The 129,437-nt window shown below is 54.1% G+C and overlaps 6 protein-coding genes across 16 annotated transcripts in view; 1 reads left to right on the forward strand and 5 right to left on the reverse strand.

The window, feature by feature from the left end:
• PTPRH (protein tyrosine phosphatase receptor type H) overlaps positions 1 to 3,045 on the reverse strand; it is a 35,605-nt gene extending 32,560 nt beyond the window's left edge. The window contains exons 1-4 of the mRNA XM_060186530.1: positions 2,995 to 3,045; positions 1,890 to 1,923; positions 1,168 to 1,434; positions 226 to 486 (exon numbers count right to left, since the gene is read on the reverse strand). Of these exons, the coding sequence (XP_060042513.1) occupies positions 226 to 486; positions 1,168 to 1,434; positions 1,890 to 1,923; positions 2,995 to 3,045 (613 nt within the window). The remainder of the gene's footprint in view (positions 1 to 225; positions 487 to 1,167; positions 1,435 to 1,889; positions 1,924 to 2,994) is intronic.
• A 12,722-nt stretch (positions 3,046 to 15,767) lies between these two features.
• On the reverse strand, positions 15,768 to 21,080 carry TMEM86B (transmembrane protein 86B). Of its 6 annotated transcripts, none has more exons than XM_060175852.1 (4): positions 20,474 to 20,584; positions 20,005 to 20,100; positions 19,604 to 19,838; positions 15,768 to 18,355 (listed from the first exon to the last, which is right to left on the reverse strand). In XM_060175852.1, the coding sequence occupies exons 2-4, from the start codon at positions 20,053 to 20,055 to the stop codon at positions 17,973 to 17,975; spliced, it is 669 nt and encodes a 222-aa protein (XP_060031835.1). In that variant the 5' UTR covers positions 20,056 to 20,100; positions 20,474 to 20,584; the 3' UTR covers positions 15,768 to 17,972. The 6 variants fall into 6 exon arrangements, with proteins under 6 accessions (XP_060031835.1, XP_016048967.2, XP_016048965.2 ...); XM_016193481.2 differs by having other exon boundaries at positions 15,770 to 18,355; positions 20,215 to 21,080; XM_016193479.2 differs by having other exon boundaries at positions 15,770 to 18,355; positions 19,984 to 20,100; positions 20,215 to 21,080.
• A 149-nt stretch (positions 21,081 to 21,229) lies between these two features.
• On the reverse strand, positions 21,230 to 38,220 carry PPP6R1 (protein phosphatase 6 regulatory subunit 1). 5 transcript variants are annotated; one of them, XM_060175817.1, is made up of 24 exons: positions 38,082 to 38,220; positions 30,841 to 31,073; positions 29,361 to 29,547; positions 29,153 to 29,290; positions 28,999 to 29,064; positions 27,864 to 27,976; positions 27,660 to 27,773; positions 27,234 to 27,396; positions 26,999 to 27,151; positions 26,784 to 26,918; positions 26,312 to 26,376; positions 26,074 to 26,189; positions 25,900 to 25,985; positions 25,733 to 25,822; positions 25,548 to 25,645; positions 24,917 to 24,974; positions 24,613 to 24,788; positions 23,182 to 23,303; positions 22,930 to 23,101; positions 22,742 to 22,836; positions 22,571 to 22,652; positions 22,367 to 22,477; positions 22,177 to 22,248; positions 21,230 to 22,034 (listed from the first exon to the last, which is right to left on the reverse strand). In XM_060175817.1, the coding sequence occupies exons 2-24, from the start codon at positions 31,065 to 31,067 to the stop codon at positions 22,031 to 22,033; spliced, it is 2,643 nt and encodes an 880-aa protein (XP_060031800.1). In that variant the 5' UTR covers positions 31,068 to 31,073; positions 38,082 to 38,220; the 3' UTR covers positions 21,230 to 22,030. The 5 variants fall into 5 exon arrangements, with proteins under 5 accessions (XP_060031800.1, XP_060031802.1, XP_060031796.1 ...); XM_060175819.1 differs by lacking the exon at positions 38,082 to 38,220 and adding an exon at positions 34,972 to 35,126 and having other exon boundaries at positions 27,234 to 27,363; XM_060175813.1 differs by lacking the exon at positions 38,082 to 38,220 and adding an exon at positions 34,972 to 35,125.
• A 3,143-nt stretch (positions 38,221 to 41,363) lies between these two features.
• On the reverse strand, positions 41,364 to 49,668 carry HSPBP1 (HSPA (Hsp70) binding protein 1). 2 transcript variants are annotated; one of them, XM_007535171.3, is made up of 8 exons: positions 49,452 to 49,668; positions 48,794 to 49,093; positions 45,295 to 45,499; positions 43,994 to 44,218; positions 43,180 to 43,335; positions 42,975 to 43,071; positions 42,596 to 42,707; positions 41,364 to 41,829 (listed from the first exon to the last, which is right to left on the reverse strand). In XM_007535171.3, the coding sequence occupies exons 2-8, from the start codon at positions 48,998 to 49,000 to the stop codon at positions 41,755 to 41,757; spliced, it is 1,077 nt and encodes a 358-aa protein (XP_007535233.1). In that variant the 5' UTR covers positions 49,001 to 49,093; positions 49,452 to 49,668; the 3' UTR covers positions 41,364 to 41,754. The 2 variants fall into 2 exon arrangements, 1 of the variants encoding a protein (XP_007535233.1); XR_009545547.1 differs by lacking the exon at positions 49,452 to 49,668 and having other exon boundaries at positions 41,792 to 41,829; positions 43,202 to 43,335; positions 48,794 to 49,136.
• Positions 49,669 to 67,375: 17,707 nt separating this feature from the next.
• Positions 67,376 to 112,361, forward strand: BRSK1 (BR serine/threonine kinase 1). Its single transcript, XM_007535172.2, has 19 exons — positions 67,376 to 67,959; positions 69,462 to 69,556; positions 69,676 to 69,761; positions 73,556 to 73,696; positions 82,595 to 82,711; positions 82,787 to 82,820; positions 82,904 to 82,972; positions 97,032 to 97,178; positions 97,415 to 97,446; positions 100,156 to 100,326; positions 100,862 to 100,959; positions 101,184 to 101,343; positions 101,559 to 101,619; positions 101,999 to 102,368; positions 102,616 to 102,664; positions 102,762 to 102,885; positions 104,051 to 104,252; positions 109,083 to 109,172; positions 111,776 to 112,361. The coding sequence occupies exons 1-19, from the start codon at positions 67,824 to 67,826 to the stop codon at positions 111,931 to 111,933; spliced, it is 2,340 nt and encodes a 779-aa protein (XP_007535234.2). The 5' UTR covers positions 67,376 to 67,823; the 3' UTR covers positions 111,934 to 112,361.
• Positions 112,362 to 112,481: 120 nt separating this feature from the next.
• TMEM150B (transmembrane protein 150B) lies at positions 112,482 to 119,883 on the reverse strand. Its single transcript, XM_007535198.3, has 6 exons — positions 119,537 to 119,883; positions 119,016 to 119,075; positions 118,866 to 118,933; positions 118,552 to 118,679; positions 115,773 to 115,956; positions 112,482 to 112,996 (listed from the first exon to the last, which is right to left on the reverse strand). Exons 1-6 carry the CDS (start codon positions 119,602 to 119,604, stop codon positions 112,731 to 112,733), a joined length of 774 nt encoding a protein of 257 aa, XP_007535260.1. The 5' UTR covers positions 119,605 to 119,883; the 3' UTR covers positions 112,482 to 112,730.
• Between the last annotated feature and the right edge of the window lie 9,554 nt (positions 119,884 to 129,437).

Here is a 129,437-nt window from a genome sequence, read left to right on the forward strand (position 1 = left end):
TAGAGTGCATGTCTCGTCATCCGTCAGGCCCTTGGGTGACCCTGCCAAGAGGGAGCTGCTGTATGCATGTTGTCTTTATGTCTCTGTCTGCCTGTCCCAGCCGCTGAGAATATGGGATAGAGACCCCTGAGCCCACAGGCCGCTGGCTCTCAGTGCTAGTGCTCAGAATCCTGGGAATCAGCAAAGAAAGAACCAAGAGACACCACTGAGCCTGCGGACTCTCACCTGTGGCGGCTGTGAGATTCTCCCTGGAGCTGCTGACTCCATTCTTCTCCACCCACACAGACAAGTGATACAAAGTCCCGGGTTCAAGCCCATCCAGGGTGAAACGGGTCTGTGGTGTGCTTCCGTTCTCTGGGTTCCTGCCCGGTGCCGTCCACTGCACCCAGTAGATGACGTTCCCCTGGTCCTCGAGGGCCGCCCAGCTCAGGGTGATGGAGCTGGGGGTCTGGGTGACCACCTTGATTCTCCTCACAGGATTCGGGGCTGTGGGAAGAGGAGAGGAGATGTCAGCAGGGCACAGGGCATCCTGTTCCCCCACCCCCCAGCTCATGCCCGGAGACCCCTCCTCTCAGTTTGGAAGAAGGACCCGGGGTCAGAGGCCAGAGGTCAGGAGACAGTCAGTGGCACTTTCAGTCTCAGAGTTCCCTCTTGCCCTCACCCACTGGTCCTCCTAGATGTCTGGGTCCACCTCAGCCTCTCGCTCCCCTGAGCCTATGCCCACAGGCTCTGGCTGCAGGGGAGGCAGGGAGGGGGAGGGGGCTCTGACTGGCTGGGGGGTGGGATCTAGGCCCCAGTGTCTCCCTCAGGTCTGGGTGGCTGGGCTCCCCATCTGGGAGGTCCAGTGGGCAAGGAGGATCTCCACACAGAGCGCCTGGGCCTTCACCACAGCTCTGTGATAAACCTCCCAGAGGTGGCGTAAACTGGTCCCTTTCTCTGGGGGCCGGGAGCCAGCTAACAGGGTGAGGTGCAGACTCTATAACCTTGAGGACCTGGGTTCAAGCCCCTGGCGACACACAGGCTCTGCTCTCCCAGTAGCTCTGGCCTGAGAGCCCAGGACTGGTCCCCCCAGGGCAGGGAGGGGCCATGGGGCATCTCCCTGTGGGCTCTGTCAACTGGTCATGTGTGCCCACCCTCCCCGTAGCAGGAGCCGCAGAGGACACTCACCTGTGGAAAAGGTGCCATTCACCCTGACTCCAGAGACCCCGTTCTTCTCTGGCCACACGAAGAACACATAGGAGGAGGCCGCGGCTAGTCCCCCCACCAGACAGCTGGGGTCTGCTGTGCTTGTGTTCTCGCTGCTGCCACCCGCTCCCGTCCACTGGACCCAGTAGGTGTAGCCCTGGGGGTCTGTGTCCTCGGGGGGCTCCCAGCTCAGGGTGATGGAGCTGTTGGTCTGGCCGTCTGCCCTCAGGTTCCTGATGGGGTTGGGTGCTGAGAATTGGGAAGGAGGACCCGGGGTCACAAGGGAGAGATGCTGGGGCAGTCAGGGGCCATGTTCCCATACTGCCTCAGCCCCTGGCTCCTGGAGACACTAAGGAGTAGCCCCTTGTTCCTGCAGTCTGCACTGAGATCCTGGACCCTGACTGTTCCCAGCTCAGAGTCCAGAGCCCCAGGTGTGACCTTTCTGTCCTGACTCATGAGTCCCCAGGATGTGGGAGGCTGTCCCACTCTGAACTCAGTCTGTCTCAAGGGGCCTGAATGCAAAGCCTTCCTTGTGCCCCCACTTCTCAGCTCAAGGCCCTGAGAACCCGCTTCTCACTCCAGTCCTGTGCCTGCTCTCATGGTGCACACCCCCACCCCCGTGTGCATGGACACACACATACACACGCACACTCCTGAGAGTTGATGTGACAGGTGTGGGCGTGACCTCCTCTGGGATCACTCACATTCTGCCCTGGCTGCTGTCCAGCTGCACAGGCCCTGGGGAGAAGCAGAGGGGACAGTCACACTGGGCACAACCAGGTCCCATGGCTCTTCCTGTGCTGGGTCCCTACCCAGTGAGTCAAGCCTCCTCCCTGCAGTGCTCTGACAGGTGTCACTCCTTCCGTGTGTGTGTGTGTGTGTGTGTGTGTGTATGTGTGAGTGAGTGTGTGTGTGTGAGAGTGTACATGAGTGTGTGTGTGTGTGTGTGTGTGAGTGTGTGTGTGTGTGAGTGTGTGTGAGTGTGTGTGTGAGTGTGTGTGTGTGAGTGAGTGTGTGAGTGTGTGTGTGTGTGTGAGTGTGTGTGTGTGAGTGTGTGTGTGTGTGTTAGTGTGTGTGTGAGTGTGTGTGTGTGAGTGTGTGTGTGAGTGTGTGTGTGTGTGTGTGTGTGTGTGAGTGTGTGTGTGTGAGTGTGTGTGTGTGTGAGTGTGTGTGTGAGTGTGTGTGTGAGTGTGAGTGTGTGTGTGTGTGTGTGTGTGTGTGTGAGTGTGAGTGTGTGTGTGTGTGTGTGTGTGTGTGTGTGTGTGGCTGGGGTGGGGCTCAGGACCCAGGTGCTGGAGTTGGCTCCCCTGATAAGGTCCAGATAAATGCAGTGGTTTCACTTTCAGAAAACTACGGCCTTGGGAGAAAAGGACCCAGGACACCCACCGCTGGAATCTGAGGGAAGAAGCTCAGGGCTGAGCTTTGTCCTGGGGGGGGGACAGGCTGGAGGACCCCTGTGTGTGAGGGAAAAGGGTCTGCAGGACCACTGACCTGAGCAGGAAGATCTAGGGGACCCCTATGTCTGAGGGGAGGGGCTAGGAGACCCCTGGACTTGAGGGAAGGGGCTGGGGGACCCTTGTGTCTGAGGAGAGGGGCTGGGGACCCCTGCCTTAAAGTGGAGAGCTGACCCTGCACCCAGTGACCATCCCCGAGCCCTGCCGCCCTCCAGGAAGCACCCCACTCGGACTTCAGCTCCCTTCTCCAGTCACCAGCCCCTACCCCATCAGGTCTCCCTTCTCGGGCCCCACTCGCCCATCCTGGACCTGCACAGGGCCCCTCCCCTGAGCCCCAGGTGTGGGGATCACTCACCAGCAGCAGCAGGCACCCCCAGCCCCCGAGGCCCCCGCTGGCACCCGGCATGTCTGCAGACACAGCCTAGGGACCCAGCCTTCCCCAGCACCTCCGTCCCTCAGTCCCTCCCTGGACTTTACCTCCAGGAGCTTCCTCTTTCCAGGCCCATCACAGAGGCCAGAGGCCAGAGGCCAGGCAGGAGGAGGAGGAAGTGCTGGCTCCTGGGAGGGCCCCGCCCCACCCTGCCCTGTTCCTGGCTCCCCATCTCAGCCCAGGGGCCCCCCACCCCCTCACCTGCCTCTGCCCCCACCTGTGGGTGTCAGGCCTCACTCTCTGCTGGGAGCGCAGCAGCAGAGGGGCTGGGGGAGCTCTGCTCCATGTCGGGACCCTCAGACCCGATCCCCACGCAGGCTGCTGTGGCCTCAGAGCCCAGCCCCTTCCTGCCTGCTCCCACCTGCAGCTCTCACAGGAGCAGCCCAGAGTGCAGAGTCCCAGGTTCAAGACCTCCACCAAACCATGTGTGGGTGGCCTGGCTTCCCTGGGGTGGCCTCTATCTTGGGGACCCCCATGGACCCTCTGCTCCCCATCTATTCAGAGGTGACAGCGGGGTGGGCCAGGGGTGGGGGCAGGGGGAAGGACACAGAGACTGAGCGGAGCTGTCGCTGTGAGCTCCCACCAGACCCGGGATCAAGGGGCTGATGGCTGAGCTCACAGGCTTGGAGAACTTCCTTCTGACAGTCCTCACACCTGCTGCACCCCAGCTCGCCTCTGTACCCCACCATAGTGGAGGTACTTGTCTCAGTTGCCCAGTACTCTTTCCTCTGGTGGGGGCCTCTTGGTGTATCTCCCACCTGTCGCCTCCTCCTTGCCCAGGACCAGAGTAAGGTCTGGGGGCGGGGATGGGAGCTGGGGGCTGGGGGCTGGGGCTGGGGCTAGGGCTGGGAGTTTGTAGCTTGGGGTTGGCGTTGGGAGCTGGAAACTGGGGCTGGGGGCTGGAGCTGGGGCTAGGGGCTGGGCCTGAGAGATGGAAGCAGGGTCTTGTGGCTGGAGGCTGGGGGCTGGGTTGCTGAAGCCGTGAGCCTGGGCTATGGGCTGGGTTGGGGGTTTGGTGCTGGGAGCTGGGAGCTGGGGGCTGGGGGTTTGGGATGGGGTGGGTCTGGGGGGCTGAGGATTGGGGCCTGGGGTTGGGGGCTGGGTGTTGGGGGTGGGGACTGTGGCTGAGTGCTGGAGCAGTGGGAGGGCCTGTGGTTCTTCCCTCAAGGTGACTGTGGGGGGACATCCCTGGCTGTTAGGGGCCCTTACACCCCATCAGCATGGACCAGACCCTCTGAGACCAGAGGAGGGCTGCACGCATCAGGGTCCCATCTACTTCCAAGGAAAGAAATCTCAGGAGTTGGGTGGTAGCTCAGTAGGTTAAGCGGATGGTGAGTGAAGCACAAGGAACCTGGTTCGAGCCCCCGGCTCCCCACCTGCAGGGGAGTCACTTCTCAGGCGGTGAAGCAGGTCTGCAGGTGTCTGTCTTTCTCTCCCCCTCTCTGTCTTCCCCTCCTCTCTCCATTTCTCTCTGTCTTATCCAACAAGGACATTAATAACAACAACAATAATAGGTACAACAACAATTTAAAAAACAAGGGCAACAAAAGGGAAAATAAATTAATTAATTAATTAGTTAATTTAAAAATCTCACAGACGAGGTGCTGAGAGACAGCTCACTGGGTAGGGCGCATGCCTGACCACGTGTGAAGATCGGGTTCAAGCCAGCACCTCATGAGAGCAGTGTGGGACAGGGGAGGCTCAGGTGCTGTGAAGTGTCTGTCTGTCTGTCTGCCTAGCTGTCCGTCTATCTTCTCCCTTCTCTCTCTTTCTCTCTCTACTTCTCTCTATCTTTTCTCACCTCTCTATCTTTCCCCCTCTTCTCTTTGTCTCTCTTTTTTTTTATTGGAGAATTAATGTTTTACATTCAACAGTAAGTACAATAGTTTGTACATGCATAACATCCCCCAGTTTCCCATAGAACAATACAACCCCCACTAGGTCCTCTGAATCCTTCCTGGACCTGTATTCTCCCCACCCACCCACCCCAGAGTCTTTTACTTTGGTGCAATACGCCAATTCCAGTTCAGGTTCTATTTGTGTTTTCTTTTCTGATCTTGTTTTTCAGCTTCGGCCTGAGAGTGAGATCATCCCGTATTCATCCTTCTGTTTCTGACTTATTTCACTCAACATGATTTTTTCAAGGTCCATCCAATTGTCTCTTCTTTTGTGTGTGTCTCTCTCTCTTTAAATTTATTTATTTATTTACTGGATAGACAGCCAGAAATCGAGAGGGGAGGGGGAGATAGGTAGGGAGAGAGACAGAGAGACACCTGCAGCCTTCATGAAGCTTCCCCCCCACACGCAGGTAGGGACCAGGGGTCTTGAACCTGAGTGTTTGAGCACTGTAGCAAGTGCACTCAACCAAAGGTCAAAGCCAAAGGTTCTGCCCACACCTGTAACCACTCCTGTTTCTGGGTGGCACCTCCTCTCTGTCAACAGACCCTGCACTCCCCACCTGTCACTGGCTGAGCAGAGAGAGAGAGAGAGAAGAGAAAGAGGAGAGAGGGAAAGAAAGAGGAGAGAGAGAAAGGGAGAGAGAAAGAGGTAGAGAGTGAGAGAGAGAGAAGGAAAGAGAGAGAGAAGGGGAGGCAGAGAGAAACAGAAAGAAAGAGGGAGAGAGGATGTTGGACAGCAGCTCAGCGGGTTAAGCGCACATCGCACGAAGCGCAAGGACCGGCATAAGGATCCCGGTTCGAGCCCCCGGCTCCCCACCTGCAGGGGAGTCGCTTCCCAGGCGGTGAAGCAGGTCTGCAGGTGTCTGTCTTTCCCTCCCCCCTCTCTGTCTGCCCCTCCTCTCTCCATTTCTCTCCTATCCAACAACGACAACATCAGTAACAACAACAATAATAATTACAACAACAATTAAAAAAAAGCAAGGTGTGGTCCGGGAGGTGGCTCAGTGGCTGGGCACTGGACTCTCAGGCATGAGGTCCTGGGTTTGATCCCCGGCAGCACATGTACCAGAGTAGTGGCTGGCTCTTTCCCTCCTCCTAACTTCCTCATAAACAACAAATAAATTATTTTAAAAAAAATGCAAGGGTGGGAGTCAGGTGGTAGCGCAGCGGGTTAAGTGCACATGGCTCAAAGCGCAAGGACCGGCACAACGATCCCGGTTTGAGCCCCCAGCTCCCCACCAGTAGGGGTAGGGGGGTCACTTCACAAATGGTGAAACAGGTCTTCAGGTGTCTGTCTTTCTCTCCTCCTCTCTATCTTTCCCTCCTTTCTTGATTTCTCTCTGTCCTATCCAACAACGACAGCAATAACAACAATAATAATAACAATGATAAACAACAAGGGCAACAAAAGGGGGAAAAAATAGCCTTCAGGAGCAGTGGACCTGTGGTACAGGCAATGAGCCCCAGTGATAACCCTGAAGGCAAAAAAAAAAAAAAAAAACTTTAAAAAGATTTAAAAAGGGAGTCGGGCTGTAGCGCAGCAGGTTAAGCACACATGGTGCGAAGCCCAAGGACCGGCGTAAGGATCCCAGTTTGAGCCCCCAGCTCCCCACCTGCAGGGGAGTCGCTTCCCAGGCGGTGAAGCAGGTCTGCAGGTGTCTGTCTTTCTCTCCACCTCTCTGTCTTCCCCTCCTCTCTCCATCTCTCTCTGTCCTATCCAACAATGAAGACATCAATAACAACAACAATAATAACTACAACAATTAAAAAAACAACAAGGGTAACAAAAGGGACTAAGTAAATATTTTTTAAAAAGATTAAAGAAACATTTACTTTTATTTATTACTGGTAAAGGCAGAGAAATTGTGAGGGGAGAGGAGCTAGAGAGGGAGAGAGACAGACAGACACCAGCAGCCCAGCTTCACCACTTGTGAAGCTTCCCCCCTGCAGGTGAGGACCGGGGTCTAGAACCGGATCCTTGTGCCCTGTGCCGTGCACTCAAGCAGGTGCGCCCCCACCCCTCCCCCTTAAGCTCTCAAGTTTTATTATGAAACAGAGCAATGACAGGATTCGAGCCGGCATGTTAATATTCACAAGACAGTCAAACCGCGCTGCAGCTTCCCGTATAACCAGAAATGCCCCATTCTGCCTTTCTGTTTTCTCTGCATCACACATGTGCAGTTTTGCCCGGTCTTGTCATCCGGAGAGGACCCCTGGGGCCACTTCCCGACTTCTCTGCGCCTGTCCTGCGGGGTCCACGCGGTGCCCGTCTTGGTCGCCATCTTGACCTTTCTGAAGCATGGCTTGCGGGGCTCCCCTGCTCTGCTGGGGCCTTCTCTGAAGAGGCTTCTTCTACTCTTCCCTCTCCTCGGTTCCTGCATGTTACCGGCGGCGAGACTTAGACGCACTCCAGGGTGGAGGTCACAGGAAGCAGGATGCTGAGGTCAGAGGTGACCGGTGGCCACATGAAAGGACACCCAGGACAGCCGGCAGCACCCCTGAGCCCCCACCCCTACACCCCGGGGCAGATGGAAGAGGCAGAAAGGATTCTTTCCTGGAGCCTTCAGAGGCACCGGGCGGGCAGCCCTGGCCTCTGGCTTCTGGCCTCTGGCCTCTGGCTTCTGGCTTCTGGCCTCTGGCTTCTGGCCTCTGGCTTCTGGCCTCTGGCTTCTGGCCTCTGGCTTCTGGCCTCTGGCCTCGGCACAGCAAGACACAACCTTTCTGTTGCTTTCAGCCTCCAGCGGGCAGCAGGGTCACAGTCGGGGAGCCCCTTGTCCCGTGCGCTGGGGAGCTGCCCCGCCTTCCTGCTCCGCCCACACTGAGAAGGCGTACAAGGTCCTGGGTTCGAGAGCACCTGGCGTGACCCAGCTTCCTGGGTGCAGGCGTGCAGTCACAGACGTCTTCCCTGGAGCTCCAGGGAACCCTCTGGGGGTGATGATGCCGGCTCACTGCTCAGGGGTGTGGATAGAGAAGTGGGGGGCTGCCAAAGCAGGAGAGATGCCCCCCACCCCCTGCAGAAAGGTTCCCCACTGCGTGCATATGTGTGACAGGCTGGGGACACGCCACAGGCCTCAGAGACCCCGTGCCTGAGGCCCTGAGACAGCGCCGTGTGAGCATGTGTGACAGGCTGGGGACACGCCACAGGCCGCAGAGACCCCGTGCCTGAGGCCCTGAGACAGCGCCGTGTGAGCATGTGTGACAGGCTGGGGACACCCCACAGGCTGCAGAGACCGCGTGCCTGAGGCCCCTGAAAGCGCCCTCAGTTAGAGCTGAGCAGGTCTCTGTCTGAGACTCCACTCTGGTTCCCTGCATTTCGCCTGGACGTGTAGCCACCGGATTCCAGGGCAGGCCTCTGTTTTCCTTCCCGAGGCGCCATTGCTCTGTCTGTCTGCCTTCATATCTGCCCCCCACCGCCCTGTGGGCAGAGCCCCACCTCTGCATGCCTTGCCCACCTGTGTCTGCGAATGTGTGAGTGTGAGTGTGTGTGTGTCTGAGTGTGTGTGTGTTTAACCCATGTGCAGCCCTGCGTGGGCCCCACCACAGTCACAATGTAGAGGAGGCAGTACAGCAGAAGCACACAGGACTCAGATGTCAGAGGTCCCAGGTTCAAGCCCTGGCACTACCATGTGCCAAAGCTGCTCCATGCTCTGGTTAAAAGAACAAAAAAAAAAAAAAAAGAATCTACACTTCAATGCTCTTTTTTTGTTGTTGTTGTTGTTGTTAATTTTATTTTTGAGAGAGATACAGAGTTAGAGCCACACACAGAAACACCAGAGGCCTGCTCAGCTCTGGCTTATGGTGGTGTGGGGGATTGAACCTGGGACTTGGGAGCCTCAGGCATGAAAGTCTGTTTGCATAACCATTATGCTGTCTCCCCTGCCCACTTCAATGCTTTCTAGCTTTGCCCCAAAACCATACAGCACACAGTCATCAAACCTCCTGAATCCAGAACATTCTCAACCCACAGTCAGACGCTGCCCCCACGTGCCGCTGCCCCCCTCCCCCGTCTGTCCCCCAAGGCTCCGCACACCTGGTGCGGCTCCGTTCCCGCTGTGCTGCAGGCTGCGCCCACAAGGTGACAGCACTTCACCCCGTCTTGTTCTGTCACTGTCAGCAGAAAGCTGTCCTTATGTCTCTGTAGAGACAGAAAGTGAGAGACAAGGAGACTGGTTGCCAGGTATAGCCAGCCCTCTGGGGAAAAAACAACCCACATTAGAGACTGGGTGATGGCACAGTGCCTCCTCCTCCGACCCGGGTCCCCTGGTCCCCCCTCCCAAGACTTGCAGGTCCCCCAGGCCCTTCCCCCCTCAGACCCACGGTCCCCCAGGCTCTTCTTCCCTGGATGCATAGCTCCTCCATCCAATCCTCCCCTGTGAAGGGCAGGAAGTGGGTCTGGGACCTGGACTTTATTCCATCCACAAGGACCCCACCTTTCCAAGTGGGTGGGGGGCTCTGTGGACTTCATGAGTGATGAAGCAGGGCTGCAGGTCTCTCTCTGTCTCTCTCCCACTCTATCTCTCCCTCCTCTCTCAGTTTCTCTGTCTCTATCCAATAATAAATAAAAATATTAAACACACACACACACACACACACACACACACACACACACACACACACACACGGGTGCCTCTGACTCCCTGCCAGGGACAGTGGCCTCACACCCAAGAGCCAGGCACCCTCCCCAGCCCCTGCGTTACTTCCAGATCCAGGAGCCCACAGCGAGAATGGCGATTTAATAAATTATGAGCAGAAGAAAGAACCTGTACAGGCACCAGGGCGCAGGGCCCTCACATCCCGCAAGACTGACTGGCTTCCTGGCGTCAGGGGGCAGAATCCCGTGGCGGCCCTCGCTTCCTGGGGAGCCAGGACCCCGCGCCCCAGGCCCTCAAGGTGGAGTGTTAGTGGGGGGGGGTGAGAAGGATTACAAGACAGAGGCCTGGGGTGGGGTCAGAAATGCCTGACCCTCCTGTACTGTGACTCGGCCCTTTCTATACGGCCTCCCACCTCTGTCTGAGGATGGACCACTGCAGTTCAGGACCTGCAATTTCCACACGGAGCTGAGGAGCTGAGGGAATTACAGCTGTGAGCTCAGAGACTCACAGACACAGACTTATGGTCCAGCCTAGGGTGACCTGGCTTCTGGGTGAGCGTGACTCCTCTTCCCTACTGGGTGTGCAGGGTTTGTGGGGCTCAGGGGGCCGCTAGCCACAGGACCACCCGGTCTACTGCCCACTGCACCCAGGAGGTGAAGTAGTTCTCATGGTCATGGGGGCAGCCCAGAGCAGGGTGATGGTCTCAGCTCAATGTCCGCACACAAGGACCTGACTCTCCCAGAGCCCAGCCATCATGACTTCCTGTGTCCTCAAGGGGGTCCTAGTACAGGGAGACGGAAGGGGGGTCTGTTGTCTGCCCTCGGTCCCTGTGCCGGTTGGACTGGAGAGCCTGCCCTGAGCTCGTGTTGGCTCTCTGCACTGTCTCCACCTTCCTCTAAAAAAAAAAGGACAAGAATGAGGCCAGGAGACAGCTCAGTGATCAGAGTGCATGCCTTGCCATGTGTGAGGCTCTGGAGTGACCCTGCCAGCACACGGGAGCTTCGTGAAAGGTATCTCTCTCCTCTCTCGCTCCTTCTCTCACTTTCTTTTTTTCTTTTTAAAGTCACTTTATTTGTGGTCCAGGAGGTGACGCAGTGGATAAAGCACTGGACTCTCAAGCATGAGGTCCTGAGTTCAACCCTGGCAGCACATGGACCAGAGCGATGTCTGGTTCTTTCTCTCTCCTCCTATCTTTCTCATGAATCTTTAAAATATATATATATCTTCATTTATTTATTGGATAGAGATGGCCAGAAATCAAGAGGGAAGGGGGTGATAGAGGGAGAGAGACAGAGAGACACCTGCAACACTGCCTCACCACTGGCAAAGCTTCCCCCTACAGGTGGGGACCGTGAGCTTGAACCTAGGTCCTTGTGCATGGGAAAATATGCCCAATCAGGTGTGCCACCACCCAGCCCCCCTTTCTCTCACTTTGTCCTCTCTTCTCTTCTCTCTCTTCTTCTCTCCTTTCCTCCCTCCCTCCCTCTCCCCTTCTCTGTGTATACAGAATAAGAAATCTAAGCCCTGGAGACGAATGGCTGTAACTTGTACAAGGCACTCAGTCATCATCACAATCATCATCCAGCTAAATCATCCACAATCATCCACAGCTAAAGAAACCACCACTCAAACCAAGAGACCCCTCACAAGATGCGAGATCTTTCCATGCCATACATCAGACAAGAGGCTAATAACCAGAGTATATAAAGAATTTGCAAATCTCAACAAGACAACAAATAACCCCATCCAAAAATGTGAAAGGACATGGACAGAATACTCACCACAGAAGAGATCCAAAAGGCCGAGAAACACATGGAAAAATGCTCCAAGTCTCTGATTGTCAGAGAAATGCAAATCAAGACAACAATGAGATACCACTTCACCCCTGTGAGAATGTCACACATCAGAAAAGGTCACAGCAGCAAATGCTGGACAGGGTGTGGGGTCAAAGGAACCCTCCTGCACTGCTGGTGGGAATGTCAATGGGTCCAACCTCTGTGGAGAACAGTCTGGAGAACTCTCAGAAGGCTAGAAATGGACCTACCCTATGACCCTGCAATTCCCCTCCTGGGGATAGATCCTAAGGAACCCAACACATCCATCCAAAAAGATCTGTGTACACATATGTTCTTGGCGGCACAATGTGTAATAGCCAAAACCTGGAAGCAACCCAGGTGTCCAACAACAGATGAGTGGCTGAGCAAGTTGTGGTCTATATACACAATGGAATACTACTCAGCTGTAAAAAATGGTGACTTCACCGTTTTCAGCCGATCTTGGATGGACCTTGAAAAATTCATGTTGAGTGAAATAAGTCAGAAACAGAAGGATGAATATGGGATGATCTCACTCTCAGGCAGAAGTTGAAAAACAAGATCAGAAAAGAAAACACAAGCAGAACCTGTTTCAGGTGTGGATGGAGGGAGTGAGGGAGGAAAGAGAAGAGAGACACCACAGCCCTGGAGCTTCCGGTTACATGGTCCTCCCATGAGGCACGGAAGCTTGAACCCTGGCACAGACATGGCAAGGCACACAGCTATCACTGAGTATTATTTTAGCGCACCTCTTTTTTTAAAAAATTATTTATTTATTCCTTTTTGTTGCCCTTGTTTTATTGTTGTAGTTATTATTGTTGTTGTTATTGATGTCATTTTTGGATAGGACAGAGAGAAATGGAGAGAGGAGGGGAAGAGAAAGAAGGGGAAAGAAAGACAGACACCTGCAGACCTGCTTCACTGCTGGTGAAGCGACTCCCCTGTAGGTGGGGAGCCCGGGGCTCGAACCTGGATCCTTAGGCCGGTCCTTGAACTTTGTGCCACCTGCGCTTAACCCACTGCGTTAACACCGAACTCCCCACCTCTTCTTTTAAGAGAATACTGTGGGGAGCCACATGTGCCCTCAAGGTTGCTATTGACTCCTTTAAAAATTAATTGATTGGGTGGGGGTAGATAGCATAATGGTTATGCAAAGAGATTCTCATGCTTGAAGCTCCAAAGTCCTAGGTTCAATCCCCTGCACCACCATAAGCTAGAGCTGAGCAGTGGTCTGGTAAAAAAATATAATAAATAATTAAAAGATGTGGAGAAGGGGGGTTTGGGCACTAGCGTATCAGGTTAAGCGCACATAGTAAGAAACCCAAGGACCTGTGCTAGGATCCCAGTTCGAGCCCCCAGGACCCCACCTGTAAGGGGTTACCTCACAAGTGGTGAAGCAGGTCTGCAGGTGTCTTTCTTTTTTTTTACATTTTATTTATTTATCTTCCCTTTTGTTGCCCTTGTTGTAGTTATTGTTGTTATTGATGTTGTCATTGTTGGATAGGACAGAAGAGAGAAATGAAGAGAGGAGGGGAAGACAGAGAGGGGGAGAGAAAGACAGACACCTGCAGACCTGCTTCACCGCCTGTGAAGCAACTCCCCTGCAGGTGGGGAGCCGGGGGCTCGAACCGGGATCCTTAAGTCGGTCCTTGTGCCTTGTGCCACCTGCGCTTAACCCACTGTGCTACCAAAGGACTCCCATCTTTCCCTCTATTTTCCCCTCCCCTCTCAAAAATTTCTCTCTGTCCTGTCCAAAAAAATCGAGGGAAAAAAGTCACAGAAGCAATGGATTCATAGTGTAGTCACCAAGCCCAAGCAATAACCCTGGAGGCAAAAAAAGCCAAAAAGTAACGACCTCAACAGACTGGCGGGAGGGGCCTGGCGCCGGCACACTCGGTTGAGCACACATATCACAATGCTCAGAGACCCGGTTCAAGACCCTGGTCCCCCTCACCTGCAGGGGGAAAGCTTCGCAAGTGAAGCAGGGCTGTGGGGGTCTCTCTCTCCCCCTATCTCCCCATTATTCTAATTTCTAGCTGTTTCTACCCAATAAATAAAGGTGCTAAAATGTCTTTAAAGTCGGGGAGGGTGTTAGTGGACAGTACACACGCATGTGTATATGTTGCCGTGTCACTGTCTCCCCTAGTCAGTGGCCTGACTCGCCCTCAAGGACCAGTGTCTGCACCTGGCACGCAGAGCTGGCGGGCAGCTAGTGCTCAGGGCTGTCCTGGAGATGAGGTCACAGCCTGCAGCCACCTAGGGGTAGTGGGACTCGGGGCCTGGGCGGGAGGACCCTGCTCCTCACTGCGGTGTCCACTCATTGGGCAACTGAGAGAGAGAGAGAGAGAGAACGTATAAACCAGGAGGGAGGTCACGGGTCCTGCTGTGTCCCTGGCCAGGGTTTGAGCCCCAGCAGCACAAAGGAGGGGCTGTGGCACTGGGGAAGCTTTGGCTTCTCCCTCTCCATCTAAAAAATTTATAGTACTGCGAGAAACAGAGAGGAGGGGAAGACAGAGAAGGGGAGAGAAAGAGAGACCCCTGCAGACCTGCTTCACCGCCTGTGAAGGGACCCCTGCAGGTGGGGAGCCTGCAGTTCGTACTATGTTGTGTTTAACCCGGTGAGGTGAGTCCCCGCCCACACCACCCCCATCTGAAATATTTTTTATTTCTACTTTTTTAGTTGATAGAAAAATTTTAAAGTCAGCCTGGGGGCAGGGAGGTGCTGCAAAATGCTTTCCAGGCTTGCGGCACCAAAGGTTCCTAGTTTATCCCCGGCATCACTGTAAGCCAAGGCTGAACAGTGCTCTGGTGAGAACTCTTAAGTAGGGGCCGGGCGGTAGCTCAGCGGGTTAAGCGCACATGGCGCGAAGTGCAAGGATTGGCATAAGGATCCCAGATTGAGTTCCTGGCTCCCCTCCTGCAGAGGTGGTGAAGCAGGTCTGCAGGTGTCTGTCTTTCTCTCCCCCTCTCTATCTTCCCCTCCTCTCTCCGTCCTACATAACAACTACAGCAATAACAACAACGATAAACAAGGGCAACAAAAGGGGGAAAAAAAAAACAGCCTCCAGGAGCAGCGGATTTGTAGTGCATGCACTGAGCCCCAGCAGTAACCCTGGAGGCAGAAAAAATATATTTATGTAAATAAATGCAAAAATACATAATAGATGTCAGCTGGGTGTGGCGAGATCCCACAGGCTCGATGCCCAGGTGTTGCATGTAAAGAAATATGCCAGGAGTCTGTCTTTCCCTCCTCTCTCCAAATAATAACTACAACAAAAGGGAAAATAAAAATATATAAAAAATTTATTTCCTTTGTTGCCCTCATTGTTTATTGTAGTTTTATTAGTGTCATTGTTGTTGGACAGGACAGAGAGAAATGGAGAGAGGAGGGGAAGACAGAGAGGGGGAGAGAAAGACAGACACCTGCAGACCTGCTGCACCACCCGTTAAGTGACTCCCCTGCAGGTGGGGAGCCGGGGGCTCAAACCGGGATCCTTACGCCGGTCCTTGCGCTCTGCACCACGTGCACTTAACTGCTGCACTACCGCCCAACTCCTAAAAAAAATTTTTTTAAGAAGTCTTCTGCAGAGCCATGATGCTGTCTCCCATGCCGATTTATTTGTTTTTACCAGAGCACTGGTCAGTTCTGGTAATGGTGGCATAGTGGATTGAACCTGGGATTTTGAAGCCTCAGATATTAGTCTCTTTGTATAACCATCACGCTGTCTCCCCCACCTATCTCTCCAATCTGAAGTGGGCCAAGTGGTGAAGCCCCACTAACACAACCTTTCTTTTGTTTGTTTTTCCCCCTTTGGTTGTTGTAAGTTACTATTATTATTATTGATGTCATCATTGTTGGATAGGACAGAGAGAAATGGAGAGAGGAAGGGAAGACAGAGAGGGAGAAAGACACCTGTAGACCTGCTACACTGCCTGTGAAGCGACCCCTCTGCAGGTGGGGAGCCGGGGTCTCAAATTTTGCACTTCGCGCCACATGTGCTTAACCCGCTGTGCGCTACCGCCCGAGCCCCGTTTATTTAAGTAAGTAGTTTTGAATGAAAAAGACACAAGCGAAGCACCGGATGGAACCAAAACCTGGTAAGGCACACAGGACATGCACTCTACCAGCCATGAGTGTCAGCGCCGCAGCTCCTGCCTCCAGGGCTGGGCTCCCGCAGTCCCAGACTCCCAGCCTCCCTCACACCCAGGGGCCCCCAGCCAACCCCCCACCCAGTGGCCCATGTCCCCAGCCCCTGCACAGGCCTGAGTCATGCACGGTGGCCCACCACCCCTGGTGTCCTGGGCCCAGCAGAGCTGATGCAGCTGGAAGCCTCTGGTAATGCTTCACCCCATGGGTCCCCTGCCCAACCTCATAGGGAAGTGGGGGTTCAGGTGTAAGCATCCCACCCTTGCTGTCCACACTCCTGCCATCATCAACTGTCCCCTCCCTTTCCTTCTGGCCTCCTCTGGACTACCCACTCCCCAGCCTGGGCAGCCTCACACCTGCAAGTCTCCTCAGACTGACTGCAGTTCTGTTCTGAAAGCACCTCATGGGTGTACAAGTCTCCCCGCTGCTATAAAGGTCCTAGATGGACATCAGACTGAGTCTCCCCACTGCCATAAAGGCCCTAAGAGCACATTACGAGTGTGCAGTCTCTCCTGTGTCATGAGTCTCGGAAGGCACACTGAGGCCCAGAGCTGCCCCCTTCCTGCCCTCAGGTGTGGAGCCCAGAGGGCGGTGGACAGCCAAGGTCACAGCCAACACAAGGGCCACACCTGTTTTGTTTTAACTTTTTTTATATTTATTTATCCCTTTTGTTGCCCTGTTTTTTTATTATTGTCATCATCATCATTGTTGGATAGGACAGAGAGAAATGGAGAGAGGAGGGGAAGACAGAGAGGGGGAGAGAAAGACAGACACCTGCAGACCTGCTTCACCGCCTGTGAAGCGACTCCCCTACAGGCAGGGAGCCGGGGACTCGAACCGGGATCCTTGTGTCTTTTTTTTTTTTTTTTTAAGACTTAGTCATGATAGAGCCAATCAGAGCATCACTGGCACACGCAGTGCTGGGGACTGGACTTGGGTGTGTACCGGCAGCCTCACACAGGCACCATCCACCTCAGCAAGTCCAAGGCCGACTTTGTCATTCTTTTATTATTGCCCTCCAAGGTTTATTTATCCATTTCTTATCAGAGACGGAGAGCAAAGAAACCGGAGCACTGCTCAGCTCTGGCACTAGGTGCTATCGTGGACTGAACCTGCAGCCTCTGGTGTGCAAGTTGGTGCCGTCAGGCTGAGCTAGGACCCCGTGCCCCGTACTTTTCAGACAGACAGGGCGAGACACCACAGCACTGGAGCTGCCCCTGCCGCTGTGGCACCTGCCAGGCGGTGCCGAGGTTCAAAGGCAGGCCCAGTGCACATGAAGACACGCGCCCTGTTCGTGAACCGTGTCCCCAAGTGGACGTGCCCAAGTCCTAAGTCCTGGTCCCTGTAAGTGACATGAGTTAGAAACAGGGTCACGTGCTCTTCCTGGGCTCTGGGTGGGCCCTTGGTCCAACACCCAGCATCCTGAGAACAGGACAGACACACGGGGAAAAGGCCACAGTGGAGGGACACCAGGACTCTGGGGCCGCCGGGCACCAGACAGAGTGAAGGCACAACCTCACGCCACTCAGTGCGGGCGGGCTCTGGCCTCCGGAGATGGAAGCTGGGTGCCCGTGCTGGGCGCTGTGGCGGCACACACTGGCCACAGATGGACACACCGACCAGTTAGTCTTCCCCTGGCCTCAGCGGTAGCACCCTGGGTCCTGGGCACGGGGGGGGGGGGGGGCATTTTCTGTACAAGGAAACATGGCCGAACCCGACATGTAAAACGCATGGGGGGGGGGGTTGGGGGCAGGAAGGGACCCAGCAGGCCGCACCGCACACCACACGGGTGGAGCGGGTCCTTCCGCGGCGTCTCCTCCCTCCATTTGGAAAAATACCAAGACTCTGCGAGGAGCGGTGGAGTTGTGCAGGGATCATGATGCCTGCCCAGCCCTGGCAGCGAGGCCCCGCTCCTGCGGCTTTATTAGCAGTGGTGAGTTCTGAGGGCAGACCTGGGCCACGGTCACCAGGCAGCCGCGCCGCGTCGTGCTGTGTGCTCAAACAGGTACAAGGACGCGTTCCATGACGCGAGCAGGAAGGGCACAAGGCACCTCCCAGGGCACAAGGCACCTCCTACTTACTTGGGTAAAGGTCAGAGATGAGGGCAGGGGTGAGATCACAGAAGCAGGGGGGTGGGCTAGGGACCCCCGATGTAAGTCTGGTTGAGGGGCCCAGAAGCAGGGGGGTGGGCTAGGGGCCCCCGATGTAAGTCTGGTTGAGGGGCCCAGAAACGGGGACCTGGACAGAGGGAGGGCAGCTGGAAGACAGGGGATCCCCTCAGCAGCTCCCAGCTGCCTTGCAAGGGGCCGGGGCCTGCAGACAGGAGTCCAGGGGCCCAGCTGGCGGCCCCGCGTGTGTCCCCGTGGGCGCTTCTCCGGCCAGGCCGGTCCGGGCGGCCGTGGTGCCGGCAGGACGGGCAGCGGGCGAGGCCCCCAGCCGGCGGGCCGCCTAGTCACGGCGACTTATGCCGCGACCTGGGCACGGCGGAGAGGGCGAGGAGGAGCTGGGCGGCATAGTAGGTGGTCATGACCACCAGGCGGCCGTGGGGCAGGGGCCGCACAAACATATGCCAGGCCAGCACGCTGTCCGAGAGCGTGAAGAACAGCGCCCCCCAGCTGGCCGGGGGCCCGCGCACCAGGCCGCGCCACAGCACGAGGGACAGAACCAGGGTGTACCCCGAGAAAGGCAGCGCCAAGTCGGGGGGGAGGTGCAGCAGCAGGATGACGCTGTAGGGGATGCAGACCAGGACGACAGGCAGGAGCAGACGCGGCCGCAGGGGCGCCCAGCCCAAGGCCCACAGGTACAGCAGGTGGGCCGAGGCGAAGGCGGCCATGCCTGTGGAGTGTTGGGGACGCGCAGTGAGGCCCAAGCAGCTGCCCCCAGCAGCTCCCTGCCGTCTGAAGCCTGAGGGAAGGCCTGCCCCGGGGGCCCCCGCTCCCACCCTGGCTGCAGGGTCCCCGGATGGGCGATCTTAAAAAGCTGGGGCCGGGTGGTGGTGTGCCTGTTTGAGCGCACACATTGCCGTGTGCAAGGACCCGGGTTCAAGCCCTGGTCCACACCTGCAGAGGGCAGACTTTACAAGTGGTGAAGCAGGGCAATAGGTGTCTCTGTCTCTTATCTGCCCCTCCCCTTTCAACTTCTGTCTCTATGCAAAATAAACCCATAGATATGCATGCCAGGGGCCAGGGCCACGGGGCCAGGCTGTGGCACACTCAGCGGAGAGCCCACAGCGCTATGTGCAAGGACCCAGGGTCAAGCCCCTGGTCCCACCTGTGGGGAGGGGGCTTCATGAGCGACGGAGCAGTGCTGCAGGTATCTCTCTCTATCTCTCTTCCATTCCTGTCTATCAGGAAAGAAGGAAAGACAAGGAGGGAAGGAGAGAAAGTATGTGTGTCAGTGTGTGTGGGGAGCCAGGTTCAGCACACACAGTACTAAGCACAAGGACCCATGCAAGGATCTGAGTTTGAGCCTCTGCCAGGAACATTGCAGGCACCGAACCCCAGTGATAACCCAGGTGGCAAAAAAAAAAAAGAGGCTGTGTGTGTGGGATCACGTGTGTGACTCTGTGTGCGTGCGTCGGTGGCTCTCAGTAGAGCACACACATTACCTGGGCAGGAGCCCAGGCCACCGAACGGAGCACTAGCGGGGAGAAGTTTCACCGGCGGCGGAGTGCTGCTGCACCGTCCATCTCTGCTCGGCTCTCTAGATATCTAAAGACAAAAATGGCCACTGGGAGCGGTGCAGCTGCAGGGCTGTGCAGGCGCTGGTGGCCTGCAAGGCAGCTCCCCTAGGAGGGCGCCTGCCACGCCGGGCGAGTCCCTCGCTCCCTGTGTCTCCCGTCTGAAGTAAGCCCAAGAGGGGGATGGAGGAAAGCTAACACCCTATGTAGTTTTGCTCCCCACAGAGATTCGCTCTCTCTCTCTCTCTCTCTCTCTCCCTCCCTCCATCTTTGGGAAGGCTCTCCTCTCACTCTCACCCCAGGGCTTTTGCACTTGTGGGGACCATGCTCCCTCAGATGGGGCGCCTCTAGTTTTCGGACACCACTGTGACCCCCACCCTCCCGCCAGACCCCCAGGGGCTCACCGTAGAAGAACGCCTGGGGCCAGATGAGGCAGGCGTCCCCCACGGCGGAGCACAGCAGGGCAGCCCGAGGGAGCGACGGGGAGCCCCGAGCCCGCAGGTAGAGCGCCAGGCAGAGCACTGGCAGGCACTTGACCAGGGCGCCGAGCCAGGACGGCGGGTCCTCGGGGATCCAGAGCAGGAAGTAGACAGCGCAGGTCACAAAGAAGGGGCTCAGCCACTTGCCTACGTGCAGCCACTTCTGGGGACAACAAGGGCCGCTCAGCCTGGCCGGACCTCAGAGTGGCCACCCCTGCCCCCAGGCGTGGAGCCCAGCCAGCCCATCCAGACGGGTCCTGCTGGGGCCGGGATCCCGGCCTCGCAGGAGGCCGCTCAGCCCCTACCCGCTTCCAGGGCTCTCTCACTTCGAGTCTGAAGTCGGGCTTCGGGCGCTGCCCCTCTCCCCAGGAGCCCATGCTGGCCTCGGACACCCCAGGGTGGCTCGTCTGGTGCCAGCAGCCCTGGGGAAGGAGCGGGGTGGCGCGTGGTTACACGTTAACCTGGAGGAGCGTCCTGTGACCCCTGGGACCGATAACAGGCCCGGGATGCCGCTCCCACTGCCGGGCCGGCCCCACCTGGCACTGCTGATAAAGTGGCATCGAGGACGCTCCCCAACGGCCTTGGGCCCAGGCAATCAGAGGGGCGCAGGATCCCAGCTCTCCTCAGCCCCACCAGGCCCGCTCTCACTCCGCCTGCGGCAGGCCCAGCCTGTGGGGTGGACAAGATAGCCCTCCTCATGGCTCCTGTCCCGCTGCACCCGCTCCTGCCCCCTTCTGGGCCCTGAAGCGCAGGGACAGGGATGGGGAGGGTGACCTCCAAGCTGGGCTGACGAACCTGCAGTGGCTCCTGCCCGCTCCTCAGCGCCACCGTGCCCTGGGTCCACACTCCGAGGTCACCAAACAAAGGTCTCCCACCTATGCGTGGCCAGCGGTGACCCCTGGAATTTTCCGCTTAAAGCCAGACTCACCCCGGGGGTCTATGTGACTGACAGGGCGGGTGGGGCCTGAGGCAGAAGGCTGAGGGGAAGGGCCTTGTGGGCCCCTCTTGGGGCCTCTGCTTGTCCGTCAGTACACAGGGACCGAGAGGGACCGCAGGCTGAAGTGGTTGGCTTGAAGGCCATGGCACCTTCCAGCCGCTCTGACAGGCTACACCCACCCCGTGATGGGACGGAGGTGCATTCACCCCCAGCAGTGGGCCCAGCGCACGGCCGTGAGGCCCTGGCACGCCTACTTCTCACAGCCTAAGCCCGACTCAGGAGACGCCAAGGCTCCGTCTGTACTACTCCCCACTCCTGGTGGTCAGTTTTTCTTTCCTTGACATAAGAGGGCGAGAGACGGAGCGAGAGGGAGAGGCCTCAGGCGCTGCCCCCGAGGCACTCCCGGGTGGTGGCCGGAGCCTTGACCCCTGGTCCTCGCCCACGGTGACACGTGCACTCTGCCAGGTGAGGGAGAGGGCACCCGGGGACCCGTCACCGGCAAGGCAGACTCCTGGCGTGGGGGAGCTGTACCCGCAGCCCCCCCACCCCCCCCCGGGCCCAGCACAAGGCCGGCTCAGGCTGCCCCGGTGGGCCCCAGAAGCGAGGTCTGAGCAGCGGGTCTTAAACTGTTTTTATTTATATCTGCGATATGAAACAGAAGCTCGGCACGAACACGCTCTCACGCCAGCCTGGGGACAAGGAGCTGGGGACAAGGTCACTTGGCAGCCAGCGGGACCCCAAGCCCTCAGGCGTAGGGAGGGATCCCACCAGACCCCTGCCCTGGGGCCCCAGGGCTGGGGTCTCAGTGGGTGTATCAGGGCCCCATGGGAATGTCACTGGGAGTCCACCTTGGACGCGGACCCTGGGCTTCCCCCCCAGATCAGAGAAGTCAGCCAGGCCAGGCTGGGGGCCCTTAAGCTCCCAGCCGGGTCAAAGTGCAGGGTCCAGGGCAGGGGGGTGGGCAAAGGCACGGCCCCCACTCAGGCCCTGGGGAGCACGAGTGCGGTGTGGTGTCTGCCCCCGAGGGCGGAGCGCTGTCTGTGAGGCAGCAACCCTGGGACCCCCAACGCAGCCCCCATCCACCCGGCCAGCCTGGCTTCCTCCCGGCTCTCCACCCACTCTCTCTTCCTCGATACATATATATATATATATATATATAGAATATAGGTCTCTCTCTCCATCCCTCTATCCACTCTCTCTCTTTATTCTAAGAGACAAAACTCTGTAGTTTCTTTTCTCAGTGCAAATGGGGGGGGTCGCCTGTCTCCTGGGCACCAGCCTCCTGGGAGTCCAGGGAGAATGTGGGGGGGGTGGGTGAGGATGGGGCGACAGGGTTATCGTGGGATCTGCCCTGCCCCCACCCGAGCGATCCACGCAGAGCACGGAGATCAGCCGCCACCACCAGGACCAGGCAGTCACCTGGAACCAGAGGAGAGCCTGTGAGGAGCCGCAGCGGGCCTGCCCAGCCCCCCTCCCCTGAGCCAGGCCTGCCCAGCCCCCGCCCCCGCCCACTGCCCCTGCCGCGGGGCCCCACCCGAAACCTCCACCCACAAGCACTCACTGGGAGCCTGGGGGTGAGGGCCCTCCGGGTGAGGGGCCACTGGGCACAGGAGCTGGCTCAAGGGCTTGGGCACTGAGAGGAGGAGCGGAGGACAGGTTTGTGGAGTCCAGAGAACACCACGCCTCCACCAGGCCCCCAGAGAACACCACGCCTCCACCAAGGCCCCCCACGCCTTGCCGCGCTTGCTCACCTCTGGCTTTGGGGATGCCCCAAGGGTTCTAGGCTTTTTTCCCCCTCTGTGGTCTGGGGGGGCTGGTGGGCCCCAGATGCTGGGCCAGAGGTAGCAGGGTCTCTGGCTGCACTGTGGAGAACCGGGGCATAGGTCTCAGCGCCTGCCCAGAGGCGCCGCTCCACACCCCCAGGGTTTTCCCAGAGTCACACCCCCTCCTGTCACCTGTCCAAGGAGCCGGGGGTGGAGGACATGCCCCTGAGGGTGGCCTGGAGGTCCCCCATGCTGACCAAGGCCTGGCAGGGGTCTGTGGGGAGGGAAGTGGGGCGTGGGTGACTCAGCAGGCCACGGAGGGCTCTCTGGGCACGGGGCGTGTGCGAGGCCGGGGGCACTCACCTGAGGGCTCCGTCTCCGTCTCCGTCTCCGTCTCCGTGAGGGTGCTGCCATCTGTGGCTTCCTGAGGTGCTGAGGGGTCAGCGGGGTCCTGAGACCTGGCGAGACGAGCAGCCCGGAGGAACCGGGGTCAGCACTCCAGTCTGAGAGGAAGCTGCGTAGCCACCTCCCTCTCTCCAGCCTGCCCTCACCTGAGCTGCAGGGCGTTGTGGGCTGGGGGACTGGCCAGGCTCTGGGCCGGGAGGTCCTGGGGTGTGTCACGTGGCCCCTGTGGGGCAGGTGATCCAGAGCGAGACTCCTCATCCCGGGGGTCCGTTTGGGCGACTGTAGGCACTGGGTCAAAGGCGGCTGTCCAGCTGGTGCCTGGTGCGCCGGGGCGGGTGACAGGTGAGCACATGCGCACACATGTGTGCGGGAAGGCAGGCGCCCCCACCGTCACTCACCCAGAGGCTGAGAGCCAGGGTATGCGCGGGCCCCGGCGCCCTCTCCGTCCGCTCCACCGGCCCCATCCTCCTCATCCTCGTCCTCTTCATCCTCCTCCTCGCTGTCCGTACTGCCTCCACTCCTGCCCCAGAGCCTCCATCAAGCACTGCGCAGCGGGGCCCCCAGGGGGTCACCCGCCCCGTCTTCCCGCAAAAAGCACGGGCAGCCCGTGACCCAGAGGACAGCCACCTGCCTGGCCCGCGGGGAACGGCCACCACGTCCCGAGCGCTGAGCAGACTGGGACTTCAAGGCAGCTTGCCTGCTCTCCGGTGAGCGCAGGCAGTGAGGGGACGGCGAGCGCAGGATGGGCACTGCCACACCCCAAGGGGGTGCCCAGCAAACTCCACGGAAGGGGCAGAGCTGTCATCTCATCTCGGCTGTGCATAACCAGCCTGCTCCCCGCACCCCACCCGCAGGGGGAGCTCACAAGCAGTGACGGTAACACTGCAAGCATCTTTCTCTCCTGGTCTCCCCACACCATTCCAATAAATAAAAACAGAAAAGTAAGAATCAGCCTGGGAGCCACACGACTGTGCACACCAAGGCCCAGACAGGCACACAGGCGCACACACACGCACACCCTGTTCTCCAGAGTGACCGCAGAGTAAGGGACCCTCTCTCAGAACCCTGATGTCTCTTCCTGTTGAAACTGACAAGCTGACACTCAACTCTAGAATCTCAAGGGACCCAGAGTCCAAACAATCCTGAAAAGCGAGAACCTCGCCTCCCTGCCCCCAACGGAAACAGCTTTTCTTTAAAAACAAAACCCAGACAGAAGCGAGGCCAGACGGATGGATGAGGCAGTCGGGGAGCACAGGACACCCCCACCCCGGTGGCTCTCAGAGTCACTAGCACGTCACGTCAACGTGACGGCTACGGGCCTGGGCACGAGGTCTAGGTGATGCCCTGGTTCTGTCTCTCCCACTCACTAAAACATGTAAGTACTTGAAAAGGCTCGAGGGGCCACTCGGCAGTGGGCTCCCCAGTGCCCCACAAAGAATCCCAACAAGCATAAACACGCAGGGGCAAAGGGTAAAGGCTGGGCTGTCGTCGCAGGCCGAGCGGTGTCGCCCTGGCAGGTCCACATGACACAAACCCGTGCCGTCGGCTCGGCAGCCACACTCGAGAGAAACTGTCAGAGGCGGGCAGAGCCGGCCACCGCGAGGGATGCCGAGGCCCAGCCTGTGCGGGTGGACGGCGCGGCCTCGTCTGCCTGGACTGGGGCAAAGGCGCTGGCGCGCTATCTGACCACCGGCGGGGAAAGCCTATCCGAGGGCTCCCCCCGCTCCCAACAGCATGGCCACTGCTGGGACCGACCAGGTCTCTGGCTCTCACCTCCAAAGTGCCCGTCTTCCCCACTCTGCAGCTTGCGGGGGCAACGGGAGACTCACCGCATGCCCGGGGGTGGGCCCAGGCGGCTCCCCCTGGCCAGCTGGCCCCCCTGCCAGGCGCCATCTTCTCCGTCAGACTCCCCAGAGCCCTGGCCCTCATCATCGTCATCTTCCTCCTCATCATCAAACTGCTGAATCCGGTCTTTGTAGCAGATCTCCAGCAGGTTGGCGTTGGGCTGCAAGAAGCGAGCAGTGAGGGTGGGTGAGAGCCGCCCTGCCCACAGACCCCAATGCCCCAGGGGCGGGGGCAGAGGCAGGATGGGGGAGCCTACCCTGGCCCACCCCACCCGCCCACAGCTCTCACATTCTCATCGTCGGCGTTGAGGGAGAAGGTGATGCTGGCCGTCTTGTCGAAAGGTGCACTGGAGGGGAAGCAGAGGCACAGTGAGCACAAGGGCGGCCACTTCTCTGCCCTGACTCGCATGTGCCAGGACCCATGCCAGCCCGAGGTGAACAAGTCACTGTACCACTGGGCAGAGAAGGAGCCGTTCGCTGCCCCCACGGGTCTCCGGCCACAACCACAAGGCAACGTGTAAAATTTACACTATGTGAGAAAAGTGGAACTTCGAAGTCCAGTAGGTGGCGCAGTGGAGAAGCGGTTAAGCTCCAGAGCACAGGGTCCCGAGGTCAGTCCCTGGCATTAGATCTGCCAAAGAATTCTGTGGCCGCCAAGTCAGCTCGTGGCTGCAATGCAGGTGAGCAGCGCAGAACACAGCCGCGGCGCAAAAGGCAGAGCGGCAGCCCACCGGTGGAAAGCTCCCCGTCCCCCGACGGTGCACCTCTGCGCACGCCAGCTCAGCACCCAGGACCCCCGGGACCCGGGGTGATGCCTAGGGGTGGGGGAAGGGGGGGGGTCTAAGGCTGAAGCCCTCCCTCCGGGCCGAGGGGATGGTGAGGACATGCTGAAGCCCCCCCCCCCAGCAGTCCTGACTCACTTCACGCTCTCCTCCTGCTCCCCGAACTCCTCATCATTAAAGCCAAAGTGGTCGATGAAGGCCGAGGTCATGCGCTGCATCTGGAAGTCCATGAAGGCCTGTGGGGGCACGGGGCACGGTTAGGGGCTGCGAGCAGGAGCAGGAGCGGGGAGCCCCCAGCCCCCAGCCCAGCAGCTGGCCCACACCTGCTGCAGCACGGCCTCCTCAGGGAAGGTGAACTCCTTGAGCCGGTCGTCCTCGTCGTCACTGGACGAGTGCATGCCGTGCGTGTTCACCTGGGGGGGGGGGGCAGGTGAGCCCCTGGTGGGGTCTGGGAGCGCCTGGCCCCGGGGGTCAGGGTGCAAGGGCTCACCAGGTCCACCATGTTCTTCTTGTTGGTCTCAGCCAGGGGTCCTGACACGAAGGCCTCCCACTGCTCCCGCTGCTCTTCTGGCAGCTCTGTACACACAGGGGGGGGGGGGGATAGGGGAACACGTGAATGGCCCCCCACGGCCAGCCCCCACCCCCAGGCTGCCCTGGGCCTCACCTTTCAGCAGCTGCCCCAGCTGCTCGGCGTTGGGCCCCTTCTCAGCGTTCTGCACCAGCGCGTTGGCCACTCGGGTCAGGTGGCCCATGTAGCCTTTCCTTGGACCCCCTGCCAACCTGGCAGAGCAGAGGCAGCTGCAGGGGGGTGCAGGGACCACCCTCTCTTCCCCTCAGACCAGAGGAACAGAGGCGGCTGGATAGGTGCAGCGCCCCCACCCCCCAAGCAGGCAGGTGCTCACTGTACTCGGTCGTTCTCTTCCCAGGACGTCAGGATGCGCTCCACTAGGCGGCACTGCTGCAGCAGCTGCGGGGCGAGAGTGGCGTTGGGGCTCCGGGGCTCCCCCCACCCCCAAACAGCACCAGCCAGGACCCAGCCCAGGCCGGCACGAAAGGCGCTTGCTCCTGCCTGCAAGGGTGGCCTCAGCCCAGGAGAGCCCTGCCCTGTCTGCCCCTCCGGACGCTGCTCGCTTCCTTCCACCCGCTGCGTGGCTGCTCGACCCTTCTCCACGCAGACAGAGGGAGGGAGCCACAGCACCAGACCGGCGTCAGCTCCACGGCAGCCAGGTGCTGGGATCTGAACCTGACCACGAGCCGGCAAAGCTCGGCCCCACTACCTACCAGCATGGCTGTTTCACCCAGCCACCAGAGGCACAGGCGGGCCCCAGGGCCCAGCACAAAGCGCCCCCAGAGCCGGGGGTGAAGCTGACTCACATGCTTCATGACGGGGTTTGGGGTGGGCGGCTCGGGGCTGTCGTCGGAAGGAGGCCCGGAGCTCAGCATGGCGCTCACGCACACCTCCACCTGGGCGTGCAGGAAGTTGTTGAACACGTAGTGGAAGAAGAGGTCCTGGGGGAGAGGGGCACACGCTGGTACCAAGAAGCAGGCCCCCGCCCTGCCAAGCCCCCAGCCCCGTCGCCACCCCGCACCAGCATGGTGTTGGGCACATCCAGTGCCAGGAGCTCCTGGGTCAGGGCTGCGTCATTGGCGCTCAGGGCGCTGGCCAGCAGCTTGACCACGTGCAGCCGCATGTTGCCCAGTGGGGGGGACAGGTTGCCCCACGTCGTGCGCAGCGGCTCCAGCTGTGAGGACAGGAAAGGTTCAGCTCACGTCACCGGGACAGGGAGACCGCCACCACCGCCACCACCTCCGCGGACAGCGCACCTCAGGCGGCTGGAGCAGGAGCTGGTGGAAGCAGCTGAGCCGCGGGCGCAGGGCGTGCAGGGCGCCCATGCTGGACACGGCGCCGTCCAGGGTGGCCTGGGCCAGGAGCTCCAGCTGCCCATCCACGCTGCTGAAGAAGTTGTTCACGGTCACCGGCTCAGACCTGCACCGGGACAGGACGGGGCGAGGCGATGAGCCGCCCCAAGCTCCCCGCCCTCCACGTTTGCGTGCAAGCTAGAGGGAGCCAGAAGCTGCTCCGCTCCCCCTAGGCTGGGCCAGGTAGGGCAGGGCTGAGGGAGGAGGTGCAGTAGGGGGCCGGCCCCCCGCAGATGCTGCACAGGACTCAGGTCTTCACACGGCTGCTTCCTCAGCTGCTGACACCCCCCAGGACCATGTGGCAGCCGCAGCAGAGGCCCGTCCCCTCACCTCGGCCGCCGGGGCTCCAGCAGGGTCAGCAGCACCTGGATCCCACTCACGATGACGGACTGGTTCTGCTCCCCCTCCAGCATGTTGCTCAGCAGCTGCTCGACAGTCTCCTGCCTGCGAGGAAAGGGGGTCGGGGGTCAGGTTGAAGGCCAGGCCCTCTGGGCCAGCTGTGCCGCCCTGGGCTCAGCAGCACCGCAAACGCACTTCTCCAGGGTGGCCAGCAGCTGGTCGGGCTCCGGGCTGTCCTGGACCTGGATCATCTGCTCCCGGCTCAGGCGGATGATGTCGCACAGGGACTGGGAGGCGTTGGAATGTTGCTGAAACGACAGAGCGAGCCGACTCGAGGCTGGCCCTCACAGACACGGGCACAGGTGTCAATGGCGGGAGCGCAGCGCGTGCTCAGTGGGAAGTGACGTGCGGGAGATAGGGAAGCCCAAGGAGGCCGGCTGGGAAAGGAGCCCTGCACAATCTGAGGGTCAAAGCAGCCCTGAGGCCGGGCACCCAGGAACATGGGGGCTAAGGCAGTGGCCGGTCAGAGGACCGGGCCGTGACACACACTAGACATCCAGAAGAGGCAGCTCCAGAGAAGGGAAGGCCGGCCACTGTTTGCCAGCGCCCAGGGCACAGAGGGGCATGGGGAGTGGCTATTGATGCATGAAGGGTTTCTCTTACTGAAGCTAATTAAATTTTTTGCCACCAGGGGCTCGTGCCAGCACGACTCCATTGTTTCCAGTGACCATCTTTTCTTTCCCTTTCTTTTTGAAAGAGAGAAATTAGAGTGAGAGGAAGAAAGGTGAGGACAAGCACCTACAGCGCTGCTCCACTGATCGTGAAGCTTCCCCTGCGTGGGGATGGCGCTGGAGGCCGGGTAATATGTAAACTATGGCCTGGCCCCACTGTAGGGTCTAGGAGGGATGGCAAACATCCTAGCGACACTGACTTGTGGTGACTACACAACTGTCACACTGCCTGTCTCTCTGCCCCAAGACACCAACGCGAGGGCTGACGCTCTCCAGGTGGATAAAGCACTGACTGCTTAAGCTGCGGTCCTGAGTGACGTCTGGCATTGCATGTGCCAGACTGAGGCTCTGGTTCTCTCTCTCTCTCATAGGTAAATAAATCCAGAAAGAAGACGCCGGTAGCATCAGACTGTGGGCCTGAAATTCCCAAGGACCAAGGCCACACACACAGGCCAGGGCTGCAGCTTGGGCCCCTCCCTCACTCCCCGCCTCGCGCGAAGCTCTTCCAAGTGTGACGTAATGAACCTATTCTGTCAGCGTGCGCTCCGTCGGCTGAGGTCTCCACCTGCTGCCTGAAGCGCGGCAGACAGGACACTCACATTGTCGTCTCTGGACGGGTGGATCTGCTCGATGAGCCGCTGGACGATCTTCTCCTCATTGAGCCACTAGGACAAGAAGGCAGGGCTCCTAGTCCCGACCTGGCGACCCTCCGAGGCCCCGTCCTCCCATGCGCCCCCCCAGACACCATCTCACGTTGACCACGTCCTGCCTCAGCTGCGGCCGCTCCACGCAGGTCAGCAGGCGCAGCAGCAGGTCCATGATGGCTGAGGTGCCGATGTGCTGCAGCAGCAGATCGACGAAGTCATCCTTCTTCCGAAGGAAGGACACGAGCTGGGAGACACGGTGTGTGAGTGGGGCCCAGCCAGGCCCGTCCTGCCCCACACCCTGGGAATGCCTCCACCTGGTCCGTCTTGCGGTTGATGAGGATGCCCATAACCTTGCTGAAGAAGCTGGCCAGCAGCGGGTTGAGGGTGCCGCTACTCTGCAGGAAGCCGTACAGCCTGTTCAGGAGCGCCTCGTCTGCACCCAGGGCATCGTTGATCTGGGGCACATCGGAGGTCAGGATCTCACAGGCCACACTGGGGTACCTGGAGGAGGCAGGTGGGGCCTTCAGACCCAGCAAGGACAGTGGAGGCGGGAAGAGGCACCAGGAGGTAAGAGGGCCTCCTCTCCCTCCACACTCAGAACCCACGGTGGTTCTTACACAGCACCCGGGAGCACCGGTCTCCTAGGCTGGACAGGCCCCGCTCCCCTCCTCTTGGATCATCCCACTGCCCTGCCCAGCCCAGACCGAGTCTCCTGGTCACAGGTGGACTTGGGGCAGGGGGCTTAAAAGTCACAGCAAAGGTAGAGAGGACACAGATAGGAGCAGGTGTCTGATGGAAAGAGATCAAGGGACATGCTACTGTGCCTACCGTGCCCACCTGAGGCCCATTTCACAAAGAGCAAACCAAAGGGAAGGGTGGCCTAGCTTCTAGGCTTACAGTGGAAGGTGAGAACAGAGTGGGCCATGCAGCCTGCAGAGCACAGAAGCTGGCGAGGGGGGCACCAGGGGCCCAGGAGGGAGGACAGACAGGAGATGCCAGCACCCTCCTCCCAGGACACCAGCCCTGAGTGCCAGGGCAGGCAGCGGCATATGGAAACAGGTAGTGGCATGCCCTCAGAGCTTGGCACTGGGTATGGGGTCAGGATTGGGCAGAGCCTGTGCCATTCATGCTGCAAAAAGAGAGTCGAGAGAGGCTTCTGGAGCCCAGAATCAGGGTCCATATGCACTGCCCTCCCCCGTCACCGACCCGGCTGTGGCACCGCACCAGCCTGCAGAGCGCGGGCCAGGGAAGCAAGCTCTTGTGTGTCTATTCCTTCTTCCAGTTGCACGCAGTCCCACAGACTCAACAGAAAGTCATTGAAATAGAAGAAAACGGGTGGGATATGGGCCAAGCGAGCAAGACTGCCTCAGCTCGCTCCTCAAAGGCTGAGTGAGTCCCTGTGGGGGGGAGGGGGAGGCACATCCATGCAAGGGGCACCTAGGAAATCTCCAGGGTGGAGGAGATAGCCTGCTGGTTCTGAAAGACTCTCCTGCCTGAGGCCCTAAGGTCTCCGGTTCAATCCCCCCGCACCACCATAAACCAGAGCTGGCAGGGCTCAGGTGGAAAAAAATAAAGAAGCGGTTGTGGGAAGGCAGTCCAGGGAGCGGCAGCTAGAACACCTGAAGTGCAAGTGCCCCGCCCTGCCCCACCCCAAGGCTGCAGGTCCTGACTGTGCGGAATTCCGGGGATGCCCGGGGTTCATTCTCTTGCTCCTCCCACCCCGGGTACAAATCATCTCGTGTGTGCGTGCACACCTGTTCCTCGCACCCTCCAACCCCCAGGGGGTGTACTCACTTGTAGCGCAGTCGCTCCTCGCCACTGGCAGGCGGCTCCTGTGTGACCCAGGCCACCATGGCCTGCAGGTGCGGTGGCTGCAGCAGGAAGTCCAGCAGCTTCCGGTTGACCACCTTGCACTCCTGCAGCACGTCCTCCTCATCCAGGAGCTCGGGCAGGCTCAGGTCCTCCCGCTCCAGCAGCGTGTCCAGGTGCGAGCTCGTGTGGAGGTCAAACTTCCAAAACATGGCGCCCTGTGGGCGGCGGGAAGGTGTCAGGGCTCCCCGAACCTCTGGGGGGCACTGCCCATGCTCAGGGGGCACCTCACGCATATGGCCAAACACCTCATCTACCTGTAAGCCCCCAGCCCCACAGACGTATCCCAGGCACGGACCGAGCATAGACTCCCAGCACTGCGCTCGCTCAGAGCAAGCTGGGTCCCATTCCCACTTCTGTGAAGGGACCCCCAGGGCCAGGTCTAGCTCCCACTATCCCCCACCGGTGTCTGCTGATGGAATTCAGAGGCTCCAGGCTCCACAGTGGGCATTGGACACTGCCAGCTGGGCAGCAAACACCCTGCCATGTGCAGGGCGTGGGGTCCTGGCAGAGCAGAGGGGAAGTCTGCAGTGTCGTCTGCAGTGTCTCCAGGCTGTGGCCGTTGCCTGGACACCACACACACACATACACACACACACACACAAACACACCCACCCCTCTCCCACCCACACCCAGGACAGGGAAGAGGAAAAGTGCAAGGGGCGGGGCACCTCCCAGAACAGCCTCTGGCAACAGGGTCCTAGAGCAAGCAGGGGGGACACAACACACCTGTCCTCACACCGCCTGCCCCCTCGGGCAGCCTCTGCTCCCAGGGGCCCCAGGCTGCACCGGGTGCTCCTAGCATGACAGGCGCAGACCGGGCACTCGGGTCACCCAAAGGCCTGAGGCCACAGCTGACAGTAAAAGGCAGGGACGTCATCGGGGCACCTTCTGGACAGGCGTGCCTGTCCTTTCCTGCACCAGCTGTAGGCAGGGCACTTGCCCTGCCCGAGGCCCTCAAGCTCCCTCCACTAAAGGAGGAGGGTGGCTCCCAGCCTCTACTCGAGGGCTCACACTCCCCCACGCAGGCCCTCCTGCTTCCGCAGCTGCGCCTCGCCTCGCCCCGCACACCAGGCTCTACCCTCAAAGCCAGCCAGGCCCGGGGCTGTGAGCCTTCAGAGCCTGTCACCCCCAGAAGGTCCCTGTGTGACCCCCTGCCTGGCATCCCCGCCCCCAGATGCATACCGCAAGGCCACGCCTCATGTCTCAACTCAACTCAACTCCCACTAGCACTTCACAGGCAGGGAATTGAGGTAACCAACAGCTCAACTCCAGGCGCCCAGACAGGCCAGCACGTCCCCTACGGGGCCTTCCCGAAGCCACTCTGACTGCTCACTCTTCCCAAGACACGCGAGGGGGGAGGGTTGCAGCAGTGTGTGGAGGTGGAGATGTTGGGCCCAGGCCTCCCCATCCCTTCCACAGCCACAGGTTGAACCCCACAGGTCCAAAGGGTCTGAGGCCTCCCTGCAAAACACAGCCAGGGCCGGAAGCGGAGTACCCAGCGGAATGCCCAGCACCCCCAAGAGGCTGATCTCAAGCAGGGAAGCAGTGCAATGACGCCGGTATCTAGGAGCAGCGAATTTGGCATGCGGTCCTCAAGTCTTAATGACCCTGGTGGTATTAACAGTAATAATAATAACACACCTTTACTGTGGAGGGGGTCTGCCTTGCCTCACACAGCGCCCAGGTCTGAGCCCTGGCACCACACGGCAGGTGCTGTGGTGTCTTTCCACACACGTAGCCTGGCGTGGGCTTGGGAAGTGGCATCAATGCTGCCAACAGAGTCCCTGCCCAGCAGCACCACCAGCCAGAGCTGAGCTGTGCCCGGGTGTCTGTCCAGTAGCAGCCAGGGCTGACGCACCCAAGCTCCGTTCATCCCTGACGCCCCCCGGGCCCCCACGTAATGAGGAAAACGAGCTGTTGGGAAGACCTGGAACTAAAGGCTGCCCCTTCCTCCTGGCCCGCAGCTGCTCACCCCTGCCGCAGTTTCATGGGGCACAGCCCAGCACAGCCCTCTGTACCTGGGGCCTGGCGGCCGCCCGCCTCCACCCACCCCTGCAATAGGACAGCAGCCTGGCTGGCCCAACGGCTGCAGCCCTGGGAAGCCCTCAACCCCGGTCACCGCATCGCTCTGTGTCCTGTGTCCCAACTGCCAACGCTGTCACTCCATAAAGACGCATGCCCGCCTGATTAGGTGACATCCTCGACGGCATCCAGCATGGAACCCGGCCCCAGATGAGGGCTGACGTTGGATCAACAACATTAACCCACAAGCCACCGCGTTTCATGTCTCATGTGGAGCCTGCCGCCAGACAGGACACTGAAATGTGACACACCATCGCTTCAGCCCATGGCCCCCTCTCCCGCGAGGCCGAGGAGCAGACCACCCAGGGCAGGCTGGGAATGGGCGGAGAGGGGCTGTACCACGTGTGTCAAGTGAACCCCGATAGTGTCAAAGGAACTCATGTTGCACCCCATCCTCTGCAGGCCCCTGGCAATCCCCCTGCTTCCTGCTCAAGGCACCGAGCTGGGTTGGGGGGGGGCGGCAGGAGACAGCGAGGGGATCAGAGAGGTCAGAAAGTCACCGAGCAGGCTAGTCACCAGAACCAGTTGCCAAGGGCTGCAAGTCACAAGCTACACAAGAAAGGTGAATCCAGAGAAAGTGGCCTGGTGGCTTTGAAGCTCCGTGGGGCTGAAGAGAAGCTGAGGGAACAGCGGCTGCTAATGGGAACGAAGGAGTTCCCTTCAGGAAAAGGCCACTCCAGAGAACAAATAAAGTTCTACCCCGGGCGGAGGGTAGACAGCAGAATGGTTATGCAAACAGACTCTTAAGCCTGAGGCTCCAAAGTCCCAGGTTCAATCCCCCGCACCACCATAAGTGAGAGCTGAACAGTGCTCTGGTTAAAAAAAAAAAAGTTCTACCCCACCCAGGGTGGGGATAGATAGCATAATGGTTACACAAAGAAACTTTCATGCCTGAGGCTCCAAAATCCCAGGTTCAATCCCCTGCAATAAACCAGAGCTGAGCAGTACTCTGGTGTTTCTCACTGTGCCTCTCTCTAAAATAAAAGTAAATAAGTAAAATACTTTTAAAAAAAAAAACTCTACCCCTGACACAGTGCCAAGGGGGAGGCTCTGGTTCTTTTTTTCCTCTCTCTCTCTTTCTCTCTCTCTCGATAGAAAGTAAATCTAAAAAAAAAAAAAAACCCTAAGGATGGTCTACAATTCTTTTAAGTCCGCTGAGTCGAGTACCTCGCGCATGAACTGTATTGCCAGAATAACACCACCAAAAACAAAACCAAAGCTGCCAGGGCCAGGCCTCAGTCCTGCTCAGTGATGTCTAAGCCCCGCTGCAAGCACACAGCTGGGGCCAGGGGCCAGTCGATGTGTGGGGAACCTGTGCAGCCCGCAGCCTGGGGTGCTCGCCCCCACATCACGTGGAGGCAGCCATCAAAGAAGCATCCCACCACTCAGTGATAGAGGGAGTCGTGCTCCCAGCTGAGGCCCACTGAGATCCTCCCAGAAGCCCCCAGCCCCGCAACCTCCCCACTTGCTCCAGGTGGCAAGTAAAGCCAAGTGGCTCCCAGGGCTGGCTTTCCGGTGAACTTGGGGGTGGGGGGTGCTGGGAGGGTGCGATAAGCACAGAAGTCTCAGGGCCACCAGGAGGGGCGGGTGCCCTACAAACTCACTTCTCAGCTCCAAAGAGGAACACAAGGAGACAAGTAAACTCGCCTGGGACCCACTCAGCTCACTCCCCGAGGCGAGCAAGGCGAGGTGAGCCTTGGTCATGGGTGAAATGGGAGCTCAGCCCGAGAGGGGCAGGAGCCCCAGTCTGGCTTAGTCCCGCCTGCCCCAGGGCAGACACAGAGGCAGCCTCCCTCCCTCCCTCTGCCTGGGGGGACCGAGCCCCTGAGTGCTCTGGCGGCCCCCACCTGTGCAAATTTTAGCCAACTTTGAGAAAGCGGAAGCAACTAGCACTGGTTTTTAGCAACCGTTTGGAAGCGGAAGGAGAGGAAACTGTAACTGAGAAAGGAAGCCATGAGAAGCGAGAACTACCTCTGGCCCGGCTCTGCTCTGCACCATTGCTCGTGGTCTTTGCTTGGGGGCCTTCTCGGGCCTCCACACCGGCTGCCCCCCTCAGGCCTGCCCGGCTCAGACGGGGCCTGACCGCAACCCCCGCAGAGCCGTGCCTGCTGTCACCGCTGCTGCCACCGTCTGTCTGTCCAAACACAGCTCCGCCTGCCAGGGAAGCCGTGGGCAGATCCTTACTGCCACCCCTTCCTCGCCTGGCTTGGCCTGGCCCCGGCATCCGGAAGTGGAGGTCAGAGGCGCAGAGGCCTCTGGGAAACACCAGTGTCAGAAGAGACCATTTGGGGCCTGCTGAGCACAGCCACCCTCACCCATCAGAGACCAGCTACAGCTCTGATGAGACTCAGGCTAAAGCAAGCCCAGGCGGGGTGGGGGGGTGGGGGAGCTGACAAGGCCTGCACCCCAACTTCTGCAACATGGACCTGGAGATAGGAAAACCTGGGAAAAGGGTGGGGACTGTAACAGCAGGACCCCATGAATGTTCCGGCTCTGGCCCAACAAGGCACGCAGCTGGGCAGCGTCTGGGAGGTGGGGCCAATGAGGCCAGAAGGCAGGGGACCTGCCAAAGCCCCCGGGACAAGCTGGAACCCACCTCAAAACCACACTCTGCCGAGCCGTGGATGTGAGAGGTCCCGAGTTAGGTCCCCAGCATGGCACATTCCAGAAAGATGCTCTAGTTCTCGGTCTGTGCTTTATGTCCAGGTGCTGGTCTCTCTCTCATATTTTTTGAAAGAAAGAACCTGGGCACACCTGGACGAGGCGGCCCAGAGGAAGAGCACAGACTCAAAGCTCACACTGACAAGGCCTTCAGGCTGAGTCGTGGCTTTAGAGGAACCAATGGTCTGAATCGCTGAATGACCAGAGGCAGGCAGAGTGCTGCGGGCACTGCAGTCACAGAGGTACCGCTCCAAATTCAAAACCTCCGAGGGGCGGCGAGACAGCACAGTGTTTATGCAAACACACTCCTGCCCGAGGCTCAAAGGTCTCAGGTTCAAGCCCCAGCAGAGACTGGGCCAGAGCTGAGCAGGGCTCTGCGGGGGGGAAAAAAAAAGCGAAGGACAAACAAACCTCTGTGGGCTCTGGCCTCCTCACTCACGATGGCCCCCACACCTCATGGTGACAGTAAGACAGCACTTCTCCAGGGATCGGGAGCTCGCGCCCCGCCCCGCCCCGCCCCGCCCGCAAAGGGAGCGAGGCTCCACCCCCGCGCCGGGCGGCAAGGCTGCTCACTCACCCAGGCGCCCAGCCTCTCTCAGCGCTGCACCCGCTTAGCAACCTGCAAAGCAACACTGCCGCCACCGCCTGCCCCGCTTCAGGGCCCTTCAGGCATGTGTGCCCACACACCACTTCCTCCAGGAAGCCCCCCCTGACTGTGTTAGGGGCCTACCCCGCGCTTCATGTCAACCCGACAGCCGCTGAGGGCTCTGGGACAGGGTTCTGGGCCCCTGCCTCCCCCTGGAAGCCGCCTAGTACAGAGCCGGAGGGACTTGCGGTTCCTGAAAGCTGGGGGGCGGGCGGGGCTGCCGTCCCGACCGAGGAGTCTCATCACAATTGGTGGATCGGCCCAGGGAGCGGCTCAACGAAAAGCATGCGGGCCCCGTGCCTCTCGCATAAGCGTCTGTCTGTCGCTCGGTCAGTCTCTGCCTGCCGTTCACGAGCTAAAGCGGCGGGGAGAAGCGGCGCTTCTCTCGAAGAGACTCAGCGGCCCCCCAGGCTGTACGCCCAGGACCCCCGCTCCCGGAAGCGCCCACCTTCACACATCTGCCCTTCCTCCCACTCTCCATGGTGCCGGCTCCACCGCCTCCACCCTGACAGAAGAGCCGGGCGGGCGCCTCGGTGACCCGCAATTGTGACCGTCGCCTCTGTCCCTCCCTGTCCGTCTCCGCTCAAGGGGCGCCCAGGGACGCGCTGGGGAAAGGAGAGGTGAGGGGGTGCGGCCGCGGGTCTGGGGGCAGCTGAGGGGGAAGTGGAGAGAGCCCCGAGACTGCAGAAGACTGGGCGGCCGAGGGGAGACTGGGGGGGCTGAGGAGACTTGGGGGGGGCAGAGGAGAGACTCGAGGGGCTGAGGGGAGACTCGGGGGGCTGAGGAGACTTGGGGGGCTGAGGAGAGACTCGAGGGGCTGAGGAGACTCGGGGGGGCTGAGGAGAGACTCAGGGGCTGAGGGGAGACTCGGGGGCTGAGGAGAGACTCGGGGGATGAGGAGACTTGGGGGGCTGAGGAGAGACTCGAGGGGCTGAGGGGAGACTCGGGGGGCTGAGGAGACTCGGGGGCTGAGGAGAGACTCGGGGGCTGAGGGGAGACCCGGGGGCTGAGGAGAGACCCGGGGGCTGAGGAGAGACCCGTGGGCTGAGGGAGACCCGGGGGCTGAGGGGCGACTCTGGGGGCTGAAGGGAGACCCGGGGGCTGAGGGGAGACCCGGGGGGTGAGGTGAGACCCGGGGGCTGAGGGGAGACTCGGGGGACTGAGGAGACTTGGGGGGGCTGAGGAGAGACTCAGGGGCTGAGGGGAGACCCGGGGGCTGAGGAGAGACCCGGGGGCTGAGGGTAGACCCGGGGCCTGAGGGGAGACCCGGGGGCTGAGGGGAGACCCGGGGGGCTGAGGGGAGACCCGGGGGGCTGAGGGGAGACCCGGGGGCTGAGGGGAGACCCGGGGCCTGAGGGGAGACCCGGGGGCTGAGGGGAGACCCGGGGGCTGAGGGGAGACCCGGGGGCTGAGGGGAGACCCGGGGGCTGAGGGGAGACCCGGGGGCTGAGGGGCGACTCTGGGGGCTGAGGAGAGACCCGGGGGCTGAGGGGAGACCCGGGGGCTGAGGGGAGACCCGGGGGCTGAGGGGAGACCCGGGGGCTGAGGGGAGACCCGGGGGCTGAGGGGAGACCCGGGGGCTGAGGGGAGACCCGGGGGCTGAGGGGCGACTCTGGGGGCTGAGGAGAGACCCGGGGGCTGAGGGGAGACCCGGGGGCTGAGGGGAGACCCGGGGGCTGAGGGGAGACCCGGGGGCTGAGGGGAGACCCGGGGGCTGAGGTGCCGAGAGGACGCGGCGGCGGAAGCGCACGGCGACCGCGGGGTCCGGGCTCACCTGCACGGGGGGGCGGCGGCTCCTCGCACTCGGGGCTCATCGGGGCGCCCCCCTCGCCCCGCCGGCTCGGGCCCCTCGGCCTCTCCGGGGACGGCGGCTGGCGCGCCCACCCGCGGGCGGCGGGGTTCGCGGTCCGGCGGCGTCCGCGGGCCCTCGGGGGGACGGCGCCCAGCTCCCTCGGCCGGCCGCCCGGAGGACGCCCTTCTCCGCGGCGCGAACGAGCCGACAGACGCCGAGGACCCCGAGTCCGCCGCACTCGTCCCCCGAAAGCCACTGGGCGTCCGGCCTCGGGAGTCCACCTCAGGCCCTCCGCCGCCCGGCTCCGGCCGCCACGATCCCACAATCCCCGGCGCGGGGCACGCAGACGCACCGCCCTCTTGCCGCCGTCTCGCTGCGCCCCGTACTGCGCACGCGCGCCCGGCCCGCTCGCGCCCGCCCGGAGCCCCGCCCTCCGGCCCCGAGGCGCCTGCGCGGGTTCGCGCCAACGGTCCTCCGGGTTGAAGCCAGGCGGCCCAGTGCGCAGGCGCCGCGGCTCCGCTCCGGAGCGCAGGGGAGTCCGGCTCCGGGACTTGTCTCCGCCGCTCGCCCGGGAAGCCGCCCGGCCCCTCCGATCCCGATCCGGGGATCCGTCGCGGGCTTTCTCTCCAGCATGGCCGGCGCTCGGGGCCCCGGGGATCTGAGCCTCAGTTTCCCGCTTTGCACAGCCCTGCCCCAGGGCACAGAGAGGACAGAGGTCGCGCCCCGGCCCTGCCGGGTTCTGTCGTCAGTCTTTGGGGGCCAAGGAGATGGTCGACCCGGTTAGCGTGCACAGGGCGCCGTACGCAAGGACCTGGGTTCAAGCCCCCGGCCTCCACATGGGAGCACCAAGCAAAGGAGGTGCTTGGCAAGCGGTGGGATTTTATTTGTTTATGTGTTTTCCTCTCTTTACCAGAGCCCTGCTCAGTGCTGGCTTATGAGGACGGGTGGGGACTGAACCTGGGCCTTCAGAGCTTGAGGTATGGAAGTCTTTTTTTTTTTTTTTAATTTTAAATTTTATTTATTCCCTTTTGTTGCCCTTGTTGTTTTATTGTTGTAGTTATTATTGTTGTTGTTGTTGGATAGGATGGAGAGAGGAGGGGAAGACAGAGAGGGGGAGAGACAGACAGACACCTGCAGACCTGCTTCACCGCCTGGGAAGCGACGCCCCTGCAGGTGGGGAGCCGGGGGCTCGAACCGGGATCCTTCTGCCGGTCCTTGGGCTTCGCGCCACCTGCGCTTAAACCCGCTGCGCCCCCGCCCGACTCCCAGGTATGGAAGTCTTTTTGGAATTAACCATTATGCTCTCTCCAGCCCTCTCCCTCTCTGATAGGGAAAGGGGGGAAATGGGTCCACTGGAAGCTGGGGTGTTGTACAGGCAAGGAACCCGTGTAAACCCCACTGGTAAAAGCAGTAGTCTTTATTATTTTTATTTTATTCTTGGTGTGTTGCCTACTTGGGAGAAGTTGCAGACTTTGGAGTGAATGTGGGGGTTCCACGCTGGCTATGTGACCCCACCTTGGACCCCTAGGCTCGACTTCCTTGTGGAAAAATACCATCTGTTAGGAATCTGGCAGGAACTGACCTAAAAAGCAAAGGAGTGTGGGGGGGCCCGAGAGGTTGCCCAGTGGGTGAAGCACAGGCCCGGAAGGCACGAGGTCCAGGTTTGATAACCACGGTACCCAACATAGGAGCCAGAGGGATGCCCTGATTCTCCCTCCCGCCAATAAGCACGGAAAGGCACACACTCGATAGGAAGCTAGTGGGTGCTTTGCAGTCCCCCTGGGCCAGGGTCCCTGGCAGCTGAGAACTCCGTGCCCACCTCCTCCCGCACTCAAAGGTTGATTGGTGGACAGTAGTCATTGCAACAGGTCCAGCAAGGCATGCTGGGAAAGCACATGGCCTCTTGCCATGGGGTAGGCTGTGGGTGTCCAACTGTGAGGATTCTTCAAAGAAGAGAAATTGAGAGGGTGGAACCCCGAATAAGAAGGAAAGATCGAGAGAAGCAAGAATAAAAAAGCAATGGTGGGTGAGTGTGCTGACGCTAGTTGGGGAAGGTCTGAATTTGGACACCAGACACTAGTTTTGAACTTTCTTTAATCTTTTATTTACTAGAGACAGCCAAACATTGAGAGGGTAGGGGGAGACAGGGAGCGACAGACACTTGCAGCACTGCTTAACCACTCAAAAAGCTTTCCCGAGGTGGGGACTGGGGACTCGAACCTCGGTCCTTGCGGACTGTAACGTGCATTCAACCAGGTGCGCCACCACTTGGCCCCTTTATTACCCGAGACACTAATTTTGTAAAACATTTCCTCAGTTATAAACCAAACAAAACCCGTTATAATTTTGTAAGTCAACATTAAATAATAAAAAATTAAAAAAACAAAACAGCAGAGTGACTAGATTGGTCCTCTACAGTAAGTGTACTGGAGCAACGCTCTTTGTTTTTCCCCATCTTGTGCATTTAAATTAAATTCCGGGCCCCTGGTCCCTTCTCCGCTGGAGAGGAATAGACACCATAGCAGAACTTCCCTTGTCCCGTCACACCTCGTACGTGCTGCAAGGCTTCAAATCCAGGCTGCAAACATTGCCAAGCGTGTGCCCAATGAGTAAGCACCTCTGGCCTGTAAAGCAGGTGATGCGGTGTGGGACCCTCAAAGCATGAAGCAGTAAGTTCCTTCCCAGCACTTGTGCCCCTGCCCTCATTAATAGTTTCAATGTTTATTTATTTATTGAACTGGATAGAAACAAAGTCCAGAGCGAAGGGGAAGATGACACAGAGAAGGATACCTGCAGCCCTGTTTCCACCACTGGTGAAGCTTCCCCCCTGCAGGTGGGGGCCCGGGGGCTCAAACCCGGGTCCTCGCACATGATAACGTGCACTCAGCCAGGGGTACCACCACCCGGTGAAATATTTTTAAAAACATAGGGGCCCGGTGTCGGCACACCTGGTTGAGTGCACGTCACGTTACAATGTGCAAGGACCCAGGTTCGAGCCCCCTGGTCGCCGCCCGCAGGAGGAAAGCTTGCGAGTGGTGAAGCAGGGCTGCAGGGATGTCTATCACCCGCTTCCCTCTTGGTTCGTGGCTCTCTCTGTTATCCAGTAAATAAAGAAAAGCATAGACAGCCGGAGAGATGGCACAGCTGACAGATACATGCCTGAGGCCCCTAGTTTGCCCCCCAGCACTGCATGGACCAAAGTGATGATTTAACTTCTGTCTTATGAGAAACTCTTCCATATGTAATAAGGAAAATAAATCTTGAAAAATTATTGTAATATTTTATTTAAAAATAAAAGGAAAGCGTACAAAGACTGGGTGGTCAGGAGCAACATTTTATTACCCCCCACGCCCCCCAGTGGCTGCCAGGCCCCCAGTTTCATGCCCTCCTCCCAGGTCCCCTCCAGAGGCGAAACACAGGAGAACCACCTTTCCCAGAAACAATGTGAACAGGACAAGGGGAGTGGAGTGAGGATGTGAGAGACGGGCCCCAGAATGCCTCTGAGCCCCTCCAGGGGGCTGAGCAGAGTGGGCTGTCGGGCCCAGGGTCAAGTGGGTGCCAACAGCCCTGCTCTCCCTGGGAGAGGGTCTCTCGGGTGGGGAGGGAGGCAGGAGGCCTGGGGTTCCCGAGGAGAGGGCCTGAGAGGCCGCTGTCTTCACCGGTCCATGCTGTCGTCCGTTGGGCTGGAGAAGCAGGTCTGTAACAGCTTTTCGCAGAACTCCAGCTCCTCCTGGATTGGGGGGTGAGAGTGGGGACCCTGAGTGTGGGGGTCAGTCCCTGCTTCCCACAGGGGCTCCTACCCACAGTGCTTTTCTACCCTCTCTGCACCTGCCTGCCCCAGAGGCCTCCCAGGTCTCCCTCCTTGGCACAGATCCACCAGTCACTATTTCTCTCTCTCTCTCTCTCTCTCTCTCTCTTCACCAGAGCCCTGCTCAGCTCTGGCTTGTGGTGGTGTGGGGGGTTGAACCTGGGACTTGGAGCCTCAGGCATGAGTCTCTTTGCAGAACCGTTATGCCGTCTCCTCCGATCTGTCACTGTTTCTCTCACTGTCGACCCCAGTCCCCTTTCCTCACACTAGGCCCAGGGCCTCTTTTTTTTTTTTTTTTTTTGCCTCCAGGGTTATTGCTGGGGTTCGGTGCCTGCAATGTGAATCCACTGAAGGCCATTTCTCCCCCATTTTATTTTATAATAAATTATTAGAATAGGTGGAGGTGGGTTGTGTCTGAGAGTTAAAAAAGAGGCTGGGGGGCAGGCGGTGGCACACCAGATTAAGCCCACATAGTAAGAAAGCGCAAGGACCCAGGTTCGAGCCCCCGGTCCCCATCTGCAGGGGGAAAACTTCACAAGTGGTGAAGCAGGGCTGCAGGTGTCTGTCTCTCTCCCTCCCTATCTCTCCCTCCCCTCTCAGTCTCTCTCTGCCCTATCCAAACACATGAGAAAAAGTGTGTCGGCCCTAGGGCAGAGCCCGGGCTGCCCCTGGCGAGGCTGCCCCGCACCTGGTACTCCTCGCGCTGCTGCAGGAGCTGGCACCGGTGGCGCAGAAGCTCCTCCAGGCCCAGCTCGGGCTCCCGGCACTCCCGCACGCCCTGGGGGAAGTCTGTCACCAGGCTGCCGGACACAAAAACAAGTGCTGCGGACTCTCCTGACAAGCCCTGACTCGTGCCCCGCCCAGCCCAGTGACTCTGCTGGGACCACTCTGCGGGGGTCTGCCAGCAGCCCAGCTGCTCCCTGTCTCGCCAGCGTGTGCACGACTCCCTCCCGTGCGTGGGAGCCACGCTGCAAACTCGAGAGGGGGTGAGCTCTGATGTCTGGGCCCCAGCACAGGAGAGGCCCAGACCTCTGGGGCTGAAACCCACCCACGGTGCCCTCGCCCACCTGCACAAGGCTCCCAGCACGTGTTCGTGGAAGGGGCTATGCTCCGTCCGCACCAGGGCCACCAGCTGCTGGACCATCCCCATGGAGCACAGGGTTCCTGGGAGAGGCATCGCGCTCAGCGGCGGGCCAGCCGGCCTCGTGGTACCCTCCTCTCCCTCCGTCCCCCCCGCCCTCTCCCGGGGGACCCCGGCCCCGGCCGCCCCACCTTTGTGCTCGGGGTGGCCCACCAGCAGGTTCTGCAGCAGGAACGCGGATTTGACCTTGAGTTTCTGCACCTGCTGCTGCATGGCCCGCATCAGCACGGAGAAGCCGTCCAAGCGGAGGAACTGCAGCAGCCCTGCCTCCTGCTCGCGGACCAGGCCTGCGGTGCGGTGCGGTACGGGTGCGGGCCGGTCACCACTCCACCCCCACCGACTTCACCAGCACCCTCCTCAGCACCAACTCCTCCTCAGCCTCCCCTGCACACCGGCACCCTCCCCCTCCCCCTCCCCGGCCATCTGCCCAGCCAGAATCCCTGCCGGACAGAAGCGCCAGGTCTGGGCAGGGAGGCGGCTGGGTGTGAGAATACCGGCTCTCAGAGCTCGAGTCCCAGAGGCCGTAGGCTCCATCCCTGGGACCAAAGCACACTGTTCTCTGTCTCATGAATATTAATAAAGCTAACAAAACACCAAGGAAGAGCTGGAGGGACAGCTCACTGGGTAGGACACACCTGCCTAGTCCTGCGCACGGCCCAGGTTTGAACCCAACACCACAAGGAGCTGCCCCAGCAGTGGGAAAGAGCCGGTGCCTCGGCGCATCCCCTTCTCTCCGAAGGCAAAAGGCCCAAGGCCCCGGGGACGCGTGCACGCGTGCGCGCGCGCGCGCGCGCGCACACACACACACACACACACACACACACACGGGGAAGGGGAAGGGGGACGCTGCACCAGGGTCAGGCCGAGGTTCTGGACCCTTGGCTCTAGCTCGGACTGGCAGCTGAGGCTCAGCCAGGCCCAGCACCGTGGGGCCCAGGGACTCACAGGAGATGGCGAAGAGGGCCTTGACGCGCACGGAGTCGCAGGAGTCGCGGTCCAGCAGCCGCAGCAGCTTGCGCAGGGCACCCAGGCCCAGCACCTGCTCCTGGATGGCCGCCACGTTCTGGCTGCACGTGCCGATGAGCTGCGCCGCGCGCCACCGCAGCCCCGCCGCCGCCGCCTCCAGGTAGCGGCCCACCAGCAGGTGCATGCCCGAGAGCTGGCAGAAGTCTGCACCGAGGGAAGAGCGGAGAGGCTGGCTGACGGGGTGAGCTGGGGGCTGGACATGGGGCCTCCGGAGGGGGATTCAACGGGAGGGAGCCGGTGCACCTGAGAGCGTGCGTGAGGCCCTGGGTTTGAGCTCTGGTAGCACCGGGGACGTGAAGCGGTGCTGGGATGTCTCTCATGCTTTCTTCTCAAAATACACGAGGGCCGGGCAGCGGCACACCTGGTTAGACGCACACACTACAGTGCGCAAATACCCAGGTTCAAGCCCCCGCTCCCCACTTGCAGGGTAAAAGCTTCATAAGCAGTGAAGCAAGTACTGCAGGTGTGTCTCTGTCTCTCTCCCCTCCTCTCTCAAATTCTGTCCTATCAAAACAAAAATGGCGGGGTCAGCCAGTGGCACACCTGGTTGAGCACACGTTACAATATGCAAGGAGCCAGGTGTCTCTCCCTCTCTGTCTCCCCTTGCCCTCTCAATGTCTGTCTCTATCCAGTAAATAAGTATATAAATAATAAAAAGAGAAAATGGCCACAGGGAGCAGTGCATTCATCATGCAGGCACCAAGCCCCAGCAATAACACTAGTGGCAATAAAATTAAAAGAAAAGAAAAAAGCGCCGGTCAGGGAAGCCACTTAGCAGTGTAATGCACACGCGACGGTCTGCGCTTATTCTCCGGCATTCTTTGACTCTGTCTTGTAAGACAAAGAGTCAAAGCCCCAGTATCACCTTGGAGGTCCCGTGTGCCCGTGTCCCCTCTACTCCTGACTCTTCTCGCTCTCACAGTCTGAGAGTAACTATGGACACCCAACAGACAGACCAACTACACGTTCTGGGCCTGACAGCAAGGCGGTGCTTCGGGGCCAGCTGTGTGGGGAGACTCGTGATGTCAGGGACAGGGCAGAAGCCAGGCGCAGAGCGGCCCCTCCCAGCTGTGAGCAGGACCCCAACTGGAGGGGGAGGGACCGGTTGGCCTCCAAGGGAGGATGAAGGCCGGGCAGCAGCAGGATGTGGGGCGGAGGAGGCTGCAGCCACAGGAGGAGGGAGGCCCAGGGGGGTGGGGGTGGGGGGCTGGGCTGGGCACCTGCCGCGTTGTCCATGTTCTCACACAGGTCGGCCAGCAGCTCCAGGGCGCCCTCCCGCTCCTGCTGGTCAGAGGCCAGCTCGGCCTCTCCGGCGGAAGAGGGCATGGGCTGGGACAGCACCCGCAGGCAGCTCTTCATCTGCTCCACCTCCTCGCGCTGGCCCCGGAAGGCAGCAGACATGGCCTCCTGGAGCCACTGGCGCCTCTGGGAGGAGGGGCAGAAGCAGACCCTCATCAGAACTCATTCCCGAAGAGCAGGCCTTACTCGCAGCCGGCAGCCGACCGCTCCTTCCCGAAGCCCGCAGGCACACAGGGAGTGTCTTTCCATCCACACCAGGGAAGCAGCCTGGACAGACTGGGCAGGAGGGAGGCAGAGGCGACGCCGGCTCCCATTCTGGTGGGTGGCACAGCAAACCAAAGGAAATGAATGGCAGTGAGTGAGGTGATGGCGCGGAGCTGGTGGGAAAGTCAGGAGGGCGGAGGTGGGGTTGCAGAATCAAGCAGGTAACTTGTGGTCAGTCTCTTGGGACATGGAAGCAAAAAGCAGGCAAGGGAATGAGTCAGACAGACACCTGGGAGAGGAGGCGCCGAGCAGGGGGACAGCCAGGGACGAACAGAAGAAGCAGAGGTCACAGAGGACAGAGGGGCAGAGACAGACGACAAGAGCAGACTGCTGCGTGAGGCCCGGAGGCTCCTGTGCAGTCTTGGAATTTCACTGAGTGAGGGGCCAAGGGAGGCCATGAGCAGAGCAGAGAAGGGGCTACACAGCCCCATCAGCTGAACGGAGAAGGTGAAGACGGACATGCAGGGAGAGCCCACAGCAGCCACGGTCACACACTAGATACAGCCACCAGTAACTCCTCATGTGTTACTAAGTGTCTCTGAGGGATAATATGGCTCCCAGTGCAGAGTCCCCGGCCTAGAGATCTGAATTGGACAACCATCAGGGCACATCCTCAACAGCTTGAATGCTCAGAGGAGTCAAGGACAGAGAAGTGAGAACACACCAGTCCATCATTAAGAGGCTGGGGAACAAGGAAAGAGTTACAAGAGCCACAGAGAAAGGAAGAAAGGCCACAGATGACATTGTTCTAGAAGCCAAAAGAAGGACGGGGTAAGGGGGGGGGCCGGGCGGTAGCGCAGCGGGTTAAGCACATGTGCACAAAGACCAAGGACCAGCGAAGATCCTGGTTCGAGCCCCCAGCTCCCCACCTGCAGGGGAGTCGCTTCCCAGGCGGTGAAGCAGGTCTGCAGGTGTCTGTCTTTCTCTCCCCCTCTCTGTCTTCCCCTCCTCTCTCCATTTCTCTCTGTCCTGTCCAACAGCGACAACATCAATAACAACAATAATGACGACAACAATGGAACAAGAAGGGCAACAAGGGAGAAAATGGCCTCCAGGAGCAGTGGATTTGTAGCGCAGGCACCGAGCCCGGCGATAACTGGGGATGGATGAAAAAAAAAAGAAGGGCTGGGGGGACAGCATCATGGTTCTGCAAATGGCTTTCACGCCTGAGGCTCCAAGCTCTCAGGTTCAATCCCCAGCACCACCATCAGCCAGGGCTGAGCAGGGCTCTGGTGTTTCTGTCTTCCTGTATCTCTCTAAAATAATATATATTAAAAAAAAAAAAGCATTCATATATATATATATATATATATATATATATATATATATATATACACACACACATTTTTTATTTATTGATGGGTGGGCCACACACCAGAACTACTCTACCTACATCCCAGTCTTTTTTTTTTTTTTTTTTTTTTGCCTCCAGGGTTATTGCTTGGTGCCTGCACTATGAATCCACTGCTCCTAGAGGGCATTTTTCCCCTTTTGTTGCCTTTGTTTATTATTGTTGTTACTGCTGTTGTTGGATAGAACAAAGAGAAATTGAGAGAGGGGAAGACAAGGGGAGAGAAAGACAGCTGCAGACCTGCTTCACCACTTGGGAAGTGACCCCCTGCAGGTGGGGAGCTGGAAGGCTCGAACCAGGATCCTTTCACCAATCCTTGAGCGTTGTGCCATGTGTGCTGGCCCGCCGCGCTACCAGCCGACCCCAATAAATAAGTGGTTTTTTTTTTTTTTTTTAAATAAGTGTTTTTATGTGGACTTTGCTATCCCAGTCTTAGATACATTTAGGCAAGATGCTTAATCTTGATGGGTATGCTTATCCTTAAGGATAAATCACAGACGTGAACAGATTAGCACAAAATTCTATTCACAATAATCTCCAACGAAACATATTAAAATACATTTATTGGGGGTCGGGTGGCAGTGCAGCGGCTTAGGCACAGGTGGCGCGAAGCGCAAGGACCCGTGTAAGGATCCCAGTTTGAGCCCTGACTCCCCACCTGCAGGGGAGTCGCTTCACAGGTGTGAAGCAGGTCTGTAGGTGTCTGTCTTTCTCTGTCTCTCCCCTGTCTTCCCCTCCTCTCTCCATTTCTCCGTCCTATCCAACAACAACGACATCAACAAGAACAACAATAACTACAACAACAATAAACAAGGGCAACGAAAGGGAAAATAATTTTTTTTAAATACATTTATTCTGGCTCTGGAGGTGGCACAGTAGATAAAGCCTTGGACTCTCAAGTATGAGGTCCCAAGTTCAATTCCCAGCATCATATATGCCAGATGGATGCCTTGGTTCTTCCCACTCCCAACTAACAAATAGCTGTAGTAAGGCTTTGAGCATGGGGGCCTGATGTTTGACCCCTGGGACTGCAGAAACTACTGCTTCTCTCTATTAATATACATACACACATATATATGTGTTGTGTATATATATGTATATAAATGTACATATGTTTTTTTTTTTTTTATAACTAAAGCTCTGGTTTATGGTGGTGCAGGGGATTTAACCTAAGACTTTGGAGCCTCAGGCATGAAAGTCTTTGCATAACCATTATGCTACCTCCCCCCTGACATTTATATTTTTAAATGAAAAAAAAAATGTTATTAATCTTCAAAACAATCCTATGAGGTATTACTACCCTCTTTTTACAGAAGAGATCACTGACGCCCAGAAAGGCTGTCTGTCACTTGCCCAAGGTCACAAAGTCAGCAAGCATCAAAACATCTGAAGTTGAACCTAGGCAGTCGGCCCAGAGCCTCAGTGAGGCCGGCCACGCTGCTGCCTTCAGGTCACTGCCAGTGGGCGGCGCTGTCTGCTGCCCTACTTCCAAAGGCTGCCGCTCACTGTCACAGTCAACTGGCAAGTGGAGAGCCAGCGGCTCCACCAAGGTCGCACAGCTGGGTACAGCTCAGCGCTGGTCTTGACGGAGTCCCACTAGGGCTTCTTCTCTCTATCCTGCTCCCCAGCACAGGGGTCCGGAACCTGTCGCCCCCAAAGTTTGGAGGTCTGACCTTCCGTGCACAGTCAGTCACCCGCATCCAGCACAAACGTAGCCCACACCCAGGAATCTCCCTGCGCCCAGCTCCCCGAGGCACGCTGACCCCACGCCCTCGCCCCAACCTCTCGGCCCCTCGCCCCCGTACCTCCTCGCTCATGGGTTCTGGAGGGGGGTCGGGCTCCTCGGAGCCCGCCGTGATGGCCATCTGCAGCAGGCCCTGGAGGTTGCGCGGGGGCGGTCGGTTGTTCGAGCCCCCGGCCGAGGAGCTGCCGCCACCGGCCGAGGACCCCTGGGAGGAGGCTGGGGGCAGCGCCAGGGGGAGGCGGCTACCCCCGGGGCCTTGGTCCGCCATGGGCTGCTCGTGAGAAGGGGAGCAAGTGCTGCGAACAGGGGGTCTTCGCAGCTGGGGGGGCTCCGGCGTCCTGGCGGGGCGACTCCTGGGGTTCTGCTGACAAGGTGGTCTTTTAGGGGCGCTCGGCCACCCCCCATGACCCCAAACCGCTCTGCACACACAAGCCCCCTTCCCCAGGTGACCACAACGCCTCTCCCCCACTTCCTTCCTTCCTTCCTTCCCACAGGACCCTTCCTCCGAGTAGGACACCCCTCCCTCCTTCCTCCGTAGCAACAAGCCCCTCCCACCCTCCCTAGCAACCTCGCGAACCCCCCTCCCTCATCACGCGGCTGGCGTGCCTGTCTCTTAGCAACCCCATAGTTCCGTAGCGACAAGCTCCCTCCTGGTCGCCTTAGGAACAAGCCTCCTCCCTCCTCTGCGAAGGGGGGAGCCAGAGCGGGGCGGACCTCACCTCCTCCGGCCTCGAGTCGCAGCCGCTACTAAAACCAGAATAGCCTGCACCTGACTCTCCTGGGCGCCGCCATCTTGGCCGGAAATGCGTAATCCCTCCCGGAAGTTGCGGCGCCCCAGCCCAGTGTGCAAAACTGGTAGCAGAGCGGAGGCGTCCGCGGGCCTCTTCAGCGACGACCCCCAACGGCCCCTCGCACCCAAGCTCTTCCCGGGATGCGCCTCGCCCCGCCGGCCCTGCTCACACTCTCCGCTCTCGGAGACGCCCCGGCCCTCGGCGAGCCCCGCCCCTTCACCTTCCACGCCAGCCCCGCCCGCCACAGGCCACGCCCACCCACAGACCCCGCCCCCCGCCAGCTAGGTCCCGCCCACCACTCCAGACGCCGTCCCTAGTCCGGTCCGCAGCCCAGCTAAGCCCCGCCCCGCGCCGCGCCCCGAGAGGCCCCGCCCCGAGAGGCCCCGCCCCCGAGAGGCCCCGCCCTCCACCGCGTCTTCCCGGCCTTGTTCTGTCCGCTGGACCGCGCCATGGGTTCCCCCGGGCGCCCCGTTCTCACCCGAGCATCCTGAGGCCCCCCTGCTGCCACGATTCGTGGTTCCTCCACTTGGGGGTCTCTAATCGCCCGTATTTCATCCCCGCCTATCGCTCCCTCAAGAATCTGCCCTGGGAGCAGTAGCTGGGAGAGAAGGGGGTCTTTAAAATATATAATAAAAAGAAAATAAAAGTATATTTATATGTGGAGACTTTTCATGCTGAAGGTTCCAAGGTCTCGGATTCAAAGCCCGGCAATACCATAAGCCAGAGCTGAGAGGTGGTTTAGTCTCTCTCCCTCTGTATCCCTCTTATTTAAATTATATATATAAATACATGAGGTACCCTCTTAGACAAGCTTTGATTACATACGTAATTTTATCTGTTTATTAAAAATATTATTTATTTGTGGTCCGGGAGGTGGCGCAGTGGATGAAATGTTAACTCTCAATCATGAGGTCTTAAGTTCGATCCCCAGCAGCACATGTACCGGCATGATGTCTGGTTCTTTCTCTCTCCTCCTATCCCTCTCATTAATAAATAAATAGGGAGTCGGGCGGTAGCTCAGCGGGTTAAGCGCAGGTGGCGCAAAGCACAAGGACCGGATGCCGGTTCGAGCCCCCGGCTCTCCACCTGCAGGGGAGTCGCTTCACAGGTGGTGAAGCAGGTCTGCAGGTGTCTGTCTTTCTCTCCCCGTCTCTGTCTTCCCCTCCTCTCGCCTTTTTTCTCTGTCCTATCCAACAGCGATGACATCATTAACAACAATAAAAAACAAGGGCAACAAAAGGAAATAAATATTTTTAAAGAAACAAAAAATAAAAACATTTAAAAATATATTTTATTTATTTTACTTTAATGAGATTGAGAGATATAGACAGAAAGATACAGAGAAGGAGAGACCAGAGTCCTGATCAGCTCTGGCTTATGGTAGTCCTGGGAATTGTACGTGGGACTTCAGTGCCTCAGGCATGAGAATCCTTTGCAAAAGCATTATGCTGTCTCCCCAGCCCCGTATTTTATTTTTTTAATTAAAAAAAAAAGTTCTGGTCGCCCATCAGAACCCCTTCCAGGAAAGTCTGTCCTGGTCACACACGGCGGTCTTGTTCTGGGCTGAGGTTAGAAGCAGAGTAGATGATAGGGAGGGCCAAGGGCCCTGGTGACCACATTGTGGTTTCCTGTTTCAGTCATCAGGGAATGACCAAAAATTCAGTAGCTTGAAACCACACACCCCCTCCTTTATTTATTTATTTTTTTTATCATCTTCCCTTCTGAGGTCAGAAGCCCAGGACAGTGGGGTGGGCAGGCTGAGTTCCTCCAGAAGATCCACGGGGACAGACAGTGTCCTGGCCTTTGAGAGGCACCAGCATTCCCTGGATTGTGGCCACATTACTGAAGCTACCATTTCTTTCTTTTTCACATTTTTTAAAAATTTATTAGAGAGCCAGACCATCATCCTGGCATGCATGGTGTCGAGGACCCAAATCAAAATTTTCCCATTTGCAAACTCACTGTCAGTCTGGTGGCCCTGCGTTTATTCCCCAGCATCACGTATTCTAGAGTGGTAGGTACTCTACGCGCTCGCTCTCTCTCTCTTTCCGTGTGTGTGTGTGTGTGTGTGTGTGTGTGTGTGTGTGTGTGTACATATTTATATTAAAGAAAGAAAGAAGCTAATCTGACTACAGTTTGTACCTTGGCATCCACAGAAGGTTGTTTTCTGGAATCACTCCATGTAGAGCACAAAGTCTACAGCTACTGAGACCTGCATATTCTCAAGTTCTTTATAGCCAGATCACCCAAAGTGGGTTAATGCATAAATGCAGAGCCATGGAAAAGGGAATTCTGGCAGCCAGGGAGGTGGCTCCGAGGACCAAATGTTAGACTCTCAAGCATGAGGTCCTGAGTTTGATCTTCAGTACTGCATAGGCCAGAGTGATGTTATGTGTTTTGTGTGTGTGTGTGTGTGTTTCTCATAAATAAATGAATAAATCTTTTTTAACTTTCCTTTTTTAATATTTATTTTATTTATTGAGTCCTTTTTGTTGCCCTTGTTGTTCTATTTTTGTAGTTATCATTGTTGTTGTTATCATTGTTGTTGTTATTGATGTCGTCATTGTTGGCTAGGATAGAGAAATGGAGAGAGGAGGGGAAGACAGAGAGGGGGAGAGAAAGACAGACACCTGCAGACCTGCTTCACCGCCTGTGAAGCAACTCCCCTGCAGGTGGGGAGCCGGGGGGCTCGAACCGGGATCCTTATGCCGGTCCTTGTGCTTCGTGCTACCGCCCTGTTGGGTGGTCTGCCAGCTCCCCCTGGCTTCTGCTTAACCAAGCACCGGTATGCCTGTATAGGGATTGGTTTGATCCCACTCAAAGCTGCGGTCTATTTATATAAATCACTTTTACATTTACATAAAGCACCACCCTCCCTCCAGGGCATTGGTGGTTCAGTGGTAGAATTCTTGCCTGCTCTGCCCCCTCTCCTTGTCACACCCTGATTTTCACCAGTCACTTTTCTCTCCACCCTCTCTATGTCACATCCTGTTCACACCCTACTTGGGAAGTTTATATAAAGACAACATTGTTCGTTTTAGTTTTAGTTTAGTTTAGCTTGGCTTAGATTGTGCTGCGTCCAGCATGAATAAAGAAATACTGCATACAACCCAGCCATGAGTCCCGGGTCGTCTGTCTCCCATCAGTGAAGCTCAGCCCGACACCACCCGGACCCATGTTGGATTCTTAAGCATGAGGTTCTAAGTTAGATTTCCAGTGTAGTGTGTGCCAGAGTGATGCTCTGGTTCTCTCTCTACTCTCTCATAAATAAATTAATATATGTTTTTAAGAAAAAAAGAAAATATATATGGTCTAGGGAGGTAGAAAAATTGTTCTGTAAAAAATTTCATGCTTGAGTCTCTGAGGTCCCAGGTTTAATTCCCAGCACCACCGTAAACCAGAACTAAGCAGTGCTCTGGCCTTTTTCTCTGTATCTTTATCTCTGTAGCTCTCTTTCATGAAAAATAAATAAATAAATACAATTAAAAAGAAAAGGGACCGGGTGGTGGTGCACCTGGTTGACCACACATGTTACAGTTCACAAGGACCTGGGTTCAAGCTCTCAGTCCCCACCTGCAGAAGAAAAGCTTTGCAAATGGTGAAGCAGGGCTGCAGATGTCTCTCTTTCTCTATTCCTCTCGATCTCCCCTACCTTCTGTAAAAGGCAGTAGCCTTGAAATTCCCTTTTTATGCAGTTGTTTGTTAAGTGCTTTTAGTATAAGTTGCTTGTAGTATGAGGTGGAAAATTCCTTGCCCCTTCCCCCTTGAATAAACAGGACTTAATCAGTGAAGGCCACCCATTGTTTTGTAAGTTGTTCGAAGGACCCTGCATGGGACAAGCCTTATCAGGACCTAATCAGTGAAGGCCACCCATTGTTTTAAGGACCCTGCATGGGGACAAGCCTTATCAGGACCTATGCACAGACTTTATGGTGTGTTGTCTACCGGATGGGTGGTCATAGCTGATGGCGGGAGGATGTGGCGACCCTGCCTGGTTGAATTCTATTGGTTGTGTGATCTTACTATATTTGAAACTAGCCCGCCCTTTGCTTTGAATGGATCATGCTTTTGCTAAGTTTGAAATGATTGGATTTTGTGTTTGCTATAGCCTGTTATTGGATGTAGGTTGACAAGGTGATGTGCTCCCCGTCCTTGAGTGTAGTCTGAATTCCTATAAATTGTGTGGTTTGAGCCCTGTTCAGGGTCGAGCTTGGTAGACTAACAGCAGTCACCATCTCAGCCCGGATTGCAATTCGTCAATAAACATCTTCGCTTCCTTGTAGTGGATGGTGGTTTGATTTATGCTCGCTAACACCTTCTCAATTTCTGACTGTCTCTATCCAATAAATAAAGATAATTACAAAAAAATAGAAAAAAATAGAAAAGAAAAAATAGATTCAAACCCAGCCTCTATCACACAGAAGGAAGCTTTGGTGCTGTTCTCTTTCTCTGCCTCTGTGTCTCTATGAAAGAAATAGAAGAAGGGAGAAAAAGGAAGGAAGAAAGGAAAGAAGCCTTGGAATGTAAGAAAGATTGTGAGTGTGGGTGAGGGTAGACAGCATAATGATTATGCAAAGAGACTCTCATGCCTGAGGCTCTGAAGTCCCAGATTCAATAAGTCAGAATTGAGCAGGAGGGCTCTGGTGAAAGAAAGAAAGAAAAAAAAATGAAGAGTTTCAATAGATCTGAACAGTTCAACCCCATGTCTGGCAGCACTAACTAGGTAACACATAACTGCGTATCATATCGTGAAAGTCTGTATGACCGCGGCTCACATGCAAATATCCTGGTGTCCTACCATAGCCCGAAGCTGTGCAGTGACTATCACTTTCCATTAGTGCTCAGACACTTGAGAGTGAAAACGGACCCTATCAATAATTACACAAGGGAGTCAGGCTGTAGTGCAGCGGGTTACGCGCAGGTGGCGCAAAGCACAAGGACCGGCATAAGGATCCTGGTTCGAACCCCGGCTCCCCACCTGCAGGGGAGTCACTTCACAGGCGGTGAAGCAGGTCTGCAGGTGTCTGTCTATCTCTCCTCCTCTCTGTCTTCCCCTCCTCTCTCCATTTCTCTCTGTCCTATCCAACAACGACAACAACAATAATAACTACAACAATAAAACAAAAAGGGCAACAAAAGGGAATAAATAAATTAAATAAGTATTTTAAAAATAATAATAATAATAATTACAGAAGACCAACCAAGACAGCCTGCTTCCTCCCAACATTCCCTCCCTCTGCTCCTCACTCACTCCTGTGACAGAGGTCCTACAAGGCCAGAAACAGCCCTGTCCCGGGACCTCTGCATGAACCTTTTCCTCTACCTAGAATGTTCTCTGCAGTCCATCAATGACAACATCATTAACAATAATAATAACTACAACAATAAAACAACAAGGGCAACAAAAGGGAATGAATAAATATTTTTTTAATTTTTATTTATTTATTCCCTTTCATTGCCCATGTAGTTATTGTTTCAAAAAATAAATAAATATTTTTCAAAAATGGCTCAGGGCTCAATGAGACAGGATGCTGCTCTGACTTACGCTCGACCCTGATTTGGACGCAGCTCCCACCGCAGTGAACGAAGCTTCAGTGCTGCACTCTGTCTCTGTCTCTCTCTCATCCTCTCTGTCTAGCAAAATAAATAAATAATAAATAAATAAATAGGCTCAAGTAGTAGAGTTCATATGCCTTCGGTACTCAGCTGAATCCCCAGCACAGAGTATAGAGTGTGCTCTTTTTTTTTTTTTAAGTTATTTCTTTATTGGGGAATTAATGTTTTACATTCAACAGTAAATATAATAGTTTGTACATGCATAACATTCCCCAGTTTCCCATTTAACAATACAACCCCCACTATGTCATTCATCATCCTTCACGGACCTGTATTCCCCCCACCCACCCACCCACCCCAGAGTCTTTTACTTGGGTGCAACATGCCAATTCCATTACAGGTTCTACTTGTGTTTTCTTTTCTGGTCTTGTTTTTCAATTTTGGCCTGAGAGTGAGATCATCTCATATTCATCCTTCTGTTTCTGACTTATTTCACTCAACATGATTTTTTCAAGGTCCATCCAAGATGGGCTGAAAACGGTGAAGTCACCGTTTTTTACAGCTGAGTAGTATTCCATTGTGTATATAGACCACAACTTGCTCAGCCACTCATCTGTTGTTGGACACCTGGGTTGCTTCCAGGTTTTGGCTATTACAAATTGTGCTGCCAAGAACATAGGTGTACACAGATCTTTTTGGATGGATGTGTTGGGTTCCTTAGGATATATCCCCAGGAGGGGAATTGCAGGGTCATAGGGTAGGTCCATTTCTAGCCTTCTGAGAGTTCTCCAGACTGCTCTCCACAGAGGTTGGACCAATTGACATTCCCACCAGCAGTGCAGGAGGGTTCCTTTGACCCCACACCCTCTCCAGCATTTGCTGCTGTTCCCTTTTCTGATGTCTGACATTCTCACAGGAGTGAAGTGATATCTCATTGTTGTCTTGATTTGCATCTCTCTGACAATCAGAGACTTGGAGCATTTTTTCATGTGTTTCTCTGTTGTTAAAATTTCGGAGGCTCCTGCCAGCCGGTCTAGCTTCACGGGCGGGTAACAGAGACACAGAGACAACGGCTGGGCAGGGCAGCTGTATTTCTTTATTCAGGAACAACGATTCATAAACTAAGACAAACTAATCACCAAACAGAACTCGGCTGTCTCTTTGCGGCGGCGCAAGCACTCTCTCTTTCTCTGGAACTCAAGAACTCTCCAACTCTGGGACTCTCTAACTCTGTCACTCTGGAACTCTGGCGGGGTCCCTAGGGGCGGGGCCAAGTGGGCCCGCGAAATTAACAGGACTGATCTAATTCTCTTGGCGGGGGAGAACTAGAACCCAATGTAAAGCATACAACAATTCCCCCTTCTCTTTTAACTAAATGGCTACAGTATCAAGGGTGTGGGGTGAACAGAAACATATATCATACAGGCATTTTTAAAAAAGAAACTGGCACAAACATGGAGAAACATGCAAGCAAATAACAAGAACCAGCGTGTTGCCAAGGGAAGGCCTGAGGGGGCCATATCTGCCTCTGTGGGCTAAACTTTATCAGCTTAAAAAAAACATTTCTTGCCTCTGGGGGGCGTACTTTCTTCGACGGGCATTTGCATGGGGGCGGGGAACGGCCTAGAGTCCCAAAGGCAGCTGGCTGCAATTTACTTACTATGAAACAAAACTTGTTATTAGCATATCTACTGCACGATCTAACGTTTCTAATAGAGAAGAAATTTGAGACTTTTACATATCAACAACGTCTTTTAACCTTTTGTTACACCCATTCAAGATGGAGTCACGTTGTACTCAGGAAAGGAAACCTCAGGCATGAGAATAATTAGCATAGCCATTGTGCGATCTACCATTTCTAATAGTGAAGGTAATGGAGAGTTTCACATATCAACAAGTCTATTTAACCTTTTGTTTAGACCAACTTAGTTAAAATATATTGCTTGTTAACTAATTTTTACCTTAGACTTTAAATGTAAGTTAATTTTATCTTTATGAGAATTAGGTTGAAAACCTTTTTCATTTAACTTTGTCTAGTAAGAATTTAGCCTTAAAGTTATTGTTTACCAAACTTTAAACATATACATAAACATGGTCATTAATACACAAGGAGAGAAACCTTTGTTACGAAGACATGTCATTTTAAACACGAATTTAAATCTATACTGTCTTAGTTGTTGGGGGGGGGGTCACCATCCGGAGGTGGCTTCCCGCGCAGCTTCACTTTTAGGAATTGCAGGTTGCGATCTCTGCACAAATCTCTGCATACTCCAGCTTGTCTGCCTTCAGACCGGACCGGCGGCTGGAGATCTCGTGTGCCCAGTTTCGGCAGGGAGCCCGGGGGTCCGGGAGGCCCGGGATGGTTCCAGAATTCATAGCAAGAGGGCAGGCAGGCCAGTTTTGTAGAAGGCGTGGGCCTAGGTGCCCAGGGGTGGCAGCCATGATAGGCCACCACGGCCCTGCCCCATGGCCCTGCCATGTCTGCTGCCCTGTTCGCAGTGGCCGAGCAGCGTGGAGGGATCACGTGTCCAGTGCCCTGCGCCACGCGGTGGAGAGCCGGCTCCTGTGGGCTGGCCTCGGGCTCTTGCATGTTGGCACCGGGCTCCTGGGGCTCTTGTGTGCTGGCGTCGGCCTCCAGTGGGCTGCGGGGCTGCGGGGCTGCGGGTGCGGTGTGCAGGGTTGTCTGGGCGCAGCCTGCTGGCTGGCTGTTTAACCAGGTGGAAACCGCAGCTCCGTGCCTCGCCTCCCGCCCGCTGGCTCTTCGGGCTGGCTGTTCTGAGTTCGCCTGAGCGAGTGGAAACCACAGAGTGGTCCAGAGATAAATGTTCCAGAAACAGCAAAACAGTCTCGTGAAGAAAGAGCAGAGGCCTTTGGAGATCTCTTCACAAGCAGAAGAGAAGGCCATAGTACATAGGTAGCCAAATTGTCTTTACTTATCTGAGAGATGCGCAGGTCAGGTCCACGTGGGCGCCATTTGTTGTTAAAATTTTCGAAGGCTCTGGCCGGGCGGGTAGCTTTTTGGATCTCTTCTGTGGTGAATATTCTGTCCAAGTCCTCCCCCCATTTTTGGAGGGGGTTATTTGTTGTCTTGTTGTTGAGTCTGGCAAGCTCTTTATATATGTTGGTTATTAAACTCTTATCTGATGTATATGGCATGTAAAGATCTCCTCCCATTCTGTGAGGGGTCTCTTGGTTTGGGTAGTGGTTTCTTTTGCTGTGAAGAAGCTGTTTAATTTGATGTAGTCCCATAGATTTATACTTGCCTTAGTCTTCTTTGTAATTGGATTCGTTTCATTGAAGATGTCTTTAAAATTTATGTGGAAAAAAGTTCTGCCAATATTTTCCTCTAAGTATCTGATAGTTTGTGGTCTAACATCCAAGTCCTTGATCCACTTGGAATTTACTTTTGTATTTGGTGAAATACAGTGATTCAGATTCATTCTTCTGCATGTTTCAACCCATTGTTTCCAACACCATTTGTTGAAGAGACTCTGCTTTCCCCATGTAATAGTCTGGGCCCCTTTGTCAAAGATTAGATGTCCATAGGTGTGGGGCCTCATTTCTGGGCTATCAATTCCATTCCACTGGTCAGTGTGTCTGTTCATGTTCCAGTACCAAGCAGTTTTGATGACAGCGGCCCTATAATACAGTTTGAGATCTGGGAGTGTGATGCCTCCGGTTCTGTTCTTTTTTCTCAAGATTGTTTTGGCAATTCTAGGTCTTTTCTGGTTCCAGATAAACATTTGTAGCATTTTTTCTATTCTCCTAAAAAATGTGCTTGGAATCTTGATGGGGATAGCATTAAATTTGTAGATGGCTCTGGGTAATATATTTATTTTGATGATGTTAATTCTTCCAACCCATGAACATGGAATATCTTTCCACTTCTTTGTGTCTTTTTCAATTTCTTTGAGTAGGGACTCATAATTTTCAGTATACAAGTCTTTCACTTCTTTGGTTAGGTTTACTCCTAGATATTTTATTGTTTTTTGTTGCTGTAGTAAAAGGAACTGATTTCTGGATTTCAATTTCTTCTAGCTTAGTGTTTGCATAGAGGAATGCCACTGACTTTTGAATGTTAATTTTATAGCCTGACACCTTACTGTATTGCCTGATGATTTCCAAAAGTTTCCTGCTGGATTCTTTAGGTTTCTCTATGTATACTATCATGTCATCTGCAAATAAGGAGAGTTTGACTTCTTCTCTTCCAATCTGTATGCCTTTAATTCCTTGCTCCTGCCTGATTGCTATGGCAAGAACTTCCAACACATTGAATAGTAATGGTGATAGTGGGCAGCCCTGTGTAGTACCTGATCTGAGGGGAAATGCTTCCAGTTTTTCACCATTGAGTATGATGTTGGCTGTAGGTTTGCTATATATAGACTCCACTGTCTTCAGGAATTGTCCATCTATTCCCATTTTTTGTAGTGTTTTGATCATAAAGGGATGTTGTATTTTGTCAAAGGCTTTCTCTGTATCTATTGATATGACCATGTGGTTTTCGGTCTTGCTTTTGTTGATGTGGTGGATCACATTGATTGATTTACATATATTAAACCAACCTTGCATGCCTAGGATAAACCCCACTTGGTCATGATGAACAATCTTTTTGATATACTGCTGTATCCGGTTGGCTAGAATTTTGTTCAGTATTTTCGCATCTATGTTCATCAGAGATATTGGTCTGTAGTTTTCTTTTTTGGTTGTGTCCCTGTCTGCTTTTGGTATCAGAGTGATGTTGGCTTCATAGAAGCTGGCAGGGAGTATTCCAGTGTCTTCAATCTTCTGGAAGACTTTTAAAAGTAGAGGTATTAGTTCTTCTTTGAAGGTTTTGTAGAATTCATTTGTAAAACCATCTGATCCAGGACTTTTATTTTTGGGAAGATTTTTGATAACTGTTTCAATTTCATTAACTGTGATGGGCCTGTTCATGTTATCCACTTCCTCTTTACTTAGTTTTGGAAGTTGGTAGGTATCTAGGAAATCATTCATTTCTTCCAGGTTCTCTAGCTTGGTGGCATATAGTTGTTCATAGAAGCCTCGCATGATATGTTGAATTTCTGCAGTGTCTGTTGTGATATCTCCTCTTTCATTTACTATCTGATTTATTTGGGTCTTCTCCCTTTTTTGTTTTGTGAGTCTGGCTAAAGGTTTGTCAATTTTGTTTACTCTTTTGAAGAACCAACATTTACTTTCATTGATCTTTTGTATGGTTTTCCTATTCTCAATGTTATTGATTTCTGCCCTAACTTTAGTGATTTCTGTCTTTGTCGTTGCTTTAGGGTTCCTTTGTTGTTCTTCTTCTAGGTCTTTAAGATGTGCAATCAGGTTGTTTATTTGTGCTTTTTCTTGTTTCCTAATGTGTGCTTGTATAGCTATGAACTTCCCTCTTAGGACTGCTTTAGCTGTGTCCCAAATATTTTGATAGCTTGTGTCTTCATTTTCATTGAACTCTCGAAACATTTTGATTTCTTCCTTGATTTCCTCTTTGACCCAAAAGTTGTTAAGAAGTGTACTGTTGAGCTTCCACATTTTGGGACTGTTACTAATCTTTTGTTGATTGTTAAGTGTTAGTTTAATTCCACTGTGGTCTGAGAAGATGCTTGGGATGATTTCAGTGCTCTTGAATTGGGTGATGCTGATTTTTTGCCCTAACATATGGTCTATCCTTGAGAATGACCCATGTGGATTTGAGTAAAATGTGTATTCCAGTTTCTTGGGATGAATGACTCTGAAAATGTCCAATAGTTCCAGTATATCTATCTCTTCATTTAGCTCCCTTATGTCTTTACTGATTTTCTTCCTGGATGATCTGTCAAGTTGAGAGAGTGGGGTGTTGAAGTCCCCTACTATGATTGTGTTGCTGTTAATATATTGCTGTAGCTCTTTCAGTAGAAGTTTGATGTATTTAGATGGCTTCTCATTGGGTGCATAGATATTAATAATTGTTAAGTCCTCTTGACTGACTGATCCTCTGAGCATTAAGTAGTGTCCATTCCTATCTTTTTTAATCTTATCTATTTTAAAGTCTATCATGTCAGATATGAGAATAGCTGTTCCTGCCCTTTTTTGTGGGCCATTGGCTTGTATGATAGTTTTCCATCCTTTCACTTTAAGTCTGTGTTTGTCTTGTTGCGTTAGGTGAGTTTCCTGTAGACAACATATTGTTGGGTTGTGTTTTCTGATCCATCTTCCTACTCCGTGTCTTTTAATAGGTGAATTCAGGCCATTGACATTTATTGATATCAAAGATGAAGATATTTTAACGCCATTCTTGTAGAGTTTTAGAGTGTTTTGATATATGTCCTATTTGTGGTGGTCTGGTTGTTTATAGGAGACCTTTCAGAACTTCTTTCAGGGCAGGCTTGGTGATGGTTGCTTCCTTCAACTGTTGCTTGTCTGAGAAGGTTTTGATGCCTCCATCTAGTCTGAATGACAGTCTAGCAGGATATAGTATTCTTGGCTGAAAGCCTTTCTCATTGAGCACTCGATAGATATCTTGCCATTCTCTTCTGGCCTGTAGTGTTTGTATGGAGAAGTCTGCTGCTAATCTTATGGATTTTCCTTAGTAGGTGACTCTTTGTTTTTCTCTTGCAGCCTTGAGGATCCTTTCTTTATCCTTATTCCTTTCCATTCTAAGTATGACATGTCTTGGTGTCTTTAGGTCTGGGTTAATTCTGTGAGGTACCCTCTGGGCTTCTTGAATCTTTATGTCTTTGATGTTGTCTAGACTAGAGAAATTTTCAGCTATTATGGCCTGGAAAATGCTTTCTTCCTCTCCTTCTCTTTCTTCCTCTGGTATGCCAATAATGCGTATATTGTTTCTTTTGAAGTCATCCCATAGGACTCTGTTGTTGTTTTCAGCATCTCTTAATCTCTTTTTGAGATCTCTTACTTCTTTTTTAGTTGTCTCTAATTCATCCTCAATCTTGCTAATTCTGTCTTCAGCCTCATAGATTCTATTCTCTCTGCCCTCTTCTGTTTTCTGGAGTTCATCTATTTTGTTGCCCTGCTCTGATACTGTTTTAGCTTGTTCAGCTAGTTGCATTCTTAGCTTAGCGATTTCAGCTTTCAGCTCTCTAATAACCATGAGGTAATTAGTATTTTCTTCCATATTCTCATTTGTTGTTCCTGTATTTCTGATTATAATTTTTTCAAATTCTTAATCACTCCTGTTATTATTTCCTTAGCTAATGTTTGGATGTTGAACTCGTTGTTTTGTGCTTCACCCTCTGGAGGACTTTTAGCTGGGCTCTTGTCCTGGTTCGATTCTCCAATATTTTTTCTTGTTGTTTTAACCATTTTATATATTATGTTATGAGTTTCCTTTATCAGTACTTTTCAAATTATTGATCACTATTGCCTGGATTGACTTGTGTCTAAGTAAGTTAATTAAAGGGTTCACAGTGGCGGAAGTTAAGAGTTGTTTTAATAGTATTTAAATCTCTGAGTTGGAGCTCAGTGGTTTAAAAGCCTCTTTTTTTTCCTTCCCTGTAGGCTATGGGAGCCTGAGGGCTTTTAAACTATCAATAGGCTTCAGCTTAATCACTGACTTCTGACCAAGAGATAAAGCAGGGTGTGGCAGAGATAATCCAGTGGTTATGCAAAGAGACTTTCATAGCCCCTCAGCTATGCCACTGAGGTATAGGTCTTCTGAGTTTCCTGGTTAGGTCTCTGTCCCCTGGTGTCCCTCCCTGTCACTGCTTCAAATTCTGAGGGCAGTAGCAATGGAGACTCAGAGTTGCACTTGGTGAGTCTCTGGGGAGTCCTCTTCTCCCTTATTCTGTCATCCCCTTGTTGGTGGAGCAGACTGGAGGTGGTGTCTCAACTGATAAACTGCTGAACTGTTAGCAGTCACTTAATCCCTCCTTAGGCTCCTCTCTCCTCTCTGTCACCAGCCACACGTGTTTGTACTCACGGGTGATTTACTGGGTTCCTGTGGTCATTCTAGTCCTGTCTTGTTTTGGTCCCCGGTGGTCTCCTTTGGTATTCCTAGTTGATCCGGGAGAGGAAAGGAGAGGAGAGGAGAGGAGAGGAGAGGAGAGGAGAGGAGAGAAAGCGATCTGCTAGTGTGCTCTTTTTTTTCCTCTTCTCCTCTCCTGTGAGACTCATATTAATCAATGAAATAAATACTTTTTTTCATATTTTAAAACCAGAGCACTGTTCATCTCTGGCTTATGGTGGTGCTGGGACCTGAGACCTTGGAGCCTCAGGCATGAAAGTCATTTGCTGAACCATGATGCCACCTCCACAGCTTTGAAATAAATATTTAAATAAAATAAAATAAAATAACCCACACCTGCCAAAGGTGGAAGGAGGGGCAGTGTAACCCCAGTCCTTGCACATGAGGACTCGTGCACTGTACTGGGCACACTGCCACCACCCAGTCACAAAAACATAAGCAACTAAAAAGTAAAACAGAAAAAGTAAAACCATAGGGGCCGGGTGGTGGCGCACCTGGTGGAGCTCACGTTATAATGCACAAGGACTCAGGTTTGAGCTTCCGGTCCCCACCTGCAGGGAGAAAGCTTCAAAAGTAGTGGTGCAGTGCTGCAGGTTTCTCTCTCTGTGTCTCTCTCTCTCTCTCTCTCCTTCTCTATCGCCCCCTTCCCTCTCAATGTCTGGCTGTCTCTATCCAATAAGGAAATAAAGATTAAGAAATAAAAATTAAAAAAAGACGAAGAAAACACCCTCAGTGTTACAGAGCCGGCTCACGGGGTGGTGTGTGTGCCTGGCTTTGCCGCTGGAGATGCCACACCGCAGGCGGCTCTGGTGCTGTGGTGTTTCACCTGTTTGTTGTTGTTATTTTTAATGCTTCACATACTTATGAATGAAAAGGGGAGACAGAAGGACTCAGAGCACTACTGGCACACATGAAGCTGAGGGATCAAAAGCAACACCTCATACTGAGAGTCCAGTGCTGTATCCACTGAGCCATCTCCAAGGTCACTGACCTTCTGAGAAGTCCATAAATTGCTTCAGCATGAGCCCACCCCATGCAGAGCCCCACTCCAAGGAAATCACAGTGAACCCCACCTGCCCACCGCACATCTCCTGTCCCCTCCCTGCTCCCAGCTGCTCCAGCATCTGAGCACAACTCTCAGGGTCCCCAGTTCCATGGCACTAGGAATCCACTGCTCCTGGCAGCCATTTCTCTATTTTACTGCATAGGACAGAGAGAATCGAGAGAGGGGGAGAGAAAGATAGACACCTGCAGACCTGCTTCACTGCTTCAGAAACATCCCCCTCCAGGTGGGAAGCTGGGGTTTGAACCTGGATCCTCACTTAGGTCCTTATGTTTAGTAATATCTGCACTTAGCCTGCCCTGCTTCATTGTGATTTGTTAAAATGTTTGTTTGTTTTTTTAAGAATATTTATTTATTTTGACCAGAACACTGCTAATTTCTGGCTTATGGTGGTGCTGGGGATTGAACCTGGGACCTTAGAGCCTCAGGCTTGAAAGGCTTTTGCATAACCATTATGCTGTCTCCCCAGCCCTTAAAATGTTTATTTATGGTTTTGTTCCTTGTTTCCAGTCTTTTTGTTTGTTTGTTTACCAGAGCACTGCTCTGCCCTGGCTTACAGTGGTACGGAGAATTGAACCTGGTATTTAGGAGTCTCAGACATGAGAGTCTCTTTGCATAATCAGTATGCTATGTACCCTTGCCCTGCTCAGCTCTCTAGGTTTTGGTGATGCAGGGAATTGAACCTGGCACCTGGGAGCCTCAGGCATGAGGCTTTTGCATCACTACTATGCTATCTTTCCAACTCTAATATTAATTTATTAATAAATAGAGAGAGAGGGATGGAGGGAGAACCAGAGCAGCATTCTGACATACATGCGCTGTGGATCAAACTCAGGACCTCATACTGGCAAGCCCTACACTCTGCCTGCTGTACTGCATCCAGGGTTGCCCTAGCCCCACTGCTTATCACCTGCAGCAGGAGCCCCAAGGGGAGGGTGCCTGGTGGTCTGGTCCCTGCGGGTGCCCTAACCCTGCCAATGAGTACCTTTTCCAGAGCAGGCACTGGATAACAGTTTCTGGAGACAGATGGTTAAACTGGAAACTGGAGGCTCGAGGACACGTGTCCAGGAGGCTGGAGTTTACAAGTGGGTGTCCAGCACCTTTGGGTACTTGATCCAGGAGTCTGGACTCCACATAGACTCAGTGGAAATCAGTGTGTGTGAATGTCTCACAGAGCAAGTGTGGATTCATGGACAAGAGAACTTCGGATTGATTCTACCCGGGTCCGTGTGAGGTGAGCGCAGAGACAGCATGGGTGTCTAAGAAAGTCCACAGGTCAGTCCAGGAGGTGGTGCTGTGTGGATAAAGTACTGGACCCTCAAGCCTGAGGTCCCAAGTTTGATTCCTGGCAGGGCGTGTACCAGTCTGACTCTCTTTCTCCTATGCCTCCCATTAACAATACTACTAATGATAACAATAACAATAATAATATAAAATAAAGTGTGCCCAGGGACCTGGAACCTTCCCTCCAGGGACACTGAGGATTCTAGTGGAGGTCCTGCTCAAGGTGACCGGTAAACATATCCCCTCAACCAGGGACTGGGGGGGGAGGGATGTGGAGACAGGAGAACTGGGAGAGTGATTTTTTTTTTTGGGGGGGATGGGCTGAAAAAAAATAGGAAGGGTCTTGGACCAATAAGCCCAAACTCCTATCCCTCTCTCTGCCCCTCTCTCCCTCTGTCTCTGCCCCTCCAATCCACTCCCATCTCCCCTCCACCTGTGCAGGGCCCCCTCCCCCACTATGATCCTCTGTCTCTCTCCCTCCATCTCCCCTATCAGCCCCAACACTTCCCTCCCTCTCTGCCTCCTGAACCTTTCTTCTTCCTCCTATTCTCCTTCACTCCAAGGGCCTGTCTCCTCCACCCTCCCTCTCTCCCGCCCTGTCTCTACTTTCTCTGTCTCTCTCAGCTGTGTCTCTCTGTCCTCCCTTTGCTACAAACCTCTGTCCATCTCCCGCTGTGTGCCCAGCTCACTTGTCAGCTGTCCCTCCAGGGGGTCTACCTTTCCCACACACACACAGCTGACCCCTGCACCTCTCTGCTTTTCTCCCTCTATCTCTCAGAGGGATCTCTCCCATCTCTGTGGGTTTGCTGTCTTTTCAACCACCACTGGGTGGTGGTCCTCTTCCACCCATCCCTCCCTCTGCTTTGCTTTCGAATCTCTGTCTCTCTGCTCTTTCTCTCCTCCCAGGCCATGTAAGGCTTGTCTCTGTCTCAGTGTCCCCAGTTCTCCAGGACAAGAGCTCTCTGTGTGCCTGCTTCCATCCACCCCTGCATCCCTCCATCCCTGCATCCCTATATTCCTCCAAGCCTCCATCCTTCCATCTCTACATCTCCACATCCCTCCATCTCTGCATCCACCATCCCTCAGTCTCCGCATCCCTCTGTCCCTCATCTCCGCATCCATCCATCCCCACATCCTTCCATCACTCCATCCCGCTTCCCTCCATCCCTCATCCCCGCATCCCTCCATCCCCAAATCCTTCCATCCCTCCATCCCCGAATCCCTGCATCCCTATATTCCTCCATCCCCGCATCCCTCCATCCTCCAGCCCCGCATCCTTCCATCCCCGCATCCCTCCATCTCTGCATCCCTCCATCCCCGCATCCCTCCGTCCCTCCATCCCCGCATCCTTCCATCCCTCCATCCCCGCATCCCTCCTTCCCTCCATATCCGCATCCCTCCATCCCCGCATCCTTCCATCCCTCCATCCCCGCATCCCTCCGTCCTTCCATCCCCGCCTCCATCCCCGCCTCCATCCCCGCATCCCTCCAGCCCCGCATCCGCATCCCTCCATCCCCGAATCCCTGCATCCTTCTATTCCTCCATCCCCGCCTCCCTCCGTCCCTCCATCCCCGCCTCCAGCCCCTCATCCCTCCAGCCCCGCATCCCTCCATCTCTGCATCCCTCCATCCCCGCATCCTTCCGTCCTCCATCCCCGCATCCTTCCATCCCCGCATCCCTCCTTCCCTCCATCCCCGCATCCTTCCATCCCCGCATCCCTCCGTCCCTCCATCCCCGCCTCCAGCCCCTCATCCCTCCAGCCCCGCATCCCTCCATCCCTCCAGCCCCGCATCCCTCCATCATTCCAGCCCCGCATCCCTCCATCCCTCCAGCCTCCAGCCCCGCATCCTTCCAGCCTCCAGCCCTCCAGCCGCCGCATCCTCCGCCTCCGCGCCGTCCCCCTGGCGCACAGGCCCGCCCCCTGGCCCCCCCCCCGCCCCCTCCCCCTTCCGAAAGGGTTAACTTTGGGGAAGGGCCCGGAGTCCCCGGATGGTGATGTCAGCCAGCCGGAGAGAAAGGACGAGGTGGCGGGGGGAGGCGGAAAGGAGGAGGAGGCGGAGGAGAGAGGGCGCGTGGGGGGGCGGGGGGGACCTCGGCCTGCAGCATCCGCCGGCCCGCACCCCAGACCCCCCCGGCGGGGGGAGGCGCAGGCAGGGGGGGCCCGGCCGGGGCCCGGCTGGGGAGGGGGGGCCGCGCAGCCCCCCCGGGCCAGGCTGACTCCCGGGGCCTGACCCCCCCGGGCCAGCCCCCCCTCCCCCAGCTCCGCGGCCCGCCGACTGGGGGGGCCCCGCCCAGCCCCCTGGGGACCCCCGGAGAGGTGGGGAGCGGCCGGGGGGGCCGGGACGGAGCGGTCGCCGGCCCCCACCGGAGGGACGGGGCGGCCGGCCGCAGGGGGGGCGGCCGGGGGGCCTGTCGGACCGGGACCAAGGGCACCATGTCGTCCGGGGCCAAGGAGGGGGGCGGGGGCTCCCCCGCCTACCACCTCCCGCACCCGCACCCACACCCACCCCAGCACGCCCAATATGTGGGCCCCTATCGGCTGGAGAAGACGCTGGGCAAAGGGCAGACAGGTGAGTCTCAGGAAGGGGTGTGGGGCGCAGGGGCCCCGGGTCCCACAGGGCCAAGGGCTCGGGGTGCAGCCGGCACGGAGCACAGGGGAGTCAGGGTGCGGGTCCCCGGGCGGGCGAGGGGCCGGGGCGCCGCGGGGCCTGCGGGCTGGGAGCTGCGGCTTTGCTGCAGTGCGGCCCAGGGCGAGGTGCCCGCATGGGGGTGCCCGCAGCCGGCGGAGCTGGGCCCTGGGGTCTCCCTGGCCGCCCCCTTCTCCTGCAGGTGGGGCTCAGGAGGCAGCCCCCCAGGACTGGCTGTGGAGGGGGGTCGTCCTCTGCTGTTGTAACACACCAGCCTCCAGCCGGGGGCTCTCCTCGTGGGCGGAGACCTGTGTGAGAGCCGAGCACCTGTGTCCTTGGCAGGGGGGCTGGGGAGGGGCTCTGGGGCTCCAGGAAGCTGAGGACCAGGTCCCAGGTAGCAAAGGGGCAGGGGGACAGGGCCAGCCTACATCCTGGTGCCAGGGAATGAGGCCTCGCTGACCTGAATTCCCACTATGGGGGGAGACCAGGATGGGGCTCCGGGTTCGAGGGGGGACTGGACCCAGCGTCTGAGGGAGGAGGCCCTGGGGGACCCCTGGATGCGAGGGTGACTGGACCCAGTGTCTGAGGGAAGAGGGTAGGGGACCCCTGGGTGTGAGGGGCGCCTGGACCCAGTGTCTGAGGGAAGAGGGTAGGGGATCCCTGGGTGTGAGGGGCGCCTGGACCCAGTGTCTGAGGGAAGAGGGTAGGGGACCCCTGGGTGTGAGGGGCGCCTGGGCACCATGTCTGAGGGAGGAGCAACTGGGGGGGACCCCTGGGTGTGATGGGGAGGGCTGGAGGTGCAGGGCTGAGGATCTAGGCACTTAAGTCTGGGAGAAGAAACTAGAGAACCCCAGGATCTGACAGAGGAGGAACTAGGGGTCTGGACTCCTGGGTCAGAGGGACGAGGGGCTGGGGGACCTCCGTTTCTGAGGCTGGAGGAGTGACAGAGGGGTGACGGGAGGTCAGGATGGGGGTCTCTGGCTGAGGGGGCCCACTCTTGGGGTTTACATGGGCCCAGTGACAACCACTCTGAGAAGACCAAGGTGGGAGGGTGGTCAGGGTTGGGAGGAGCGGTGAGAGCCTCTCAGCCCGACAGAGGTAAGGCTGGTCCACAGGGGTCCCCCAGCAGCCCCAGCACAGAGCTCCAGGAAGTGATGGGCTGAGAGGAGGAGGGGGCCAGAGGAGAGACTAAACCTTGAAGCCACAGGGTGGAGAGATGGTGCACACAGAGGGCCTCACTGGAAGGCATGCAGGGCACGCACGGACAGTCAGACAGTCCAGAGCAGGGCTGGGGCAGAGTGTGTAGGTCAGCGTGGTGCTGGGGGCCCCGGAATCAGCCTGTGGGTGGAGGAGGAGGACATGGGGCAGCCAGGATGGGGGCTGAGGGACCAGAGTGGGGGGCTGCTCTGGGAGCACACCCCACATTGTCCGTCTTGCTCCCCCAGGGCTGGTGAAACTTGGGGTCCATTGCATCACGGGCCAGAAGGTTGCCATCAAGATTGTGAACCGGGAGAAGCTGTCAGAGTCGGTGCTAATGAAGGTGTGTGTGTGTGTGTGTGTGTGTGTGTGTGTGTGTGTCTCGCCAGAGATCAGGGGGCCCTTGGGGGCTTCAGAGGGGGCCACACTGACCTCCTTTCCCTGCCCCCACCCTGGCTCCAGGTAGAGCGGGAGATCGCCATCCTGAAGCTCATCGAACACCCCCACGTCCTCAAGCTTCACGACGTGTACGAGAACAAGAAATATTTGTAGGTATTATAGAAACCCAGTCCCCATGGGTCCTCCCCAAGTTCTTGGGGTGAGCTTTCCCCACTGGATCACTGAGCAAGGGTGTCCCCCTGATCTCCCATGAGCCCACACAGGCCAAAGCTAAGTGTCAGGCCGGAGGTGGGAAGGGGGGTGGCAGAGGCTAGCTGTCCCCTCTTCTCTGCCCCACTGCACTGCAAGGGACACTCAGAGTAGACAGTCTGCTTTTACTCTGCCAGCTCCTTCCAGCCAAATGCTAAGAGCAAGGGACCCCGTCCAAGCCCCAGAGAATCCTGCCTGCCCCCCAGCTCCCCACTCAGGAGCATCTCTCTTTTTTTTTTTCTTTTCTGATTTTTTTTTTTGGGGGGGAATTAATGTTTTACATTCAACAGTAAGTACAATAGTTTGACATGCATAACATTCCCAAGGAGCATCTCTTATAACTTAACTCTGGGCATTGAGGCTGGGCACCCCAACAATGGGCCTCCTGAGGACTTCTAAGACTATCTGAAAGTCCTGACCCCCCTCCCCCAGGAAGGATGGGGGTGGGGGCCAGCTGTCCAGGCTCCAGACAATAGGGCTTTGTCTGGACTCTAGTGACCCAAAGGACAGCTGGGCTGGGCATCGGGAAACCCTCCAAGCCTCCTGCGCCCGCCCCTGAGGCCCCTGGACAAGCCTACTCCAACCCTCCCCAAAGGATGCTGAAGCAGGCTCTCCAGACAGGAAACAGGAAGTCCTCCCGCTCCCAGTGCTCACGGGAGGTGTAGTCAAATCTTTGGGCTTCTCCAGGTGTGATGGAGGGGGGGCTGCTATCACCCCTTCCCAATGGGGAGGGAGGGCCCCTGGGAGTTCCTGCTTGGCAGAGGAGCCCCAGGCTGCTCCCAGAGCTCAAGGAGATGGGCTGAAGGACTGAGACTTAACCTCCCAGAGACTGATGGGATTGGTATCTCGAGATCTTGATGGCTGATGGGAATTAAGAATCTCTAGGTGCCATGAGTTTTTAATCTCTCGGGGGTGATGGGAGTTGTAGTCTTTAACTTCACAGAGGTTGCCTTGAATTTGGGGCTCTTTATAATGATTCTTGTCAAGAATTCATTAGGATTTGAGCAGTTTCATCCCAACTTACTAGAAGTGGAGGTTTTGTATTTCCAGAGGCTACTAGGAAGGAAGACTTTTACTTTATTTTATTTTATTTAACTTATTACCAGAGCGCTACTCAATTGTTTTTTAAAAATATTTATTTATTTATTCCCTTCTGTTGCCCTTGTTGTTTTCTTGTTGTAGTTATTATTGTTGTTGTTACTGATGTCATCGTTGTTGGATAGGACAGAGAGAAATGGAGAGAGGAGGGGAAGACAGAGATGAGGAGTGAAAGACAGACACCTGCAGACCTGCTTCACCGCCTGTGGTGAAGTGACTCCCCTGCAGGTGGGGAGCTGGGGGCTCGAACCTGGATCCTTATGCCAGTCTTTGCACTTTGCGCCACGTGCTTTTCACCCGCTGTGCTACCACCTGACTCCCTCAGTTCTGGTTTAAGGTGGTGCCTGGGATTGAACCCAGGACCTTGGAGCTTCCAGCATGCAAGTCTTTTTGCATAACCGTTATGCTATCTCTTTGGCCCAAGGAGTCTTTATTTCTCAGGACTGTATGAGAATTTGTGTCTCTGACTTGTAGGTGCTGGTTGTGTTGTCTTACCTTCTGAAATAACTAGGAGTCCTTCTGAAGGTTCAGTGAGGTTAACCCTTTTGGGGTTGACAAGAGAATCTCTGGCAACTGGGATGGTGGGAGTTGAGTTTGCGTTTCCCCACAGTCAATGGGAACCAGCATCTCTTCTTCCCAGAAATCTATGAGAAGTATAATCTTTCTCCCAGAGACTGATTGGAATTACAGTCTTGGCATCTTGAGAGCTGGCGGGAATTGTAGACAAGGTCTCACAGGGGCTGGAATTTTTGGAGAGGTTCAAGAGAATGTCATTGACTCTGAGAAGATGGAGTTCCATTGTCTGCGCCCCAGAAACCTGGACTTGCTGGAGGCTGATGGGAACAGAGGGCCCTTACATCCCATGGATCTGGGAAACCTGGGATTTCAGCCTGAGAGGTGGTGCAGGGATAAAACACTGGACTCTCAAACACGAGGCCCTGAGTTTGGGTCTCGGCATTACATGTGTCAGGGTGATGTGCGAGGGTTATCTCCCCTCCTCTCGTGAATAAGCAAATGTACCTTTAATAAAGTAACTTTAAGGGAGTTGGGCAGTAGCGCAGTGGGTTAAGCACACTTGGTTAAGAACCAGTGTAAGGATCCTGGTTGGCGCCCCCGGCTCCCCACCTGCAGGGGAGTCGCTTCCCAGGCAGTGAAGCAGGTCTGCAGGTGTCTGTCTTTCTCTCCCCCCTCTGTCTTCCCCTCCTCTCTCCATTTCTCTCTGTCTTATTCCAACAACAATGACATCAATAACAACAAGAGCTACAACAACAATAGAAAACAAGAGCAACAAAAGGGAAAATAAATAAATATAATTTTTTTTAAATAATAACTTTAGGGCAGGGGTAGATAGCATAATGGTTATGCAAATAGACTTCCATGCCTGAGGCTCACAGGTCCCAGGTTCAATCCCCTGCACCACCATAAACCAGAGCTGAGCAGTGCTCTGGTTAAGATAAATAAATAAATAAATAAATAAATAAATAAAAATAATAATAACTTGAAGGTGGGGGAGATAGCATATGGTTATGCAAACAGACTCCCATGCCTGAGGCTCACAGGTCCCAGGTTTAATCTCCCACACCACCATAAGCCAGAGCTGAGCAGTGCTCTGGTAAAATTAATAATAATAATAATAATAATAATAGTAGTTATTATTATTTTAGGGCAAGGGAGATGCATAATGGTTCTGCAAACAGACTCTCATGCCTGAGACTCTGAGGTCTCAGGTTCAATCCCCCATACCAATATAAGCCAGAACTGAGCAGTGCTCTGGAAAAAAAAAATAATAATAAATCTTAAAAGTAGAGAAAGTTGGGATATCCTTGCGCTTATGGAATTACCTTGTCTCATGAGGGAAATTCTTTTTTTAAATATTTATTTATTTATTTATTTATTCCCTTTTGTTGCCCTTGTTTTATTGTTGTTATTGGTTGTTGATGTCGTTCGTTGTTGTATAGAACAGAGAGAAATGGAGAGAGGAGGGGAAGACAGAGAGGGGGAGAGAAAGACAGACACCTGCAGACCTGCTTCACCACCTGTGAAGCGACTCCCCTGCAGGTGGGGAGCTGGGGGCTCGAACCGGGATCCTTAAGCTGGTCCTTGTGTGGGTCCTTGCGCTTTGTGCCACGTGCACTTAATCCGCTGCGCTACCGCCCTACTCCCTTATTATTATTATTTTTTAAATATTTTATTTATTTATGAGAAAGGGAGAGAGAGAAAGAACCAGACATCACTCTGGTACATGTGCTGCTGGGGATCGAACTCGGGACCTCATGCTTGAGAGTCTAAAGCTTTACCACTGCGCCACCTCCCGAACCACTCATGAGGGAAATTCTAAATAGAACTGTGGACCCTTAACGTTGACATGGGGTCTGTTGAGGGGAATTGGAATCCCCTCTTCCCAGAGGCTCATGGGGATGAGTCTTTCCCAGAGATGGGGCACATTGGGGTCTCTCCAGGGCCTCATGGGAGATGGAGCCCCCTCTTCTCCAGGACTCATAGGGTGGTTTCTGCTGGGGTTGGGGGCTGACAGAAGGGAGTCCGGGCTGGCCCTCCACATATCCCTTCCAGCCCTCTGCCCTCTCCTCACCTCCAGGTACCTGGTTCTGGAGCACGTCTCTGGAGGTGAGCTGTTCGACTACTTGGTAAAGAAGGGAAGGCTGACCCCCAAGGAGGCCCGGAAGTTCTTCCGCCAGATTGTGTCAGCGCTGGACTTCTGCCATAGCTACTCCATCTGGTGAGGGCGCTGGGAGGCTGGCCACTGCCTGGAGGGCACAGGGCAGGCCCACACACTGTTCGTCCTCTGAGAGAAGACTGAGCTCTAACTCACACCCCGGGAGATTGCCCTCCAGGAGCGTGTGACTGTGTGGCTTTTCGTATGTTCATGTTCACAGTATGATGCATCACAGCTTCCTAATTTTAGAATGTCTTCCTCACCTCAAGAGTCAGCACCCCACCCCCACCCCTGACAACCACTAGCCTGCTTCCTGTCTCTCTGGACTTTCCTGGATGTCACGCAGAAACAGAAGGACAATAACCAGTCTTCCCTGGTGTGTGTGTGTAGGGGGGTTGTCTCTCACTTAGAAAATGCCTCAAGATTCACCCACACTGTAGCATGGGCCGGAATTCTATCCCTTTTCATGGCTGAATAGTAGTCCATGGTGTGGATGGACTATATGTGTGTGTGTGTGTGTGTGTGTGTGTATATATATATATATATATATGGGGAGAGAGAGAGAGATGGGGGAGAGAGAGAGACACCAGAGCACTGCCCAGCTCTGGCTTAGGGTGGTACGGGGGAATTGAACCTGGGATTTAGGAGTCTTAGGCATGAGAGTCTCTTTGCATAACCGTTATGCTATCTACCCCCGCATAATGTATATATATATATATATATAATTTATCTATCTATTTATTCCCTTTTGTTGCCCTTGTTTTATTGTTGTAGTTATTATTGTTGCTGTTATTGATGTTGTCATCGTTGTTAGATAGGACAGAGAGAAATGGAGAGAGGAGGGGAAGACAGAGAGGGGGAGAGAAAGCTAGACACCTGCAGACCTGCTTCACCGCCTGTGAAGCGACTCCCCTGCAGGCGGAGAGCTGGGGGCTCGAACCGGCATCCTTATGCTGGTCCTTGCGCTTTGCACCACGTGTGCTTAACCCGCTGCGCTACCGCCCGGCTCCCAGATGGACTCTATTTTCTTTCCGGCACTTGCTGGGCGTTTGGGTGTTTCTCCCTCCCGGCTGTTGTGAATACTGCGGATGGAGGGTCTTTGTGTGCACGTTGTAGTGTCTGCTGCCTATGTTTTCTGTTCTCTCCGGTGTCTTCCTAGAAGTTGGGTCACCTGGGATCTGTGTTTAGCCTCTTCAGAAAGTGCCAGATTTGCAGAGTTGCTCCGTCCTTTGACATCCCCACCAGTGCTGCATGAGAACCCCAGTCTCTGTAGATGCCATCAATGTTTGTTACGATTTTACTACAATAGTTGGTGTTACTGTTTTTTACCAGAGCCCTACTCAGCTCTGGCTTGTGGTGCAAGGGATTGAACCTGAGGCTTTGGAGACCCAGGCATGAGAGTCTCTTTGCAGAACCATTATGCAATCTCCCTCCGCCCTTATGTTTAAAATATCTATTCATCAGTTAATTAATGAGAGAGAGTGAAATGAGTCAGAGCAATACTCTGGCAGTTGTGATGCTAGGGATTGAATCCAGGACCTAGTGCTTGAAATTTCGGTGTTTCACTCACTGTGGCTTCTCCTAGTTGGCTACCTAACTTTTTTTTTTTTTTTTTTTTTTTTAGTATGGCACCAGGAAATTATCCAGGGTCTCGTGCAGGCACGAGACTACTGAGTAGCTTCTCTTGTCATTCAGTCATTCATTCATTCATTCATTCATTCATATATATACATTGGTATGTATGTATATATTGTTGTTCCTTGGTTGTCTGTTTTTATTTTCTTAAGTATTATTATTATTTTTGAGTTTTTTAAATATTTATTTATTTACTCTCTTTTGTCACCCTTGTTGTTTCATTGTAGTTATTGTTGTTGTTGATGTCATCATTGCTGGATAAGATAGAAACGGAGAGAGGAGGGGAAGACGGAGAGGGGGAGAGAAAGACAGACACCTGCAGACCTGCTTCACTGCCAGTGAAGCGACTTCCCTGCAGGTGGGGAGCCAGGGGACTCGAACCGGGATCCTTACCCCAGTCCTTGTGCTTTGCGCCACCTGTGCTTAACCCTCTGCACTACCACCCGACTCCCAGTATTATTATTTTTAATGAGAGAGAAAGAGAGAGACAAAAAGACCAGAGCACTCCTCAGCTCTTGCTGATGGCAGTACTAAGGACTGAACCTGGGCTCTTGGAGCCTCAGGCATGTGAGTTTTTTGCAGAACCACTATGCTACTTCCAGATCTTTTATCTGATGTTTTTAGAGAGAGGGGGGCACACTGTGGCATCACTCCACCAACCATGGAGCCCTCTTGATCCTGTCACAGTTCTCCCGTGGATGCCAGGGATCAAGCCCCCGGCTTCATGTACTGTGAGGCTTGTACCTTACACACTGAGCTACTGCCCGACTCCTGAGTGATCACATCCACCCTAGCAGTGTACGGTGTCCTCTCACTGTGGTTAAGTTTGCATTGGTTTATTTTTATTCCTATTTATTTTTGCCTCCAGGGTTATCTCTGGGGCTTGGTGCCGGCACTATGAATCCGCTGCTCCTGGTGGCCATTTTTTCCATTTTATTGGACAGGACAGAGAGCAATGGAGAGGGGAAGGGAGATATATAGAGAAAGATAGCCTGCAGACCTACTTCACCTCTCATGAAGCGGACCCCCCAAGGTGGGGGACAGGGGCTTGAACCTGCCCCTGCTGGCCTCACTGGATTTATTTTTTCATTATTAATATTATTTTACTTGTTTATTTATTTTACCAGAGCCCTGCTCAGCTCTAGCTTATGGTGGTCCTAGGAATTGGACGTGGGACCTTCAGGCTTCAGACATGAAAGTCTTTTTGTAACACATGCGTCCAACCAGGTGTGCTACCACCCACCCAGCCCCCAGGAACGTCTTTTCGTAGAACCATCATGCTGCCTCCTCAGCTCTTGCTAAGGTTTCGGTGTGAATGTCTCTAGTGGCTTTATGCTGACCTTCTTCTCATGTGCTTCCTGGCTTTGTGTCCAGCTCTGGAGAGATGTCTACTTATCTCTTGGCCGCTGTGACTTGAGTTACTTGTCTTTTTACTACTGAGTAGTTGTGGGTGTTCTTCCTCAAGGAACAGGAGGTCTCTCTAGGAATCGTGCCCAAGTTATTTATTCCAGGAACAAGATTTCTATCCCATGCATATATTTTTAAATCTGTGGTAAAGAAGACTAACAATGTGTGGTTTTTGCCTTAAGTATTTTCTCCCCATCTGTGATCTGCTTTTGTGTTTTTATAACAATGTATTATGAAAAGCAAAAGTTTCCAATTGTGAGTGAGGGAGATAACATAATAGTTAAGGAAAGACTTTCATGCTTGAGTCTTCAAAGTCCCAGGTTCAATCCCAGGCACCATCATAACATTATTAATTATGACCAGTGCTCTTGTTTAACTAACACACACACACACACAGACACACACACACAGAGACACACACACATACACGGCTAGATAGCATAACGGTTATGCAAAGAAATTCTCATGCCTGAGGCTCCAAAGTCCCAAGTTCAGTTTTCCACACCACTGCACCACCATAAACCAGAGCTAAACAGTGCTCTGTTAAGATTTATATACACACACAGTAATAGTGGAGTGGGGAGGGGGACAGAGAAAAACCCCATTGGTCTTGCAAAATGACTTTCATGCTCGAGGCTCCTGCCTCCACCATAAACCAAAGCTCTGGTTTAAAAGATGTACTAAGAAATGATAGAACATTGGACTGGGGAGGCTTCTCGGAGCTATCGTCCATGGATGCACGAGGTCCTGAGCTCCTTCCCTGGCACCACAGTTAAGAAAGAAGGAAGAGAAGATTATTCTCCCCTCGCTGAGCTGCCCTCAGCTGTGTGGCGCCCTGTCCCTTTGCTGAGCAGAGATGCAAATGGAGGCTCTCGTGATTCTCCATTCTGTTTGCCTCAGTCGCTGGATTGGCGGCTGCAGGGGGATCAAGATGAGAGGCTCAGGAGTGAGCTAATGTCTAGTGACAGAAAGCAGCCTGCAGACAGGGGAGAGAGCAAAATGGTTCTGCAAGAGGGCTCTCAGGCTTGAGGCTTGAGGCTCCAAGGTCCCAGGTTCGGTCCCCAGCTGCAGAGCTGAACAGTGCTCTGCAGCAAAGCACTGCCCTCTGGCGGGCGCGAGCACACCGAGGTCCAGTTTGACCCAGTTACTGGCCCCTTGACACCCCGGGCGACTGCAGACTCCCTCCAGACATTCAGACATTGAGCCTGGTCCTCTGGAGAGCGAAGCCTCCTCCGGGAGGGAGAGCCCAGCGATCAACTAGGGATGGCAGTAATTGTACTTTATTTTTAAAAAAAGATTTATTGATGTGGTCCTTGAGGTGGCGCAGTGATAAAGCACTGGACTCTCAAGCATGAGGTCCTGAGTTCAATCCCCGGCAGCACATGTGCCAGAGTGATGTCTGGTTCTTTCTCTCTCCTCCTTTCTCATGAATAAATAAATAAATAAATATATTTTTAAAAAAAGGTTTATTGATTAATGAAACAGAGGAGAGGGAAGTAGACAGCACTCCGGTACATGCGATGCTGGGGCTCGAACTCAGGACCTCACGTTTGAGAGTTTAACACTTTATCTACTGCATCATGTCCCAGGCTGCAGTAATCTTAATATATATATTTTTTCCTTTTAACATTTATTGCAACTGGGAAAATGATTCGAGCCACAGAGCATAGAACTAGCATGCCTAAGGCTTCAGTTCGATCCTCAGCATTCCATGAGCTGCGGTGGTTCTGCTGACTTCTCTTTCTGCATATCTCCTGTGAACAGTTATTTATTTATTGACACGAGAGACAGAGATAACCATAGACTCCTTCTGACATACACAACACCAAGGACTGAACTCTGGACTGCATGCTTGAAAGTCCAAAGCTATAGACACAATACCACCTCCCAGGCTCTTACATATATATATATATATATATATATATATATATATATATATATATGATTTCTTTTCTTTTTTTTTTGTTGTTTTGTTTTGCTTTGCCTCCAGGGTTATTGCTGGGCTTGGTGCCTGCACCATGAATCCACCGCTCCTGGAGGCCATTTTTTCCCCTTTTTGTTGACCTTGTTGTTGTAGCCTAGTTGTGGTTATTATTATTGCCATTGTTGATGTTGTTCGTTGTTGGATAGGACAGAGAGAAATGGAGAGAGGAGGGGAAGACAGAGAGGGGGAGAGAAAGACAGACACCCGCAGACCTGCTTCACCGCCTGTGAAGCGACTCCTCTGCAGGTGGGGAGCCGGGGGCTCAAACCAGGATTCTTATGCCGGTCCCTGCGCTTTGCACCACATGTGCTTAACCTGCGCCACCGCCCGACCCCCATGATTTATTTTCGTGGAAGAGAGTGTGAGGTCAGAACACATAAGTGGTGTGAGGATTGAACCTGGGGCCTCTTGGAGCTCAGGCATGCAAGTCTGGTGTGCTACAGCTATTACCTTCTCACCTTTGATTGATTGATTGATTGATTAATTGATTGATTTTTTTCCTCCAAGGTTATCGTTGGGGCTCAGTGCCTGCACCACAAATCCACTGCTCCTAGAAGCTATTTTTCCCCCCTTTGTTGCCCTTGTTGTTTATCGCAGTTATTATTGTTGTTGCTGTCGTTGTTGGATAGGACAGGGAGAAATGGAGAGAGGAGGGGAAGACAGGGGGGAGAGAAAGACAGACACCTGCAGACCTGCTTCACTACCTGTGAAGCGACTCCCCTGCAGGTGGGGAGCCGGGAGCTCGAACCGGGATCCATAAGCCGGTCCTTGCGCTTTGTGCCAGGTGTGCTTAACCCACTGCGCTACCGCCCGACTCCTGGCACATTTATTTATTAACGAGAAAACCAGAACACCACTCTGGAGCGTGTGGTGCAGGGATCAGACTCCTGAAATGACAAGTTCTATACTCCAGAGCCCTCCCTCCTAAACGGCAGTGACTTTAGTTTCCGTCTCTGAACGAGAGCTCTGCTCAGCTCTGGCATATAGTGGCGTCAGAGGTTAGACTGGGACGTCCCCGCCTCAGGCATGGAAGCCTATTGCACAGCGACCTGGGAGGTGGTGTCATCGATGGAGGCTTGGGTTCTCCAGTATGAGGTTACAAACTCACTCCCCAGCCCTGTGCGTACCGTAGTGATGCTCCGTTTTTCTCTCTCTTTCTCCTCCTTGCTCTCACTCTCGCATAAAATCAAAGAAGAAAAAGAGAGGGGGTCGGAAAGCCTGTTATATAAACTGCTACGCATTTTCACAATCTTTTTAAAAAAATATTTATTTATCTATTTATTTTTCCTTTTGTTGCCCTTGTTGTTTTATAGTTGTAGTTATTATTGTTGTTATTGATGTTGTCGTTGTTAGATAGGACAGAGAGAAATAGAGAGAGGAGGGGAAGACAGAGGGGGGGAGAGAAAGACAGACACCTGCAGACCTGCTTCACCACCTGTGAAGCGACTCCCCTGCAGGTGGGGAGCCGGGGGCTCGATCCAGGATTCTTATGCTGGTCCCTGCGCTTTGTGCCACATGCGCTTAACCCAACTCCCCACACTCTCTTTTACCCCCAGATCCCTGCTCAGCTCTGGTTGATGGTGGTGCTGGAGATTGAATCTGGGATCTTTGGAGCCTCAGGCATGACAGCCTCCTTGCAGAACCATTGTGCTATCTGCCTAGCCCCCAACCTGTTTTTCTAGTTTCTTTTTTTTTAATACAGCTTTTTGAAACTGTGTCTTTTCTTTCTTTTTTTTAAAAAATATTTTATTTATTTATTAATGAGAAAGATAGGAGAAGAGAGAAAGAACCAGACATGGCTCTGGTACATGTGCTGCCAGGGATTGAACATGTGCTGCCAGGGATTGAACTCTGAACCTCAGGCTTGAGAGTCCAGGAATCTACCCACTGCACCACCTCCCGGACCACCTAGTTTCATTATTATTATTATTATTTATTGGATAAAGACAGCTATAAATTGAGAGGAGGGGAGGAGAGAGAGATAGACAGACAGAGAGGCGCCTACAGCCCTGCTTCACCACTTGTGAAGCTTCCCCCCTGCAGGTTGGGACCAGGTGCTTGAACCCGGGTCCTTGCTCAGTGTAATGTGTGCGCTCAACCAGGTGCACCACCACCCAGCCCCTTTCTAGTTTATTTTCTAAAACAGAAAAAAACTTCAGTGGCCTGGGAGGTGGTGCAGTGGGTAAAGCATTGCACCCTGGAGCGTGTGGTCCTGGACGTCGGTCCTAGCTACTGCGTGATGTCAGAGTGATGCTCTGCTTCTCTCCCTCCTAATAATAATAATAATCCTGATAATAATCTTTAATTTTCAGTTTTAAAAAATGTTTTTTAAAAGAATTTATTTATTTAGTAATGAGAAAAATGGGAAGAGAGAGAAAGAACCAGACATCACTCTGGTACATGTGCTGCCAGGGATTGACCTCAGGACCTCATGCTTAAGAATCCATTGCTTTATCCACTGTGCCACCTCCTGGACCACTCAGTCTTTAGTTTCTCATTAATGAGGGGAGAGAACCAGAGCATCACTTTGACATGTGTGATGTTGGTGATCGCATTAAGGACCTTTCACTTGAGGATACAACACTTTATCCAATACACCAGTGTCCAGGGCTCAATAAATAATCATTTTTTAAAAAGGAAAATGAATAAATCGGGGGCCAGGCAGTAGTGCAGTGGGTTAAGCACACATGGCACAAAGCACAAGAATCAGCGTCAGGATCCCGGTTTGAGCCTCCGGCCCCCCACCTACAGGGGGGTCACCTCACAGGCGGTGAAGCAGGTCTGCAGGTGTCTGTCTTTCTCTCCCCTTCTCTGTCTTCCCCTCCTCTCTCCATTTCTCTCTGTCCTATCCAACAACATGACAGCAATAACAACAACAGTAATAACAACAATGATAACCAACAAGGGCAACAAAAAGGAAAACATGGCCTCCAGGAGCGGTGGATTCCTAGTGCCGGCACCGAGCCCCAGCAATAACCCTGGAGACAAAAAAGAAAAAAGAATAAGTCAGGCTGGGTGGAGGTGGTCACTTGGCTAAGTGCATATATTGCTGTGCACAGGACACCGGTGGGTCAAGCCCCCAGCCCCACCTGCAGTGGAAAGCGTCACGGGTGGTGAGGCAGGGCTGCAGGTGTCTCTGTCTCTCTCCTTTCTACCTTACTTCCCTCACAGTTTCTGTCTTTTTTCTAATAAAATGAAATAAAGTTTATTTATTTATTTATTTGTTATTGGATAGAGACAGAGAGAAATTGAGAGAGAAGGGGGAGGTAGAGAGGAAGAGAGACAGAGAGATGCCTACAGACCTGCTTCACCGCCTGTGAAGCGACTCCTCTGCAGGTGGGGAGCCGGGGGATGGAACCGGGATCCTATTGCGCTACGTGCGCTTAACCCTCTGCGCTACCGCCCGACTCCCATAAATAAAGTTTTCTTGTTAATGAACACATGGGGGCCGGGCGCTGGCGCATCTGGCTGAGCGCACAAGTTTCAATGCACAAAGCCCCAGGTTCGAGCCCCCGGTCCCCACCCGCAGGGGGAAAGCTTTGCAAGCGGTGAAGCAGGGCTGCAGGTATCTCTCTGTCTCTCTATCTTCCCCCCTTCCTCGCAATTTCTGGCCGTCTATCTAATAAATAAAGATAACAAAAATTTAAAAAATAAGAAAGAATCCGTGAAGAAAGGATCCCGGAGAGCTCTCCGGGGCCCAGGAGACCACACAGTGGTCTGCCCAGCAGCCTCTCCTGCCCGAAGCCCCAGCTCCCAGGCCCCCTCCCCAGCACCACCATAAGCCAGAGCCAAGCAGGGCTCCGGTCTCCTGTGTGTCTTCATGAGAATAAATCTCCAAGCTGGAAGCTTCTAGAAGCGTCCCCCTCTGGGTGGTGGTGGTGTGGGGGGCTCCTGGGAGGAATCTGGGGCCTGAGCTCTGCTTCCCGCCGCCTCAGCCACCGGGACCTGAAGCCCGAGAACCTGCTCCTGGACGAGAAGAATAACATCAGGATTGCGGACTTCGGCATGGCCTCCCTGCAGGTGGGGGACAGCCTCCTGGAGACCAGCTGTGGGTGAGTCGGGTCGGCCTGGGGGCCCAGGGAGGGGTGGGGGCCGCCAGAGCCTCATGCCCGTCTGTCTGCCCCCAGGTCCCCTCACTACGCGTGTCCAGAGGTGATTAAGGTGAGTGTGGCACCGGGGCAGGGCAGGGCGGGCAGGGCGGGCAGGGTGGCTGCGGGCGTGGTGACTGGGCCTCCTCTTTCCAGGGCGAGAAGTACGACGGGCGCCGGGCCGACATGTGGAGCTGTGGCGTCATCCTCTTCGCCTTGCTTGTGGTGAGCTGCTGCCCGCACGCCCCTGCCCTGTTTCTAGAACTTTCCTCAAATGGGAGCCCCTCGCTATTTGTCTGGTGTTGGGAATGCGGGGGGGTGGGGGCTACGAGTCAGGGTCCTGGGGTCCCCCCTCTGTGCCTGGAGCTATTGTGAGAAACCGGGGGTCCCCAGAAAGGGAGGGGACAGGGAGACTCACTTGTCACTAAGGCTGACAAGCTTGTGGCCAAGCGGCAGTTGCAGTGTATGGCCGCGCTGGAGAAATGCTGCTCTCAGCTGCCTTGCTGAGACGCTGCCTGGGCAGACTTGGAAGAGCTGCTGTAACCAGAGTGTAGCAGGCCCTGTTGATAACTGCGGTGAACACCGCGAAGGACACCGAGAGAACTGCCTTCCAGAATAGCTGGAGGGCTGGGGAGACGGCATGGGGTGATGAAAAATGTCTTTAATGCCTGAGACACCCAAGGTCCCAGGTTCAATGCCCAGCACCCACCATAAGCCAGAGCTGAGTAGTGATTTGGTAAAGGGGAAAAAGGGAAGGAAGGAGGGGAGAAAATATGGAAGAAAAAAATGCTCAAGGACCCGGGTTCGAACCCCTGGTCCCCACCTGCAGGAAGAAAGGCTTCACAAGTGGTGAAGCAGGGCTGCAGGTGTCTCTCTGTCTCTATCTCCCCTCCCTCTCTCAATTTTCTGTCTCTATCCAGTAATAAATAAATCAAATGAAAAGATTTAAAAGAAAGAAAGGAGAGAGAAGAAAGGAAAAAAGAAAAGGGAATAGCTTGACTCACTGGCTCAGGAGTGCCAGCCTGCCCGTGCCCCTGCCCCAGGACCTTGGCGCCTGCTGGCCTGTGAGCGCCTAGCTCACCCTCACAGCCCCGCCAGCCCAAGGTCTGACCCCTTGCGAAGTGCTCCCTTTCCTGGGACTCAGCTCGATATTGCGTCTGCTTTGCCGTATGTGTGACTCAGGTCCAAGCCCAGTCCCCACTGCACTGCGGGAAGCTCCACACTGGTGTGTTTTGCCCTTGCTATCCCTGTCTCAATTTGAAAAAGTCAAGTGGTTTCAGTTACCCCAGTCACGACAGGAAAAAAAAAAAGTCACTGTGTGTTCAGTTGTGTGATGGCTTGAGCAGAGGTGCTGTTTCAGGGTTTCTATCCTCACCGCTCCCACGGCTCACAGACTGCACCCTACAGAAAGTACCTCTCTGCGCCTTAGTCAGTACCCTCCGGGCTTCCTTGGCCACTGAGGGCTCTGTGCGGGCGGAGGGAATCTGGGCGGACCCCCATCCCCACCGAAAGCGAGACTCTGAGACGCGCTGCTTTTGTTCCTCCTGGTCCTGGCTATTCCGGGTAAGCTGGTGTCCGTTGCTCGACTCCCAGACTGCCCACGACCAGGAATCTCTCTTTGCGTTTCATGTTGGTAGTTTTGCTGGTTAAATGGCCCCCGAGCATGGTACTTACATTCCCCACTTTGAGAAGCCTCTTTCCGGCCTCCGGGAGGAAACAGTCACATTCCATCAAGTGCACGCAGCCCGGCTGGTGAGGTGTGGTCCTCTCGGGCCTCGCTGGCTCATGAGATCTTGCCAAGGCCCTAACTCTGTGTGTGAGCTTCACTCATTTATTGACAAGAGCGAGTGGGAGAGAGGCCCCAAGGGTCACTGTGGTGTGGCACATGCAGTGCCAGGGGTCAGACTCGGGACCTCGCACTCTGCTTTCTTTTTTTAAAAAATTTATTTCTTAATTGGGGAATTAATGTTTTACATTCAACAGTAAATACAATAGTTTGTACATGCATAACATTACCCAGTTTCCCATTTAACAATACAACCCCCACTATGTCATTCATCATCTTTCCTGGACCTGTATTCTCCTCACCCACCCACCCACCCCAGAGTCTTTTACTTTGGTGCAATACGCCAATTCCATTTGTGTTTTCTTTTCTGATCTTGTTTTCCAACTTCTGCCTGAGAGTGAGATCATCCCATATTCATCCTTCTGCTTCTGACTTATTTCACTCAACATGATTTTTTCAAGGTCCATCCAAGATGGGCTGAAAACGGTGAAGTCACCATTTTTTACAGCTGAGTAGTATTCCATTGTGTATATATACCACAACTTGCTCAGCCACTCATCTGTTGTTGGACATCTGGGTTGCTTCCAGGTTTTGGCTATTACAAATTGTGCTGCCAAGAACATATGTGTACACACATCTTTTTGGATGGATGTGTTGGGTTCCTTAGGATCTATCCCCAGGAGGGGAATTGCAGGGTCATAGGGTAGGTCCATTTCTAGCCTTCTGAGAGTTCTCCAGACTGTTCTCCACAGAGGTTGGACCAATTGACATTCCTACCAGCAGTGCAGGAGGGTTCCTTTGACCCCACACCCTCTCCAGCATTTGCTGCTGTTCCCTTTTCTGATATCTGACATTCTCACAGGAGTGAAGTGTTATCTCATTGTTGTCTTGATTTGCATCTCTCTGACAATCAGAGACTTGGAGCATTTTTTCATGTGTTTCTCGGCCTTTTGGATCTTTTCTGTGGTGAATATTCAGTCCAAGTCCTCCCCCCATTTTTGGATGGGGTTATTTGTTGTCTTGTTGTTGAGTCTGGCAAGCTCTTTATATATGTTGGTTATTAAACTCTTATCTAATGTATGGCATGTAAAGATCTCCTCCCATTCTGTGAGGGGTCTCTTGGTTTGGGTAGTGGTTTCTTTTGCTGTGAAGAAGCTTTTTAATTTGATGTAGTCCCATAGATTTATACTTGCCTTAGTCTTCTTTGTAATTGGATTTGTTTCATTGAAGATGTCTTTAAAATTTATGTGGAAAAAAGCTCTGCCAATATTTTCCTCTAAGTATTTGATAGCTTGTGGTCTAACATCCAAGTCCTTGATCCACTTGGAATTTACTTTTGTATTTGGTGAAATACAGTGATTCAGTTTCATTCTTCTGCATGTTTCAACCCATTGTTTCCAACACCATTTGTTGAAGAGACTCTGCTTTCCCCATTGAATAGTCTGGGCCCCTTTGTCAAAGATTAGATGTCCATAGGTGTGGGGCCTCATTTCTGGGCTCTCAATTCTATTCCACTGGTCAGTGTGTCTGTTCATGTTCCAGTACCAAGCAGTTTTGATGACAGCGGCCCTATAATACAGTTTGAGATCTGGGAGTGTGATGCCTCCAGTTCTGTTCTTTTTTCTCAAGATTGTTTTGGCAATTCTAGGTCTTTTCTGGTTCCAGATAAACATTTGTAGCATTTTTTCTATTCTCCTAAAAAATGTGCTTGGGATCTTGATGGGGATAGCATTAAATTTGTAGATGGCTCTGGGTAATATATTCATTTTGATGATGTTAATTCTTCCAACCCATGAACATGGAATATCTTTCCACTTCTTTGTGTCTTTTTCAATTTCTTTGAGTAGGGACTCATGATTTTCAGTGTACAAGTCTTTCACTTCTTTGGCTAGGTTTACTCCTAGATATTTTATTGTTTTTGTTGTTATAGTAAAAGGAACTGATTTCTGGATTTCAATTTCTTCTAACTTAGTGTTTGCATAGAGGAATGCCACTGACTTTTGAATGTTAATTTTATAGCCTGACACCTTACTGTATTGCCTGATGATTTCCAAAAGCTTCTTGCTGGATTCCTTAGGTTTTTCCATGTATACTATCATGTCATCTGCAAATAAGGAGAGTTTGACTTCTTCTCTTCCAGTCTGTATGCCTTTAATTCCTTGCTCCTGCCTGATTGCTATGGCAAGAACTTCCAACACTATGTTGAATAGTAATGGTGATAGTGGGCAGCCCTGTCTAGTACCTGATCTGAGGGGAAATGCTTCCAGTTTTTCACCATTGAGTATGATGTTGGCTGTAGGTTTGCTATATATAGACTCCACTGTCTTCAGGAATTGTCCATCTATTCCCATTTTTTGTAGTGTTTTGATCATAAAGGGATGTTGCATTTTGTCAAAGGCTTTCTCTGCATCCATTGATATGACCATGTGGTTTTTGGTCTTGCTTTTGTTGATGTGGTGGATCACATTGATTGATTTACGTATATTAAACCAACCTTGCATGCCTAGGATAAACCCCACTAGGTCATGATGAACAATCTTTTTGATATACTGCTGTATCAGGTTGGCTAGAATTTTGTTCAATATTTTCGCATCTATGTTCATCAGAGATATTGGTCTGTAGTTTTCTTTTTTGGTTGTGTCCCTGTCTGCTTTTGGTATCAGAGTGTTGTTGGCTTCATAGAAGCTAGTAGGGAGTATTCCAGTGTCTTCAGTCTTCTGAAATACTTTTAAAAGTAGAGGTATTAGTTCTTCTTTGAAGGTTTTGTAGAATTCATTTTAAAAGCATCTGGTCCAGGACTTTTATTTTTGGAAAGATTTTTGATAACTGTTTCAATTTCATTAGCTGTGATGGGCCTGTTTATGTTATCCAATTCCTCTTTACTTAGTTTTGGAAGTTGGTAGGTATCTAGGAAATCATTCATTTCTTCCAGGTTCTCTAGCTTGGTGGCATATAGTTGTTCATAGAAGCCTCGCATGATATGTTGAATTCCTGGGGTGTCTGTTGTGGTATCTCCTCTTTCATTTACTATCCGATTTATTTGGGTCTTCTCCCTTTTTTGTTTTGTGAGTCTGGCTAAAGGTTTGTCGATTTTGTTTACTCTTTCGAAGAACCAACATTTACTTTCATTGATCTTTTGTATGGTTTTCCTATTCTCAATGTTATTTATTTCTGCCCTAACTTTAGTGATTTCTGACCTTCTTGTTGCTTTAGGATTCCTTTGTTGTTCTTCTTCTAGGTCTTTAAGATGTGCAATCAGGCTGTTTATTTGTGCTTTTTCTTGTTTCCTAATGTGTGCTTGTATAGCTATGAACTTCCCTCTTAGGACTGCTTTAGCTGTGTCCCAAATATTTTGATAGCTTGTGTCTTCATTTTCATTGAACTCTCGAAACATTTTGATTTCTTCCTTGATTTCCTCTTTGACCTAAAAGTTGTTAAGAAGTGTACTGTTGAGCTTCCACATTTTGGGACTGTTACTAATCTTTTGTTGATTGTTAAGTGTTAGTTTAATTCCACTGTGGTCTGAGAAGATGCTTGGGATGATTTCAGTGCTCTTGAATTGGGTGATGCGGTCTTTGTGGCCTAACATATCGTCTATCCTTGAGAATGACCCATGTGGATTTGAGTAAAATGTGTATTCCAGTTTCTTGGGATGAATGACTCTGACAATGTCCAATAGTTCCAGTTTATCTATCTCTTCATTTAGCTCCCTTATGTCTTTACTGATTTTCTTCCTGGATGATCTGTCAAGTTGAGAGAGTGGGGTGTTGAAGTCCCCTACTATGATTGTGTTACTGTTAATATATTGCTGTAGCTCTTTCAGTAGAAGTTTGATGTATTTAGATGGCTTCTCATTGGGTGCATAGATGTTAATAATTGTTAAGTCCTCTTGATTGACTGATCCTCTGAGCATTAAGTAGTGTCCATTCCTATCTTTTTTAATCTTATCTATTTTAAAGTCTATCATGTCAGATATGAGAATAGCTGTTCTTGCCCTTTTTTGTGGGCCATTGGCTTGTATGGTAGTTTTCCATCCTTTCACTTTAAGTCTGTGTTTGTCTTGTTGAGTTAGGTGAGTTTCCTGTAAACAACATATTGTTGGGTTGTGTTTTCTGATCCATCTTCCTACTCCGTGTCTTTTAATAGGTGAATTCAGGCCATTGACATTTATTGATATCAAAGATTGAAGATATTTTAACGCCATTCTTGTAGAGTTTTAGAGTGTTTTGATATATGTCCTATTTGTGGTGGTCTGGTTGTTTATAGGAGACCTTTCAGAACTTCTTTCAGGGCAGGCTTGGTGATGGTTGCTTCCTTCAACTGTTGCTTGTCTGAGAAGGTTTTGATGTCTCCATCTAGTCTGAATGACAGTCTAGCAGGATATAGTATTCTTGGCTGAAAGCCTTTCTCATTGAGCACTCGATAGATATCTTGCCATTCTCTTCTGGCCTGTAGTGTTTGTATGGAGAAGTCTGCTGCTAATCTTATGGGTTTTCCTTTGTAGGTGACTCTTTGTTTTTCTCTTGCAGCCTTGAGGATCCTTTCTTTATCCTTATTCCTTTCCATTCTAAGTATGACATGTCTTGGTGTCTTTAGGTCTGGGTTAATTCTGTTTGGGACCCTCTGGGCTTCTTGAATCTTTATGTCTTTGGTGTTGTCTAGACTAGAGAAATTTTCAGCTATTATGGCCTGGAGAAGGCTTTCTTCCTCCCCTTCTCTTTCTTCCTCTGGTAAGCCAATAATGCGTATATTGTTTCTTTTGAAGTCATCCCATAGGACTCTGTTGTTGTTTTCAGCATCTCTTAATCTCTTTTTGAGATTTCTTACTTCTTTTTTAGTTGTCTCTAATTCATCCTCAATCTTGCTAATTCTATCTTCAGCCTCATAGACTCTATTCTCTCTGCCCTCTACTGTTTTCTGGAGTTCATTTATTTTGTTGCCCTGCTCTGATACTGTTTTAGCTTGTTCAGCTAGTTGCCTTCTTAGCTCAGCGATTTCAGCTTTCAGCTCTCTAATAACCATGAGATAATTAGAATTTTTTCCATATTCTCATTTTTTGTTCCTGCATTTCTGATTACAATTTTTTCAAATTCTTTACTCACTCCTGTTATTATTTCCTTAGCTAATGTTTGGATGTTGAACTCGTTGTTTTGTGCTTCACCCTCTGGAGGACTTTTAGCTGGGCTCTTGTCCTGGTTTGATTCTTCAATATTTTTTCTTGTTGTTTTAACCATTTTATATATTATGTTATGAGTTTCCTTTATCAGTACTTTTCAAATTATTGATCACTATTGCCTGGATTGACTTGTGTCTAAGTAATTTAATTAAAGGGTTTACCGTGGTGGAAGTTAACAGTTTTTTCAATCTCTGAGTTGGAGCTCAGTGGTGTAAAAGCCTCTTTTTTTGTCTTCCCTGTAGGCTATGGGAGCCTGAGGGCTTTTAAACTATCAATAGGCTTCTTAGCTTAATCACTGACTCCTGACCAAGAGATAAAGCAGGGTGTGGCAGAGATAAACCAGTGGTTATGCAAAGAGACTTTCACAGCCCCTCAGCTATGCCACAGAGGTATAGGTCTTCTCCTGAGTTTCCCGGTTAGATCTCTGTCCCCTCGTGTCCCTCCCTGTCGCTGCTCCAGATTCTGAGGGTAGTAGCAATGGAGACTCAGAGTTGCACTTGGAGAGTCTCTGGGGAGTCCTCTCCTCCCTTCAGCTGTCCCCTTGTTGTGGAGCAGACTGGAGGTGGTGTCTCCACTGATAAACTGCTGAACTGTTAGCAGTCACTTAATCTCTCCTTAGGCCCCTCTCTCCTCTCTGTCACCAGCCACGCGTGTTTGTACTCACGGGTGATTTACTGGGTTCCTGTGGTCATTCTAGTCCTGTCTTGTTTCGGTCCGGGTGGTCTCCTTTGGTATTCCTAGTTGATCCGGGAGAGGAGAGGAGAGGAGAGAAAGCGATCTCGCACTCTGCTTTCTGAATTATTTATTTTTTGATTGATTTTATTTTATTTTATTTATTTATTTTTCCTTTTGTTGCCCTTGTTTTATTGTTGTAGTTATTACTGTTGTTATTGATGTCGTTGTTGTTGGATAGGACAGAGAGAAATGGAAAGAGATAGGGAGAGATGGGGAAGACAGAGAGGGGGAGAGGAAGACAGACACCTGCAGACCTGCCTCACCGCCTGGGAAGCGACTCCCCTGCAGGTGGGGAGCCGGGGGCTCGAACCGGGATGCTTAGACCGGTTCTTGTGCTTTGTGCCATGTGCACTTAGCCCGCTGCGCTACCGCCGGACTGCCCTGATTTTTTAATTTTCCCCACTAGTGACAGGTAGATTGAGACAGGGAAAGACAGGCCAGGGTCCTCTCCAGATCTGCATTCTGGTTTGTGTGGTGCTGGGAGTTGAACCCTGGACCGCATACTTAGGAGTCTAATACTTTACCCACTGTGCCACTGCAGCCTGTGTGTGAGTACAGAGAGAGAGATTTTACTTTTTTCTTTCATACTAAGTGTTTGAAACAGGAATATAATTTTCTTTCAGCTCCAATCTCTCTCTCTTTTATAAAAATTTTTTCCCCTTTTATTGCCCTTGTTGTTTTATTGTTGTAGTTATTATTATTGTGGTCACTGTTGAATAGGACAGAGAGAAATGGAGAGAGGAGGGGAAGACAGAGAGGGGGAGAGAAAGACAGACACCTGCAGACCTGCTTCACCGTCTGTGAAGCGACTCCCCTGCAGGTGGGGAGCCGGGGGCTCGAACCAGAGTCCTTAAGCCAGTCCTTGCACTTGGTGCCATGTTCACTTAACCCGCTGCGCCACTGCACGGCTCCCTCACTTGTTTTTTAAAAAAAATTTTTTGCCTCCAGGATTATTGCTGGGCTTGGTGCATGCACCATGAATCCACCGCTCCTGGAGGCCATTTATCCCCTTTTGTTGCCCTTGTTGTTGTAGCCTTGTTGTGGTTATTATTGTTGTTGTTGATGTCATCGTTGTTGGATAGGACAGAGAGAAATGGTGAGAGGAGGGGAAGACAGAGAGGGGGAGAGAAACACAGACACCTGCAGACCTGCTTCACCGCCTGTGAAGTGACCCTGCTGCAGGTGGGGAGCCGGGGGCTCGAACCCAGATCCTTATGCCGGTCCTTGTGCTTGGCGCCACCTGCACTTATCCTGCTGCACTACCACCTGACCACCCCTCACTTGCTTTTTAATCACAGCACCAGGAAGTAAACCTCCTTCAGGTGTGAGCCCGCTATTGACAGACTCTCCAGCCTCCGTTTCCATTCTTGACGTTATTTTTAGATTTTATTTATTTTTATGAGTGAGGAAACCGGCTGGAACACTGCTCAGCCCGGCACAGGGTGGTGCTGGAGGATGGAACCTTTGAGGCCTCAGGGATGCAAGTGCTGTGACATTTTATACTTTAATATATCCTTAAAGGTTGATTTATTGGGCGGAGGGTAGATAGCATAATGGTTATGCAAACAGACTCTCATTCCTGAGGCTCCAATGTCCCAGGTTCAATTCCCACACCACCATAAGCCAGCAGGTGGCGCAAAGCGCAAGGACCGGCGTGAGGATCCCGGTTCGAGCCCCCGGCTCCCCACCTGCAGGGGAGTCGCTTCCCAGGCGGTGAAGCAGGTCTGCAGGTGTCTGTCTTTCTCTCCCCTTCTCTGTCTTCCCCTCCTCTCTCCATTTCTGTCTGTCCTGTCCAACAACGATGACAACAATAACAACTACAACAATAAAACGACAAGGCAACAAAAGGGAATAAATAAATAAAATAAATACTTAAAAAAAGAAGAGGGAAGAAAGATTGATTTATTTATGAGAGAGAGAAGGAGGAAGGGAAAGAAACAGAGCCAAAGGGGAGTCGGGCGGTGGCGCAGCAGGTTAAGCGCATGTGGCACGAAGAGCAAGGACCAGCGTAAGGATCCCGGTTCGAGCCCCCGGCTCCCCACTTGCAGGGGAGTCGCTTCCCAGGCGGTGAAGCAGGTCTGCAGGTGTCTGTCTGTCTCTCCTCCTCTCTGTCTTCCCCTCCTCTCTCCATTTCTCTCTGTCCTATCTAACAACAATGACATCAATAACAACAATAACTACAACAACAACGAAAAAACAACCAGGGCAACAAAATGGAAAATAAATAAATATTTAAAATAATTTTAAAAATTAAAAAAAAAAAGAAAGAGAGCCAAAGACCACTGACCCATGTGGTGCCCAGAATTGAACTCAGGATCTCACACTGAAAGAGTCCAAGACTACAGAGGCAGCATAAGGGCTCTGCAAAAAAGACCCTCATGCCTGAGGCTCTGACGCTTCACGTTCACTCTGCAGCACCACTATAAGCCAGAGCTTAAACCAGATCCATCAAGCCTTGTTATAAAAATTAAAAAGTAGGGACCTGGGAGGTGGCACAGTGGATAAGGCATTGGACTTTCAAGCATAAGGTTCTGAGTTCAGTCCCCAGCAGCATATATACCAAAGTGATGTCTGGTTCTCTCTCTCTCTCTCCCTCTCCCTCTCTCTCTCTCTCTCTCTGTCTCTCTCCCTCCTAGCATTTCTCATGAATAAATAAGTAAAATCTTCAAAATAATACTGAGTCCAGTGCTTTAGCTACTGTGTCACCTCCCAGGCACTGGAAACTTCTTTTTAGTAAAATTAAAAAAATGGCTCAGGGAGGGAGTCGGGCGGTAGCACAGCAGGTTAAGTGCACGTGGCGCAAAACACATGGACCGGTGTAAGGATCCCAGTTCGAGCACCCGTCTCCCCACCTGCAGGGAAGTAGCTTCAAAGACAGTGAAGCGGGTCTGCAGGTGTCTGTCTGTCTCTCCCCGTCTTCCTCTCCTCTCTCCATTTCTCTCTGTCTTATCCAACAACAATGACATCAATAACTACAACAATAAAACAACAACGGCAACAAAAATAAATAAATATATTTTTAAAAATGGCTCAGGGAGATAGCATAGAAGCTTATGCAAGAGGCTTTCTTTATTTAAATAAATGTTTTAAAGATTTTATTTTTTGTATATTTATGAGAAAGCTAGGAGGAGACAGAAATAGCCAGACATCACTCTGATACATGTGTTGACGGGGACTGAACTCAGGACTTCACGCTTGAGGGTCCAATTCTTTGTTCACAGCACCACATCCTGGACCACATTTTTAACTTTTTTTATTTATATGTTTATAAAAGAGTGAGAGGAAGAAAAAAAAAAAAACCCAGAGTATCACTCTGGCACGTGTAGTCCCAGGGATCAAGCTTGAGGTTCCAACACTGACCACTGTGCGACCTCCCAGACCTTTTCTCTACTTTTCTTTCTGTTTCTTTGTTTTAACATTTTATTTATTTATTTATTCACGAGAGGGGGAGAAGCAAGTTCAGCACCCTTCTGCTGAGGCAATTCCTCAGTCCTGACGTGTTTCTAAAGACAGAGAGGAGGGGCCGGGTGGTGCAGCTGGTTGAGCACACGTATTACAATGCTCAAGGACCCGGGTTCGAGCCCCCAGTCCCCACCTGCAGGAGGAAAGCTTTGCAAGTGGTGAAGCAGGGCTCTCTGCCTCTCTCCCTCTCTGTCTCCCTCTTGATTTCTTGCTGTCTTTATCCAACAAAGAAAGAGAATTAAAAAAAATTAAAAAGGGAGTTGGGCTGTAGTGCAGCAGGTTAAGCGCAGGTGGCACAAAGCACAAGGACCGGCATAAGGATCCCGGTTCGAGCCCCCGGCTCCCCACCTGCAGTGGAAATCGCTTCACAGGCGGTGAAGCAGGTCTGCAGGTGTCTGTTTCTCTCCCCCTCTCTGTCTTCCCCTCCTCTCTCCATTTCTCTCTGTCCTATCCAACAACGATGATATCAACAACAGTAATAACTACAGCAATACAACAAGGGCAACGAAAGGAAATACATACATAAATATTTTTAAAAACTAAAAAAAAAAAAAGACAGAGCAAACAAACGGCGCAGTCAGTGGTGCACTCCACCCCAGCTCCCCTGTGGCACTGGGCTCAGGCTGCAGGCTGTGTGCTCTGCCCAGTGAGCTCCGTCCTGCTCCATCACTCAGGCCCTGGTCACGTCAGCCGGCCCCGCCCTCCGCTAGGGAAGGGCAGCATTCCCAAGACCATCGTCCCAGAAACGATGAGCCCTTTCCACTGCGTGTGCGAATGAGTGAACAATGCTTCTGGCATGGCCTTGGGGAGAAACTTTGTGTTTGTGCTGGAAACTTGCACATGTGCGACGCCATTGCTTCCAGTGGGCTGTGTTCTTTTTTGTTTCAGAGAGAGAGAGAGGAGGTGAGACACTGTAACATCGCGCCACTGCACATGGCGCTCCACGGGGCACAGGGCTCTTGAACTCAAGTCCTTATGTGTGGTGGAGTGTGCCCCCTACAGTCCACATTGTTTTATCCTGATATTATTATATTTAAAAAATTGTTTTTATATTTATTTATATTCCCTTTTATTACCCTTTTTTTTTTATTGTTGTTGTTGATATTGTTGTTGTTGGATAGAACAGAGAGAAATGGAGAGAGGAGGGGAAGAAAGAGAGGGGGAGAGAAAGACAGACACCTGCAGGACCGGCTTCACCGACTTTGAAGCGACTCCCCTGCAGGTGGGGAGCCCGGGGGCTCAAACCAGGATCTTTAGACCAGTCGTTGTGCTTCATACCATGTGTGCTTAACCCGATGCGCTAATGCCGGACTCCCTATTATTTTTTTCTATTTTTTTATTTTTTAATCTTATTTATGTATCTATTTGATATAGAGAGAAATTGAGAGCAATGGAGGGGGAGAGAGAGACCTGCAGCACTGCTCCTCTGTTTATTAAGCATCCCTCCTGGACTCGGACTGGGAAGGACCGGAGGCTTGAACCCGGGTCCTTGTATGCAGTAACATGTGCTCCTACTAGAGAGAGAGAGAGAGACAGAGAGAGAGAGAGAGAGAGAGAGAGAGAGAGAGAACAGACACCAGAAACTCACTCTGGTACAAGTGCTGCTGGGCACAGGACTGCTGGCCTCACACTTACGAGCCAGTCTATGCCCCACACACTGCACCAGTCTGTGCCCCACAAGCTGCACCAGTCTGTGCCCCACACACTGCACCAGTCTCTGCCCCACACGCTGCACCAGTCTTTGCTGCACACACTGCACCAGTCTGTGCCCCACAAGCTGCACCAGTCTGTGCCCCACACATTGCACCAGTCTGTGCCCCATACACTGCACCAGTCTGTGCCCCACACACTGCACCAGTCTGTGCCCTGCACGCTGCACCAGTCTGAGCCCCACACACTGCACCAGTCTGTGCACCTCACGCTGCACCAGTCTGAGCCCCGCACACTGCACCAGTCTGTGCACCTCACGCTGCACCAGTATGAGCCCCGCACGCAGCACCAGTCTGTGCCCCGCACACTGCACCAGTCTGTGCCCCGCACACTGCACCAGTCTGTGCCCCACACACTGCACCAGTCTGTGCCCTGCATGCTGCACCAGTCTGTGCCCCGCACACTGCACCAGTCTGAGCCCCGCACACTGCACCAGTCTGTGCCCCACACACTGCACCAGTCTGAGCTCCACACGCTGCACCAGTATGAGCCCCGCACGCAGCACCAGTCTATGCCCCATACACTGCACCAGTCTGTGCCCCGCACACTGCACCAGTCTGTGCCCCGCACACTGCACCAGTCTGAGCCCCACACGCTGCACCAGTCTGAGCCCCGCACACTGCACCAGTCTGTGCCCCATACACTGCACCAGTCTGTGCACCTCACGCTGCACCAGTCTGAGCCCCGCACGCAGCACCAGTCTGTGCCCCGCACACTGCACCAGTCTGAGCCCCGCACGCAGCACCAGTCTGTGCCCCGCATACTGCACCAGTCTGTGCCCCGCACACTGCACCAGTCTGAGCCCCGCACGCAGCACCAGTCTGTGCCCCGCACACTGCACCAGTCTGTGCCCCGCACACTGCACCAGTCTGAGCCCCGCACACTGCACCAGTCTGAGCCCCACACGCTGCACCAGTCTGAGCCCCACACACTGCACCAGTCTGAGCCCCGCACGCAGCACCAGTCTGTGCCCCGCATACTGCACCAGTCTGTGCCCCGCACACTGCACCAGTCTGAGCCCCGCACACTGCACCAGTCTGAGCCCCACACACTGCACCAGTCTGTGCCCCGCACACTGCACCAGTCTGTGCCCCGCACACTGCACCAGTCTGTGCCCCGCACGCAGCACCAGTCTGAGCCCCACACGCTGCACCAGTCTGTGCCCCACACACTGCACCAGTCTGTGCCCCACACACTGCACCAGTCTGTGCCCCACACACTGCACCAGTCTGTGCCCCGCACGCAGCACCAGTCTGAGCCCCACACGCTGCACCAGTCTGTGCCCCACACACTGCACCAGTCTGTGCCCCGCACGCAGCACCAGTCTGTGGCCCGCACACTGCACCAGTCTGAGCCCCACACGCTGCAGCGTGCCCGGCCTCTGAGCTTGGCTCACGGTGTCTGCTGTCCGCCAGGGGGCGCTGCCCTTCGACGACGACAACCTGCGGCAGCTGCTGGAGAAGGTGAAGCGGGGCGTGTTCCACATGCCGCACTTCATCTCGCCCGACTGCCAGAGCCTGCTGCGCGGCATGATCGAGGTGGAGCCCGAGAAGAGGCTGAGTGTGAGCTCCGGGGTGCATGGCGGGTGTGGAGGGACGGTGCTCGGGCTCCGGGAGCCCCCGACATGAAACCAGCCGCTCCCAACCGGGAAGCCCGTCTGCCAGAGGGGACCCGCCGCCGTCACCGGGGTGGGGGGCGACCAGGCCGGCAGGGGACCCCCACCACGCCGGGCGCTGGGGCTGTCGCTGTGCACGCGCTGTGCCCACACACCGCCGCTTCCCTCCTCCCGCCCTCACAGCTGGAGCAGATCCAGAAGCATCCCTGGTACCTGTGAGTAGGGGTCCTGGGGGCGGGAGTGGGAGGCTGCGGGCCCAAACCGCAAAGGCACCCCAAAAGGGAGAGCCAGTCAGGGGGCCTGTACGCGAGGCCGCTGAGATGCAGGGGCTCTAGAGGAAGAAGATGTGGATGGAGGAGGGGCTGGGGGACCCCTGGGTGTGAGGGAGGAGGGGCTGGGGACCCCTGGGTGTGAGGAGGAGGGGCTGGGGACCCCTGGGTGTGAGGGAGGAGGGGCTGGGGGACCCCTGGGTGTGAGAGGAGGGGCTGGGGACCCCTGGGTGTGAGGGAGGTGGGGCTGGGGACCCCTGGGTGTGAGGGAGGAGGGGCTGGGGGACCCCTGGGTGTGAGAGGAGGGGCTGGGGACCCCTGGGTGTGAGGGAGGAGGGGCTGGGGGACCCCTGGGTGTGAGGAGGAGGGGCTGGGGGACCCCTGGGTGTGAGAGGAGGGGCTGGGGACCCCTGGGTGTGAGGGAGGAGGGGCTGGGGGATCCTGGGTGTGAGGGAGGAGGGGCTGGGGACCCCTGGGTGTGAGGAGGAGGGGCTGGGGGACCCCTGGGTTTGAGGAGGAGGGGCTGGGGGACCCCTGGGTGTGAGGGTGGAGGGGCTGGGGACCCCTGGGTGTGAGGGAGGAGGGGCTGGGGGATCCTGGGTGTGAGGGAGGAGGGGCTGGGGACCCCTGGGTGTGAGGGAGGAGGGGCTGGGGACCCCTGGGTGTGAGGGAGGAGGGGCTGGGGACCCCTGGGTGTGAGGGAGGAGGGGCTGGGGGACCCCTGGGTGTGAGGGAGGAGGGGCTGGGGGACCCCCTGGGTGTGAGGGAGGAGGGGCTGGGGACCCCTGGGTGTGAGGGAGGAGGGTCTGGGGGACCCCCTGGGTGTGAGAGGAGGGCCTGGGGGACCCTGGGTGTGAGGGAGGAGGGGCTGGGGACCCCTGGGTGTGAGGGAGGAGGGGCTGGGGACCCCTGGGTGTGAGGGAGGAGGGGCTGGGGGACCCCTGGGTGTGAGGGAGGAGTGGCTGGGGACCCCTGGGTGTGAGGGAGGAGGGGCTGGGGACCCCTGGGTGTGAGGGAGGAGGGGCTGGGGGACCCCTGGGTGTGAGGGAGGAGGGGCTGGGGACCCCTGGGTGTGAGGGAGGAGGGGCTGGGGGACCCCTGGGTGTGAGGGAGGAGGGGCTGTGGGACCCCTGGGTGTGAGAGGAGGGGCTGGGGACCCCTGGGTGTGAGGGAGGAGGGGCTGGGAGACCCCTGGGTGTGAGAGGAGGGGCTGGGGACCCCTGGGTGTGAGGGAGGAGGGGCTGGGGACCCCTGGGTGTGAGGGAGGAGGGGCTGGGGGACCCCTGGGTGTGAGGAGGAGGGGCTGGGGGACCCCTGGGTGTGAGAGGAGGGGCTGGGGACCCCTGGGTGTGAGGGAGGAGGGGCTGGGGGATCCTGGGTGTGAGGGAGGAGGGGCTGGGGACCCCTGGGTGTGAGGAGGAGGGGCTGGGGGACCCCTGGGTGTGAGGGAGGAGGGGCTGGGGACCCCTGGGTGTGAGGGAGGAGGGGCTGGGGACCCCTGGGTGTGAGGGAGGAGGGGCTGGGGGATCCTGGGTGTGAGGGAGGAGGGGCTGGGGACCCCTGGGTGTGAGGAGGAGGGGCTTGGGGACCCCTGGGTTTGAGGAGGAGGGGCTGGGGGACCCCTGGGTGTGAGGGAGGAGGGGCTGGGGACCCCTGGGTGTGAGGGAGGAGGTGCTGGGGACCCCTGGGTGTGAGGGAGGAGGGGCTGGGGGATCCTGGGTGTGAGGGAGGAGGGGCTGGGGACCCCTGGGTGTGAGGGAGGAGGGGCTGGGGACCCCTGGGTGTGAGGGAGGAGGGGCTGGGGACCCCTGGGTGTGAGGGAGGAGGGGCTGGGGGACCCCTGGGTGTGAGGGAGGAGGGGCTGGGGACCCCTGGGTGTGAGGGAGGAGGGGCTGGGGGACCCCTGGGTGTGAGGGAGGAGGGGCTGGGGACCCCTGGGTGTGAGGGAGGAGGGGCTGGGGACCCCTGGGTGTGAGGGAGGAGGGGCTGGGGGACCCCTGGGTGTGAGGAGGAGTGGCTGGGGGACCCCTGGGTGTGAGAGGATGGGCTGGGGACCCCTGGGTGTGAGGGAAGAGGGGCTGGGGGATCCTGGGTGTGAGGGAGGAGGGGCTGGGGACCCCTGGGTGTGAGGAGGAGGGGCTGGGGGACCCCTGGGTTTGAGGAGGAGGGGCTGGGGGACCCCTGGGTGTGAGGGAGGAGGGGCTGGGGACCCCTGGGTGTGAGGGAGGAGGGGCTGGGGACCCCTGGGTGTGAGGGAGGAGGGGCTGGGGACCCCTGGGTGTGAGGGAGGAGGGGCTGGGGGATCCTGGGTGTGAGGGAGGAGGGGCTGGGGACCCCTGGGTGTGAGGGAGGAGGGGCTGGGGACCCCTGGGTGTGAGGGAGGAGGGGCTGGGGACCCCTGGGTGTGAGGGAGGAGGGGCTGGGGGACCCCTGGGTGTGAGGGAGGAGGGGCTGGGGACCCCTGGGTGTGAGGGAGGAGGGGCTGGGGGACCCCTGGGTGTGAGGGAGGAGGGGCTGGGGGACCCCTGGGTGTGAGGGAGGAGGTGCTGGGGACCCCTGGGTGTGCGGGAGGAGGGGCTGGGGACCCCTGGGTGTGAGGGAGGAGGGGCTGGCTGGGTGCTGGATCCCTGATGGAGGTGACTCTCCCTGCTGTAGGGGCGGGAAGCACGAGCCAGACCCCTGCCTGGAGCCAATGCCAGGCCGCCGGGTGGCCATGCGGAGCCTGCCGTCCAATGGAGAGCTGGACCCCGACGTCCTGGAAAGCATGGCATCGCTGGGCTGCTTCCGGGACCGTGAGCGGCTGCACCGCGAGCTGCGCAGTGAGGAGTAAGAACCTGGGCTCAGTAACCCGGTCCGGTGCGGCCACCGGGGAGCTTGGCAGCTTCGGGGGCTGCCGGCAGGGGACACGCCAGGGTCAGACCGCACAGCCAGTGCTGCTCCCATAGATGGGGCGGGAGGGTGCTGGGGAGACAGCATCATGGTTCTGCAAAAGACTCTCGCGCCTGAGGCTCTGCAGTCCCAGGTTCAGTCCCCAGTACCACCATCAGGCAGGGCTCCGGTCTTACTGTGCCTGTATATATTTCTCCCACTGGAAGAAAGAACGAGGTCAGTCGGTTAAGCACACACTACAGTGTGCAAGGACTTCAGGCCTCTGGTCCCCACCTGCAGGGGCAAAGCTTCACAAGCGGTGAAGGAGAGCTGCGGGTGTCTCTCTGTCTCTCTCCCTCTCTCCCTCTCCCCCTCTCAATTTCTCTGAGCCTCAGGGAGCCCCCCCAACCCCCCGCAGCTGGGAGGAGAGGGAGCCTCCTCTGGGACCTGCTTCAAGCCTCAATCCTCACCTATTTCCATCTTATCTCCTCAGGGAGAATCAAGAAAAGATGATCTATTACTTGCTTTTGGACCGGAAGGAGCGATATCCAAGCTGCGAGGACCAAGACCTGCCTCCCCGGAACGATGTCGGTGAGACAGGAGACAGCCAGGCGGGCAGGGTTGGGGGTCCAGAGCTGGACGATGGCCTAGAGCGAGAGGCTGCAGGCCCAGAGCTGGGCTTTGGCTCCTGGACTTGCTCTGTGACTTGTCACGTGTCCTTTCCTTTCTGGGCCTCACTTTCCCACACCTGCACAAGTAGCAGGTGGCATGGGTGGGTGGGGCCGTGGTGACGGGTTTGGACTCTCTGCCCACAGACCCACCCCGGAAGCGCGTGGACTCGCCCATGCTGAGCCGGCATGGGAAGCGGCGACCGGAGCGCAAGTCCATGGAAGTCCTGAGCATCACCGACGCAGGGAGTGGGGGCTCCCCCGTACCCACGCGGCGGGCGCTGGAGATGGCCCAGCACAGCCAGAGGTACCGCGCTTGGCCCCTTCAGCAAGACCCCGCACCCTGGGGTGGGGTGGGTAGGGTTCAGGGGTGTAGCCCCAGAGTGCTGTGTGCTGGGGACAAGCCGCTTCCTCTCTCTGGGCCATGTTTCTCACCCGCAGGGGACAGGGTGCCATTGTCTTCTGAAACCCCCTCACTGATTTTTTTTTTTCTTTCTCTTTTTTGACTCAACCTGGACACAGGTCCCGCAGTGTCAGCGGAGCCTCTACCGGCCTGTCCTCCAGCCCTCTCAGTAGCCCAAGGGTAAGGCCAGGAAAGGGTTACTGGAGCAAAGAGATTGCAATGCCCCGGAATTCTAAAATAATGAGCTCCTTGTCCCTGAAAGATCCGAGACTTGTCCACAGGCCGTTTCCACTCCACAGGACTGGATGTCTGGGGGCGTCTGAAAGGCTCATTCATTCATTTAACAAATATCTCATTGAACACCGACTGCATCCCAGCCATAGTGCTGGGTTGACAGCTTAATTAACCCTTCTGACAATGGGGGGGGAGGGGTAAATCATTGGACTACAGTTCCCAGCATGCATCGGGCCCGACCTCCAGGAGCGTGTGTGTGAGAGGGGGCTCGCAGAGCCTCATGGGAGATGTAGTCCGCCCTCACCCATCGCCACTTCTCTTCCAGAGTCCAGTCTTTTCCTTCTCTCCGGAGCCCGGGCCTGGAGATGAGGCTCGGGGTGGGGGCTCCCCGACTTCCAAAACGCAGACGCTGCCTTCTCGGGGTCCCAGAGGTGGAGGCACCGGGGACCAGCCCCCGCCCCCCAGCGCCCGCTCCACACCCCTGCCCGGACCCCCAGGTTCCCCGCGCTCCTCCGGGGGAACCCCCTTGCACTCACCCCTGCACACGCCCCGGGCCAGCCCCACCGGGACCCCGGGCACAACACCGCCCCCCAGTCCCGGCGGTGGCGTCGGGGGAGCCGCCTGGAGGAGTCGGCTCAACTCCATCCGCAACAGCTTTCTGGGCTCCCCTCGCTTTCACCGTCGCAAGATGCAGGGTAGGGGGGCTTCTGGGTGTGTGTGTGTGTGTGTGTGTGTGTGTGTGGACCCCTGAGTCCTAGCGAGGGTCTGGTGGGAAGGACACTGGGCGGGGGTGGTATCTGCACCGCTTGGCGGAGGACGCACATTCCTGCGGTGCAGGAGAGACAGGGTGGGGGCAGAAACAGGACCTGCCCCTGGGTGCTCTGACTCCCTTTCCGTTGTGCGGACACCAGCCTTGACCATGCCCCTCTGTCCCACCTGCAGTCCCCACCGCCGAGGAGATGTCCAGTTTGACGCCAGAGTCCTCTCCGGAGTGAGTCCCCCGGGGAGGGACAGAGCGGGGTACAGGGAGGGGCACCTCCTTCCTGAGCGTCCTCCTGACCCTTCCCCAACCATCTCCTCCTGTTCAGGCTGGCCAAACGCTCGTGGTTTGGGAACTTCATCTCCCTGGATAAAGAAGAACAAATTTTCCTCGTGCTAAAGGACAAACCTCTCAGCAGCATCAAGGCCGACATCGTCCACGCCTTCCTGTCGGTGAGGCCCCCCCACCTCCCCTGCACGGACCACCGCCGGACCACAAGTCCCAGCAGCCCCTGCAGCTCACCACCTTAGCCCCGGGCCTGGCTCCCTTCCAAAGGCTCCTGGGATTTGTAGTTTACCATCCAGAGGCAGCCGGGCTAGTGTGTCCTGAAGTGGTCCCAGATTACAGTTTCTCGGGTCCTAGTGTCCCCCTTGGGGAAGAGGAATTGCCACCCCCTCGCCAGGGTGGGAATTGGCAGAGAGGATTCCTTCTGACAGGTTTATTAGATGAGAGAGAGTGCCAGGTGAGGCAGAAAGAGAGAGAAGCCAGAGCACTCCACGGGTGCATGCCACTCTGCTACTTGAACTGCTGCTCCAGTCACTGCTTTGCTGGAGTTCAGTGCCAGCACTATGAAGCCACTGCTCCTAGCAGTCATTTTTTAAAATATTTATTTATTCCCTTTTGTTGCCGTTGTTGTTTTATTATTGCAGTTATTATTGTTGTTATTAATGTCGTTGTTGTTGTGTAGGACAGAGAGAAATGGAGAGAGGAGGGGAAGACAGAGAGGGGGAGAGAAAGGTAGCCACGCGGAAACCTGCTTCACCATCTGTGAAGCGACTCCCCTGCAGGTGGGGAGCCGGGGGCTCGAACCGGGATCCTTGTACGGGTCCTTGTGCTACCGCCCAACTCCCAGTCATTTTTCTCCACTTATTAAACAGGACAGAGAGAAATGGAGAGAGGAGGAAAGGGAGGAGGGAAATATAGATGCCTGAAGACCTGCTTGAGAAGCATCCCTCCTGCAGATGGGGAACCAGGGACTTGAACCCAGATCCTTGTACGGGTCCTTTGTGCTTAGTACTATGTGCACTTAACCAGATGTGCCACCACCCAGCCCTCAAGACAGTCTTTCTTTCTCATCACCATTATGCTATCTCCCCTAGCCCTGTTTTATTTTAATTAAAGAAGAGCTGGAGACTAGAACACTGCTCAGCTCTATTCTACGGTGGAATGAGGGGACTGAACCTGGGACCTCAGGGCCTGAGGCATGAGAGTATCCTGCAGAGCCATTGTGCTGTCTCCCAGCCCCTCTCTGTTTTTTCATCGGTGGCTTATGAGGGATGGTTGTGGGGTTGGCGAGCCGTTCCCTGGCACCATCCATGTGTGTCCCTGTCTCCTCAGATCCCCAGTCTGAGTCACAGTGTGCTGTCCCAGACCAGCTTCAGGGCTGAGTACAAGGCCAGCGGTGGCCCCTCCGTCTTCCAGAAGCCTGTCCGCTTCCAGGTGGACATCAGCTCCTCTGAGGGTCCAGAGCCCTCCCCCCGGCGGGACGGCAGTGGAGGGGGCAGCGGCATCTATTCCGTCACCTTCACTCTCATCTCCGGTGAGTCTCCCTGGACCTGGTGTTTGGAGTGTTGCAGACAGTGGTGGCCGGGAGGGCGGCCGAGGGGGAGGAGATGCTGTTCCCTGTTTGTGACCTGTGTCATCTCCTTTCTTACCCTGTCTTCAGTGTGTGTGTGTGTGTGTGTGTGTGTGTGTGTGTAACTGGCGCCTGACGGATCTGCTGTTTCCCACTCCCAGACCGCTTTTCCATCTGGGCAGAGACACACAGAGAGAGAGAGGAGAGAGACACCACAGCACCAGCACATACCTCCCTCATTCCACGGCTCCTCTCGTGTGGTGCTGGGGTTCCAAACTGCAGTGAGTGAACGGCAGGGTATTTTGCCCACTGAGTGAGCCCTCTCCAGCCTCAGCTTCCCCCCCCCCCCAACCAGGGCTATTTGGGGTGTGGGTGCTCAGGGCTAGCACTAGGGTCCAGGGCTCCCAGAAGCCTTTATTTGTTTATTTATTATTGGATAGAGACAGAGAGAATTTGAGAGGGGGAGGAAATAGGGACAGAGAGAGAGAGAGGAAGGGAGAGGGAGAAGGAGAGAGGGAGAGGGAGAGATGCACCTACAACTCTCCTTTACCCCTTATAAAGCTTTCCCTCGGGAGTCGGGCTGTAGCGCAGCAGGTTAAGCGCAGGTGGCGCAAAGCACAAGGACCGGCATAAGGATCCCGGTTCGAACCCCGGCTCCCCACCTGCAGGGGAGTCGCTTCCCAGGCGGTGAAGCAGGTCTGCAGGTGTCTATCTTTCTCTCCTCCTCTCTGTCTTCCCCTCCTCTCTCCATTTCTCTCTGTCTTATCCAACAACAATAATAACTACAACAATAAAACAACAAGGGCAACAAAAGGGAATAAATAAATAAAATAAATAAATAAAAGCTTTCCCTCTGCAGTGGGGACAGGGGCTTGAACCTGGGTCCTTGCACATTGTAGTATGTGTGCTTAACTAGGTGCACCACCACCCAGCCCACACAGAAGCCTTTTTTTTAATTTTGTATTATATGTATTTATTGGATAGAGACAGTCAGAAATCAAGAGGGAAGGGGGAGCTAGAAAGGGTGAGAGACAGAGAGACACCTGCAGCCCTGCTTCACCACTTGCAAAGCTTTCCTCCTGCAGGTGAGGTCCAGGGGCTTGAACCTGGGTCCTTGTACATTGAAATATGTGTGCTCAGCCAGGTGAGCCACCACCCGGCCCCCAGAAGGCATTTTTTTTTTGTCCTTTCTATTTCATTTAACAGGACAGAGAGAAATTGTGAGAGGTGGAAGAAATAGGGAGAGAGCAAGGGCGACACCTGCAGACCTGCTTCACTGCTCATGAAGTTTTCCCTGGGGGAAAACTTAGGTGGGGAGCAGGGGCTTGAACCCAGGTCTTTTTGCCAACTTTTTTTTTAGATGTTTTATTGAGAGACTGGGAGACAGCTTACCTGGTAGAGCACACACTTAACCATGTGTTTGAACCCTCAGTCACTACATGGGAGCACTTGCACAGAGAAAATTAACAAGTAGTGGAGCTGTGCTGTGTCTCTCCTTTTTTCTCTCTCTCACTCTCTCTGTATCTCTCACTCTCTGCCTGAAAAAAAGAGTCTACCATGAGTGAAAGAATCATGCAGGTGAAGAACCCCAGCCATAACCCTAGGAGGTGGGGTGGTGGGAATGGGGAAGACTTTATTTTTGTGAGAGAAAGACAGAGACACAGACTAGACCTCCACTCCGCTCTGGCATATATCGGTCCTGGGGAATCAAGCCTGCAGCCTGGTTGATGCCTGGGAGCTCTGTGTTCTCACTCAGCTGTCTCCATGACCTCTGGACTTTCTTTTCACAGACTGATGTTATTTACTAATAATGATAAAGAGAGGAGAGAGAGGGCCCCAGAGCAGCCCCATGGGACATGTGAAGTGTCTCGCCCGTGAGTCCCGCACTGCAGCCACAGCCCCACCTCCCTGCCAGCTGTTCTCAGCTTCATGTTGAGAGGCCAGTGCTCTGCCCACCGCATGGTTCCTTGGCTGTGAAAATGTTGTTACTGGAGCCCTGCTCTGCTCTGGTCTGTGGTGGTGCTGGAGATTGAACCTGGGACCTCTGGTGCCTCAGGCGTGAAAGATGTTCGGTGGAAGCAAAAGTCTTCTGTGACAGCTCACCGGGTTGAGTGCACATTACCGTGCTCAAGGACCCGGGTTCAATTCCCTGTCACCCACCAGCAGGGGTGAGACGTCACAATCAAGGAAGCTTCACAAGTGGTGAGGCAGGCACTATAGATGTCTCTTTGTCTGTCTGTCTCTCTCTCTCTCTCTCTCTTTTATTTAGATTTTATTTATCTATTTATGAGAAAGATAGGAGAGAGAGAAAGAGCCAGACATCACTCTGGTACATGTGCTGACAGAGATTGAACTCAGGACCTCACGCTTGAGAGTTCAAAGCTTTATCCACTGCGCCACCTCCTGGACCACTCTTTGTCTCTGTCTATCTACCTATCTACCCCTACTCTCTCAATTTCTCTGTCCTGTCAAATTAAGTTAAAAAGAAAAAAAAGGAACAAATGGCTGCCAAGAGCAGTGGCTTCATCATGCAGGCACCAAGGCCCAGTGACAACCCTGGTGGCGAAGGAAGGAAGGAAGGAAGGAGAAAGAGAGAGACAAAAGCTAAGAAAGGAAGGTCTTTTTTAATATTTTATTTATTTTTATTAAATAGAGAGAGAGAGAAATTGAGAGGGGAGGGGAGATAGAGAGGGAGAGAGACACCTACAGCTCTGCTTCACCACTCGTAGAGCTTCCCCCTGTAGATGGGGACCAGGGGCTTGAACCTGGGTCCCTGTGCCCTATAATGTGTGCGCTTAACCAGGTGTGCCGCCACCTGGACCCGAAAGGAGAGTCTTTTTGCATAACTATTATGTAGCCCTAGTTGTGAAAATTTTATTGATATTATGTATTTGGTAAAAAACTTCCTAGCAAGTCGGGCAATAGCGTGGCAGGTTAAGCGCAGGTGGCGCAAAGCATAAGCACCGGCCTAAGGATCCTGGTTCGAGCCCCCGGCTCCCCACCTGCAGGGGAGTCACTTCATAGGTGATGAAGCAGGTCTGCAGGTGTCTGTCTTTCTCTCCCCCTCTGTCTTCCCCTCCTCTCTCCATTTCTCTCTGTTCTATCCAACAACAACGACATCAATAACAACAATAATAACAACAACAATAAAACAACAAGGGCAACAAAAGGGAATAAATAAAATGCAACAATAATAATAACTACAAAAAAAACAAGGGCAACAAAAAGGTAAAATAAATAAATATTTTAAAAAATATTTTTAAATAAATAAATAAAATGAATATTTAAAAAAAAACAAACTTCCCAGCAGTCCTTGAGGTGTTAGCAACCCCCTGCCTATTTGTTCATTTTATTATGATTCTGACTATGATTGTGGCTGCCACTGATGTCCAACAGTGTCCACACCTACTTTTCCAGATAGAAAGAAACACAGAGGCGGGGGAGGGGGGAGTGCAGCAAAGAAGCTTTCTCTGTGTTGCCAAAGCGTCTCGTGTGCCCCATCTCAGGGACTTGAACCTGGGTCACAGCCTGGCACAGCAGGGCCCTCAGATGAGGCAGCTGACCGTCCCCAACAGTCTCCCCCTTAGAGAGGAGGCAAGCCTGACAGGTTCGTGGACTCGGCCTTCCCCTGGTCTTTCTGCCGCCCTGGCCTAGTGGAGTTCTCCCCTCTGCCCAGTGTAGGTCAGGGGCTGCAGACGGCTCCGTGGGCAGGGTGTGCGCCTTACTGTGCACGAAACTCCAGATCAGAGCCCAGAAACTACATGGAAACAGCCCGGGTGAGGGCTGGGGAGACAGCATCATGGTTATGCAAAAGCTTTTCAAACTTGAGGCTCTGAGATTCCGAGTTCAATCCCCAGGACCAGCGTGAGCCAGAACTTAGTAATGTTCTGGTCTCTGTGTCTACTCTTTCTCGTTAAAATAAAATCAAAATATTTAAAAGGAAAAAGAAACAGCGTGGGTGACATTAAGGGGGATGAGTGTCTGTGTGTGTCTTTAGGTTTGATTCTTTGAGATTTCTTTATTATTTTTTTTAACTTTTTTCTCTTTTCCAGAAGCACCCTGCTTTTTAAAAAAAAATTTTAATATTTTATTTATTTTCTTTTGTTGCCCTTGTTTTGTTATAGTTATTATGATTGTTGTTGATGTCGTTGTTGGCTAGGACAGACAGAAATGGAGAGGAGAGAAAGACAGACACCTGCAGACCTGCTTCACTGCCTGTGAAGCGACTCCCCTGCAGGTGGGGAGCCGGGGGCTCAAACCGGGATCCTTACACCGGTCCTTGTGCTTTGTGCCATGTGCGCTTAACCCGCTGCGCTACCACCCAACTCCCTCTTTATTATTTTTTAATAATTTTTAAATGTTTATTTATTTTAGAAAGAAAGAAAGCCCAGATTCCTGCTCAGTTCTAGCTGATGGTGGTGCTGGCATTTAAACCTAGGACCTCAGAGCCCTAGGCAATGAAAGTATTTGTATTTTTATAATTCCTTCTATTTTTTTATTAATATTAGATAGGACAGAGAAATTGAGAGAGGAGGGGGGAATAGAGAGGGAGAGACAAAGAGAGACGCCCACAGACCTGCTTTTCACCACTTGGATGAGAGCCGGGGGCTTGAACCTGGGTCCTGCCTATCAGAGTGAGTGTGACATGAAGCAGAGAGCAGAGAGAACCTGCCACACCACTCGGTACATGCGGCGTCAGAGATGGGACCGGAACCCCAGACTTGGCAGTCCTGTGCTCCCCCTGCTCAGTCTTTCCTTTGGTCTGAACTGGAAGCTAACTCACTTCTCTTCCAGGCCCCAGCCGGCGGTTCAAGCGAGTGGTGGAGACCATCCAGGCCCAGCTGCTGAGCACCCATGACCAGCCGTCTGTGCAGGCCCTGGCAGGTGGGACGCAGGAGCCCAGGGGCTGCTGGGGGGGAGCCTCAGGCTGGAGAGGAAGCCCCACCCCACCCCCAGTCCCTCATAGGCTGTGGGGATGCCTGCCAAGGAAGGTTCCGGAATTGTTCTGTGGGAGGGCATCTCGGGACCTTCCTGGCCTGCTGGGAGCAGGGGTGGGGGATATGCCTGACTCTCAGTTTTACTGCCGGAGCCACTTTTGCACCCAGACAGACAGACAGACAGACGGGGAGAGACACCACAGTGGCAAGGCCTCCTCTGGGCTTCGGCACCTCACATGTGCTGCAGAGGCTACAGTCTGAGCCTCACGGGCAAAGCAGGTGCCCTTCCTAGGAGCTGTCTCTGACGGGGGACTTTGGGGGGACCCTGCCCTCATGGAGTGGAGGCTGTGTACCCCATGGGAGCCCCCCACCCCGTGAATCTGACTATAGTCCTAGCTCGGGAGAGAGTCTCTACAAAGTGGGGGGGCACTGTAGGTGAAGGTGGGAGACTGGTGACCAGATTGGGCCAGGTCTCGGGATTAGTCTCCAGCTGCCGCCACACAGGGCCCAAAGACCACCGGCTCTGATGGCCTGGGCGGTAGTGAGCATTTCACAAGGCCTGTAGTCTCAGCCACAGCCCCAGGGTCACGTACCCTCCGCAAGTCCCTCCCACTCTCCACCCCAAAGTCATTGTTTGGTCACATCTCCCAGAGGTCCCAGAAGCTTAGACCTGAACAGGGAAGGTTCCAGGAGACTGGAGATCCCATCTGTGTGTGTGTGTGTGTGTGGGGGGGTGTCCAGGAGACTGGAGATACCATCTGTGTGTGTGTGTGTGGGGGGTGTCCAGGAGACTGGAGATCCCATCTGTGTGTGTGTGTGGGGGGGGTGTCCAGGAGACTGGAGATGCCGTCTGTGTGTGGGGGGGGGATGTCCAGGAGACTGGAGATCCCATCTGTGTATGGGGGGGTGTCCAGGAGACTGGAGATCCCATCTGTGTGTGTGTGGGGGGGTGTCCAGGAGACGGGAGATCCCGTCTGTGTGTGGGGGGTGGGGGGTGTCCTGCCTTACTGGGAGCCTGATTCAGCCCACCCACCCCTGGGTTAGATGTTTGGGTTGTTTTTGTTTTTATATTTCTTTTTGGGGGATTAATGGTTTACAGTCAACAGTAAAATACAGTAGTTTGTACATGCATAACATTTCCACATAACAATACAGCCCCCACCGCCGTCCTGTTCCAGGACCTGAACCCTTCCCCGACCCCAAGTCCCTTACTTTGGTGCAGGACACCAACTGCAGTCCAGGATCTGCTTAGAGTTTTCCCTTCTCATCTTGTTTCTCTGCTTCTGCCTGAGAGTGAGATCATCCCAGCTTCCTCCTTCTGTTTCTGACTTATCCCACTTAACATGCTATCTTCGAGCCCCATCCAGGATGGGGTAAAGAAGGGGTATTCCCCATGAGCCTGAGACTGTGGAGCCCCAGGAATAAGTCTCTTGGCATAACCGCTGTGCCGTCTACCCCTGTTCACATTTCTCAGTTTGCCACAGAACAATTCAACTCCCCTCTAGGTCCTCCTGTGCCATCATGTTCCAGGACCTGAACCCCCACCCCCCACCCCAGAGTCCTTTACTTTGGTTCGTACCCTGGACCCTGAGCCTGATTCAGCCTACCCACCCCAGGGTTTAAAATATATATACACACATATATATGCAATTTCCTTTTTTAAATGTTTACTTATTTATTTATTCATCTGCTAGAGCACTGATCATCTCTGGCTTATGATGGTGCAGGGGACTGAACCTGGGACTTTGGAGCCTCAGGCGTGAGAGTCTCTGCATAATTGTTATGCCATCGACTCCCGACATTTTAAAAATAGTCTATTCTATTTTTAAATAGAGAGAGACAGAGAAAGATATATATATAGAGAGAGAGAAACCAGAGCACTGCTCAGCTCAGGCTTACAGTGGAGCGGGGGACTGAACCTGGAGCCTTGAAGCTTCAAGCATGAGAGTCTTGCAGAACCATTACGCAGTCTCCCCAGCCCAGACATTTTTTTATTGTCTCCATTTGGGGGTGGGGGTTACAGAACACCCTGCAGTACACAGCAGCACCCCCCAGCCCCCGGGGGAAGGCAGGAGCCACCATTATTGCCCTGGGTGACCAGGCTGCTGGGGTCCCCAGTGTTACTAGACCAGGTCGCCAAAGGCCAAGAAGCAGTAGGCTCAGCACCTCAGCAAGGGGGTGGGCAGGGTGACTCCCGGGAAGGGGGAGGCTTAGTGGCAGCAGTGCAGTAAGACCCGCAGGGCCAGTGGGGGTCTGAGGGCTCAGTTGGGACCTGGCAGAAACTGCAGATGGGTGTCGGAACCCATGTGACTCCTGGTCCCTTGGCTGGAACAGTCAGTCCCGCCCCGCCCCACATGAGGGGCACCCCTGTCCCCAAGGTTTGGCAGTCAGCAGGGAGTGCAGTGGGGGCCCTGATGACCGCAGGGGGTGGGTTGTGGTGGGCAGCTGTGCCGTCAGCTTCTTGGCTGGCTGGAGCTTTGCATTCCCCTAGAGGGCAGATGGTCTTGGGGAGACTGAGTCTCACCTGCCCCTTCCATCCCTCCCTCCCAGATGAGAAGAACGGGGCACAGCCCCGGCCCACCGGCACACCACCCCGAAGCCTGCAGCCCCCACCCAGCCGCCCAGACCCAGAGCTGACTGGCTCTCCCCGCCGAGGCCCCCCCAAGGACAAGAAGCTCCTGGCCACCAACGGGTCCCCTCTACCCTGACCCCAAGGGGCCAGGGAAGGAGGGGAGCCCCCTCCACCCCCCTTCCCTGCCCCCCAACTGTGAATCTGTATATAGGGGCCAAGGGATCCGGAGGGAGGGGGACACACACAGCCCAGCCTTGGAGCTGTGCCCAACTTGGGAGGGTGGTTCTGGGGGAGCTGGGGGTGGGGAGCTGTTTCTATTTTATTTATTGATTAATTTATTATTTTATTTATTGATCAATCTCTCTGCAGGGTGGGGTGGGGGAGGGACGGGGGGCTGGTTGGGGGTGGCTTAGCAGATCCGGACGGACAGGGCCATCTGTCCTTGTGTCCTCCCCAGCTCCCCTATCTCCCGGGCCCCTCCCCAGTCCTGCCCCTCTCCCCACCACACCTCCCACCACCTTCTGTACGGATTTGCTCTCCGGAAGGAATTCTGGTTTCGCGTGATCCTGCCCGCGTCCGTGTCTCTGATTCCGCCGGCAGCAAAAATAAAAAAAAGAAAGAAAGAAAGAAAGAAAGAAAGAAAGAAAGAAAGAAAGAAAGAAAGAAAGAAAACAACAGATCATAATAATAATGACAATATTAATAACAATAATAAATAGGCTTGATCAGGGATGGCTGACAGCCGTGGCCTCTCGCTTCCTGGTGACCCTGCCCGCTGGGGCATGGGGCCCTGTGATGCCAGGGGTTGAGGGTGCGAGCTGATGGCCGTCCACCGTCCTGTGAGGTCACTGTTATCCCACGGTCCATGTCACGGTGCCAGGGCTCCAGGGTCCAGCCTGCGGTTTCCTCCAAGGGTGGCGGCCTCACAGCCGCTCAGAGCTGCTGGGACAGCTGTGTCTGCAGGGGTACCGGGGAGGCGGGCGGGCTGCTGAGGTGGGGACCCTCTTTTTTCTGGAGACATAGGCTACAGCCGTCCAGGTCCCAGAAGTCCACGGCCAGGAGCCCGAAGAGCGTGAAGAGCCCCATGGCCAGAGTCCACTCGCAGACGGCGGCCGCCGAGCGCAGGTCCCGGGCGTGGAGTGCATCAGGGGGTCCGTCCGCAGACCTCCACCGCACACTCTGGGTGTGGAGAACCACCACTGCACGGGGTCAAGGAGTACGGCGGGCAGCTGGGGCCAGGGCGAGTGTGCGCACAGCGCCCTCCAGGCCGTGCCCCAGGCCCTTCCTGCTCACACCAGAAGGATGAGTCCTCCCCTTCCTCTTCCTGCTCACGGGCCATGCCACTGCCCACTGCAGCTTGCCCCTCAGTCCACTGACACTCTCCCTGCACTCAGTCCTCTCTCCTCCACCATGCACTCCCCTCCACTGCCCACCACACCCCACCGTCCACTCACACCCCACCACCACTCCCCTCCACTGTCCACTCACACCCCACCACCACTCCCCTCCACTGTCCACTCACACCCCACAGTCCACTCACACTCCACCATCCACTCACACCCCACCATCCACTCCCTCCACTGTCCACTCATACCCCACCATCCACTCATACCCCACCATCCACTCACACCCCACCATCCACTCCCCTCCACTGTCCACTCATACCCCACCGTCCACTCACACCCCACCATCCACTCCCTCCACTGTCCACTCACACCCCACCATCCACTCACACCCTACCATCCACTCACACCCCACTGTCCACTCACACCCCACCGTCCACTCACACCCCACCATCCACTCCACTTCACTGTCCACTCACATCCCACCATCCACTCACACCCCACCGTCCACTCACACCCCACCATCCACTCCCCTCCACTGTCCACTCATACCCCACCATCCACTCACACCCCACCATCCACTCACACCCCACCATCCACTACCCTCCACTGTCCACTCATACCCCACCGTCCACTCACACCCTACCATCCACTCACACCCCACCATCCACTACCCTCCACTGTCCACTCACACCCCACCGTCCACTCACACCCCACCATCCACTCACACCCCACCATCCACTCCACTCCACTGTCCACTCACACCCCACCATCCACTCACACCCCACCATCCACTCCACTCCACTGTCCACTCACACCCCACCATCCACTCACACCCCACTGTCCACTCATACCCCACCATCCACTCACACCCCACCATCCACTCACACCCCACCATCCACTACCCTCCACTGTCCACTCATACCCCACCGTCACTAACACCCTACCATCCACTCACACCCCACCATCCACTCCACTCCACTGTCCACTCACACCCCACCATCCACTCACACCCCACTGTCCACTCATACCCCACCATCCACTCACACCCCACCATCCACTCACACCCCACCATCCACTCCCCTCCACTGTCCACTCACACCCCACCGTCCACTCACACCCCACCATCCACTCCACTGTCCACTCACACCCCACCATCCACTCACACCCCACCGTCCACTCACACCCCACCGTCCACTCACACCCCACCATCCACTCCCCTCCACTGTCCACTCACACCCCACCGTCGACTCACACCCCACCATCCACTCCCCTCCACTGTCCACTCACACCCCACCATCCACTCACACCCCACCACCCACTCCCCTCCACTGTCCACTCACACCCCACCATCCACTCACACCCCACCATCCACTCACACCCCACTGTCCACTCACACCCCACCGTCCACTCACACCCCACCATCCACTCCCCTCCACTGTCCACTCACACCCCACCGTCCACTCACACCCCACCATCCACTCCCCTCCACTGTCCACTCACACCCCACCATCCACTCACACCCCACCACCCACTCCCCTCCACTGTCCACTCACACCCCACCATCCACTCACACCCCACCATCCACTCACACCCCACCGTCCACTCACACCCCACCACCCACTCCCCTCCACTATCCACTCACACCCCACCATCCACTCTCCTCCACCGTCCACTCACACCCCACCATCCACTCACACCCCACTGTCCACTCACACCCCACTGTCTACTCTCCTCCACCATTCACTCCCTTCCACTGTCCACTCTCTTCCACCGTCCGCTCCCTTCCACTGCCCACTCATACCCACCTTCCACTCTCTTCCACCTTCCACTGCCCACTCACACCCCACCTTCTGCTCTCTTCCACCATCCACTCCCTTCCACTGTCCGCTTGCACCCAAGCAGAATGTCTCCTACCCCTCCCTCTTGAAGGCCAGCTGGTAGGTCTTGTCCTGTCTGCCCCCACTTGCCCTGGCCTCACCTCTGCTGCCCTGCCCTGCCCTGCCCTGCCCTGCCCGTCTCTGGCGTACAGAGCCTTGGCCTCGCCACCGGTGTGCACCTGCTCCAAGTCCCAGCCCGGCACCTCCCACCCCACTCTGGCTTCCTGGATCTGTTCTCAGCACACTGGCTGCCACCTCCCACTTCCACATGAAATGTGACTTCCTGAGATCAGTACTAACCGTGACCCCGACCCCATGGGTGCTAGGGGAGGGGTCTCGAAGCCTCTTGGATCTGGCCTTCCAGCAACCACCTCCACCAGAGCCACTCTGCTCTCCAGACATGGGACTGGAGGCCCTGCCTGAGCTGACTGACTCACTGAGCCTTGCCTGCGCCACCGCCACTGCCACCGCCACCGGGGCTGGCAGGAAACCGCCCCTTCTGGGCTGACTCAGGCTGGAAAGGAGCCTCCACCCTGCGGTCCGTCTGGGAGAGCCCTGGCCCCTTACCCATTTACATGGTGCAGACACGACTCCCTGTGGCCTCTCCAGCTGGAGAGTTAGGGGTGGCACCAGAGGGCCCACCAGCTCCCCTGAACCTCCCTGGGCAGGCTTGGCCTGGAGGCCAGCCTTGTGGGAGCTCAGTGTGTAGTCCTGGGGGTGCGGGGCTAGGTCCCAGGGGACGAGAAGGATACTGGCCACCATGAGGATGGTGCAGGAGCTGCAGAGTCCCAGGCGAAGGAGCCTGATCCAGGGGCCGCCAGGCTGTGGGGGGTTCCTCCAGCGCCACAGGACAGCCAGCTGCAGCCAGAAGTAGGCGGTGCCCACGAAGAAGGCCAGGAAGGCGCCGGTCAGGTGGACGGCCAGCAGGTGCTGGTGCTGTGAGGCGAGGGCTGGGCTAAGGGCCAGAGCCACCACCAGCCTGCAGGACCTGCCTCAGTGGCCCTGGCCTGCCCCCGAGTCAGCTTAGGCCGTGAGAGCACCACCCGGGTACTGAGGCCGCAGCAGCCACCAGTTCAGTCCCTGACTCTGCACTTATGCCCTGAATAGCAGTGTTCTGGTCTCTCTGTGTGTCTTTCTCATAAAAATAAGTCATTTAAAAAACTACACGGTGGGGAGTCAGGCGGTAGCACAGAGGGTTAAGCACAGGTGGCACAAAGCACAAGGACAGGCATAAGGATCCCGGTTCGAGCCTCTGGCTCCCCACCTGCAGGGGAGTCGCTTCCCAGGCGGTGAAGCAGGTCTGCAGGTGTCTGTCTTTCTCTCCCCGTCTCTGTCTTCCCTCCTCTCTCCATTTTTCTCTGTCCTAACAACAATGACATCAATAACAACAATAATAACTGTAACAACAATAAAATTTAAAAACAGGGGCAACAAAAGGAAAACTAAATAAAAAAAAAACTACACGTGGGGTAGGGGAGATAACAGAATGGTTATACACAAGAATTGTCCTACCTGAGGCTCTGAGGTCCCAGGTTCAATTCCCAGTACCACCATCAGCTGGAGCTCAACAGTGCTCTGGTCATTCTCTCTCCATCTCTCTCTCTCTCTCTGTCTCTCATTAAAATTAGACAAAATGTTCTTTAAAATTAAATGGTTGTGGGTAAGCTAAATAGGTCACTTGGATAGTGAACTGCTCTGCCATGTGTGTGACTCAAGTTCAAGCCCAGGCCCCAGTGCACTGAAGGAAACTTCAGCAGTGTGGTCTCTCACTCACTCACTTTCTCTGTCAATAAATATGTAAATGGTTGAACAACTGAAGAAATGGCCCCAATGCCAGAGCACTGGGTTTGCACGCCTGAGGCTCCTGGCTCTATCCCCAGCACCAGGCATACCACTCTGGCTTCTTTCTCTTCCCTCTGTCCCAGGTGAAACTCTCTCTCATATGTAACCAATTGAATGTATAAATAAACAGCCGAGCCCAGGAGGTGGCACAGTGAGTAGGACATTGAACTTGGAGGAATGAGATCCAGAGTTCAATCCCTAACACTCCATACGCCAGAGAGATGTCCTGACTATATATATATATATATATCGTGTGTGTAAATAAGTAAATAATGAATAAAATATTTATTAAAATAAACAGTGGTCTGGGAAGCGGCACAGTTCAAGCCCAGGTACTGTGGATACCAGAGTGATGCCCTCATTATCTCTATCCTCTTTCATTCATAAATGTTTTTGGAGGAGGTAGCATCATGGTTCTGCAAAAAGACTTTCATGCTTGAGGCACCAAAGGTCCCAGGTTCAATCCCCAGCACCACCATAAACCAGAGCTGAACAGTGTTTTGTTTTTGTTTTGTTTTTAATTTTTTTAATATTTATTTATTTTCCCTTTTATTGCCCTTGTTGTTTATGTTTTGGTTTTTAAAAGAAAAAAAAAAACTAAATTATTTTCAAGCTGGGGGTAGGGAGACAACATAATGGCTATGGGGTGGGGGGTTTGTTTGAGGCTCCAAGGTCCCAGGTTCAATCCCCAACACGATAAGTGCTCTGGTGAAAAGAAACAAATATTGATGGGGGCCAGGCCGGTTCGAGCCCCCGGCTCCCCACCTGCAGGGGAGTCCCTTCACAGGCGGTGAAGCAGGTCTGCAGGTGTCTATCTTTCTCTCCCCCTCTCTCTCTTCCCCTCCTCTCTCCATTTCTCTCTATTCTATCCAACAATAACAACAATAATAACTATGACAATAAAACAAGGCCAACAAAAGGGAATAAATAAATAAATAAATGTTAAAAAAGAAAATAAACAAATATTGATAAGTATTTAAAATACTGTTCAGGGGGCAGAGAAATAGCCTAGTGGGCCGGGTGCCCACCTTGCTATGTTTGGGGCTGAGATCTGAACCCAAGTATGGCAAGCGGACTCCAGTGTTCTCTTTCTGCCTCTGTTCTCATGAAAAAGTCACCCTGCGCAGTGAAATCCTGCTACCAGGGCTCTGCAACAGAAAGTAGTAGGGTTGGAGGAGGAGTAATGACCATAGTAGTAACAACAACAGCGACAGTAACGCTTCTCGTTGAGTGTTCCTTGGTGTGGGGAAATGAAGGCGGGAAAATCGCTCACTTGGATAGTGCGCCTGGTTTGTCAGGCATGTGACCCAGCCTTAGCCCGACTTCCCCCTCTTTCTCCCTCTCCCTTCCCCTCCCCTCCCGCTCCCTCACTCCTTCCCCATCTTTCTATTTGAAGAAGTCAGCCCGGAGCGGCCGCGAGGCAACCACCAGAAAGGAGTGCATGCCATTTCACCCTTGGCAGCGATTAAAGGGGCAGCGGGTCCCCCAGCCTAGAGTTCAGCCACATCATAAGCCAGCACCCGCTCCCACGTGGCGCGGCACCCAGCAAAAGAAGCCGACAGCCGGGCGAGAAATACAATTCCCAGGAGGCCGTGCGCGCCGGAGCCGCCCCGATGCGGGGCCCGAGGCCCCGGGCCATGCTGGGACTTGTAGTCGCAGTCTCTGGCTGCCCGAGCCCCATTGTCTCACCTGGAAATTGCCCACAATGGAGGTGCCCAGGGCACAGAGGAGCCCGCTCCCCAGAATCACGTAGTTAGGCCACTTTCTGACGCCCCAGTCCCGAAGCTGGTGGTAACGGAGAATGCAGATCCAGGCGGCTGAGGGCAAAGGGAGAAAAAAGGGTGGGAGCGAGCGGGAGGCGATGTTGGGGTGCGATGGAGCGAGGGGTGCAAGCCGGCCGCGGGAGGTGCGGGAGGGAGCGGCCCTCCTCCTCCCAGTCTCAAACGGCTGGAACTGGACCCCGGCTGGGAGGGCCGACAAGGAAGGTGGACTCAGGTACCTACCTGCCGCGGCCCCCAGGTTGAGCACCTGGCTGAAGACGCAGCTGGGAGGGGGCTCACCCCCACACACACTGCGAAAGACGAACAGCTCAGCTCCTGGACCCCCGGCCAGGACCCTCACCTCCACCCCTGCCGCCCCCCAGCGCCCAGTACCTGATGTAGGGAAAGACTTCAGACACGTTCACCTTCTTGTGGACCACAGCAATGCCGAAACTGGGGGACACATTCAGGGTTGGGGGCCTTCAGTGTCAAGGCTCCCTGGCCACCCTCTGGAACCCCGACTCATGCTGCCTCCCCTCTGTCCTCAGACCAAGGGATCCAGGTCCTTCATCTACCTTCAGATGCACGTGCCGCCCCCCCCCCCACTTCTTTCTCTTTTAATTTTTTATTATCTTCATTTGTCTATCGGATAGAGACAAACTGAGAGTGGAGGGGGAGGAGAGAGGGACAGAGACAGAGAGATGCCTGGCGAAGCTTCTCCCCTGCAGGTGGGGATCAGGGGCTGGAACCTGGGTCCTTGTGCATGTTAACGTGTGCTCGACCAGGTGCACCACCACCGGGCCCTGCCCCAACCTCTCCATCAGACTCAGCAACCCCCCAACCCCCTTAGACCCAGGGGTTCAAACCTTTGGCTTGTCTCTAGGACGCAAGGGTCCCTCTTGCCTTATACTCACACAATCCAGATGCCAGCGGTAGCCCCGAGGGCCAGGAAGACGGGCAGCAAATACAGGTAGCCCCTCATCCCAGGCTCTTCAGGGGAAGGGGAGAGGCGGGGGCTGGGACTGGGGTCAAGAAGCAGGCTCTCTTCCTCTCCTGCAGGTGAGAGCAGCCCTACGGGCCCAGGTAGGCTGGGTGGCCAGCCTCTGGCAATGGGTCCTTCTGATGGGCAGCTCTGTCGCTGACCACTTTGCTGCCCTTCCTTGCTCAGCCCCGGCCTCCAGGTCTCCCTGCCGCCTTCCTCACCCAAGCTCTGGATCTCTTCCCAGGGTTTCCCCAGGATGCTGTCCTGCTGAACTCTCTGTGGGGAAGGAGGTCAGGACTGGGTGGAGCCAAAGTTCCAGTCAAAGTCCAAGTCGGAGCAGCTCCCCAAGTGTGGGCTCTGGATCTGAGTGTCACTTTCGCATCCCCCAGCTGCCACTTCCGTCAGTCCCCTCAAAACCTAGCAGGCAGCAACTTAGCTTTTGGAGGCCTCCAGCTTCCTTCCTTCTGCTTCAGAGGTTCAACGTTCCACCCTCCAGCACCCAGAGCCACCCCCCTCCCCGCCTCCAGCCTGCCTCTCCTGGTCCAGACCTCCAGGTCTAGAACACGTGTATTGGTTCTGATCTCGGGCTCCCTCCTCCCAGCCCTCACCTCCACAGGGACTTTGAATTCGGGCCACCAGATACAGGACTTTGAATGTGCAGCCTCGCTTGGGCAATGGATGTGTGGCCTTGGTGCCTCTGCCCTTTCACTCCATGCCCCACCTTCTTGCCCAGCCCCAGCTCCCTTCCTCCCTGTGGACTTCCCCAGTGGGCTGGGCCTGGGTGAGACAGGACATCCCGCTGATAATAGCTCTGCCCCAAGTCCACAATTCCTCTGCCCTGCCCAGCTCCTTTTTGCCCCCCTCCTAGCCTTTGCTTCCTGCCTGCCTGTCCTCTTGCACCTTTGGTAACTGTAGCCAGGATTCACCCTACTTCGCCAGACTTTGGAGTTGAGGGCCCCAGGCTGGCCTCCCTCAGATGCAGGGCTCCCCCATCCCCTGCTCCCTCAGATTCAGGCATCCCCAGCTCCCTCCTCTCTCAGATGCAAGGGGTCCCTGGCTACTCCTCCCTCAGACCCAGGGGTCCCCCAGCCCCTCCTACCCCACAGCCAGGGCTCCCCCCACCCCAGGCCCTCTTCCTTCAGATCCAGGCTCCAGACGCTCTCGTCTTCCCTTAGCACTCTATCTCTCTGTATTATTGATATAAAGCTCACATAAGATAAAATCAGCCATTATAGCACCCTGGGAGGTAGGTATACGTGTTAGGCTCCTGAGCTTGATGTCCTGAGTTCAATCCCTGATATTGTATGTGCAATGTAATGTCCTGGCTCTCCCTGTAATACATAAGTAAAATTTAAATAAAGAAGTCACGATGAAGTGGACAATCCTGAGTAACCAACACTTTGGTCTGGATCAAGCACATTCTCATCAGCTCAGGACAAGCTGTGTCCCGGGACACGTCCAGCATTCTGCTCATGTGCACTATGCCATCCCACTGGCCCTTGTGAGTGTGGATGGGCGGCCAGCCAGCTCTCCTGGAGAGCCTAGCCCCCGTCGAATTGAAAGAAGCTTCCTAGCTGTGTGGTCTCTCGTTCTTTCTCAGTCCCTGAGCCTTCTCTGTGTATGGAAAGAAACAAACAAACACTTTTCATAAACTTTTATTTTATTTACTTGATAAGATACAGAGAGAAATTAAGAGGAAAGTGGAGAAAGAGAGAGAGAGAGAGACCTGTAGTGCTGCTTCACAGCTTGTGAAGATTCCCCATTGCAGGGGGGTCGGGACCTGAGCCTGGGACCTTGCTCAGTTTTTTTTTTTCCCTCCAGGGTTATTGCTGGGCTCGGTACCTGCACCACAAATCCACCGCTCCTGGAGGCCATTTTTCCCCCCCTTTGTTGCCCTTGTTGTTGTAGCCTCGTTGTGGTTATTATTATTGCCCTTGTTGACACTATTCGTTGTTGGATAGGACAGAGAGAAATGGAGAGAAGAGGAGAAGACAGAGTGGGGGAGAGAAAGAGAGACACCTGCAGACCTGCTCCACCGCCTGTGAAGCGACCCCCCTGCAGGTGGGGAGCCGGGGGCTCGAACCGGGATCCTTACGCTGGTCCTTGCGCTTTGCGCCACATGCGCTTAATCCACTGCGCCACCGCCCGACCCCCGCTCAGTTTTTTTTTTTTGTTGTTGTTCTTTTTTGCCTCCAGGGTTGTTGCTGGGACTCGATGCCAGCATTATGAATCCACTGCTCCTGGAGGCTATTTTTTCCCTTCTGTTGCCCTTGTTTATCATTGTTGTTGTTGTTACTATTGTTGTTGTTACTGCTGTCATTCTTGGGTAGGACAGAGAGAAATGGAGAGAGGAGGGGAAGACAAAGAGGGGTAGAGAAAAACAGACACCTGCTGGAACTGGGATCCTTATGCAGGTCCTTGTACTTCGCACCATGTGCGCTTAACCCAGTGCTACCACACGAACCACCCCCTCACCTTGTGCATTTTATAACATGTGCATTCAACCAGGTGCACCACCTCCTGAGGCAAAAAATTAAAAAAATCAAAAATCACTAAGTGTCGGAAAATTGTGAGGAGTCTCACAAAGCATCCAGCATTTTTCTGCCTCCAGGAGCCTGGCATTCCTTAAAACATTAAGCCAGCTCCCCCTGCTCCACCGTGTGTTCCTAATACGATGGCCTATCTACATAATCATTGTTTTGCCTGAAAGATCCCCACCCATTCCATTCCTTTGATCTATCTTCTTTCTACCCTCAAGACCCTCCCTGCCTGCAGGGTATTTTTAATCCTACCAGTTAAAACCCTCGCAACAGTTGCTACCTTTCCAGCCCCATTTTGCCTTTCTCCGCCCCTTTCCTAGCCATTTCCCTTTCCGACTTGCCACTTCCGGGTCTGCCCTTAAAAAGCCTTGGCTCCCTGATCAATGAAAACTTGCATTGCCCTTCCACCACGAGCCTGGTTCTTGAGTGATCTCCGTCTCATCACTGAGTGAGTAGCAGCCCAGGCTGGTTCCGGTTGCAATCTCTCCAACCCAGAAAGTACGTGCCTGGAAAGAGGCACCACCATGCTAGCCCAGCAATTAAGGGCTGGGGAGATAGTGTAACAATTGTGCACGAAGACTTTGTTGCCTGAGCCGAGGGGCTCCCAGGCCTATGCTAGAGCTTAGTAGTTTTCTAGTAAAAGACAAGATAGAATAAACTAAAAATGGCCTGGGAGATGGGATGCAGTGGGGAAAGCATTGGACTTGAAGGCATGAAGTCCCAGGTATGATCTGTGGCATAGCATGTGCCAGTGATACTCTGCACTCCCTCCCCCGTCTCTCTCTCTCCCTCTCTGTCTCTCCTCCTCCCTCTCCTCCTGTGAAAGCTTGGTAGAGCTTAGGGGAAGCTCTTCCATCCTTGGATGGAGGTCTGGAAAGACACCCCACTTGTTAGCCTCTGCTATAGAGATGAGCCAAGAGGGAAAAGTCTCCCAGACTCAGTTTCTCCTTGTTAGTCTCTCAAGCTCACAGAAAGCCTACAGGCCTCTCACACTCAGTTCCCCTGCTGACAGGCCAAATGGCTGCCTGCTTTAGGGTTCACTCAAAGTTCACACGTCCACTTCACCTTTTGATCATAAAGGAGAACACACTATGTCATACACCCCAACACCAGACAATGAAGCCCCAAATCCTATTTCCTTGTGCCCTTTCATATCTGTGATTTACATCAAGTTTGTTTTCCTTCTTCTCTACCACACCTTACTGGTTTAACCCCTATGCTTCTCTCAAATGCCTTTGGATAATTAACCTGCCTGCATCATGGAGAATAATCATCTTGACCTTTATGTATCTCATTAATTCTTGTCATACCAGCCCCCTGCCATGGGGGCAAGTTGACCTTTAAGAAACCTGTAATTTCTGACATATGTGAAAAATGTTCTTTGTTTAACTCTCTATATAAACCTGTACCCATCTCAAAATAAATGAGTGTTCATACCAGAATACTCCCCGAGTCCTCCTTTCTGAATCACACAGCCACTAGAACTGGTGAGGGAGGATCAGAGACTTACCCCCTGGCTGAATCCACTCCACCTGAGTGCCAGCACTCCTCCTCCTCTCGTCTAATAAATAAGGAAATAAATCTTTAAAAACAAGAAAGAAAAGGGACAAGCAGTGGGGCACCCAGTTAAGCGCACATATTACCATGCTCCAGGACCTGCGTTTGAGCCCTAGCTCCTCACCTGCAGGGGGGAAGCTTCACCAGCTGTGAGGCAGAACTGCAGGTGTCTCTCTGTCTCTCGACCTCTCTCCCCCTTGTCAATTTCTCTTTATCCTACCCAATTAAAAATAAAAGAAAGAGAGAAAATGTTTTTCAAAAGAAGAAATAAAAAGCAATAAAAATAAAGAGGAGAGGAAAGAGGAAGAAAAGAAATGCAGTGGCCCAGGTTTGAGATTCGCCCTCATGTCATCAGAAAAGGCTCTCTCTCTCTCTCTCTCTTTGACTCTTTCTCACTGACGGGAAGGAAAAAAAAAAAAAGCAAAAAGTCAACCTAGAGCAACGAAGGCCCAATGACGAACAAAAACAGACTTCATTTTTAAATTTTTTAAAAGATTTTATTGATTAATTGTCACCTGGAATCCTCTGCTCCCAGTGGCCACTGTGGCCATTTCTTTTCTTTCTTTCTTTTTCTTTCTTTCTTTTTTTTTTTTTACCAGAGCCCTGCTCTGGTTTATGGTAGTACCAGGTATTGAACCTGGAACCTTGGAGCCTCTGGCATGAGAGTCTTTTTGTATAACCGTTACCTGGCAGCCATTTTTAAAAGACTGATTTCTTCATTTGTTTATTAAAATATAATAATAAAAATAGATAAGTAAATATAATAAATACATACAAAGTAAATATAATAAATACATACAAAGATACATACAAATAAATACATACAAACAAATATGTACAAATACATACATACAAATTAGCTGATTCTAGTTTTGCCCTTGGCTGAAGGCAGGGAGCTCAGCACTAGGTAAGAGTGACCACGGCGCCCAGCGGCCTCTGCACCTGCTAGGCAGAGGGGCCTCAATCGCTGACTCTGTCTGTTGGGCAGGGGGAAGTACAGGTGCTGGCTAGTGGCAGGTGGGCCGGAGCCCCCTGGGGTTCTGGCTTTAGTAGGTTTCTGTGTCATTTAGCAAGTGCCCACAGGAGGGCCAGCAGGTTCCCACCTCTCCCTCTACCCCCAGAACCCCTAACCACTCCCAGCCCTGCACCATCTTAAGTGGGTGTAACAAAAGGTTAAATAGACTTGTTGATATGTAAAACTCTCCATTACCTTCTCTATTAGAAATGGTAGATCGCACAATGGCTATGCTAACTATTCTCACACCTGAGGTTTTCTTTCCTGCGCACACCTAGGGTGTGTCTCCATCTTGAATGGGTGTAACAAAAGGTTAAAAAGACGTTGTTGATATGTTAAAGTCTCAAATTCCTTCTCTATTAGAACGTTAGATTGTGCTATGGTTATGCTAATAACAAGTTTTGTTTCATAGTAAGTAAACTGCAGCCAGCTGCCTTTGGGACTCTAGGCCATTCCCCACCCCCATGCAAATGCCTGTGGAGGCAAGTACGCCCCCCAGAGGCAAAAAAAATGTTCTTTTTTAAGCTGATAAAGTTTTGCCCACAGAGGCAAAAAAATGGCCCCCTCAGGCCCTCCCTTGGCAGCACACTGGTTCTTGTTACTCGCTTACATGTTTCTCCATGTTTGTGCCAGTTTCTTTTTTGAAAATGCCTGTACGATATAGGTCTCTGTTCACCCCACACCCCTGATACTGTGGTCATTTAGTTAAAAAGAAAAGGGGGAATTGTTGTATGCTTTACATTGAGTTGTTCTAGCTCTCCCCCTGCCAAGAAAATTGGTTCAGTCCTGCTAGTTTCGTGGGCCCGCTTGTCCCCACCCCAAGGAACCCCGAGAGAGTTCCAGAGTTGCAGAGTTCCAGAGTTCTTGGCGCCGCCATGTGAGAAGGAGGCAGGAGAGTTTTGTTTGGTGATTAGTTTGGGTGAGTTTATGAATCGTTTTTCCTGAATAAAGAAATACAGCTTCCCGGCCCAGCCGTATGTCTCTGGTCGTCTCTGTTACCCGCCTGTGAAGCTAGCCCGGCCAGCTGGAGCCTCCGAATTTCCCTGCCCAGCCGTGTGTCCCCGAGTCTCTCTCTACCGCCGCGATGCTAGCCCGGCCTGCTGGAGCTTCCGAATATTAACACCACCACCAAATGCCTCTCCTCTCCAACTCCACCCCAAAATGCCATCCTCACCTTGAAAAAAATCATGTTGAGTGAAATAAGTCAGAAACAGAAGGATGAATATGGGATGATCTCACTCTCAGCCTGAAGTTGAAAAACAAGATTAGAAAAGAAAACACAAGTCGAACCTGAAATGGAATTGGAGTATTACACCAAAGTAAAAGACTCTGGGGTGGGTGGGTGGGTGGGGAGAATACAGGTCCATGAAAGATGATGAATGAAATAGTGGGGGTTGTATTGTTAAATGGGAATCTGGGGAATGTTATGCATGTACAAACTATTGTATTTACTGTTGAATGTAAAACATTAATTCCCCAACAAAGAAATAAATTATTAAAAAAAAATGCCATCCTCATCCTCAACCCCACACCCCACCCCAAACCTGACCCCCATCTCCAAGTCCACCCCAATTCCATACCCCACACTTCACCTCGAGCTTCCCATTCATTTTTTTAAAAATTTAAATATTTATTTATTCACTTAAAATTTTTTTTGGTATTTTTATTTATTTATTCCCTTTTGTTGCCCTTGTTTTATTGTTGTAGTTATTATTGTTGTTATTACTGATGTCGTTGTTGTTGGATAGGACAGAGAGAAATGGAGAGAGGAGGGGAAGACAGAGAAGGGGAGAGAAAGATAAGACACCTGCAGACCTGCTTCACCACCTGTGAAGCGACTTCCCTGCAGGTGGGGAGCTGGGGGATCAAACCAGGATCCTTCTGCCAGTCCTTGCACTTTATGCCACATGCGCTTAACCCGCTGCGCTACCGCCCACTCCCTATTTATTCCCTTTTTTTGCCCTTGTTGTTTTATTGTTGTAGCTATTATTGATGTTGTAATTGTTGGACAGGACAGAGAGAAATGGAGAGAGGAGGGGAAGACAGAGGGGGAGAGAAAGACAGACACCTGCAGACCTGCTTCACCGCCTGTGAAGCGACTCCCCTGCAGGTGGGGGCTCAAACCTCCTTACACTGGTCCTTGTGCTTTGCACTACCTGCACTTAACCCGCTGTGCTACCGCCCAACTCCCAAAATAATTTTTTATTGGGCCAGGCTGTGGAGCACCTGGTTAAGCGCATACACTACAGTGCCCCACGGAACCAGGTTCAAGTCCCTGGTCCCCACCTGCAGGTGGAAAGCTTCATGAGTGGTGAAGCAGGTGTCTACAGGTGTCTCTCTGTCTCTCCCTTTCTCTCTCCCCTCCCCCTCAATTTCTATCTCTATCAATAATAAATAAACACATTATATGGTCTGGGAGGTGGTGCAGTGGATAAGGCTCTCAAGCATAAGGTTCTGAGTTTAATCCCCAGCAGCACATGTACCAGAGTGATTTCTGGTTCTTTCTCTCTGTCTATCTTTCTCATTAATAGATAAATAAAATTTTTACATAAATAAAATATTATAAAAATTATTATATTCATTTATTTATTGGACAGAGACAGCCAGAAATTGAGAGGAAGGGGAGTCGGGCAGTCGGGCAGTAGCGCAGCATGTTAAGCACACATGATACTAAGAGCAAAAACCGGCTCAAGGATCCCGGTTTGAGCCCCCGGCTCTTCACCTGCAGGGGAGTCGCTTCACAGGCGGTGAAACAGGTCTGCAGGTGTCCGCCTTTCTCGCCCTCTCTCTGTCTTCCCCTCTTCTCTCCATTTCTCTCTGTCCTATCTAACAACGATGACATCAATAACAACAATAACTACAACAACAATAAAAAACAAGGACAACAAAAGGGAAAATAAATAAATATAAAAAAGTAAAAAAAAAAAGAAATTGAGAGGGAGGCAGAGATAGAGAGGAAGAGACACAGAGAGACGCCTGCAGCCCTGTTTCACCACTCACAAAGCTTTCCCCCTGAAGGTGGGGACCAGGGGTTCGAACCCAGGTCCTTGCACATTGTAACATATGTGCTCAACCAGGTACACCACCACCTGGCTCCTTGATCCCCCCACCTCCTCATACAGCCTGCCCCCCTTATATCCTGGGTCCCTCTGTGGCTCCTCCATGAACTGGAGGCCTGACTCATCTAGAAACTTCTGGAAAGGGCTGCTGGCTGGCTCAGTCCTGGGGGAAGGCCAAGGCTTCCTCTGGGTGAAATGAAGTTTCACTTTCAAGTTTAGGAACCCACTTCTGATGGGTGGTGGGAGCAGTGATTGGAGGCGGGAACCTGTGGACTTCAGGTGTGGGCCTCCGGGGCCCCTGCTTTCTCGTTGTGGACGGTGGGGTCCCAGCATGACTCCAGAAACAGCAGAAACGCTGCTTTAGAGTGGGGTGCTCTGGGCTCCTCCTCCCCTGCAGCCTGGAGGCTTCACTGCTTTATGAAGCAGATAATAGGCCTCAAAAAGGGCTTGCTATATCTTTTCCTCCTCCTTCTGCTCCACCTTCTTATGTCAGTTCAATTTTAATGAAGAGAAGAGACAGAATCTAGACCAGAACCCTGCTCAGTTCTGGCTTACGGTGGTGCTGGGGATTGAAGCTGGGACCTCAGAGACTCCGGCTTAGAAAACCATTTGTGTAACCATTGTGCTGTCTCCCGAGCCCTGGGATCACTGTATCCTGACATCCCGGCAATGGCCTAGTAAAACCAGAGATTTATTGGGGCATTCTGAACGATGAGGGAGAGCAGGGACAGGCAGGAGAGGGGAGAGGGAAGGAGGGTGTGAGAAGAGCAGCTGGGAAAAAACCTTAGTCCCCTGGGCTCTCTCCTCCATGAATCCTTAGAAGCAGGAAGTGGGGTGCTGCTCTGGGGGGTGTGCAACCACTTCCCTTGGATGAAAGTGCTACAGAAGCAAGAAGAGGAAGTTGCCCAAGCGTGAAGTTGCACAGACACTGGGCCTTCCACAGCTTCGCGTGAGAGCAGTGGTGGCTGGTGGCTTTGCGCTAGCTGTGTCTTATAAAATATAATAATAATAATAATGATAATGAGGAGGAGGAGATGGCCAGCAGAAATGGACCAAACACACACTCACATACCACACTCACACACACTCACCACACTCACTCTCACACTCACTCACATATACACACACACTCACACACACATACCACACACACATACTCACATACCATACACACTCACACACACATACCACAAACACACATACCACACACACACTCACACACACACTCACTCACACACTCACAGACCACAAACACACTCACAGACCACACACACTCACATACCACACACACATACCACACACACATACTCACATACCATACACACTCACACACACACATACCACACACACACACACTCACACACTCACTCACACACTCACAGACCACACACACTCACACACTCACACTCTCACACTCATACACACACACTCACTCATACACACACATACATTCACACACACTCACACACACATACACACTCACACACACTCACTCATACACACACACTTCTTCTTCTTCTAGTGTTTGCCCTTCTTCCGTAGCCAGTCAACAGCGTCAGGTTGAGCCTGATGTAAAGTTTCGAGACCTCCTTTGAATCTGGAGAGGTGGCAGTCGTTGACTATGTGGGTCCTAGTCTGTCTGGAGCCGCAGGGGCAGTTCGG

The sequence above is a fragment of the Erinaceus europaeus genome, chromosome 2 (genome assembly GCF_950295315.1).
Source record: "Erinaceus europaeus chromosome 2, mEriEur2.1, whole genome shotgun sequence".
NCBI lineage: Eukaryota > Metazoa > Chordata > Mammalia > Eulipotyphla > Erinaceidae > Erinaceus > Erinaceus europaeus.

What these genes read in the sequence shown, in the direction of transcription:
- TMEM86B (XM_060175822.1), bottom strand. Translation starts at nt 20,238, where the DNA reads ATGCCACTTTATCAGCAGTGCCAG. An exon ending in CACTTTATCAGCAGTGCCAG is followed by an intron (nt 20,101 to 20,214) that starts GTGGGGCCGGCC and finishes CTCCTTCCCCAG; the next exon opens with GGCTGCTGGCACCAGACGAG. An exon ending in GCCCCAGGCGTTCTTCTACG is followed by an intron (nt 18,356 to 19,603) that starts GTGAGCCCCTGG and finishes AACACTCCACAG; the next exon opens with GCATGGCCGCCTTCGCCTCG.
- PPP6R1 (XM_060175813.1), bottom strand. Translation starts at nt 34,998, where the DNA reads ATGGTGCAGAGCAGAGCCGGGCCAGAG. An exon ending in AGAGCAGAGCCGGGCCAGAG is followed by an intron (nt 31,074 to 34,971) that starts GTAGTTCTCGCT and finishes CGCCGCCCACAG; the next exon opens with GGCGCCATGTTTTGGAAGTT. An exon ending in ACCCGTCCAGAGACGACAAT is followed by an intron (nt 27,977 to 28,998) that starts GTGAGTGTCCTG and finishes CTGTCGTTTCAG; the next exon opens with CAACATTCCAACGCCTCCCA.
- HSPBP1 (XM_007535171.3), bottom strand. Translation starts at nt 49,000, where the DNA reads ATGGCGGACCAAGGCCCCGGGGGTAGCCGCCTCCCCCTGGCGCTGCCC. An exon ending in CAGAACCCATGAGCGAGGAG is followed by an intron (nt 45,500 to 48,793) that starts GTACGGGGGCGA and finishes CCCTCCTCCCAG; the next exon opens with AGGCGCCAGTGGCTCCAGGA. An exon ending in GAACATGGACAACGCGGCAG is followed by an intron (nt 44,219 to 45,294) that starts GTGCCCAGCCCA and finishes CCCTCGGTGCAG; the next exon opens with ACTTCTGCCAGCTCTCGGGC.
- BRSK1 (XM_007535172.2), top strand. Translation starts at nt 67,824, where the DNA reads ATGTCGTCCGGGGCCAAGGAGGGGGGCGGGGGCTCCCCCGCCTACCAC. An exon ending in CAGAGTCGGTGCTAATGAAG is followed by an intron (nt 69,557 to 69,675) that starts GTGTGTGTGTGT and finishes CCCTGGCTCCAG; the next exon opens with GTAGAGCGGGAGATCGCCAT. An exon ending in TGCCATAGCTACTCCATCTG is followed by an intron (nt 73,697 to 82,594) that starts GTGAGGGCGCTG and finishes CCGCCGCCTCAG; the next exon opens with CCACCGGGACCTGAAGCCCG.
- TMEM150B (XM_007535198.3), bottom strand. Translation starts at nt 119,604, where the DNA reads ATGAGGGGCTACCTGTATTTGCTGCCCGTCTTCCTGGCCCTCGGGGCT. An exon ending in ACCGCTGGCATCTGGATTGT is followed by an intron (nt 119,076 to 119,536) that starts GTGAGTATAAGG and finishes TGTGTCCCCCAG; the next exon opens with TTTCGGCATTGCTGTGGTCC. An exon ending in CACCATCCTCATGGTGGCCA is followed by an intron (nt 112,997 to 115,772) that starts GTATCCTTCTCG and finishes GACCCCGTGCAG; the next exon opens with TGGTGGTTCTCCACACCCAG.